The sequence below is a fragment of the Centroberyx affinis genome, unplaced genomic scaffold, assembly GCF_046629955.1.
Source record: "Centroberyx affinis isolate AG114_WGS23_722 - 3 ecotype Tasmania unplaced genomic scaffold, CSIRO-AGI_Caff_v1 ptg000483l_1, whole genome shotgun sequence".
Classification (NCBI taxonomy): domain Eukaryota; kingdom Metazoa; phylum Chordata; class Actinopteri; order Beryciformes; family Berycidae; genus Centroberyx; species Centroberyx affinis.
In genome coordinates, this window is record NW_027279140.1 from 258,332 (window position 1) to 394,896 (window position 136,565).

The 136,565-nt window shown below is 42.6% G+C and overlaps 6 protein-coding genes across 15 annotated transcripts; 3 read left to right on the top strand and 3 right to left on the bottom strand.

The window, feature by feature from the left end:
* The first annotated feature begins 2,114 nt into the window (after positions 1-2,114).
* Positions 2,115-42,321, top strand: lef1 (lymphoid enhancer-binding factor 1). Of its 6 annotated transcripts, none has more exons than XM_071517272.1 (11): positions 2,115-3,099; positions 5,219-5,285; positions 6,635-6,762; positions 24,361-24,496; positions 27,326-27,416; positions 28,620-28,739; positions 29,566-29,728; positions 30,555-30,662; positions 32,490-32,538; positions 33,227-33,268; positions 40,772-42,321. In XM_071517272.1, exons 1-10 carry the CDS (start codon positions 2,887-2,889, stop codon positions 33,259-33,261), a joined length of 1,110 nt encoding a protein of 369 aa, XP_071373373.1. In that variant the 5' UTR covers positions 2,115-2,886; the 3' UTR covers positions 33,262-33,268; positions 40,772-42,321. The 6 variants fall into 6 exon arrangements, with proteins under 6 accessions (XP_071373373.1, XP_071373368.1, XP_071373369.1 ...); XM_071517267.1 differs by having other exon boundaries at positions 24,361-24,493; positions 29,557-29,728; positions 40,772-42,320; XM_071517268.1 differs by having other exon boundaries at positions 24,361-24,493; positions 29,557-29,728; positions 32,496-32,538; positions 40,772-42,320.
* Positions 42,322-43,300: 979 nt separating this feature from the next.
* Positions 43,301-47,829, bottom strand: hadh (hydroxyacyl-CoA dehydrogenase). 2 transcript variants are annotated; one of them, XM_071517286.1, is made up of 8 exons: positions 47,662-47,829; positions 46,561-46,689; positions 46,288-46,445; positions 45,329-45,455; positions 44,782-44,871; positions 44,590-44,662; positions 43,913-44,116; positions 43,301-43,692 (listed from the first exon to the last, which is right to left on the bottom strand). In XM_071517286.1, exons 1-8 carry the CDS (start codon positions 47,776-47,778, stop codon positions 43,574-43,576), a joined length of 1,017 nt encoding a protein of 338 aa, XP_071373387.1. In that variant the 5' UTR covers positions 47,779-47,829; the 3' UTR covers positions 43,301-43,573. The 2 variants fall into 2 exon arrangements, with proteins under 2 accessions (XP_071373387.1, XP_071373388.1); XM_071517287.1 differs by having other exon boundaries at positions 43,913-44,029; positions 47,662-47,826.
* A 754-nt stretch (positions 47,830-48,583) lies between these two features.
* cyp2u1 (cytochrome P450, family 2, subfamily U, polypeptide 1) lies at positions 48,584-53,188 on the bottom strand. 2 transcript variants are annotated; one of them, XM_071517283.1, is made up of 6 exons: positions 52,636-52,755; positions 52,190-52,262; positions 50,729-51,379; positions 50,217-50,378; positions 49,258-49,425; positions 48,584-49,143 (listed from the first exon to the last, which is right to left on the bottom strand). In XM_071517283.1, the coding sequence occupies exons 2-6, from the start codon at positions 52,215-52,217 to the stop codon at positions 48,962-48,964; spliced, it is 1,191 nt and encodes a 396-aa protein (XP_071373384.1). In that variant the 5' UTR covers positions 52,218-52,262; positions 52,636-52,755; the 3' UTR covers positions 48,584-48,961. The 2 variants fall into 2 exon arrangements, with proteins under 2 accessions (XP_071373384.1, XP_071373382.1); XM_071517281.1 differs by lacking the exon at positions 52,190-52,262 and having other exon boundaries at positions 52,636-53,188.
* A 1,346-nt stretch (positions 53,189-54,534) lies between these two features.
* Positions 54,535-64,082, bottom strand: sgms2a (sphingomyelin synthase 2a). The gene is made up of 6 exons (XM_071517277.1): positions 64,000-64,082; positions 58,966-59,460; positions 58,083-58,200; positions 57,389-57,542; positions 56,601-56,767; positions 54,535-55,264 (listed from the first exon to the last, which is right to left on the bottom strand). Exons 2-6 carry the CDS (start codon positions 59,412-59,414, stop codon positions 55,079-55,081), a joined length of 1,074 nt encoding a protein of 357 aa, XP_071373378.1. The 5' UTR covers positions 59,415-59,460; positions 64,000-64,082; the 3' UTR covers positions 54,535-55,078.
* Positions 64,083-64,788: 706 nt separating this feature from the next.
* On the top strand, positions 64,789-81,529 carry papss1 (3'-phosphoadenosine 5'-phosphosulfate synthase 1). Of its 3 annotated transcripts, XM_071517275.1 has the most exons (13): positions 64,789-64,982; positions 65,480-65,594; positions 65,718-65,953; positions 66,691-66,829; positions 68,291-68,409; positions 68,762-68,875; positions 69,066-69,177; positions 69,800-69,814; positions 71,388-71,593; positions 74,271-74,406; positions 75,075-75,343; positions 76,818-77,047; positions 80,254-81,529. In XM_071517275.1, exons 1-13 carry the CDS (start codon positions 64,923-64,925, stop codon positions 80,390-80,392), a joined length of 1,890 nt encoding a protein of 629 aa, XP_071373376.1. In that variant the 5' UTR covers positions 64,789-64,922; the 3' UTR covers positions 80,393-81,529. The 3 variants fall into 3 exon arrangements, with proteins under 3 accessions (XP_071373376.1, XP_071373375.1, XP_071373377.1); XM_071517274.1 differs by lacking the exon at positions 69,800-69,814; XM_071517276.1 differs by lacking the exon at positions 69,800-69,814 and having other exon boundaries at positions 64,789-64,851.
* A 23,100-nt stretch (positions 81,530-104,629) lies between these two features.
* dkk2 (dickkopf WNT signaling pathway inhibitor 2) lies at positions 104,630-115,085 on the top strand. The gene is made up of 4 exons (XM_071517293.1): positions 104,630-104,827; positions 112,484-112,634; positions 113,322-113,453; positions 114,835-115,085. Exons 1-4 carry the CDS (start codon positions 104,630-104,632, stop codon positions 115,083-115,085), a joined length of 732 nt encoding a protein of 243 aa, XP_071373394.1.
* Positions 115,086-136,565: the final 21,480 nt, after the last annotated feature.

Below are 136,565 nucleotides of genomic sequence, written 5' to 3' on the forward strand. Positions count from 1 at the left end.
AAATGTTTAAGGATTTCTAATGAAAGGTTTGGTTGTTCAGGTCTGTCTGTGTGAAATCTTTCTAATTAACTCTCTCTCTGCTCTGCGCTCTGTGTGCTGTATGTACGTGTGTATGTGTATGTGCGCGTATGTTTGTGTGTATGGGCGCGTGTGCGTGCGCGCGCTTTCCGCTATACTCTGGAATGCAGCCAGTCTCGGCTCTTTTGAATCCACACTCGGCTTCCAAAACCCAAAAGCCTTTGATCTTTTTTTTTTGCGCTGTCTCCTTACCCGGAAGAGAACCCCTTGCCTTCTCTCTCTCTCTCTCTCTCTCTCTCTCTCTCTCTCTCTCTCTCTCTCTCTCTCTCTCTCTCTCTCTTCTCTCTCTCCCTCTCTCTCTCTCGCTTTCTCCCTCCCTCTTTCTCTCTCTCTCTCCCTCCCTCCCTCTCTCTCTCTCAGCTGGGATGAACGCACACGTGGAAATGTTGGCCCGGCTCCACACTCGGACCAAATTTAGTCATACAAAGGCGAAGGAGCGCGAGGGAGGAGGGGGGAGGGGGGTGCTGGGTGGGGGGAGCCGGGGATGAAAGAGCCAGCCGCCGCAAGATCAAAGGCAGCCGCGGCTCCGCCCCGCTAACCCCACCTCCGCGCTTTATAAAGATCTGCCTCCCCATCCAAAGTTTGATTCTCACGCAATCTCTCACTGCACAGCCAACCACAGAAACACGCCACTTCCATGTTTTTTTTTTTGTTTTGTTTTAATTTTAATTTTCTTTTCCTTTCTTTTCTTTTCTCATGAAACATTTGCGACTCTATGGAGCATTTCTTTTTTGTCAGTTTTCTTTATATTTGTATTTTCACACTCTCTATTAATTATTTTATATATATATATAGGCGATTATATTTTTAAAATCTTTTTCAATTGCAGCTGATAAAACAAATATAAAACGGGTTTCGGGTATCTTATATTCTCTCTCTCAGTCAGTGGTTCTCAAACTGGGTTTCGGGGACCCCCAGGGGTCCTTGCGTGTGTATGTGTGTGTGTGTGTTAGGGGGAGTAGTTTAGTGTTTTTTAGATTGATTGTTATTTCGTTCATTCAAAGTTAGCACTGGGAGAGGATGGAGGCCATAATAATGATTTCTCTGATAAGAGGTTTTACCCTCCACACCTATTGTACAGACAATAACAACAACAACAACAAAATCTTCAGTGAAGAAAAATACATCAGAGGGGGGTTTGTGGTTTACATGTATCTGAAGGTCCTTGACATGAAAAAGTTTGAGAACCCCTGACTGTATTATTTCGTTAGACCATAATATCACATTTCGTTATTATGTTGCCACTGTGGTATGAAAATTGACTGTATTATTTTAAGTCAGCATTGTTTTGTTGAATAATGAAAGCCATGACTGAGGCAAAATAATGACTTAAAATTCCAGTTTGGTAGCTCACATTGCCAGAAAACATAGAAAGCATTGGGGAAACCATAAGCTTTAGCCTACATACTAATGCAAAGTAATTAGAAGAATAGGAGACAACAATGACCCCCCCCCCCTCTCCAATTTCCCCAAATTAGCTGTTTTTTTGTTTGTTTGTTTTTTAATAATTAGGTACACCCCCATTTCCAGCCAAACCCAAGACTACAAATTGCCACAAAATATTTATAGCCTTTTTAATTTTTACCTGTGATCATAATAAGCTACTGCTCGTTGAAAATACATCGATATCCACTGCATTATGTTCTTTAAGGCTATAGCCAATTCATGCGTTTAGATTAAATTCCACTTTTTTGGGATCAGCCAAGCTTAAACCTCCCCTGTATTTTTTATTATTTTTTATCAATTTTTTTTTATTATTGTTTTAACACATGACAGTGAGCGTGTCAGCTTCATCACTTCTTTCTTCCCCTGTCTGCCCATTTGTTGTGAGCTGTGTATAAATCTCTCTCAGGAGGAGTGTCAATCGGTGTGGTGTCAATCAGAGCCTCGGCTTCCCTTTCATCTCTCCTTCCTCCCAGTGACTGAGAGAGAAGGAGAGAGGAGGAGGAGGAGGAGGAGGAGGAGGGGAAGAAGACAGGAGCAGAGCTACATTACCAAACACACACACACACTCGTTACATTATACTCTGGAAGCAGTGTGGGAGCAGTGGGAAGTCGGTCCACGGCGTTTTCCCTCTATCTTTTTTGATTGTTTTATGACTTTTCCATCCGACCATCTTTAAGTGTTGCGGCCTCAAGGATGTATTTTTAAGTAAGCTAGTGATTTCCTCAGTAGCCTGCTGTTTGTCCAAGTGTTAACTGTGTCCCTACTTCTGCCAATTACTACAGACTTGCACATCCATCACAGTTACCTTTTTACCCCCAGACACTGTTTTTGTTTTGTTACTTTTTTATTTTCTGACTTCACTTCACTTCCAAGGACACCCAACTCTTAAGAGGACCACTGGAAACGAGGAAATATTTTTTCTCCACTTTTATAAATGCACTTATTGCATTGTCTTATTTTTCACTGGACCATATCCGTCGTCGGCGTATGTTTGATTGAAAACTAGTGATGCTATTTTAACTCGTGCTTTGTGGTTTCTGCCGCTGCTGAAGCGTGCACCAGGCATCCATTCTGACCCATAACATCTCCAATTTTTCGGGTCTGAATTAGAGTGTGTAATAGCCTACTCGGGGAAACGACGCCGAAACGAGCCTCTTCTCCTGTTGCTTTAGTGAAAACACACCGGCAGTGTGTTTGCACGCCGCTTCCTCACTCCAAGTCAACCACTGCCGCCGCTTCTAAGGCGGACGTTTCCCCATTCGGTTTGGGGGATTTTGGGGGAGTTTTCTCGGTAGTTTCGGACAGTGCTGGTGTGTGTGTGTGTTTTATTTTTTGAGGGTGAGATAAACAGCAGATCCAAAATGCCACAGTTATCAGGCGGCGGTGGCGGCGGCGGTGGGGACCCGGAGCTTTGCGCTACAGACGAAATGATCCCGTTCAAAGACGAGGGAGACCCGCAGAAAGAGCAGATCTTCGCCGAACTCAGTCACTCGGAGGAAGAGGGAGACCTGGCGGACATCAAGTCCTCTCTGGTCAACGAGTCGGAGATCAGCCCCAACAGCAACAGCCACGATGTGAGTATGTTCACTGATGTAGAGGGGGAAAGGAGATGAAGGTGGGTATCAACTTGACCTCCATCACAGACAGACAGCCGCCAATATCAACAAAAAGTTACCCTTTTGTTCATTTAAAGACCCTGTTTTCAATTCACTTAAAACTGTTTCATAACAATAATGATTTGTGCTATGAATTTACCTCAACGATTTATGTCAGCCTGAAGAGGTGGGTCAGCTGCTCCATCAAAAGACAACCATCAATATAAACAATATAAATTCTCCTTAAAAGACCCTATCTTCATGTAACCCTTTCACTCAGTTTGATAATGTATATTATGAATTAATATCATAAGGTTTTATGTCAGGCTAAATGTGTGTAAGCTGAGTTCAGGTGTGTTTACCCTCCACAGCATCACTGAGCATATTTGGTTTATGATGAAAATAACCAGCAGCCCACAATAATGTCAGTGACACCACTGAAAGTTTGCAGACCCAGGTCTACCAAGTTCTGCACACCTCCAGATTTAAAGTGCTTCACTGGTTAAATGTATTCCAGGCAGCCAATAATCCCCCTGATAAGAGACACTTAATCTAGACTCACTGTCTCTGGCAGTTATTGGTAATGAAATTGTGAATGAAATTTGGATTAAGGCGGGCCCATGAGATATATGATGAGATGTAAGAATAAGGCCTTGTGACCAGCCTGTGATGAATGGGCTAATAGCCATGTTTACTTTGCTATAGCCCTAATCAGCTGTAAACACAGGCTCATGAATACTACACGTGGTTTAAAACCTATTAAAAAAACAAAATGATATAATTACTTGAAAGGCAAAAGCCCATAAAATTTAAGCTGAACACAGTGATGATATCAATTTATTTTGTTGCTAGGATGGTGGAGGTTTACCATTTTCATATTATTGTAATTATAATAATAATTAATATTATAGTAGTGCTCAATTAATGGTGTTAATAAATTATATTTACATGTTTTGGGACTGATATTTATATTCAACACATTTAAAAGAAAGTTTTTATTTTATTTTCCCTTCCTTCCCCGATGAAATGAGGGATATTAAGAGGCAGGATGAAGACGGAGGGAGGGGTCTATTGAGAGAAATTTTATAAATGCGTTGAATCAATTGTTTATGTTATCTGCATAAAAGAACCTTAATGGAAAAATTATTAATGATAAATTTTTAATGTTTTCTAAATTATTAAAGTGATTGACTCTCATGCTTACTGTTTAACATTCCATAATCACATACATAGATGACGTTTGATTAATAACACACACACACACACATTGCTATATGACTGGCAAAATTGGTATTTCATTTTCTCTGCCTCGATATCGTCCCTCTCCTCCTACGCTGATCTCAGGATGCAGGATCCAGCTCCCACATCCCAAAGTTAGTTGGCTGTTTTGTCATTAACCGCAGTGTTAATGGAATTTCGGTACCTCCTGACTGAGACTGTACACACTCGCTAACAAATGTCATACAGACTCATGAGACGGAGGCTGAATGTTAATTAGGAATCCAGTGAAGTTCCCAGACTCAGCTTGAAGCCATCCTGAGGGGTCTGAACTCCAAAAGGAGGTCTTCTTACCAATTCGGATTCCAAAAAGAGAAAGGAAATGGATGTGCGAGGTTTAGGGGACTTTTTTTTTGGGTGGGGGTGAAAAAACGGTCTGCACCATTTCCTCTTTCACAGGATGATTTTATTTCACTTTCCACAGAGCCTTTTAATTTATAGCGCAAATACTGTTGATTTGTTTGAATTTAGACGGGGGCTTAAACTGAGTGATGGAAATGAGAGTGGACCTATGGTATTGAAAACAAGTTAATTTGTAAGCTCCTTAAGGACATGAAGCTTAATTAAGTGGTTCTTTTGAAGCTTTGATGCAGGCTGCTCCATCACCCCTCTGTAGACAGTGTGTGTGTGTGTGTGTGTGTGTGCGCGCGCGGGCTTGTGCTGGTGCTGGTGCTTGCACTGCTTTGGTGACAAGCGAAGGGACGGCGCTGGTCCCAGCAGCGTTGCCGAGTGTCTGACCATATCAGAGTGACTGTGTGTATAACTGTGTTTGAAGGCCTTCATAATTGATTCACCATAATTTGTATGTTTTTTTTCACAGGCAGCTAGACAGTCCCAAATACCGCAAGATTCATATCACGAAAAACACAGAGACCATCCAGACGATGGTAAGTGACACAGCTGTGAGCAAAAGGCTTGTTCAGTCAGCATGCTTTATAGGACAACATACCAGTAAAAACCAACTACTGCAGATTTTAAGATGTATTCCTTATAGCTGGAGAACAGAGGTGAAGGGGACGGCGTGGGGGGAAAAAAAAGCACCACCCCCTTTTTTTTTTTTTTTTTTCTCCATACAGAAGTGATCAGTCACACTGTTGGTCCTATTCTTATCAGCCTCCCTGTTTCTGCTGCTCAGAGACAGATAATCTAGTCAGAACATGCCATACCCCCATGGACACAGCTACCTGTTACCTACCTGGTAGATGGTGGTGCCTGCAGACGAGGAAAACAAAACAAATACTCCAGAGAGAGTAGGGTAGAGGACGAATATGTGCTTTTCTAATTTTTAAATTTGGGAATGATTGTTGTGATAAATACGGCATGATTTAGAAAAGCATCTCTGCTATTGAAACATCTTCGAAACCAGAGAAAATAATTCAAAATTACATTTAGCATATGACTGATATTTGTCATTATGCAATAAGCCAAATAAACTATTTACCCCAGTACATCAGCTCTTTGGTTGCACTGTCATACGCAACATGTTGCTGCTGCTCGGGGCTCGCTGGTCTCTGGCTCTTGTATTGTGACCCCGCTGCTGCAGGTCGTGATCAGAGCCTTGAGGAGGAGCGTGTCTCCTCTTTGTTCCCCTTTCACTCCTGAATAGGATCCCCTCAAACCAAACACTGGCCTTCTCCACAACAAGATCCATGTTGCCATCAGGCTATATGACAAACCCAACCCCCCCCACCCTCCTGTCGAGTGGTGAGTGGCGTTGTATTGGGGCCTCTTGCATAAAGGCCCCCTCTTAGGTCAAAGGCATAGAGGAACAGTTGGGGCGTCTCCTGTTTTGACACAGTCTGTATGTTCTTCTAATTGGTGCTAATTGGCACAGAGGGGCTCCATTGTTCCTCCGTATAATACGACCCTCCTCTCCAAGACGGGAAGAAAGGGCACAAACAAAAGGCCGAGGCAAAATAGGGCACGGGTTAAAGCGATCGACAGCGATATCATTACCGCATCCAAAAAGGCAGGCGAACTTTGTGTTGTGGGATCTGCTTTGTTGTTGTAACTCGACGAATGCATCTAGGAAAACACATTCAGAATTTTTTATTTTTTTTATTGTGTTAGGGTTAGGGTTAAAGCCCCAATATAGAGATTTGAAGGGTTTTGATGTTGGTGAATTACAAATTGCTTAATCTATGCAGCTATTAATTTACTGAGTTTAGGACAGCTGTATGTATAGCTGAACCCCATGTAAACAGCACAGTGATGTGTCTTTTCCCACCTTTAACAGGAAAGCACCAAGACATGTACAGTAAAGGCCATCCGTACTCGGGCTACCCAGGCTACATCATGATGACCAACATGAACAACGACTCCTACATGAACAATGGTTCACTCTCGCCGCCCATGGCCAGAACGGTCAGTATCACCTATTTTTCTACAAATCGTTTCATTAGTTAATTTAACTCAAACAACATTATTTTTCCATAACAAACCTCAAGTGCATGAAATGCTGTTGATAAAATAAAACAAATCAATAAGCTTAAACTTGAGACTAAAGCACATAAAAATCCACCTCACACCAGGTAAACAAAACAAATATCAACAACATGTCAGTGTCTCAGTCAGTCAAGCTCTTCACAAGAGCCAAGTAGACAAGGGCTAGTGGCTCAAATAGTTTTCAGAGGCAAGGACATATAATTAATCAGTCAAATCAAATATTCACCCGCTGACAGAATCAGTGCTTCATCAAGGCCATTGTAGGAATGTATTTAAAGCCTTTTTTGAGAAATTGCAATGGGTTTATTGTAGTGACATCCCAGTAAGGATATAAACACCATGTTTAGATGTTATCAAAGCTCTTAATATTAGCATTCTACACAAATAAAGGCATTTTAATTTAAGTAATGAATGCCTTTGATTTCACTATCAAGCATCACATTTGGTTTGAAGTATCAAGGGTTTATTGAGGAAAAAAAATATGTATTAACAATTTATACCTGAATCCAAGAATTTGGCATCAAAACAGCTTAAAGACAAAATTTTAGCTGTCATTAAGCCCGCATTTCTTAATGTGGGGTTTACTGTAAAGAAATTGGGGTGAAAATTTATACTAATGTAATGCGTCAAATCACCGCAACCTCATGATATAATTCATATATATTCATGTTAAATAATCTTACCCATTTGTGTGTGTGTTGCTGTTGTGTTGCATCTCTGAGCAATAGCTAGCCGTATGTACCAGCACTGTTGTGACCCGTCCCCTTGACAACCATATGTGACTCCTGGAAACCAAATGCCTGCCATACTTTCCAGCAGATTAACATGAGATATACCGTATTCCTCATCTTGTTAAAATCTTAAGTGATGCATGTCTACATGGCCCAAGTAAGCCCTCTAATTAGCCTGGCATGACTGAGTAGGCCTAAAAGCAACATTGCATCTCTGAGGCTGCTCTGCAGAGGAGTTTACAGGACTGTCCAGGGGTGCCGCGTGTTGCTGCAAATATTGTCCCTGTAACGGTATTAATTTCAGGCCAGCTGCAGGTCCCTCACTGGCGGCTTCCTGTGTCTGTCCCGTTTGCAAATTTCCCCTAGCGAGACAGACACAAAACGCAGGGCACACTAGCAGCTGTCCACCCTAATCCTGTTTTGTGTATGAGCGTGTGTCTGTGTTGCACTTGGGAAGACACCAGCCTCAGTCTGACTATGGTTCGGTGCCTCCCAAAGCCTGTCCATACGCCCTGCTAGTCTGTAGAGAAACACTCGCACACAGTATTGAAGAACTAAAGACTCCGGCTTATTTATGCCTATGTGTCTGAGTCGTTTTCATCAGGGTAAACTTGTGAAATGTGAGTTCTGTGTAATTATTATGAGAATCAGCTTTCAGAAACAGATGTGATTGTTGGGGGCAGATGCCACATGCTGTGTGTAAAGGATCTTCATTCACACGCAACTCTATCACGGAATGATGTTAAAATTGCATTGCATCCCCTTTGCCAAAGTTGCAGAGAGTGAAAGTATGTGACATAGTGGAGAAAACTTGAGGCCGATTACCTTGTGATTTACCCTCTTAACTTTACAAATAGAAAGGTTTATGAAATGTATGCTGTTTTCCAAATAATTTTTTAGGGCTTATTTTCTTGTGAATTTCATCATATATTCCATTGTACGCAATGACAAACGTGTCGAGATCTGTATGGAGACCAGCTGACTGTACTGGAGGAAATTACCCCTCAATGCAGATGAATTAGGCCAGGCAGTTAGGCAGCTTACTCGCTGCCAAAACTTTTAAAGACTCGCTTTCATTTCATTTACCATGGCTGCTTTTCTTTCACCCAATTTTCTCCCTCACCCTGTCTTCAATAAAACGGTAGTCATTTTATATACGTTTCTCTCACTTATCCAATAAAAAGAGCCGGGGCTTGGTGGAGGGATCACGGAACATGAGTCCTCTAGCTTTCTCACTGGATGTCAGCTTGCTGCCTCTGCTGCTGGCCACCGCAGCCACAGTATCTGCAGGCCTGGGATCGGTTTTCACCGAGATCAAAGGCACATTCTCTCTTTCATTCTCTTCCATCCCCACCCCCACCACCCCCCCCAATCCCAGCAGTTTAGATTGATTTCCATTGACCATGACATTCCTGCACATGCCGCCCAGCCATGATGGAGCTGTTGGGAGTTGCTGATTGTCAGCAGATTTTAGGGGTTCTAGCTGACAAGAGCTGAGAGTTTGGTGTGAAGGAAGACCATTGTGTACAGTTGCACATAAGGTTAATGTCTATTTAACACAGGCGCTGCACACTGTGTTGGCCGCTATTAAGAGTGGTGTGACGTGACGATGTCAATACGCAGGTGCTTCCATAAAGTTCAAGCTGTTCTGAGATATAGAATCTGCAGGGTGTCATAAGGAAGTTGGCGCGTGGATACAAAAAGTTTCGTTAATCGTGAATTGTTGAGAACCAACATCATTCATCCTTGGCTGGTGTGGTTTCTTCTCTTAAAGGAACTGCATTAAAGGAATTCTGTTTACCTGACGCTTGGAACTGGCACCTAATTAGCCAAATGTAATTTGAAGTGATAGTCATAGTTGTTCAGTCTGGACTAACCTTATTCATCTTACTCATTCATCTTTTTATATCCGTCTCCCACAGTAGCGTATTGTGAGGATTTGCAGATGCCTATTGGATTATGTAAAGGGACTTGTCCATGTGTGATGGTCCATGTTTCCTGCTGTCATAGCCTTAGGGCCGGCGTGTACAAAACTCCTCAGGAGAGGGTTGTGTTCACCGTGGCCTCTGTGTCTTTGTGATTGTTTGGATTGTCTGAATCGTGCTTTTACGATTCTGGTCAGAATCATCAGAGTGCCTCCCATACCGTCAATGCATTTAGCACGTAGACACTCTTGGTTTGATGTGTGGAAGAAGAGAGGATCACTGCCTAAAGGGGGTTTGCCTTATCTTTGAATAAGTGGTCAATTAGGCTCCCAAATCAAGTCAGGATTTGCAAGCGGTAGCTGCTAAATAAAGGTCACTGTGCATGTGATAAGGCAGTACATACATGACCTGAAACTGAAATCCGTTCTTGGAGCATGTAATCGCTGTTGTCATGTAAAAAAAAACTCTTAACTCCAATTTTTTGTTTTAACTTCAGTTGAAGGATTGCATGGTCTTCTATAGGTTGAGAAGATTCTACGACCCCTAGGCTCATAAAACCCCTTTCAACCTCACTGGATAAACTTGAAAAATGCATGGTTGACAAGATAAAAACAAGGCTGTGGTCATTTTGACATTTTGGAGATACAAGGATTTCACCCCACAGCGAAGATGTGTTGGCGATCTCGAACTGCGTTAGAATAGTCTCATCGTCTTTGGGCAGCAGCTTGAACAGAAGGATGGATAGAATCATTGATTTCTTAAGCTGAGTTTTGCTGCTGTGGCAGGGGGAGTTTAGACAGCTCTCTCTCTCCTTTGCCATGCGCTCCTTTGAGAGAGAGAGAGAGAGAGAGGGAGAGAGAGAGAGAGAGAGAGAGACTGCGCTGCACTTTCCTTTGATGTAGTGGGAACGTGACGGATCTGCTAGCCAGCGTCTCGCAGCGTGGAATCACTAACCCAGGCTTACCTAACGGGATTTGCTAGGACCGCTCTCGTGTCCCCCAGTGCCATGTGTGTCCTGAGCCCGTGCCCCCAGCCCCACCGTGGAAGATCCTTGTTAAAGAGAACACTACATTTCCCAGCAGCCCTCCATGTCCACACACAATGTTCTAGATGGCAGCGTACGGCGCCTTGTGTAGTTCTTTTTTTATCTCTCACTACAGGGTGGACATGCTGTGTGAAGTGCAGAATTAAATGTAGCATTTTGCTTTGAAACAGCTGGACTCCATATGATCACTGTCATCCCACTGTCTGCTCATTTCACAAAGTAGGCTGTAGTAAGTATTGTCTAAATGTAGATTACGTTCTAAAAATTTTCTAGTAGCAGTATCTGCCAAGTGACAGCGAAATAATTGCCTTATTTTACTGCTGTATCAACCATTTTCTTCAGTTAAGTAACATACTTATCACAGAGTCACACTGGCATTGATGTCATCTGCTGTGCAGGAGTAACAAACAGTAAAACGTGTGTGTGTGTGATGCAGCACAAGGGACCTCACACAGAAGGAACACTTGCGCCCTAGCGCCGCTGGGTCTTGCTGCTTTATAAACAGTGCCGTTAACACCGAGGTTTCTTCTTGTCCTCTACTGTATGGTGATGCTGGCTGACACGTTTACTCCATATGCACAGTGCTAATGACGCCATGTGGCTGCAATCACCTTATCAATGTGTTTCATCTTGTTCAGTGGAGCTCAGCAGAATGATTCACTCAACTCAAAGGACTGGTGCTCTTGTGTAAAACGAATCGAGGGTGAAGTTTTTGGATGATGTGGTATAGATTTGTGTTTCTTGGTACTGTAAATGTGTGCTGATTGGCTTGAGTGGAGTGTGATAAGCTAGCTGTGTCTTGAGATGTTAGAAATTACATTAAAAGAGTTTCAGTTTTTTAATTATTAAAACTTTTTTTAGCTGTATCCTATGTCAGTGTCACTCACATTCCTTATTCAGTGATTACAATTGTTTGAGATATGTTTATATTATTATATATTATTCTACTGTATTCAAAACTGAGATTCCATTTTATTAAGGCAGTGCCATTACATCAAAATAATTGTTTGTTTTTTTAAACGAGCAGTTTAGGTGAAAGACAGGTATAGACAAAGTTGAAATGGTTAACAAGTGTTTTGAAACACCAAAACTGTGTTTCTGCGTGTGTGAGAAAAACAATAGAGCGTGTAGTGGGCATGACGACATTTATGCACTTATACCTGTTGATGTTTGTTTTTGGTTGTGCTCTTAATTGTTTGAAATGAAACCTTCATCGCTGACGACTTTCTTAGCTCTCCCTGACTTGGATGAAGCTTAACCAGGCAGGCTGTGCCGCCTGGAGCCAGCCGGGCTTTCATGGACAGACCGGCACTCAAGCCACAGCACCTGCTGAGAGGGCTTCACTCCTCACCACCAGCCTGCCGCTGATCTCCAGGGGTCAGCGGAGGGCTGTGCCAAGACTGTCCCTTATGCACACTTTTGTTTGAATGGTCTGGGTGTGGGCTTCCTGTAAGGCTGGGTTCGGAGTGGAGGCTAGAGGGCGGTGTGTGTGCGTATGTGGCTTGTTTTGTCTCTTCGTTGCGCAGTTGTCGTCACTCTGGCTTGTTGTTGTGACTATGTGTCCTTAGAAGGCACCGTGGGTGAAAGTCCCCGACTTTTCCTCAGCATGGCTCCTATTGAAGCCGCTCTGTTGGAGCTCGGAGAACCGCGGCCCAACTCTGCACCACGAAGAGCCGAGGACCGAGGTGCCAAGGACCGCACCGTGTTGTATGTTTTCACCCTTATAAGATTAATAGACTTTTAATCGGGCTTCAAAAGTAGTTTTCAAGCTTTAAACGGATACAATCATAGTTATCTGCAAATATGATCAATATGCTTCAGTTAGGCCTCTACAGCACCATAGAGAACAAGCTTTTCTTAATTGATCTGCTTAAGTCTTTAAGCCATGATTGAAGCTTGACCGTAGTCCCTGAAAGCTGATCACAGTACCTCACTGTTCCCTGATACAGTCATAAAATGAGTAAAAAAAATATGAATAGCTTTATTGACTTCATTCTTACAGCTTGTAGGTCTATATAGAGGCGAGCAGTGTTCCAGCTAGTAAACTGCAGTAAGGGGAACAATAGGACCACAGGGGTGAAACATGGGTGCAAATCCTGCCGGCTGTGTCCAGACTTCAGAGGGGCTAAAACAGCCCTCACTTTGTCCAGCGGAGGAACAGAGCTATGATCAATAGCCGCTCTGTTGTATGAAGTTGGTCAGTCTCTCTGTGTCTCTCGCGCTCTCCCTCCCTCCCTCTCTTTGCTTTTTCATATTTTTCAGAAGCTCATTATTTCTTTCTGCTGTGGGTGTGAGTGCTAAAGAGGCTCACATGCTATGTGTATCTGACAGCGCTGAAATATTAATGGTCCCCAGTGTAGGAGGTTGGTATAGGGCCTGCATAGTTACAGTACAAAGGGTGCCTTCTCGCCACCAGGCTTTATTAGCCAAGCTGTTAAATGAATAGATGGATATAGCTTGTACTCTTTCTCCATGCCTTCTTTTGTGTTTTCGCAGTGAACATCAAACCGCTTTCTTTTCTTCTAACCATTTCCAACACATACACTGAACTATTAGACACACTACGCAGACAGACACACACACACACGTGCACGCATGCAAAAGCACACTGCACTGCTAAGCTTTCTGTGGGAGGACAAGAAGGAGGGCTTTGCTAATCAGTTCATTTTGTGTGGTCTTGGCCGTAAAAAACACCCTGTTCTTTGACTGTGAAAAAAGCCTGTCTTTAATTTTTGGGAAACCCATAAAAGTTTGTCGCTCCTTTCATATCGGCCGCGGAATTGAAAACAAATGCTGCATTCTCCCCTCCTCTCCTTTGAACTGGCCAATTATGGAGTTGTGAAAATAAAAATCAGCCTGTAGATCTCTTTCCCCCTCTCCTTCTCTCCTTCCTTCTCTTTTCCCCCTTCTCTCTTTCCTTCTTCCTCCCTCACTTTCTTTTTTATTCTCCCCCCCTTGTTTTTTAAGAAACCGAGGGGGATCACTGATGTCAAAGTCAAAACCAAGAGCATTAAGAAAACTGGCGAAATGCAATACAGCTGCAATCCGACATGACGCTGGAAAATAGGGCTGAGGAGCAGAAAGCCTCTCTCCCGTATTCCCAGGGCGCGCAACTGCTCCCGGCCTTGGCTTTGATCTCTTCAAAGCCTCCTGCCTCCTACTAGATGGAGAGTCTTGGCTGCCGCTCGTGAGCGCTGGAGAGAGGCAGGGAGGGGAGGGGTGGGGGAGTCGTCGTCTTTTCCTTTCCAGGGCTGAAATCAATCACGGTGCCGAGGCAATTATGTGTAATTCAACCCCAGCCAGATTAGTGACTCTTGTTACCTGAGCGACCGGAGCTCTGTAATCTATGAGACACACCGGCCTCACCGGCGAAGGAGTAGCCAGGAACAGGAACAGGCGAAGGCACTGAAGGGAAGGGAGGGAATGAGAGGAGAGGGAGAGAGGTGCTGAAAAGCAGGCTGCCATGCTGCTGTCCAGCAGAGCAGAAAATCAGAGTACAATGGAGTGATTACACTTGCAGATGTAGCCATATTTATGACGAGGAGGATAGAGAGAACAGAAAGAGTGAAGAGTGCTGATTGCCATGGAGCTTGCTAGCTAGCGTGCTAACAAGCTAGGTCCCCTTTGTGTTAAAACATGTGCGTAATGTCACCTCCACTGTGCTCCCAGTCCTCCCCCACCACCCGCCACCCTGTCCCCCTCCAGTGCCATATCTCTATCCCTCACGCCCTCCACAGTCGGCTCCGAAATGCAAGCTTGGCCAAGGCTCCTGCCCCAGGCGCCCAATTTGCTATGGCTGGAGAAAAACTCAGTGGCCCCAAGTCACAGAGGAAAACAGCAGAGCTGAATGCCTCTCTTTCCCTGCTGTTGCAGCGGGTCTGATCTATGCAACTGTTTCAGTGTCTTAACATACCGCACTGTAACAATTAGCACCCTTCTGCTTTTGTCTGTGGTTTACTGAGGAGATTTATCCCAATTATGTTTGCTCTTTGTTGAGAGAAGTCTAGAAAGTGGTAAGAGTTTGATTCAACCAAGCATCTCGTAACTAATACCACAGCCAACATTATATCAGGTTTTTTTTTCCTTATTATTTTTTTTTTGTTATTTTAATCCTATGATGTTTTTGATAGGATTTAAGTAACGATTAATTTGGGGGGGGAGAGGGCAGAGGCAAAATTGCAGGATCTTATTATTGGAACAGATGACCGCATTTAATTGGAAAGATATGCTCGCTCTTGCTTTGATTCTTCCTCTGCGCTCTGTCTGTAGCGCTGATGTCACAGGGAAGAGAAACAGGGCTTTGTTTATCCTCAGCAGTCACTTGATGCAGGATGATGAAACCCATAAAGATATCTAGCAAGAATGTGTTTGTTCATCTGATGAGCTTGCCTTGCGCTCCTCGCTCCCTTTGATCATCGGGCTACTCCAATGGTGATGGAAGGCACTTATTTTCCTCAAGGGATGTACACACTAAGTAAATTAGATATATCGTTCTATTATAATACGTTGAAGTTGTTTATAACCTCCATGTTTGTGATAGTTTGAACAAGTCAGGCTGACATGAGGGAAATGGAGCTGACTCTAAAAATATAAAGGTCACGCTGAATGGATTATGTGGCATCAATGGAGCCACCGTCCAGCTCAGCAGGAGCCCTCAAATCCACCAGGGGCCATAACCCTCGGCTCGGGGGCCAGGTGAGGCTTTTCATGTCCTCCAATGTGAGACATCACAGAGGCATCCTCCGCTTTGAGCTGCCCGCCATCAAACAATGCATCAAAATATCAAATCAATCCACCCCCACTGTACACCTATCTTTTGAGATGAAAGGTACTGAAATGTGCCCACCCCGCTCCCGCACCTCAACTTCACAATCTCCATTCTCCCAGCACAAACACTGAGAGACGTGAAGAACAGTGGAGAGAGGGAGGAGGACCAAGTGAGAGCAGCCCGTTCACACTCTTATGTTAAACCCTTACTAGACAGGGTCTTCAGTCCTAAATGTGGATCTGAAAGGCTCAGGACTTCATTAAAAACAAAAAATCCTACATTCCACTATGTCTGCCTTTGGTTAATTGAGATTTTGAGAATGGGTGATGACATTGAAGATAATTAATTAATTTGTGGTTGTGATGCACTGCAGGGTGTATTTTTTTAAAGCAGATTACTGATGTGGATTTGGGGCCAAATGTTATTTTGACATCTTATAACATTTGCAGCTTTTGAGATGCTAAATTGACAATGAAAAAGACAAACTTTGTTTACATAATCTGCTAAAGATACAGGGCAGGTATTGATGAATGGGGAATAAGTCTATTTTCTCTCTATTCAAGGTGATACCTACTTCTTGCATAAAGAAGATTACATTAAAAGGTGTGGGCAGTCCATCACGAGGAAACCCAGCTAATGGAACTGAATCACTACCATGGTGTGTTCATTGTATGGGCTTTGTATCATTTGAAATTTGTCTTTCTCAAGTGTGGCATCAGGTGCATTAGTGCGCCCCATGATGCTGATGTAGCCATGTGCCCTGGGCCTGAGGAGTTCCTTTTGTGGTGCAGTGTTTTACTATTACCATTTCTTTAGAGGTATCAAGGGATAAGCAGACGAGGTTTGTTGCCATGTTTTACATGGTCATTGTTTTGTTTGTATTAAAGCTCACAAAACCTCAGCCACAAAACTAATTGACGGGGGCGGAGCTTTCTTGTGACCGTGCAGATCCTTGGAGAGGTGCTTGAAGTGTTCCCTACTTCTATGGGGGTGGAGAAAAGCCATTTGTTCACAGGGGATCAGATTTGAATAGCTTTGTGCTTTCATTCAGATCTTAGGGGGGGCGTGTGTGTGTGTGTGTGTGTGTGTGTGTGTGTGTTAGGCTGAAAAAAAAAAACTAAAATGTGTGGTTTGACTAATGACTAATTCCAGGCTGAAAGGCAGTTGTTGGGTGTCTTTACCAGTTAATCCCTTAAAACGTGGAATCACACCCAAACAGTGGGCTGCTGGTATTGTTGTATGGTCCGTAATGTGACTGAGCCGAAAGGTTTGTAATGAGATCCACAATCATGAATGCTTCTTAGCACCTTGCCGTGAACACACACACATAAACAACACAGAAGCAACACAGAAGGCCATATCATGCACTGCTATTATATTTGTTATTATAAAATAATGTTTAAAAAGTGCTTTGTCTGGGTCTGCTTGTCGAATTGTGTACCAAGGTCATTTGACTTGTGCAGTAATATGATATCACACGCTGACGGTAACGCACTAGGAGAGTGAGGAGGCAGAATGTGTGTTTTATCTTCAAAAGCAAAGGTGCACTGAGGTGAAAGGGGCATTGATCATGTGACTGCAGGGTCAGGAGTTCAGACCAAGGCCAGGACACAGGTGCCATGACACCTGGGGCAAAATGCCTCCTTTGTGACCTGCTGCTGTTAAAAACATGACATAACCTAGATACTGAGCCATTCACAAGAAATGCAGGTTGGTAATGAAACTCAGACATTTTCACTGCCATTGTCTGATTGCCACAGAATATATTAGTGGGCAATGAATTATCAATGTTACAGGCTCACCAAATTGCCAGAATTTCCGTCCTTTCTATGTATGTATGTATGTGGGTGGGTGTGCATGCGTCTCTGTGAAATACAGGAGGAAAACTAGGTCAATACTCTCTACAGCTCTGGCAGAGGCAGCTCTCATTCAAATCACCTCCCCATCCACATTTTTCCCAGTGCGTGCCATCGAAAACCTTCCCCCGTAAATACAGGAGTGTCTCTTCAGCTCGCTGCCGTCTGCCTTCGTCCAGCACTCACCACATTCAAACAGCCTCGCTGGCTAGCTTGCCGTGCTAATATTTACCCATTCCCTTCAGCAGACGCAGTGTGTAATGTTAGCATTGGAGCTAGCTGGGGCTTAGTGAGAAGAGCACTGTCTCTAGCTCTCATCTCCACAGGTAGGGAGACACAAAGACCCCCACCAGACTCTATTTTCCCCCTCAACGCTGAGCTCCCAAATCCAAACTGACAGCCATTCATGCCCAGAATACCTGGGCGAAAGCTGAGGGGGGGAAACACTATCTAGGTGTAGCAGGCAAATCCGCTCTTGTTCGACGGGTCTATGAAGCTTCTGCATAAGGCGACTCCTCAGCACTTTTCCCCCATTCTGCGCTGCGTTTTCTCTCCCTCTTTCTCTCCATTTCTGGTATTGTGCGAAGGCTAAGGTTTTAGCACACTAGCCACACAAAGTTAGCTTGTGCTGCGTTTTTATTTGTGTACATCTCTCAGGGCCTTCCAGTGTTGTTTTTGAATGTGGTTGCTGGCATGAATGTGGCGCCTGGCATGAATGTAGCTACTCAGCAGACCAAAGCTGGATTCTAATGATAAATCATGCAGTGTGTTAATGCAGCAGCGGGGTTGCTATAAATAGCACGGGAGAGGGATGCCGTTTGATTCAGAAAGAAAAATAAAGTGTGCTCCAAAATTTTCTGCTAGTGGTCAGCTTTAAAGCAGTTCAAACTTAGGGCCCCAAGACGAACATTTCTCCCCTACTTCTTGTTTGAAACTAGCATTTCACAGCTGATCCGGTAAATGAGCCAACAACAGGGCTAAATGCTGTATGGAGCAGTTGTTGATACATTTAAACACATTTACAGTGTCTAGATATTTCATAGCCATGTTGAAGGACTAGTTAAGTTAATGAAGGCTGGACCTGTGCTTCCTCTGTCCTATCGATGCCGATAGAGGACATAATTCGGCTGTCGTTGTCCAAGGCATTGCAGGGATTTTCCTTTGGCGTCTCAATAGAAACCAGGCAAGTGATAGTGCTACAGCGAGCAGCCATATTCTTTGTGGGGAGTGTGGATGCCTAGTGGGTGCTCAAGTGTGTGCGGTCTGCCTTTTGTGTACGTGTTTGTGTGTGCGCTCGCAGGCCTGCTGACAGTGGCACTTCAGCAGAATGTTTGCCCTTTCCTCAGTCCTTTGATGTGACCAGGTCCTGCTGTGATAATGAGCCCTGTGCCCCGCCGCAAGGTGAACATCCTGCAGTTTGCCCTGGGCTCTGCCAGAGCAACGGCCCAACCCCCCACACCTCCATCCAACAGTCACAAAGACCCAACCTCCACTCACGGTGGTGAACTACCGTGCAGCGCTTGGATCAGTTGGAACACAGGACAGCGTCTTACTCTGTCGGACAAACGTCTTTCACATGGCACAGAAACATTTCAAGTCCTGCGTCCACCCGAATATTCATATACCACATCCAAAGCAGCAGCACAATCAAGCAACCTTGACCCAGTCCCACAACAATACCTTTCAGATCATGCCTATCTAATTCATATTTAGCCCTGCATGACCTCTTGCAGTGCAAAAAACTCTCTTTTCACAGTCCCAACCCCACAAAGACTAGCAGTGTTGTCATACTCTTATACTCCCTCATCTTAACTCGCTCTGCCTTAACAGGGAAGAAAAATAGCTACTGCATCATTTGTATGTAATGTTCACTTGCTCTCTTCCCTCTCTTCCCTCTTTTTTTTTTTTTTTTTTTAATAGCTCCCCGACATATAGAAATTAAGAGTTGAACACTTTAAAAAGCGGATAAAGTCTTTTCATCTAGGCCAGGCATATTTCACACAAATTATCTCCTTTGCAAGTTCAAAATGCCGGTGCTGGAGCTAGCATGATTGGTTTGCTTGGAGCGCACAGTCTTCATGCCAACTGAAGGATGCTGGGTAATCCATCTCATTCTATTCAGCGCTGCTGCTGGTGGTGGGAAAGAAGACGCTCGGCTGTTATTAGCTCCTTTGTATTTATATGTAGCATGTATATGTTTTATGCGTTTGCTGGTGTGCGTGCATATTGCAGTCTCTACTATTTTACAGTATGTATGTCTGTGTGTGATTTAGTGAGAGTTAGTGTTTGTTGTGTGGATTGCATGTTGATACAGTGCCATGTGTGGGTCATGTGCTGTCTCTCTGCGCATTAATGCAAAGTGTTTGATGTATGTGTGCTGTATGTGTGTGTGGGGGCCGTATGGTGACAGTGTGACAGTTTCCTCACATGTCATATTTGTGCATTAACTTAGCTACTTCCACCATGACACTGAATATATGGCGCATGCCTATTTCTACTATGTAAATTTATAAAACAGTGTTTGGCTCCAAGTTAAGTATATCGTTTATCGCTTTCCTTTTTTCCCCATTTTTACTAAGTGGCCTCAGCCTTCAGTGTCATTGCTTTCCTTTAACTATTGGACTCTGACCAGCATGCAGGATTTATGATTGAAATGAAAGGAGGAGGGAGAAGGAGAGGGAGGGATTGGGGGGGCTTCATAGATGTAAATTTCTCTCCGGGGCAGGCTTTTCCTGTTATTCGTAGCCTCCTCCACTCCTGTCCCTGTGGTTGGCTTCGCTTGTTCGTCTCATTACCCCGGGCGCGTGGCGCTCCTTCGCTCGCTGGCGGCCTGGCTTTCTTCTCCATTAATTGGGTTTCGTTACATTAAGCCCCCTGGCCAAAGGGCCATCCTGCCAATAAAACATTCCATTTTTAGCACTCCTCTCAAAGCTGGTGGGGTTCAACCCACTCTGCGAATGGTAATTGGTTATTTATTTAAGCTTCCTCAGGTTGGTCTCCACTGGTTTTGGTGAAGAGGGAGGGAGGGAGCGAGGCAGAGCAGTCCCTTTCTTTTCTACGCTATAAAGACACTTTGGGGGAATGTTTGCTCACTTTTGTTGGGAAAAGGTCAGGCAACACACACACACACACATGCAGAGACACACAAACACACACCTGAGAATGAACACCTGGTCTGAGGGTGGCTCTATAGGATTTTAGCACAGGGCACACCCTTGCCTCTCTCTCTTTACAGTCTGAGTTTCAGCATTTACAGAGGCTTTCTATGTGTAATCTTGTCCTCTTTATGGGCATATTGTCACTGGAAACGGTAGCCAAGACTGTAACAATCATGGATGGGTGTATGCTCTCTGCCAGTGAGTCACAATTATTTCAAATGATTTTCTCAGGTGGGAATGATGTCATTTTATTAGACCTACGACAACAACAAACTTTTGATGGCACAGTTAGCGGCCATAGAACAATTTCTCGCCTCTCATCTTTTCTCTTTCCGCTTGTCGCATTTATTCCTATTCTCTGTGCATCTCTTTTCCCCCCAGAGGTTATGAATCCAGCAGTGAGCAGGTGAGCTTGGGTTTTGGAGGAGAAGTGGTGAGGAGGGCTTCTTAGTGAAAAGATTTAACAGCATGGGAATCCATAGCTGCCACTTGAGCTGCCATCTCCCCGACTGTTTGTGAAACACCTCACATGGTTTCTACACACTTGATTGTAGCTGCAGGCGCAAAGAGTCCTCATTGCATATAAATTACAGAAGTGGGAAGTGATTATTATAAAATTCCCGCTTTCCCTTTTTTCCACTCCACTCTGCAGAAGTGGGATAATTGAGTGGAGTACAAAAGCCATGCTGTGAGGGGAGAGAGGGAGAGATGCTAAAAAGGCAATATTGAGGGAGAGACATCCCATATGCCACACAGACACACACACACACACACACACACACACACACACACACACACACACACACACACACACACACAAACACATGCCAAGCAACCAGGGCACAATCTTGGTAAAATCTGAGAGAATACACACTCAGCGATACCCCCGTGCCGTCAAAAAATTTAGTCCCCCCCCCGTACAAAACGTCCTGTTTCACTTCCCCACCCCCAATTTCAGACAGCACGCCAAGTCATTGGCTTCCCGTACTGAAACGCACTGGAGTGTCTCCTCCATGGAGGGCTCCCTGCCAGCTCCAGTTCCGCACAATGAATTTCTCTTAAAACCACATCTGAGGGGTTCTTTAAAAGGGCCGGCCAAGCCAGTTTATGAAATTCCAAATGGAACGTTTTCTTTTCAATCCGCGCCGCCTCTCTTCTTTGCGCTCTCTCTGAAAAATATGAATAGAAAGATCCTAAGCCTATTATTTCTCCTCGACAATAAAAGGGACCTCCAATATGGCCGCCCTCCATCATGACACTGCTGCTGCCGAGGGCTTTTTGAATCAGGAAGGGGATGAGAGGGGATCAAATTGCTGCGACGTGGTCAGTTGAGGCTCTCCAACTACTTCCTCCGGGAGCTTGGTAAAAGTGTGTAGGGCTTTTTTTTGTGTGTAAACTTGGCAAGAGATGGGAAGTGAGAAGAAAGGCGCAGCAAGCCCACAAGACACCACCTGGAAGAATTAAAATGGCGGCTTCATGGCACCCGATCACACGTACTGACTGGAACTTTCAGAGGAGACAGTCAAAACATGTCATGTGTGGATTTTGCTTATCTAAAACAATTATCCTATAAGAATGAATGAGAAGAATGTAAGATTGGAGAATATAATAAAATTCAGTATGCTATGACCTCAGTTTTCTGCAGAAAGTAAACCGGTGGTGAAGGTAAGGTAGGGCATGCAGTTTCTTTAAATATGCGCCCAAATGTCCGTAAATGCTGTGTTGGTCACAGAGGCCTGCAAGTTTTCTCTGGTGGATTTAGCCACAATGGAGGCAGTTTATTAAGAAGTTGAGAAAAACAGGATTTGACAGCTGCAACTGGGAAAGCGCAAAAGAGAGCTTCTCAATATGGCAAATCAGGGTGTTTGAAAAACCCCTCGGTTTTCACAGGTGCCAAGGAGTCAATCACCTTGACCATTTTTTTTTATGGAATACCATATTTTGTGTGTGTGTGTGTGAAGCTTTTGTTTCCACCCCTTCTTCTTTCTGTCTGCTCTGCTACACATTAGAGAAGAAGACTTGAAACTAAAATGATAATCCTCCAGGTTCTTATCTCATTCCCACAGGGTAACAAATGGGAGTGGAGAGGCGTAAAGTAATAGGGGCGAGAATACTATCATTTAGCCTCTGGTGTAGGCATGTCCCGGCTGCACCAGTCCTGAGTCCTTCTTTTAGGGTTAGCAGCCCTACCATTAGTCCTCTCTTGGTGGGATAAGGCCAGCTACTCCCACACACAGATTATCCCATCACCTTTGACTCTGGCTGACCTGGGTCAAACAACCTGCCTCACCTGGGCTAGTCTTAAAAGCCTGCACTGCTTCATTAGCTTTCAGGCAGGATTTGTCTGGTTTTTGCTGAAAGAATCAGACTTTGACTCTCTGTAGTTTAGTTAGAATTTATGAAAGTTCAAAATAATCTCAAACAATACAAGGTGGAATAATGGTTGAAGAGAAGATTTGGGAGAGAAATTGGCTCTAATAGATGAGATTCTCCATCTGATCAGGAGTCTGATGGCGGATGGCGCTCCATTTGGCAGTGGACACTGAGATCCTTGGCCAGGGTACACACACACACACACACACACACACACACACACACACACACACACACATACATCAAACATACTGCCCTTCGTGCTCCCGGTTAGGACATTCCCAGAAGGCGGGGGGAGAGGGGGTCTTAAGTTGAGGGTGGTGCCAGTCTGTGAGAGGGTCGGGAACACAGACATTCCAGCCACCCTTGTGTCCGGGGTGTGTGTGTGTGTGTGTGTGTGTGTGTGTGGTGTGTGGCCCGGGGGGGGGGGGGGTCGTGTCTTTGGTCCGGCGGCCACCAACAACCAATTAGCACTGCAGGAATGTCACCTTGGCAAACACCTCACCAGGACTCCAAGAAGTGAGAGTGAATAAAGAACACTCGAGTCAAGATCACTTGACTAAGCTGTCACTTCATCATTTTATGTTCATACTAAAATGAGTTTAGTATCATCAAGCATAATATTGACTAGATGAAGGTTCCTGTCTGAGTATTTGATTGCAATTTCATGGAACTTTTGTCTTAGATTCACAGCTTGTGAGAATCCTGTTTTTAGACGTGGCTCAACCAACGGTAAATCGATGTCTCTCCGATTAGCCATATATCCTGTGGAGGTGATATTTTGACTCCAACTCAGTTCTGGGCTCAGATTGTGAATAGTAGATTTAGCATGGCTAAGCATTACCATGTGTTCAGTGCTGCTGAAGCGTGTAAGCGCTGGTGGCTGGGGGTTGGGGGTTGGGGCTGGGGTTCGAGCCTGGCTGGGTCTATTTTGGTTGTCAGGAGGCAGGTCTCTGAGTCAGCCCAGGAGTGGGGGGCCTGTGGCCAGGCCACTGTTGACGTGATTACCCCTGCATTAAGTGCCACTGCAGACATCTGTCTCGCTCGCTCGCTCGCTCTCTCTCCGTAACCACCCCCCTTCTCCTCCTCCTCCATCCCTCATCCCTCCTTCCCCCGGCTCTTGCTCTGTAATGAACTCCCCTTATTCACCAGCTAATGACTGCCTTTGATCTCCCGCCTAAGACCTCTGCTCTAACTCTACCCTGTGGGTCTCTCTTTCTCTCCCTCTCTCGCTCTATCTCTCTTGCTTGCTCTCATGCGCTGCTGCTCTGTTTGCATCTCTCTCCCGCTCTCTCTCTTATGCTGTCTCAAACATGTTCATGCACTTCTTTGACTTGTTTTCCCTGCTACCTTCAGGGAATGGGGTTCGATCTTGCTGACCTAGACTAAACAAAGTTTTTGAGGTGTTAGGCTAGGGCTGAGAGAGGACATTTATAAATGGTGGGAATGTATTTTTTTTTCTCTTGACCATACCATTAAGCTTCACCCACATCTGTAAGAAGGCTCTGTACCACACAATAGACCACCCGCACAGTAGGCCTGTGCGCCGTAAAGCTCAGCACACTGGCTACGCAGGGAACAAAGCGGTTGAAGCTCATGTGTTAAGTATCATTGTCACATATTGTTTTTTAAATCTCCTTCCTTTCTTTTTGTTTCCTCAGTCCAACAAGGTCCCGGTGGTGCAGCCGTCCCACGCGGTCCACCCGCTCACCCCGCTGATCACGTACAGTGATGAGCACTTCGCCCCCGGACCACACTCTGGACATCACCCCCAGGATGCCGGCAACAAACAAGGTAGTGACCAAGCACAGGGAGCAGGACATGTCACAACACCACAGCATGCAAAGTGTGGGGCAGCAGGGTGGCGTAGTGAGTAGGAGGGAATACTTTTCTTGTTACTCTTTTCAAATGCAATATTGTACTTTTATTACTCCCTCAGAGCATTAATTTGTTACACTACTTGCTATAGTACTAACTAACCACATAGTGTTGATGTTGAGCCTGGTTGTGCCGATGTGTACTTTACTGATTTCTTTTTTTTTTTTTTTGACTCTTCCAGCTTATTTGTGGATGAAATTGGTTTGAAATTTTAGTTGAACTGCATTAAAAGCATTAAAAAGGTGATAATTAATGACAGAAACCTGAAGTCACCCTGTTTATGGTTTGCACTTTTGCTTTTGTTTTTTGGGGATTTTTTCAGGCTGTATTGATTTACATTTTCCTCAAAATATCGTGATCAAACTAAACCGTCAGCTGAATGTATCATGACATCCCTACCACCCAACACTGTCATGGATCAATAGAGTATCCCAAAAGTGAACCAAAATGGGACACAGCAAAGTCTCCCTCTTATCTTCTCTTAAGGTGAACTCTGCTGCCCTCTCCTCTGCACACTTTGTCTCTCAGTAACAACATCAAGCTCGAAGTCTGACAGCTCCAGAGGAGCTCTTCAGCAGGTTGGACGGGCTTCTCGGCCCCACGCAGATGGAGTATCTGGCAGCTTCTCACGAATGTGAAACGACACGGGCCCTCCGTAGTGCTGTCCTGCACCTTGTCTCTTCTCCTGCCTTTCTTCTCCTCCAGCTGCCAGTCGAAAAAGAGGAGAGGGAGCAGACGGGATGTAGGCGATGATGTTGATGAGGCAGGGAGGTTCTGAGGGACAAGCTATAAATAACAATGTAGAACTGATCACAAGAGTACACAGCCGAACGAGATGAAGGGAATGAGACGTATAAAGAAACTGTGCTCCACATATGTCAGAAGAATCACGCAGCAGACACATTTTGTTGAATATTTTGTTAATAGAAGCAGGAAAGAGTGATGTTGACACGGAACTGAGTAATAAAAATGCTGTACACATGCATGCACTTATACGCACGCACATACACACACAAATGTGATTGGTAAGATTTCAGAAATTTGTTGTTATCTAGTACAATTTATGAGGCAGTGCTCTCCAGTTTAGTTTAGTGTTCATGTTGGTCTTGCCAGTCCTTGGGGGATCCAGCATGAGAGCTGGTGACAAATGCTGGAGAGCAGCGGGAGCCCCTGGAGGGAGTCTTTCACTCTATATTTGATCCCCACACTCACAGCCCATAGAACAGTAAATCCATGTCCAAGAGATCTGGTGAAGAATTAGCTGCAAATGAACTCCCTAGGCATATTCACGCCTATATACCAGTAAAGCTAAGCTGAAGATGCTTATGAAAACGAAATCTCTCTCTCTCCCTATCTCTTTCTCTCTTTCTCTCTCTCTCATATCAACCAATTGCTGCTCTGCCTTCCTTAGTGGGCTCAAGACTTTGATCTGCTCGTTAATTATGAAAAACAATCATGGATTTTCTCATTATGAGCTTTAATATGCGTAGGGCCGCAATGCGGGACCGAAGGTCGAGTGGGGCGGGGGGGGGGGGGGGCTAGGGGGAGTAGTAGAGGGGCTTTGAACATTTTACATTTCAACCTTGCGTTGTAATTTCTTACAAAAAAAATATAAGGGAGTCTAAAATGGAACAGTAATCTGAATGTAGATTATTTCAAGGTTTTACAATGAGAGTCACGTGGTTGGTGTTAACCTGTTTTCTGAGAGGAAATGCGAGGGTGAAACGGTGTTGGGTGTCGACGGGAACGTGTGAAAGGGGAGTGAGTAATTAGGCACCTTAGGGGTGTGAGTGACAAGGTTAACACGCCTGAGCCCCTCTCCATCTCCCTCCCTGCCTCGCTCCTTGCCTCCTTCCCTCCTGCCCTTAGGAGGGCCCTAAGGAGTGCGAGGTGGTGGATTAGTGGGCAGGGGGTAGTGCTATGCGCGCTATGAATCCAGCGTTGCAACATTGGCTTTGCAGATATAAGCCCCCCGCTCGCCCGGCCTCTCCGAGGAGGGAGGCCCCTTTAGACCACAGCCTGGAGAGAGAAAGAGGAAGAGAAAAGATAGAGGCAGGGAGAAGAGGAGAAAAGCCTGGCTCCAGCAGGGATTAGAAGATGGTGCTAATCTGGAGGCATTTGCCCTCTTTTCTTGTGTGTGTGTGTGTGTGTGTGTGTGTGTATGCACGCACATGTGTAGGCACATTCCATGTGCCTGTGTGTGCACAATATATTCTAATTCTCATTTCTGTAGACTCTCCAACATAACTTGTCATGCTTTAAAGGGACAAACAATTTTAAATTTTTCAACAAGACAGAAGTCATTATAGACTTTAGACAGTGTTCAGTTTTACTCATCCCACTGCCCCAATTCGAGATACGTCTCCTTACAAACTGGGGAGCCTTCGACCTTGAAGCCCAGTAGGAGCAGTCTAGATAGAGATGGAGGAGCTTAGTCCTGAAGATCCACTGACAGTCAGTCCCAGTCAATCCCATCTCTACAGGGAGTGCTGCAGCCTGTGCCACAAAGAGACAGCCTCAATTAACCAGCTTAAAGACACTGAAACACGCAGGAGAGGCAAAATATTATCCTTCTTCTAGTGGTTGATAATGTGTGGTCGAGACGCATGCCTTGTAGTTAGGCATGATGAGAAAAGTGTGAATCAGCACGGTGCTTTTGATAACAGGTTTAAAACACCACTGTTGTTCACCGTACAAGATCTCTGGATCTTGTGGATCTAACAGGAGTCTACCATTGTTTCTCTGCAGGTATGCCGAGGCATCACCCCGGGCCCGACATGCCCAACTTCTACTCCCTGTCTCCTGGAGGAGTGGGGCAGATCACGCCACCACTAGGATGGTGAGTCACTCGCAAACAAAGGCATAGCACGCACAGTTGATTCATGTAAACACAGAGCAATTACTACCCTGTCTCTTCCCATCAGACGCACACTCTCTCTTACTGACACTGTTCTAGCCTTGTGCACTGAATGGAGCGAGGCGGTCCTTCAGCACCGGCCTGCAGAGGGGGAGGTCTGCCTCTGGCTGTTCCTCCTCCTGCCGCCGCCGCTGCTGCGGCTTCAGCCACACTGCTCCTCTGTGTGCCCAGCACATGTCAAACACACATCACCACATACGTGCCCCCGCATAACCATATGGCTGCTTACCCCCTTCAAAGATTTCTGGAAGTACTTCTCTCGCAGCCTCACTACATGTTTGCAAAACACTCTTTTTTTAATTTAGTGTGTGTAGTTTTTTTTTATCCATCTTTTGCCCTCTTTCTTTCTGCCCTTTTCATGCTACTCTTGTCTCTTCCATTCCTTCCTTTTTTCCCTCTTCCCTAAGTGTGTCTCCCTCGCTCATACTGTCTCCCCCCCCCCCCCCGATCTCTCTCTCTGTCAGCGTGATGCTGGTATAGACAGCGCTTCAGGCACACTGTGAGTGAATCCATATGTGAGGTGCAGGATCAGGCGACGATTCAAGCCCAGATGCTCTCCTCCTGTGCTTCCTCCTCCCCCCCCCCCCCCAACACATACACACACACACACACAGAAAAAACCAAACACTCCCTTGAAACTGAGTAAATGCAATTCCACACATAACCGTACTTATCAGTCAACATTTGGAATTTCAGGGAGTTTTCAGGATGTTTGTGATGCTGTGCACATGGTCTTGTTTACTGTCTGCAGCATAATGTTGTGGGAAAGAGGTTAATTAGATCAGTGCTCCATTAGCTCGTCACCAGTCAGTGCTAATGGAGCTCCAAAGAGACGCATTCACCCCAAAGGCTCACACAAGGAACCACAGCCAGTGACGCCATCCCTCAGCATCATCTTTATCTTGTGTGTTGTGGCTGAAATGTCATTTCTAAACATCACTCAAGCGATTGTCTGTGCGCATGGATTTGTTGCCTTATGTGCGTGCGTGCTGTCAACAAGTGCGCAATCATTATTCTGTTGTGTTTCTCCTTACTTGACATATAACATGCATACATGAAAAGTGCTCTTGCTCTTCTTCCTCCTCTATTGTTCATCAAACTGCACACTGTGTGCTGTTATTGCAGGTTTTCACACCACATGGTGCCCGGCCCCCCAGGTCCCCATGCCACGGGGATCCCCCACCCGGCCATCGTCAACCCACAGGTCAAACACGAGCCCCAGCATGAAACAGACCTCATGCACATGTGAGTCTCTCAAACAAAACACCTTTTAATCAAACGCACTCACTCACGCTTTTTAACGATGAAGCCTGCACTCCTCCCGCACCCCGGCTATCGGCGGCATTCTGAGACCACATACTTCCAGGTATTTGTGCACTCAGCCACTACAGTGGGCCATTGCTGAACAAACCCCTCTGTCAGAGCCTTGTTCCCATTCCCTTGATGTGAGCAGATAAGCAGCAAGGGCCCGTGCTCTACTGATAACGGGCCCATGCTTCATTTGGCCTCAGGGATCACAACACACTTAGCTAGCAACAGATACAGGTCTGAGATTAGGGCTTGGATGAACCGAATTCACATCCCCCATTTAGTGGGAAGTGCCCTGAAGTGGTTATCACTGATATTTCCATTATTCATGGCCATCATCATACTAAGACTGTATTGGTATCAAAATGGTTATTAGAAAGTGAGTCGAGAGCGGGAGCAGAGTGTGTGCGAGTGTGTGAGCTTTAGCATTTGGTTCTAAGCGATTGCCAATGTGCTGTGGACAAGAAGGTTTGGTTGCCATTACTGGTGAAGTAATCTCTCCGCTTGAAAGGCTGCGACTGTACAACTGCACATGATTAAAGGCTGGGGCAGGGGCCCATGGCGTGGCAACCCCTCTCACGCAGTCTCACCATTGGCTGAGAGCAACCAGACCCTCGCTGCTTCTGTCGCCATCGCGCCACCACAATTTCCCTCCTCTGTTGCCCTGCTCTTTTTTGTTTTTTTCTCTCCCGTTTTATTGCCATTCTTTTCTTCCTCATCTTTACCTCCATCCCGGTTGTTTTTTGTACTATTGTTTTGACAGGAAACCCCAGCACGAACAGAGAAAGGAGCAGGAGCCCAAAAGACCGCACATCAAGAAGCCGCTAAACGCCTTCATGCTCTACATGAAAGAGATGCGTGCCAATGTGGTCGCCGAGTGCACGCTGAAGGAGAGTGCCGCCATCAATCAGATCCTGGGACGGAGGGTAGGTCGCACTGCTCCTCTATACCCAGAGCATACCCTTTATACCCTTTATACCCGGTCTCACTGGCACACTGTCGTATATCTCTGTTGGTTGAGCTAAATAGCCAAGAGGTCACATTCCCAACCTGCATGTCTGAAGAGGGTGCATGGACTGTCTATCCAGGCCCAATTAGTTTAAAAAGTACAAAAATCCTCCTTCTATTAACATAGAGGCTCTTTGAAGGACCGGTCGTGATCATTGTCGTAATGATTGCCCTAGCCTGTTATATCCCTCTCACCAGTACAGATACAGGCTGCCTATCTAACTGACATTTAATCAAATTGGCTTTAATAAAATATGCCTGGATAATGGCACGGTTGGAAATGACAAAATTTGTTCCTTTTGAGGATTGGGAAAAGAGTGGAACCACAGAGCCATGTTAAAAGCCTTAACGAATAGGCCTAGTGGTTGAGGCAGCCAGCCACAGCAAAGCCTAGTTTGTGGCCTGCATAGGGTAATTGCTCGCTGACATAGTTTGAATAAAAAGCGCTGCTAAATTGGAACCAGTGTTTTGATATGAAATCAAAGTTTTTTTTCTTCTCTTCTCCCTCTCGCTGACTCTTGTGCATATTAATCTCTTCATCATGTTTCCCCCTTACTCTGTGTCTCTCTCTTACCCCCTTTTTTCTACACCAAACGTTTGGAAGTTGAAAAGGAATTTTTCTTTTTTTTTTGAGCAAAACACTAGCACACTTCTCTTTGGAGGGAACATGCAAGTGCATGCCAGTAATTGACTGTGTGCTATTTTTTTTTCTTTTTTTCCCTAATCTCCTTTGTACTGAAACAGTGGCATGCTTTATCTCGGGAAGAGCAAGCTAAGTATTATGAGTTAGCCCGCAAGGAACGGCAGCTCCACATGCAGCTCTACCCAGGCTGGTCTGCCCGAGACAATTATGTAAGTATCAACAGAACAGATTGGCAGAGGTGTGTGTGCGTGTGTGTATGTTGATTTATCTCGTCTGTTTTTGTCAGCGTAGCATGCCTTGTTCTTAAAATGGCACACAATAACGACACACTAATTCACACTAGTCTGCTCCATGCTAATGGTGTCCATTTATAGACCCTTTGTTTCAGCCTAATGTGTAATTCATAGCACTCTGATTCACTGTTCACATTACCATCCGCACAAAAATGGATTGTAGTATCATGGACATTATTATTGCGACACTGACTGAAAAGTGCCTGGTAATGGTTATTCTGGTCTTTGATGTTCCATATCAGTGTGGAGCTTTGGATGTAAAAAGCAACTGTTAGATTGGGGTTGAGGTGGTTGGATTACACATATAACAACATACAACAACACCAACCTTTGCTCCTGTAGGTGCCCATTTTGTTTGTGAATTTGGAAGGCTTTTAGTGTACTTAAGATGTTTGTCTGCTTTCCATGTATATTACAGTGTGTATGCTTGGAAATAGCCGAATCTGTTTCGTGAGCATGCGGTGTGTATGCAATTGTGAGAGAGCGCCTGCCTTTATTAAAAGTGTGGCTCCAGCACTCACATTCACTCCACCACCAAAGTGCTTTGTGGTGTTTATCTGCCTCCCCTCGGACACCGACGGCATCCCTCTCCTTCTGCCTCCACCGCTCCGCTGCCAAGACGCCTCGCTGAGGGGGAGACAGCTCCACACCGCTGCTCCCACTGAAGCACAGCACAGTGAAAGACTACACAACATCAGCTAGTGACAGTTAGCCCAGTTCCAATTTAATTCCTAGCTTTGTTTACTACAACTCTATTTGACAGGTAGAAAAAAAAGGCTCAGTACAGGAAGGACTTTTTACTTGGCGTACTAAGAAAAAGGGAAACAATGTGTTTAAAGTGAAAGAGTTCCTACAAGTCAGTTCTGCATCCACTGGATAATGGAGTAAGCACTATTTTGTGTCCCCTCCCACAAACAAAATCTTTCGCTGAATACAGGCAATATGCTTGGAAACACTCAAAATAGGTACACACTGGCATAGAGAGCGTGCAGCATTCATAGTTTTGCTCTGTATCCCCCCTCATCGTTTCCCTCACCCACTCTCACTTGGTCTCCCTTCTCCCTCTTCTCCCTGTCTGCCGCAGCAGTAGAAGGCAGATTAGCTCATGAATAAGTGGATTAGCAGACTTTGCAGCAGGAAACCAAAGTGCTGCTCATATTTGACTAGAACGACTCTACGCTGCTATCTATACCTATAGTCTCCCCCCTGGGGATTTAGCATAAGCTATAAATCCTTACACACTCCCACCACCTCACTGGAAAAAGTGATGCTCTTCACAGTCATTGAGCTAGACTAGCCTAATTGCAGTGAGCATTTTTAATTGCACTCCATATTAATGTTTGTCATTAGAAGGACTTCAAAGCTCTGCATAACAGTGGTGGTAAGGAGTATTGATACAGAGTGGTCGCAGCAGCATTGGAGACCAAACAGTGAAGGTAACTTCATTTGAACTTCCTACAAGCTCCACCTCTATTCAGTTGGCACAGTCACAACTAGTCATTCCAACAATGATATAAGGTAATTATCCAAACCAAGTGAGGAAAAGGTAGAACAGCAACAGAGTAGAGTATTGGTCCACCCCCCTCAGCGTGGTGACTTGCAGTGGGCCGGAGTCCAGGAGATGCTGGTCGGATGCCCAGCAGGGGATGAGTGAACATGGCAATCAGCAGCAGGACATAAGAGTGGTCTAGTGAGAGTGAGTGCTGGAGCCACACTTTATGCGTTCACCTGGATATTTTATAGGGAAAGAAGAAGAAGCGGAAGAGGGAGAAGATCCAGGAACCGGCCGCAGGTAACCAACCGCTCCTTTCAGTGCCTTCTGTTACCTGTCTGTCGCATCTCGAGGCTGTGAGCAGCACCGTCTTCCCGTAGAATACATGTCTTCTTTCTTCTCTGTATGTTGCTGCATTTCTGCTATAACACACAGGCCACAAAGCTGTAAGAAAAATAAGTCTTCTCCCTCTAGACAGTCACAAACTCGAGAAGCAGGTGTGCCTTGTGCTTGTGATAAACACACACCAATGTGACCCACTATCCTCATTCTAGCCTTAGTAGACTGGGTTGCTTAGCTGGTTCTGTGCAGGCAGCATTGTCACTCAGTGAGTTTTCTTAGGGAGCCTTCTTTGTACACATCCCTCCATCCGTTTGTCCCCTTCCTCTCTCATCTCCGTCTTCACACATTACACCTACTTTGGGATTAGTCTGTCCATTCTACTTGACTCCTTGCCGGTTCTGGGCTTTGCACTATTTGTCTGCCTGCTGCACTACAGTATGTCTTTCTGCTGACCTTGTTTAGCTGTGCTTTTAGCCCCCTCTCTACACTGCAACTGTAATCCACTGAGAATTATATCTTAAGTAAAATGTCAGTATATTTTTTTTGGTCTATCTGTATAGGCCACACTGTATAGGCCATATAGGACGGTTGAGAGCTATGCCGTCCAGAAACCTCAAATTTTTAAAAAAGATGCCATTTTCTGCAGGTACAGGCCAGAGAATGAAAACGGCGTACATCTGAGAAAATGGTAAGACAACCCTCTATCCCCTCCCTGTCTGGTCCTGTTCAATATATGTCAAGTCTCTTTAAACTGCTAAACACTGACTTGAGAGTGTGTCCTCACAGACTAATCCTAAAAAGGTCCACCCTAACCTCACCATAGTCATTGTGTCAGTGGTGTTAAGGCCTGAAGAGGGATTGTGCTTTGTGTGTCTAGTTTGCTCAATGGGCTCAGCACAATGGGCATTGGATTTTCTGTGTGTGTGTGTGTGTGTGTGTGTGTGTGTGTGTGTGTAGATACGTGTGTGTATGTTGAACTGGTCAATCCAATGTTGGGTCTTTTGTGTGAGGAGTAGTGGATGAAAGGTCAAATGCTCTGTCAGCAGTGTATGGTTTGCTTTTGTTCCATGACGTGTTAGAAAACTGTCCAAACAAAAGAAAAATTACTTAACTTGTACAGCTCACTCACTGTGTGTTTTCTAAACATGGACTAAATAATACATTTGAAAACTGTTGTGCTTGCCCAGAACATTTCTTTTTTTTTTTTTTACTATTGGTGCAGGCTAAGATATCAGATCCTTCTCAGCCCAGCAGCCCCATATGGACTACATGTGTTGACTATGTGAAGGAGAGCAGAGTTCAGCAGCTCAGGAACTTAATGAGATGCCATAACTTAATAACATTTCATGGTATCTGAACCAGTGCACCTAAAATAGATAACAAAGGCACTTTGTAGTCTTTTTTTTTCTTACATTATGAAAGATATGTTGAAAGATATATTGTGACTGCTCACTGAATTGTCACCTATTCTCATCATGTGTCAAAAGGAAGAAAGATTAAGGACAACATCCCCCAGTGTGTCCTCTCTCTCTCTCTCTCTCTCTCTCTCTCTCTCTCTCTCTCTCTCTCTCTCTCTCTCTCTCTCTCTCTCTCTCTCTCTCTCTCTGTGTCTCCCTCCCTCCCTCCCTCTCTCTCTCCTCCCTCCCTGTGAGTCTGGTAGCATCCTGTTATTCCGCTCTCTTTCGGCAGCAGCAAAAAGCCGGCAGATGTGACAAATCTGGTCTTATGACGAAATCGCCGCAACCAGACAAAGGTTTTCCACTTGATCGATTCCTGACCCAGTGGCTCTCTCTGAACCCAAAATTGGGCCGCTTTTCTTTTTTCGCCACAGCCCCGTTTTCAAAGCGCAGAGAGTGAGCGCTAAAAAGCACTTTATCTCTGATCCAATAATTAGCAGGGCCTAGCCGCAGCGGGATGGACACCCTTGCTGATTCTCAGTGACAGCCTTAAACTAATATGCATAATACCGAGGATACTGCCACTACTCCCCAAGCCCTCAATTTATGCAGATCCCAAAGAGCTGGATTGAGGTTAGCTTGGTGTAGACGCCAAAAACATCTTTAAATGAACTTGTTTGTCTATTTCTTTTCATCTGCCCTAGTCTCTATCCCATCTATCTCCCCCCTGCATTAGAAAGCTGACAGGAAATTTGTTATATTATGTGTTAATTAGTTAATTCTGAATACACATTTTTAGATTTTTTTTTTACCAGGGTTACACTTTTTGTACAATGGTAACAGTTTGAGAATATTTGCTCAGTTAGATGCTTTTTTTTTGTTTTGGATGGTGCATGTACATTCGTAATGATCATTCAGCATAAGAAACTAAAACAGCAGTAAAGATTTCATGAAGGGATAATTGTAATAATACACTGACATAATACATATTTTACGGCTTGTGCTGAGTTTTTCTGCTTGTGAGGCAAACCAGGAGTCGTTGAGCAGTGTTTTATGGCTCAAAGTTGGTTCTCTTTGTTATCTTTAGCATGTCAAACATTGGGCCCGCCACACAGCTGGCTCCCACCACAGTCTCACAGCACTCCGAGAAGTCATTACTTTGACATTGTGAAATTAGGGTTTCCATCTCTTCCTCTCCTCCCCTCCGTTCCCCTCCCATTCCTCTTTTCTTACATCCACACTGCCTGTGTACGCGTTTCCCCGTTTCCATTCTCCCTCGCCTCGCTCTGTTTCTGAATCCTGCTCTTCTTTATTTTGTTTCTCTCTTTCTCCCTTCCTCCCTTGCTGTTAGCCTTTTGTCTGACTAAGCCCACTGATTCACAGCCTTTGAGATAGTTATCTGGCCGAGACACACACATGCCCTCTAGGCTTTCTCCTTTTTTCAGCCGCTGCACATTTCTCTCACAGGGGGGAGACACTCTAACAAAGGTGGCTTTTTAATCTGGCTGGCGAGGGCCACGGGAGTCGCAAACACTCGCAAACCATCATAAAATCTCGACGTGTGCGTGACTCATCAAGCTCCAGCTCTTATGAACGTGCCCTTTTGTTGGATAATGGATATCTCAACGAGGGTAATGTGAATTTCGCCATATTCTTGTGCAAGAGGTCCCATTTTTCAACCATATGTTTGGTTTTCTTTTTCAATGGTAAAATGTTATTTTACTGCTATTACAGTCCGGTCAGTGTGTTGAGGTGCAGCAGGGTCATTTCTAACCACATGTCCTGGTCCCACATCGTGAAAGAAAGCGCTGTTCGAGCGGGAGCTTTGGTGGTTACTCTCTCCATCCATCTCCGTCTCTCTCTCTCTCTCTCTCTCTCTCTCTGCCGTGCCCTGGCCCTGCTCCCTCTGATGTGTGCAGGCAGAAGTCCGCTGTCAAGACTTTGATGAGCGAGGAGGGGAGGAGGGGAGAAGAGAGGGGAGGGAAAGGGCCAAAAGAAAATCCCTCTTATTCTAGAGACTTCTGAGTTTACCCAATCTCACTCCACTGCCACTCATCCTTCACAGTCTCTGTCCCTCATTTCCCCCCCCCCCCCCCTCTCTCTCTATAGGCTTGCCTCTCATCTTCTCACTCTCTCTCTCAGACCCTCATCACTCTCTGTACCCCTCTCTCTCTCCCTCTCTCCCTCTCCCCCTCTCTCTCAAGCAGCCAGCCACACTCTCCAGCTGCAATTAGGCAAGGTTCTGTGTCTGCCTGTATTTCCCGAGCCGTTTCAATTTGGCGCCATGCCTCTAGGCCACAGCGGCACAGCCCAGTGCCTCCACACCCCGCCTTATTAGTGACCTGGGATAATTGGGGATGGGATCCGGATCGCGAGCCACTCTGGGTCTCGCTCTGAGCGGCTCACAGGAGATGAGAGGATGTTTTTAAAACTGTACTTCACCAAAAAAAATAGTTTGGGGGGGCAGGCGGTGGGGGGGCTTAAGCATAAATCAGAGCGACGCCCCGGCTAATGTTACCGTGGGTAGGAAATAGAAACGGAAATGTTCTCCCCCCATAGTCCTCTCACTCCCCTACTGCTCTCACCCCCACAAAGCCTGCTCTGTAAAGAAAAATAGCCCTCTCAGCAACTTAGTATATGGACTTCCAGAGGGTGGCAGGATGTCAAACACTGAAGTATGCAGGTGTGGTATGAGCTAAGAAGTAGCCATCTTTTTCAGTAAAAATTTTGTCTGATCCTGGACTTAAACTTTTGACTTGCTACCCCATTTGAAACTTTTGAAGAAATCCTGTAAAAGCGGGGAGGGGAGGACCTCTTACAGGCCCATGTTTACATGTGAGAAAATGCACCTATGGTGCTTCCATTGTTTAGACTGGGGCTGGAAATTTGTTTTGATTGAGTCACGGGCCTATTGTGTTGTGGTTTGGCCAGCTGCAGTAACAGTATGAGGGTCCAGTCTCTTGGCTTTTTGTGATGTCTTCTCCACTTCCTCTTTCTCTCTCTCTCTCCACCCCCCCCCCCCCCCCCCACTTCGCCCCTGTGGCACCTTGAGGCGCTGCAGCCTTTTGGAAGAGGCGGAGATATATGACCTTATAAAACGCCCCCATGGTGAGATGCTTATCTCTGAATGAAAGGCCCCCCAGGTAACACGTGGCACAGACAGGAAGAGGATAGAGAGGCCGAAGGAAGCAGTGTTTGTTTTTATCTTACTGTAAATCCTGCACTGTGATGTGCCCGAGTTTTTTTTTTTAAGCGAATCTGTCCGTTGTCAAAGAAGGCAAAACCTCAAAGCCTGCTCCATCTCTCTTTTTCTCCGTCCTCCTCCTCCTTCACTCTCTTCTGCTGCCTTGTTTTTCCCCTCCTTCCTTTCCTCTCGTTCTTGCTCCTCCCTGCTCCTCTCCTCCATCCTGATGGTGAATGTGAGTGGCGGTGGAGGCCTTTGAAGCGAGACCACAGCGGAGGGAGCAGTCATTGTGCAGGCTCTTTGAACGTGCCGCAACCCCCCACCCCCCACCCCCCACCCCCTCACCCCCCTGGCCTGCAGCAGCTCAGGCTGTGCTGTGCGGGGGCACACGGCACTTGGCCAGACTTCAGCTGCCCGGGCCCCCAGCGATGCCGCCTCAGATGTGGGCAACACCCCCCCCCCCCCCCACCATACCCCCCTTCCCACCAGCCCCACACTCTTCCCCCCTTGCTCCTAGACCCTCCTGTCCTCCCCCAGTCTCACCCACACATGCCTGAGGTTTGGGGTTTTGGTGGCTCCCCCTCCCCTTTCCCCTTTCGACCACAGCCAAGCCCCACCCTTCCCTGCTCTCCAATATTGTGCACAGACACCATCTTCCATTCTCCTCTTCTCTTTACCCTTTTGGTACTTTTTGAGTCCTGTGTGACTGAGTTGTCAGTTTTTGATAGCCCCTATAGAAAAGATACAAAATCCCTGAGCCTGCCTCTTGGTTGGAGGTTAACATTTTCAAAGCCTTTTCTATTTAGGGGGTGGAGGGGGTGCTTTTTATGTTCAATGTCTCTGAGCCGAAGAAAGTGCTGACAGAACAAAGCAGTTTGTTTAAAACACTGCTTTCTCTTCCAGGTGCTTTTTTTATTACCCCGTTCATACCCCGTTTTTTTTTTTTTTTTCCCTTGTGTCCTTCGGAGCAGCACTACCACAGTTTTATAGAGCGGAGACTGCTTTGGAAGGTGTCGCCAAAGCCAGCTGTACTATCCAGGCCAAGGTCACTTGCCAAGACAGGCCACTGCACCGGCCTCTAATCTAAATGTCCGCACTTTTCCTTGCTAGACCTTCCAGTTATTTTCGTCTGCGCCAGGCTGAAATGAACTCAGTGAATGATGCGAAAAAGGTTTGGCACCTAGTTTATTACTACATCTCAGATCGAAATAAAAGAAAGAAAGGCAACCATCTCAGCACCTAAAGCCAACTCGCATCCTTTCTTCTCTTGCACAACTATTGCTTTTTATTTCTCAACCCGTCTCCTCTCAGTCTTTCCCCTCTCCTTCTGTCTTCCAAATCTCCCCTCTCTCCTCTGCCATGGTAAAGTCTACACCTCAGCCTGTGCTGGAGACACCTCTCTCCACTTGGCTTATTTTTAGAGTAATTTGTCGGCGGTGTTTTCCTTTTTAATGGCACCAAAAGAAACCCCAGAGCTCTGTGTAGGGAGGGCGTTGAGGAGGTGGGGGGGTGGGGGGGTGGGGGGGGTGGCTGCGGGTGCTTTGATTTGGCCTGGGAGGTGAAAGCAGCGATTGAGACGCGAGGCCGTGCCAGTTATCTTAACCTCCCACACTTCAAAAGCTGGGCGAGAGCTTGTCGGACTCTCTTTCCCCCCTCCCTTCCTCCCTCCATCTCGTAGAGGCAAAGGAATTGGAGAGAGAGAGAGAGAGAGAGGGAAGAGTGGGGGGGGGAGTCAACCTTCTCTAGCCCTCTGAACAGAGGAGCGTTTCATTTCCTGCAAAAAGGTCCAGCCGGCATTCCTGAGCACTAATGTGGGGGGAGGAGGAGGAGATGGAGGGAGGTTAGGGAGAGGAGGGGTCAAGTTGCTCCTGAATCCCAGTGTTTGTGTGTCGGGCGGACCTTGTGAAGCGCTGGCCCGGTGCCCCCTACAACCAACCGCCACACAGCACACACCCCGGCCGTTACCACCAACTCTCTCTGAAACTTGCACGCACACACACACACACACACACACACTACTCACCCGCAGCCCCTCAGGCCTCTTCCCCAGGCAGGAAGGCCAGTGCTTTTCATGTCTGCGGCGGGGGAAGGAAAAATGCTCCCCAGGAAACGGGGTGCAGTGCCGGGCGTGCGGGCCCGCTTTGAGATCCTGGGATGAAAAGAGGGAGGGCGGCGGAGGTAAATAAAAGCGACAGGGGCTCCTTCTCTCTCTCTCTCTCTCTCTCTCTCCCTCTCTCTCTCCCTCTCTGTGTGTGCTGTGCTGCTCTCAGCTTCTCCTCTGTGCAGCTCAGGGTCAGCTCTCCTTGGGAAAGGTGGCCTCTATCCTGTTCCCTTTTATCCACATGTGGTAAAGCAGTCTGGAGGGTGGTGTATGTGTGTGTGTGTGTGTGTGTGTGTGTGTGTGTGTGTGTGTGTGTGTGTGTGTGTGTGTGTAAGACTTTTGAGCGTTGGGATGGAGTGTCTAGCAGGGCTCAGCTGACTTCTCTCCTACAAAAACACACTCTGGGCTTCACCACTAGGGAGTAGCCGACTAATACCCCCCCCCCCCCCCCCCTTCCCCTTTTTTTTCCTCTTCACAAAACATCCATCTTTTAGTCACAGGAGGCACCCATCCACCTCTGTCTCTGCCTCTCCACTTTGATCACAGATTCTATTTGATGCTCGGTCTAAAATAACTCTCTTTGGCTCGTCGATAACTGAAGCTAACTCTGTTATGTTAGCTCAGGACCAGATCACGCGGGGGGGGAGGGAGGGGAGGAACTTTTGTGGTTTGACAAACAATTTCCCTGTTTGTGAACGGGGCCAATTTCACGAGGGTCCTGTGAAGTGGATTGAGCAGTGGGATAACCTTTTCGCACCGCAGTTTCAGCCTGTAGAACTGTATTAGGTCAGGTAATGTGAACCGTGGTACTCTAGCCAACCAGGTCAACGCAGTGATCCTCCTATGTGAAAAAGGGACAGGAGATTATTTTCTGTTCTTAGTTTTCCCCCTCGCCCACCCGCAGCGGGAGCCTAAATGTCAACCAGAAGCTCGGCAATTGGGTGATTGCTTGCCTTGAGAGAGTGAGAGGAGGCATGAGTCAGACGAGGGCAGAGAGGAGCGTAGCGCTGCCAGCTGGGTCACGGCAACCCCCATGTTAAACTAGATCAAAGCCGGCCAGCCCACATCCTGCCACTGACCTATAACCTCCTGTACTTCACTGCTCCGTTCAGTTGGCCCGGTGCTGCTACCACGGCTCCACAGGCTGCCGTTCAATCAGCTGAAACACTCTGAAAACATTTATTGAATATATATAGATGATGATCACAGAAAATATGACCTCCCTATTGACTGGAAAGCCAGGCTTGCACTGTGAGCTACTTCCGAGTCACACTGAGTCATGTAGGATATGTCTGTCTGTCTGGTTTTGGTTCGTGTGACCAGTGTTTTGGCGTGGGTTTGTTGCTGTGTGTGTGTGTGTGTGTCTAATTTGACCTCTTTTTTTTCCCCAGTGATGAGGGACTGTCAACAGAGCAGCCTTTTCTCCGTGCAGATGCACTCGTTTCATTCTAGTTGTGCTTTAGATTCAACTGTCTTTGTTTTTCTTTCTCTCTGGCTTTGTTCTTGCAGGAGGAAAACGGACTAATTTCTCCACATGCAAAGCGAAGGCAGCAGCTACCGGCCCTCTGCTAGAGATGGAGGCCTGTTAGATTCCATGAAGACCCTTAAATCTCCAAACCTAAGCCTCCAGTTCTCAGAGGATCCCCCCCCCCCACCCCCACCCCCCCTTCGATACACATTCACAGCACCACCACCACCAAAAACACCTCACTGTGTTTGACTCTACTCCCTTCCTCCCTTGAAGGCACCTGCTGTAGAGACACTGAACTGAACTGAACAGACAATCATTATTAGAAAGAGCACCCTCACGCAGCCAACGTTTCTCACAACCCCCCACCCCCCCACCCCCAACAGAAAACATGAATTTGACGTCTGTGTTTTGTCAGTTTTCCTTACAATCAGCTTTATTGCAATCCAAGGCACTGCACTGAAAAACAGCAGCAATTTTGACAAGCGCACAAGTAAAACCTCTACCCTGTACCACCCAAACACTCGAAAACACCCGTTCCTAAGTTATTCTAAGTTATTTGTCACCTCAGTTCCTTTGTATAGTTTACTAGGCCTAGGTTCACCCCCCTCAACACCTCCCCCCTTCTCTCTCTCACTGGATTTGAGACCGTTTGGGGTTTCACCCGACCAAACACCTCTTTTAGACTGCACTAAAGGAAGATGGAGGGATCTCATCTTGTCTAAGAAACGTCCTCAAGACGCCATTTAGTTCTTTGATGACCAGTTGGTGCAAAAAAGGATCAACATTTTGATTTGCTTTTCATTTTAGACTGAATTTAATTTTGAATGCTTTTTTGTATCTTGAACTCTTGTTTCAATTTCTCTGTGTATATTTTAGTGATTGTTTTTTTGTTTTTTTTTATATATTTTTTTTTTTATATAGTGGTATATATGAAAATAAGCTTTGGACACAGGAAAGCCATTTTTCTTGTTGAAGCGTCTTGCAGAAAATTGAAAATTAAGGCTTCTTTTGATAACTATTTGTAACAAATAGTGACCTCGAGTCTTGCTCAGATGTAAAATAATGCTCAGTATGTGTACTTTTTAAAACTGTCAGGATATGTCAATTTTCTTGGTATTTTTGCAGGCAACATTAGGACAAAGGCGAGAGTGATAGCTCAGAGGCCTATATTTTATTGTTCTAAAACATGACAAATGAAGCAGATATATATATTTACCCCAGCACTTGGCAGTCTTTCTTTTATTGCAATGGACCTTCGTCTTTTCTCTCTGGTAGCTAATAGTGTGGTCTTTAGCCATGTTGTTTATTCCATGCAAGCATCTCTGTAACATTTTATTGATTTTAATGCTCTATTTTAGTATTACTTGATGAATTCCTTTTTTTATTCTTTATTATATTTTGGGTCACTGTCATCTTGGTATAGCACTTTGCTTCCCAAGTGGTCATATTTGAACTGTTTCAACATGTTTTTTGTTTTTTAAAGAAAAATAAAAAGGCATCATTGGCTCATTTGATAACTTGTTGTGTGGTGGACAGATGAGAAATATCAGTGCCAGATAGAACGATTTGTGTGTCATCCTTGAGGTATCGTAGTAGGTCTCCATAGGCAGCTCTAGGTAGCATTACCATTTATTGGTAGTCTAAGGAACTACTAATCAAGTAACATACATTGAAAGTAACATGTTTTAATCTTTAGGGAAACTTCAAAAAGCTTAAAAAAAATGGACCAGCAATTAAAACTCAAAAAGCATGCAATGCCTGGGGCTACATTCATACAGCATCATTGCAATGATAATGAAAAGGGAAACCTAAATCATCTTTCAGTATATAAACCCTTCAAATGGGAAATGATTTCATTTCGAGGGAAGATGCATCTCTTCCCCCAAGTCCCTCCAAAATAAAGATTATTTGTCAGGTAACTAGAAACTTTAAATTCTACAACTACTTAGTACTCTCAAGGTTAAAATTACATTTTCGAAGTAAACATAACATTCCTAATGAAAGGGCCAACATCAAAGGGAAATTCTATTAATAGCCGGCTCTGAACTGCCTCTCATAGCTCCCATTTCAAGGAAAACAGCACCACCTTGTGTTCCTGCGTGAAGCATGCAGGAACTGGGTTAACAGGAAGGTTGGCAGTGCTAATTGGGAAGGGTGAAAATCCAGTGTGTGTTGCTTTATAAAAGCAAATGGTAAATGGCTCATAACTATTAACATTACAATCTGCACTACTGACTAGTGTGGCACAATTATTGAAAACTGAGGGAAATGCTTCAGGCTTTTTTCATGAAAAGGCTCCTATGTAACTTCTCTCTTCCATCTAAACATTGAGTTTTTTTTTATTTGCATGACATCACAAAAAACAGTTTATATCTCATATGTTCATTTCTTTTTAAGTTGTCTCCAAATTTGAAAAGTGGATTGATGCTAATAGATATGTTAATTGAAAGACATTTTTTTAAGTACAAGTACAAATTTCATAAACAAGACCCCGGTCTTTACTTGTGTATCCACAGCTGCATTCGACACCATTCACATGAAACACTGCCATGAGAACAGACACGAAGCATTTTGAAAAATCAATTTAATCAATCTCTTGGTACATGTAAAGATGACATTCAGACAGAGCGCAAGTCCAGAATAAAATGCTCAGACAGACAGAGATCAACCTTTTTTCTAAAGGCACACAGGTTAACTACTGGCATTGTTGGACATTAGTGTTGTCATAGTAATCTAGCACTTTTCCATGATCATTTTCTTATCAGTCCTTGGTTGGTTTGTTTTCCTGAGTTTCCATCGGTTTCTCAGTGACTCTTCACCTGTATTTGAGCTGTGATCATTTACTTGTACTTGTAGAATCCTTCTCCTGTTTTCTTACCATATTTACCCTCTGCAACCAACTTGTTTAGCATTTCACTCTGGCCAAAGAGTGGGTTGCCAGGATCCATTGCACTCCAGCCTGAAGACATGCAATGACAGAAAGGAATTAATAACTCAAAATGGGGATTCATTTTTTTTTTTTTTTAAATATGTCAAGTCATTCAAATGAGATTTGTTTTAGGTTGTTTTTTTTTTCTCTCCTCTTTGCTACTATGTCTAAACTTAATCAGAGGCTGTCTCCCTTTTACCAGAGAAAGGTAAAATCTAGAGCTACATTTTTTCCACTAAGTCCTACTCACCATCCATAATGAACTTCGCTGTGTCCAGTCCTACATAGTCCAGGAGCTCGAAGGGTCCCATGGGATACCCAGCACCCAGTTTCATGGCAATATCAATGTCCTCTTTGGATCCATGGCCTGAGGGAGACAAACACAACCATGGATTGCTACAGAAATCAATAAATCTGAAAATGTTGGTAATGGATGTTGGACAGCGGCTCAAATCTCTGACATTGTGCATTTGAATATGAAAGTATGCTCTACTACTGTCAAATAAAGGTTGAGATTCATTAGAGAGATTTTAATCGACTCAAAACCCCCAAATCAATTGGTTCTGGCCTGGGCAATTTTTTATGATCCGTAATGCCAACACACAAAATACAGTAATTTGACCATTACCATTAAAGGTCCCACATTCTGCACTTTCCAGTGTTTTATTTTATGTCTTGAGGTCCATTAAAAGCTGTTTGTGTGGTGTCATGTACCAAAAACACTCTCAATCCATTTTTACTCGTTCAATTTCCAGCATCTCTCACAACTATGGATTGTGTGGATTTAGTTGGCGACCGTGTGTTTTGATACTGTCACAGTGTTTAGATAGCACATTCAACTCCTTTATAATCAAAGAGGCAAAGGAAATCCCGTTTTCCACAATACGGGACCATTAACATTAATGGTGGTCACATAAGTATGCATACCTCTCTCGTGCAACCGGATGGCCTCCATCATGTAAGGAACAAGCAGGCGATTTACGATGAACCCAGGAGTATCCTGAATAAAGGAGTGTGACATGCTGCTGAGTGTACTGTTAATGAACAACTAACAGACACAACTGAATGTGAACTACTAAAAATAACAAAAAAACACTAATATCAGAGAGCAAATCTTACTTTGCAGGACACAGGTGTTTTCCCCAGCGCTTTGCTGAAGTTCAGAAGGGAATCAAAAGTCTCTTGGCTTGTTGTTGAAGTTCCAATTACCTGTGGAAGACGCAGACTTCAGTATCTCTGAAACTGATTGTTACTGGCATCACTTTTTCACTACTGTAGGCACTGATAACCCTAACTTTGCACATGGAGGTTGGATTCCTATTTAGTTTGGTGCTTCATCCTTGGTGGCACCTTGTTAGATGGAAAGAGGTTGACTTGTACTGTGCTTGCTAACCCAGTGCCCCTGTAAGGGAACACCTCACATCTGTGCTCTCCCACAACCGGCTTTAAATTTTACTCCCCATTTTCTGATTTGTTTATTCCCCATTTGTCCCTTTGGAAAGAACAACCGGTAGGTGTATCTTATAAATCTCTTATAAATCCCTTCTTTTGGAACTTGTTTTTAGTGAATACAGTAATAGTATCTGGGGTGGCCTTGTAACGCAGCCTTAATGCATAGATAATGACAGTGAAAGCCAGCTGTCTAAAGTTTTAGGAGCGGCCCTACCTCTACGAGCTTCATCATGGGGACTGGGTTAAAGAAGTGAAGGCCGCCAAATCTGTCCAGTCTGTTGGTGGAGCTGGCTATGTCAGTGATGGGCAGGGAGGATGTGTTGCTGGCAAAGATGGTGTGTCTAAAACAGGAGAAACACCAAAACAGACAGTAAGCAACACACACAATGGACAGTCGGACACCAGCTAATAACATCAATAGGCAGGTGCCTCTTAATGCTTTTTTCAGTGTTCTTTGAAGGTCACCAAGTAACACCATATGTGCTGTCTTCAAGCACAGATCAGAATTTACATGAGAACGCTTAAAAAAAGATAAAGGATTTTGAGAAGAGAAGATAGAAACATGCTTTAGATGACCACACACAACAGAAACCCCAGTAAAAATAAGGGGGGAGGTGTCTTCCATTGCCTGAAGCTGCAGGATTACAAAGGAGTACAAGCAACTTCGCCCCATAGTGATGCCTCTCATCACAAATATTGTATAGTACAGGGTCATAAACAGCTGACAAAGTAATTTTGTGAAATATGTAAAAGAAACACATAGCAATTATATGAAATGAGGATTTCAAGTGAATTTTTTAAGGATTATTGACCACATTTACATGCAGGTTGCAACTGTAAATCTACCCAACCAAAAAATGCCGATTTATACAAACAATAAAATCACTAAAACTGATTAGAGACAGTTAAGCTACTGTAGTCCTAGGACAGGGAGGGGCAACCATGTGCCATCAAGGGCCGACAGTATGCAGGGTTTCATTTCAACCAAACACTAGACCAGATGTTAAATTAGTAAATAAAAAATTAGCCAGATTAGCAGATATGACCCAAAGTATAGTATAGCCCTGAACCTGTTAGCTGCACATTTATTTTCCTATACTGTCGTTGCATTAGGTGCTAATCTAACGCATGCAGCCAGAAAAGTACAGGTAAGAGAAACAGGACAGTGCTTACGCTGGTGCCACTTTGTCAAGACCACCAAAGAGATCCTGTTTGATTTTGAGATTTTCCACAATGGCCTCCAGCACAAGATCTGTGCTCTGCACTGCAGATGTTGCATCTGTTGAGGTTGACACATTCTGCAAGACTTTCTGGATGAACTCTACACCTGCCTGAAACAAACCGTGCAACATTAATGACACACATTTCACTCTCATACACATGGTTATCTGTTATTTCCTCTTGTATACATGGTGATCTACTGTGTTATGATGCAGCATGTCTAACCTCTGGCTTATCAGCAAACTTCTTCTTCACCACTCTTTTCAAGCTCCCTTCGATTCCCTTGACAGCTTTGTTCAGGATGTCCTCAGATGTGTCCACCAGCGTCACCGAGTGGCCAGTTGATGCAGCAACCTTGCAAAAACAAATTGGTCCAAGATAAGTATGAATACAGCAGTAAATGGTAGTGGTGCTGAGCTGGGTCAGACTAGGCAACAGCGATTGATCTTTGCTTGTATTTGGTTAGCCACAATTCTAGCTGAAGCTTTACTTTTCTTTAGATCTTTACATGTGATTGGTGCTCATATGGGGTTTATACAGCAGATGACGATGGCTGCCTTCACTGTCCCAAATGGCTAAAGAACATCCATGCACAATATAAGGACCTAAAACGTTAGATGTCATCGTTAGACCAAATGCTCCATAACAGTGTATGGGAGACCAAACACGCAGAATGAGTCTCAGCAGACTGAGAGTGAAGGCGTTATATGGGCACAGTTTCTGGTACATATCAGAAATGTAATAAAATAACATTTTATTTTGATATAAAGGCACAAATAAACAAAGATTTATGTGAGTCCACAAAGCCACAGCGTCTAACTTATTATCAACGGGGCAGTTCCAGGGAAGTGTCATTTGATATACGGTAACCTTGTTTCACCGGTTCCTAACTTCAGGAAACAGTTGTTCCAAGCGCTCAAATAACTTTTTTAACTATCGCGACTTCATAATATACAAAATGTTGTTTTTTATTAAACTGTATTTTCACGTGAAGCACTCTTAATTATCTGTCAAAGACTGTACGGACACATTCACTTGCTGAAGTGCACATCTACAGCAGGGTCAGTGTGTCGAGTGTGTATTTACAAGTGTAGCGCCGGCTAAGTTAACGTTAGCTAACCACATTTCCAAAGCAAACATATGTAAAGTTGTGAACATATTTAACACAAGCTAGTTTTTCGTTTTTCCAAATTCAAGTGTATAAAGGTCAACAAACGCGTCGTTGGCCAGTGTCACTGTATTTCAAGCACTGTGCCTGATTTGGGCATGTTGTTAGCTAACGTTAGCTAATGTTGAAGTAGCTACTTAGCGTACAGAGGAAATTACCTGTGCAATACCTGCACCCATCTGTCCGCCTCCGATGATCGTTACATGCTTTATAACTGCATTTCTGACTGCTGAAGACGAGAGACCTCGGGAGATATGGTGGGTGAAGAAAGCCATGGTTAACCTGCTGCTACCACTGCTGCAAGAGAGAGAGGGGCACGGCGGAAGAAGCAGAAGGTCGGCGGTCACATGGTACCGCAGACGATTCCGCGACCTTTCACACAGTTTTACAGGACAATATTACACGTTGAAAGAATACTTAAATGATTGACTCATATAGAAGCACTGTTGCTTGAATTAATTTTTACTCAAGTCAAAGGAAGTTGACTTGTCTGGTGGATTGTTCATGTAAGAATACCTCACTGAAAAGACTCAAGTGCTTTGTTACTTTCTATTGAAAATGCTACAAAAATGCTACAGAATTCTATTAGTTACAATGGAGATGTATGTATCTTAAACACAATGTGATGTTTCAATATAATATAATATTAAATCATTCAGAATATATTTCAGTAAATAAGCACCTGAGCTTGAACAACCCAATCGTTCACTTTGGGTGCAGTAATCTCTCCCATTAATTGTCATTGGGCCGGTCCAGAAAGTCCCAAATTGCAGTCAGCTCCTGTTCTAGCTTTGATGTGACTGTGATTCACAGACTGGGTCCCTGTTCACAAATCTAGCCTGAACTGTCCAAGATCATAGGAACAACACTGACCTATTTAAATTAGGTTTATATCGGATTTTTAGCTTTCATTATCTCTTGCTGATATACCAATTAGTTTTTTTAAATAATAAGTATAAATTCTCCATTCCATTTAACACACTTACTGCAGCCTGTGTGTAACTTTACACTGCATGCTATGTACACACTCTAAATATAATAAATTCAGATGATTAATATCATTAAGATAATCTGTTTTATTGACAGGTTGCCTGGCAGTAAATACATTTCAAGATTATTAAATATATCAACAATCAAATGGGCCTAGGAGGGCTGAGACTAAATCTCTAAATCATTGTTGCCCTAATGCCCCAATTAAGGAAATTATATGGACAACATTGTAATAAAACAGTGAAATGCATTATAAAACAATATACAATGCCCGATAAAATTATTCAACAATTTTCATTCAAAATGCTAGACATGTGCAAAAGAGCCACACTCAGTCAAAAATATAATTCATACATTTCCACACATCACAAACTCCCACCAGACTCCCTTTTTAGCACTCTGTGAGCTCCACACAGGGCAACAAAGCACCTTGTTAATTGGAAATCTCTCTGTTATAACCAGGTAGCTTCATGTTCGAGGGCTCACACACACAGTGTATGGGCAGGGTGCCAGTGTCAAGCCAAAGCGTCCGTGCATGGGGGGAGGAGGCACTCCGTCTGGTAGCCTGAACTTGAAGGCCTGCATTAAGCTAGTAAACATGAGGAACAGCTCCATCTTAGCCAGCTGTTCACCCATGCAAACCCTGCGACCTACGGGATATACAGATGAAATCATTAGAAACTGATGGACTAAATTGTAAAAAGCATTCATAGATCAATGTTTTAGTTGAATGGCTCTTTGATAATGGGTTAAGTATGACATACCGATCCCAAATGGAATGAAGCACTCTTTCCTCAACAGCTTTCCCTCATCATCCAAGAAGCGTGCTGGGTTGAATTTGTCTGGGTTGTCCCACACAGTGGGATCTCTATGGACAGACCACAGGTTGGGGATAATGACTGTTCCCTTTGGAATAGTATAGCCTCTGAACTCTGCCAGAAGAAAAAAAAACAACATGAAAAAATGACAACAGCATCACTTCAATGAATCAGACACAGAAATCAGACTCAGAAAACAGCTTGCCTGATATCAGACAGAATTGTCAACTAGTTACACTCCATTTCCATCTTCAGTCTGACGCTGCCACTCTAACTGATTTCCGTGGGGGAGGGGGATTCGATTTTCCCTAACCAATCACTAGAGACCAACGTATCCGCCTGAATCTAACGTCATTTTAAGTCGACACTGATGCGTAGCCATGACAACACCAGATACGGTTCAGAAAGTATAGAGCATCTTTGACAACACGGAGCGAAGTAAAAACAAAGTACGATGTTAAGCGATATTGAGAAGACATGCCGTCTATGTAAACAGCCTCGATAGCAACGTCTATAGCAGTCGCCATTGTTGTTATTACTCCTCCTTGGTTCCGGCGCACAGCTTGACAATGCTTGACAATGGCATTAGTCCAGCCTGTGGCGCTGATTGGTTAATCGTTAGTCCCCCCCGGCGCTCATTGGACCGATCATTTTTCAACCGAGAAACCGCTGTTTCATGTCACGATGCCAGACCAGAATCAGTCAACTCGGTGGAGTGGGCAGATTCAAAGGTCTGGACCCAGGCAAGAAAACAGCCGTAAGGAGGGTTGTTGTTACAAAGTTCAGCTCTGCAGATCTTTATTGCCCTTGAGGTCCAATCACTGTCTGAGGCTCAGGAGTGTGACAGGTTGTGCAGTAACAGAGGATTGTGAGAAATGAGGGATCATAGGTGTGGTTAAGTTCACCTGTCGTCTCTGAGGCCATGTGAGGAATAGCCAAAGGAACCACTACAGTCATTCTCTGCACCTCCATGACGGTGGCCTCTGTGAAGGGCAACCTGCCCTTATCAGTCAGAGACGGGACCCGATCTCTGCCCACCACCTCATCAATCTCAGCCTGGACCTTCTCTGGGAACAGAACAGTAGAAGCAAAGGCAACCTTAAACATGTCACAGTCCCCATCTTGGCCAATCTGTAACAAATATGTCAGCTTGTTTTGACCTGTAATTGCAGCACATCTCTTCAGACAATAAGTTTAACTTTGAAAATCCTGGAATGCATAATTTCACCAAGGTTCATTAAAATCAGGTCAGTCAACACAGTTGTTAGATGTAATTCTCCGAAGTTTCATCAAAATCTGATGGGAGATGTCTGAGATATTGTGGGTGATGTACGGATGGATGGAGACCAATCCATAGCCCTCCCCACTATCATCATTAGCAGTTAGGATGGATTGAATGGACTCACACTACTATTACCTTGGACATCTGGGTATATGACCATGTAGAGCAGAATCCACAGTACTGAATTAGTGGTGGTGTCAGTGCCAGCAATGAAGAGATCCCCTATAACATAAAAGAGATAATCCTCTGAGAAGCTGCTGTCCTTCTCTCCAGCAGCTTGCTGGGCCAACATCTCCACCAGGTACATGTCTATCAGATCCCTCGGGTTATCAGGGTCCAATGTTGACCTGTGACTCGCTATAATTCTCTTCAGAAACACCGTGATGTCCCCTTCCACCTGCCGTAACTCCCTGAAGACCCCACACGGCAGGTAGTACAGCGGTGGAAAGATGTTGATGAGGACCGCGGGACTGTTGACACTGATCTCCAGCCCCCGTGCCATCAGGTCCAGCAAGGTGCCGAACTCGCGGTCCTGGTGATGGAAGCGCTGACCCAGGCTCAGCGAGCAGATGACGTTGGACACTGCGTTACTGATCAGAGGGGCCAGGTCCACACCGGAGCCACCAGACTCCTCGCTGAGCCGCAGCAGCTCTGTCTTGACTACAGCCAGGCCTTCCAGGATGCAAGGCTCCAAACTCAGCTTCCCCAGGCCGAAGGTTCGGAGAGTGGTGTGGCAGAACTTGCGCTGCTTTCTCCACACTGGGCCATAAGGTGCGAAGACTATTCCTAAGGTTCAATCGAAGCAGAAGAGTGATTTAAATATAGTTAATGTAGGCTAGACCTAAGCATTATGCTTTACAACTGGTGTTTAACCAAACCTTATGTAGATCTAAAAACCTACGGAAGGCCAATGAAGACATTGTTTTCATACATTTTATTTAAAATGTTAGTTTTCCTGTGGCAACCAACAAGTTAATTTTCATTGTTTTCTCAAGATATCAAGGTATTTATGTCATTATCTCAAAATAACAAATTTTGTTTTCCCGAGATAATGAGAAAATGTTCTGCTTGTTGTTTCTGCGTGTTGGGTCAGACCCAAATGTTGAAGTAGGCCTACCTATTAGTGTTCAGGGCATCTTCAGTCAGTCGGTTTGTCATCATGTCAAGTGTGATGCACCGGAGTTGGAAATCTCGAGGCACAATAAATTAATTCAGTATCTCAAGATAAGATAATTACTTTATCTCAAGATAATGAGACTATAATGTTGTTATCTCGGGAAAACAAAAAGTGTTACCTAGAGATAATGCCATAAATAGCTCAATATCTCGAGAAAAAATAGACAACTAGATGGCACTCAGTAAAGTGCATACATCCACCAACACTATGCAGTTGACAAGATATGCCAGTTCCACATACTTCACCAAAAGTTAATAATTTCTTCCATGCCGCATTACCCACTTGTTTCACATCAGGAGATTAGATGGTTATTGCAACACCACCTGGCCAATCAGCTCTATATTTGTTCAGTGGCCATTAGGGCTGCCCTTCAACCACTGGACCATATTTTGGAAAAAATTAGGTTGGTTATGCCTAACCTGGAAATGAGGTCTCCAGTGCCCCCATCTTGTTTGATAGGGCCAATAACGGAGGGTTTGCCTCTTCTTATGTCTGCTGACAGGCACACAAAGTTTGATGGTGTTATGTGAATCCGTTGGTATGCCTATTTGTGAGAAACCACGCACACCACCACGCCCCTTTGCCCAACTGGCATGACAAGTTTCAGTTCTTCCTTACCCCGTGACCAATCTTTCCACAATAATTTAACAATAACAATTTGTGCAAATCCATTGATAATGTTTTGACATATCCTGGCGTAAATAAAAAGTATGAATATACAGTATGCCCTCCTTTTACCTTCCGTAAAAACAAGTCAGCCAGGCTACAAATTAAATCACGCTCAGACATCTGTCACTGTCAATAGGCAGGGAAGGGAAAACAGCTGAGCTGCAGTTAACGCAAGGAAGACATTACAGTTGCTTACCTTTGCGTTTAGTCATGATAGTGATAGCGGGAATATCTGGTCTGTCGGAAAACACCTCAGCGCGGTTGGAGAGAGCATCCCTGACCACTTCATAGCCATTGAGCACAACGACCAACTGACTCCCTACAAAAATGCTGTACAAGTTACCATAAAGTTTGGCTTGTTCCATCAAACTAACTTGAGGAGATACTGCAGTTGATTTGTCGGGGACGTTTGATTCCTGTCTGCTTCCAAACATCTTCCAGACAAAAGAAGGGATGAGAAATCCGCCGAAGTTTCCGACTATTGGCCATGGTTTGGGGCCGGGGGGAATATTTGCGAGATCCCATCGTTTCTTATAGATGTATTGAATTGAATAACAGACCGTCAGGAATATCGCCAAAGCTAAAATGCTTACGGGCGACAGTACAGAAGTGCGCAGATGCTCGTGCCATGATACCAAATCCATGCTGTCGTTTGGCAAAATATACGGAGTTCAGAGCGTTATTGATATAATCCCATATTCACGATTTAATAGACTACAAAAGGCCCCACAAAGCCAACCAATTTCTACATTTTTTCGTGCTGTTCCTGTATTGTTGTGAAACCAACCACTAACGTGGTACTGTTACTTGCTTCCTATTGGCTGGTAGAACTGTGGCTTGTTTGATTGGTGCGTTTTACCAGCTGACGGAGGCTCGGAGGGTCTTTCAGGGCCTTCGGCCCTCAACAGACAGACAGACGATGGATGGCACCATGGGTATCTTGCTGACTCCTCCCCCGAAACACGGAAAGATGAGCGTGCTGTAACTCCTCCCTGACAGATATAAAGGCAGTACGGTTTTTTACTTTTTTATTGCACACAATGCAGGGGCTTAAAAGGTTGATCAATACCAATGACTCAATGATTTCTTAAAAAAAGAAAAATAAAAGTCATATTGGAAGTTCCTTGAATGCAAATATTTTTTGCTTTTTCTTTGGGCTACCATGGAAGACCTTTCTCCACTGTTTTTTATGTATCAATGATTACTTCACAAGGTGCTGAGATTTATGCGAGCGACCACCATCGGAAGACAGTTTGTTCTCAAGCCCAAAACTCAAATGATAAAGCAATATTATTTTTATGGTATTTTGCCTGTATTATGTCTTAAGTAGACAGTTTTGTTGGATGTCTGCTCTGATTAGCTTACTTGTCCCAATTGTTTTAGTAGGCTAGGGCTTAAGGCAAGACAATTTACCCATGTCACTGTGTAACCTAAATTTGGAAACAAATCCAGCTTATCAGACTATTCACTTTTACTTAACATTAGCGCAACCATCTTTTACAGATTCCTTTCTTTTCTTAGCCTGGTTGTTATACACTTAGCCATTATTTGTGCACAGACAATTATCCAGTGGACCTCCAGTCCTGGTTGCTGGGACATGTGACACAACTGCAAATAAGATTAAAACTTGAACATAATACTGTATATTACATACTACATTAAGATAATAATAATAAGACAAGAATAATAAACGTATGTGAAAAATACAAAACAGGTGAATAAAAACACAATATAATCTAACACAATCTAACAGTTTTTAATCAAATATATTTTTTCAGCAAATATAATATTTTGATTTTTTGTTTAAATTTTAAATTAGTAGTCTGCACAATTTATAATAGGAGTTTAGTCCATGCACACATAGCCCTGTGTTTATTGCAGTTGTTAATCTGGGTAATGGCACTTAAACACATTTGATGTCATATGAGAAATATAGAATTCTGCACATCTGAAGGTATTCACCAAAATATCATAATATCATCATGTTGGTGAATGCATGATGCAATTATAGCATAATGGTCTACTTAGACTGATGATGTAACCTTAACCCTAACCTTTGGATCCAAGCAAAACAGACACACCGATCGATGTGGTTAAATTTTAATATAACCGTACAATGTTGAAACTACAGCTACACGCACACTCAAGGCTATTAAAATTAATACAAAATTGAAAAAAACTTATAGAAAAAAAACAATTACATCAAGACTTAATATGGCAGTTTTGTTACACCTACGGACATTTAACACACTATTTCTAAGGCACCTTGTGACTTGAGTACACTGACATCATATTGAGGTAAACCCCCTCAGCCTATACAGAGAGGGTTAACAGAACTAAAATCAAGTCTTGCAAATACTGTAGCAAACCTGCAAATCATTTATAGAAGTTTGACCTCATAAATAAATTATAGTGGTGAAGTACGCACAGAGACAATATGGATGATCCCGTCTTGATTACTCTCAAAGAATAAACACAATAAATGTGAAAGATTGTTTATGTCAATATCATTGACACGGCCCACTCATTTGGCTCCATATGTTCTTGTCCAGTAGACCATTAATACTGCATGGATACCAATCCTTTGGATGGACGAGCAACACTGGTGGTGGTGGGGGGGTGCGGAGCAGCGGGTGCTGTCACTCCTCTCGTGTGCTCTGCACCATGGAGTACTTCTTACAGGGGTTCTTCAGGCAGGCGGGGGGCCAAGTGATGGGCCAGCTGTACGAGCATGGCACCGATGTCTGCACATTCCTCTCGAAGAAGTTGAACACGGGGTTCCACCAGGTGTTGGTGAGGTAGTTGTTGGGCGAGCATTTCAGAGTCTGTCAAGATAAGACACAGTTTTAGCCTCAGGATGAACAGACCAGATGCCATATTATTGTACAAGTTCAATCTAGGGTTTAATTATGTAATTTGATATTTGCTTTTGCAAATATGCATTTCATATTGCATTTCAGGTTGAGGATTTTAATTTGAGGCGTGCAGGTTCATTGATGAGGTCTTTGCTTGATGGACTAACATTCATTTGCTCTGTGGCCCTAAGCAACACGATTTTGGCCTTTCAATTAAACCATATGGTGCCTTTACTTAATTAATCTGCCAGACAGTGGTGAGACCAGTAAACACTGTGAATTTCAGAGTTGCCAAACCCAGCTTTGATAATTTTGGCATCTGGCCAGGGAAAACTGCCTCAAGATTGATTGATATTGTCCATTATTATTAAGACTGACGCCTTTCGGGGCCATCCTGAGTGTTGGTGTAGGAGTGCAGCTGGATGGGTTAGAAAAGAACATCTAATCAGCTTCCTGAATCAAGAAATTCCCCAGAGAAACAGAGAGTGTGATTTATAAACAGTTAAATCAATGCAAATAGACTGCCTTTTTGAAAATTAGGCGGGGCTCTATTTGGTGCTAGGGACAGTATATAAAGCCTGAAGAGTGTATAGCCATTCTGATATTTAACTAGCATAATATGGCACAATCTGATGTCCCAAACCTTGAATTTTTTCCACAACATACAGCACTACCTTTGTACAACACTGGGCACCTTTATTGTGAAATTGTGAGGAATATGCCAAACATATTCATCACATGACTAATGATCACAGATCCAATATAATTTAAATGATAATTCCAGCCCCAGACTCAACTGCTCCTAGTCAGGTGTCTTTCAACAATTTGGCCAATAGAGGGGGTGGATAACCATTCTGGATAACTCTCATGCTGACTGTTCCTGGGAATAACAAGGACTTTGACACACAGTCTAAATATATATGCACTTACTGTAAAAGTATACAGAAAAACCATTTACTTTAAACATAAAATGCAATGAATTCTTGTGTTGACATGTAACTCTTTTAGCTGTACTTGAGGCAAATCCCCTGAGCACAAGACAGCCATCATGTGTCACTAGGCAGACAGTAAAGAATGGGAGATCCCTAACTATACTATGACTCATGTAAACACTGTGTTACATGAGTGTACACTGTGTTCGGAGAGTGGAGCCTTCAGCTTTGTTTGCAACACAATTATGACTGCTCTCATTTTCTCTCTTTCACCCTCACACACAGCCCCCCACCCACCTACACACATACACACACACACACACACACACAGAAGCACACAAAGAGAAGTGAAGAGTTCAGCTGTGTGTTCAGACCTGTAAGTTTGCCATGGTGTGGTACCACCAGAAGAGGCGGGAGGTGATGAAATAGGCCACAACCACATCCACACTGTAGTGCTCATGAGCCACCAAGATGCAGACCACGCCCACGGCACTCAGCAGCCAGCACATCAGGTGGTACCACCAGAACGACCGCGGCGAGTCTTGGGAGAAGGAAGGAAAGGAAGACAGCAGTGATTATTCATGACAATATGCGTATACGGTTTGTTCTTGTCCATATCCCCACTGTCAGCAAAATGGCACTGAGGCAAGCACAGGAGGATTCCCTGATACACACAGATATGGCGAAAAAAACACTACTTGACACAATCCAACCTCTGCTTGTAAAATCTCATCCAAATTTACGTATTGTTAAAATTTCAGAGAACAAAAACTTCTTAAAATCTGTTTTGTATTTTTTTTAGCCAGCCATGATCTTGTTTCTGTCATCATGTTAAAATGTTTGGTAATCTCTGCTGTCACCATGACATTACTAGCATGCTAAAAGACAAAAAAGTGAGAATGATGGGAATGCTTGCCAGTTGTATCCTGCAAGTATCTGGATGGACACAGGAGGGGGTGAGCCAGAGGGTCACGCTAACAATTTAAAATGTCAATGCATCACTTTATCTCCTCAATCTAATCCAAAAATAGATCAGCTGGGTTTAGTTTCATTATCTAGATTCTACATCAAAATATTACAATTTAATATAATTCATACATAATTCATGGAAATGTCAAATCAATTAACATCAAGTAATACAAACATTGATTTTACTACTCACACTCCTTGATGAATAGGTAGGTGAGGGTGAGCATGACAGTGTGTCCACTGTAGAGGAAGTCTCCACACATGAGATGGGAGCCTGTTATGGACAGACCTCCACCTGAGATCAGCGTCAGAACACGCTGTATTTTTGCCTGTGAGTCTCCATGCAGCTGAAACCGAAGTGGTATTGGAAGGAAAAAGGGAAAAATGGTTACAGATTGGATCAGTGGTAACACAATGTGAAATGGCGAGAGATAGGGACAGGAATCAGGCAAATATGCGGTTGAACAGAGAGAAGAGTGACGTGAGGAAGTAAAACAAACAGCTTAACAGGGATCATCAACTAGACATGACCAAATCTTGGTGCTTAAATTACTGAAGATAACTTATTCTTTCCAGGTAGATAAAGAGTTTCATACACTGTCTGAGGCGTTTTAGACTCTTGGGAACAAAAGCAACTATTAAAATGTCCAGCATCTGATCTTTCTGCACTGCACAACCCAGAAAACAACTGCCAGGAGCACATATTTTTGATCAAACTCCTGATGCACCTCAATATTGTTGGTGTCCTGAGGCAGTAAAAGTCAAAATGGCTTTTTTATAGCTGCCTCTCTTGCATGGCTGTGCAAAATGAGTCCCAGAGGCTGCACAAGAGCACATGGTTGAGCAACCACAGCTGATGCCCACTCTGATGTTAGCATGCTACTCACCTTAGGTGCACAAGTCATATGCATGCCAGGTACAGGCAGGGTGGTGATGTACATAGTGACACAGCGGTACAAGTACAGGGTGCCAATCAGGAAGAAGAACCGCCTGCTTGCTATTGACCTGCAAATGGACAATGTGAGAAGCCCAGTGGAGTAAGTGCATGAACATTGTGGCCTCCTGCTTATACAGAACTTCTTATGGAGTGGCCAACATCTACTCAAATATTAGACAGCTCCAAAATACTGGATATGCAGTGCACTGTGGGATGGATCACAGTGCTGTCAAACCTGGGGGCCATTGGTCCATTGGAGTTTTGTTACAGAATAGCATCTGCTGTGCAGATTACATAAAGCTGCATTTTAAAGGAAAAATCCACCCTAAAACACTGTACTGTTAAAAAACAGCTATTGGCGGTGTGCCTTGCATTTCTGGACCCAGTTTGTTTGGTGATATATTTTTCTTATTCCGTCAGATAACTTGCCAAATCTAGATGACTTGACACTCACACTTTGAGATATTTCCAGTGCAGCTACAATGGACTTTGAAAGTAGAAACATTTTCAGCTATCTAGAACATCAACGGTAAACATCAGATTTTGGTGTCAGCTCTGGGAAACTGAAGCAGAAGTAGATGAAAGTGGATACACCAAAAAAGTAAATTACAACACTACATCACAAAATAACTCCTGGAATGTGATGTGCATTTTCAGTTTAGGAAATATTGTACATAATTATTTGTCTGATTGGAATAAAATTTTCTTCTTTCAATTTTCAGATGTTTTTTTTGAAGAGAGTCTTATGGAAATACACTGAAAATGTTACTTTGACATCACATTAAGCTAAAATAAAAGTACTTGCACTACAGGTATCACCAAAAGATTCTTACTTGTATCTGAAGAAGAACAACTGGATGATCCAGATGGCCACCAGGACCATGCCATTGATCTCTGTCACTGTAAATGCCCACTTGACCCTGTCAATATAGTCAAAAAACTTGTCAGGAAGAGGCGGGCTGTTTTCTTTGGGCGGGACCCTCTCATGGACCACCGTGATGACAACCGTCGTCAGGACCAAGTTGAAGGCGGCGTAAAAGAATGCGATGGCCGTCTTCCACCACTCCATGGGCAGACGACTACCCTTGGACTCAGGCACGGAGATCTTGACGTAATCATTGTGCCTCCCTATGCCTTTCCGGAAGCCCCGCTTGGTGTCCTCTGTGCCAGGGGTGTGGACGGGACAGCTTTTACCGCTGCTGGGCAGAGCGCCACCCTCCATTCCAGGGTTCAGATTATCAGCGGCAGAGTCTCTCCCATCCACAAGCTCCGGTGATGCCATGGGTGCCTGCTCTGTCCACCCAGAAGTCTGCTCCTCTGGGTCTAGACTGCCACAAGAGGAAACAACAGGTTGAAGTAAGGGAAGTTAAGGAATTCTCCATCAGTCCCTAGATGACATCAACAGATATTGCTGTTGTCACTTGCAAAAGTAAAAAGAAAAGTAGATAAGAAAACAGCTTGATGGTTGCATTCAGGACGTCAAATCACAATGATGAGAAACAGGCAGGAGACGAACTTGTCATGTTTACATTTTTTTCCACTCCACCTCATCCACCGGATTAGCAAAGCAAGAGATGGAGCTTTTATAGATTTTCTATTGGCTGAAACATCTATTTTGAATTGCTCTGTTTGAGTTTATAGCAGCAAGCTATTCTAGATGTGGTTGTATGAGTTGAAGCTTTGTGTGTTTACATTTTCCTTTCTCTGGACATTTACCAGAATCACTGGGACAGTTTTCCTGTTTGAAAGTTGAACCAGACTCTTATTTTGGGCCTTGAAAAGTCTTTCTCTTGGTTTTCTGATTCTGTCCTCAACAGTTGTGGTCTTTTCCAGACCTCTGCATGTTCTTCATGCCTGTTTCTGTTTCAGGTTGTTGAAGTGAAAAAGCTGCTCTTTGTGGACAAACAACGTGTTCTGTGGGTTTGGTACATTGCTGCTTAATGACACTGCAATAATACTAGCCACTTGGCCAGCACGCGCACACACACACACACACACACACACACACACACACACACACACACACACACAAACTAGATAGTACAATAGATGATTGATAACGTAGGCAATGATACATATTGCCTTTGATTCATTACTAAAATGTATGTTTTGAAAGATATCTTTTATTTCCTTCACTATACTACATTTCAAATTTCAAAAACAGTTTGTAATTAACAGCCTCATAACCATGTCCCTGTTCCTTCCACCTCAGTCCTGATGTGTTCATATGTAATGTCATCAGCAGGCTAAACAAAACAAAACAAAACAAAACAAAACTAAACTAAACTAAACTAAACTAAACTAAACTAAACTAAACTAAACTAAACTAAACTAAACTAAACTAAACTAAACTAAACTAAATATTGTTGGAAGCCAGAGGTAATGATTTGTAATTAACTGATACCAAGAATATGAGCAAAGTTGACAATGGGCAATTATAATGTAGTTTGAACACACAATTTTTGTTTTTGAGCCCCTCTCAGTTAATGACATGAGAGAGCTCTGCAGCAATGACCATTTCAATTCTTTCATGTCTGAAAGGCTTCTAGCCCCTATAACAGGTCCATTAATGGATTTGAGGGTATCCCATCAGCCCCGCAATGCATCACAATAAATGTCATCTGGGATACATACAGAATGGTATGTTTACTTAGAGACAAACTCGGCACTAGAGAAAAGCATGGGATAGAAATAGAGAGTGTCTGTATACAAGAGAGCCGCTGAAAGTATCAATTTCCTCAGAATCAATTTTTGAGGAAAACATTATTGCATTGGATACAGGCTCATGGTAGAATGCCCTCTGACTAACTCATAGCAGATTCACATTCTGTTATGTAACTGATGGATGGCTACAGACCACAACGTCTGACAGACTTTAGGCAGGTCAAAGCTCTATTAGGTATATTAATACTAACCAAGATGGCAAATAAGATCTGAGAGAGCAGACAAATGGTATTAGTCTATTGCAATATTATGTCTCTTATGTTGTTAGGGAGATTATGTTCCTTCTCCCTCTCCAACTGTGTGGTCAGTCATACCCCATGTTGTGATTCTACCCATTTCACTGACATCTAAGGGCAAGTCACTCTATTGCTGGAATAGGATGGAAATTGCATCAGTGCTGTGAGAGATTGTGAACATGTCATTCTATCAATAGAATCTTACTTTTGGGGGTTTGGAATCCTGTAGTTACATTTAATTATGAGAGAATTCCTTATTTTCTATTGTCCATATTTTCAAGGTTCTCTTGATTATATTCGTCCATACTATGATAAATCAGTGTGGCAGTAATCTACAGTACACAGGAGATGGAAGCTGTGTTTCTTTTCCAGTGTTCACCGTGAGACTGCGCTAAGTGTATACTGTACATGGGAGGTCAACAGAGTGTCTCCATTAGGCTAGTTTTCCACTGGTCTCCTCCTCTCTAGTGTACAGTACACTCTATTTTCCCACCAGCCAGTGCAACCAGTGCTCTACAGGGATGGGTGGTGATGGAAAACTGGCAGAAAAACCTATTCCACATGGTCACAGACAGTAATGGATGGCTTGGCCGTCTTTGCTCGCCCAAAGCTATTTCCAGAGAAGCCACCCAGTTGCCATGAAGGCTGTATTTTACTCTAGGGGAACGAGGACACTGACGCCATTTTGGGACCTTGATAATAACATGGTTCCTTTGCTGTCCACTCATTTTCTTTTTTGCACAGAGTGGATCGCCGTCATCAAAGGGAGGGTTAAAAATAAGTCACACCAGAAGTGGCCCAGCCCTGTAGGAACTGGGGCCATCACAGAGAGGGGCTGACACATGCTATGCTGTGAAACAAGCCTTCAAACAGCATGTACTGTCATCTGTCACTGAATGGGAGTGATAAAATTCAAGTCATGCTGATGAAAAGGTCGATGAATAAAACATTGAAAACCCTAATCCGTTTTGTTTACATTTATATTGGATCAAAATAGATCTGCACATGTAGAAACTTGTGAAAAAACATATCATTTGGTTCAGTACGCATTGTGGATGTGCTCAATATAAAAAGTCCTGGATTGGGACCAAGGTTATTATAGTTTTTAATTCAGTTTCTATTTCTAATTTAGTTTCAGTTCCACTTTCTAATTCAATTTTGGTTGAATTACTTTTCAGAGTGTGTTTGTTAGCTTTAGTTTAGTTTTTAGTTTTCTAGTTAAAAGTTCAAGTTCATTTATTTGTATAGCCCTTCATCTCAAGCATATCTAAAGAGCCTACCTAGACCTAGTCCTTTAATTTAGAGCCAATTAAGGGAAAAATGGCACTTGGAGTGGAATGTTTACTTCATGTTTAGGAAAGTAAATGATTAATTTACATTTCTACAGGTTACAGATGCTCAAAATATAAACTGCATGGTCAAATAGTGTTACTAAGGAAGATTTGATTGAAATGTTTAACACAAGTTTGTATAGCACTTTTGCACTATGCACTTTTTGTGCATCTGCAAAGGACTCTTTCCTAAAGTTTTGAAAGATCTATGATGAGGATGGATATATTATTATTACCATTATTATTATTATGATTAGTAGTAGTTGTTGTAGCAGCAGCAGCATTAGTATATTAGTCATCATCATTATCCTCAAGTATTCCCTGACCCCCTATATCATCTCATGTCAAATAGTGTCAGCAAAGAAGAGCACATTTCCATCAGATGTCTGTGCCTTCCTATGTAGGATCTTGTGTCTCTGTAGAAGTCAGAATGATGTTCACTTCCTGTATTGGATTCCAACTGACTGGACACTACTGGCTCACTGTCCAAATCTGCTCATCAGAATAAACAAAGACCATCTTTACTGACTTAAACATCAAATGTTGTTGCATTCCTGAAAAGACACACATTACATTGCATTACACAGTCTGTACAGTCTGTAGTCTAGTAGGCCCAGATGGTCAGATTGTGCATGGAGCCGCCCCGCTACACTCTTGTGGGTGCCATAACCACATGGGGTGGATACTGGCAATAATGTCAGGTTCAGGACTGGGAGACTCCCAAGCCTCCAATATTACAGGGCGGCAGCCCCGCCACATATGATGTGTGCGGTGTGGCTGGCTTCCAAGTTTACATTTGGGGAGCAGCATGGCCCCACACAGTGCTAAACACCATGTTCCATAAGTGGCTACTGGGTGGGGCAACAGGTTAATGGGAGTCCTCTAATTAAACCCCTCTCCACATGCAGTCAAAGCTATTACAATTAGAAACTGACAGCTGGATTACTATAATGGAATTACAGCAAGGACCATCAGCATCACTAGCATGTGCAGTCTGTATACTATAGTCCATACATAATTTAGAAATAATCTGCACTTTGCATTAGAAGTTTTTAGATCTTACATGCAGTAGTAGGCTACATGCACCAGCTGTGCTGTGTTGAGATGCCTTTTCATCTCTCTGTCACGTTTATGATGCTGATGATATAGAACCAGTTTTATTGAAAATGCTGCCTTGAAATGAGATCATCATACCATAAACACATTAGTGCCCCATACTAATTATTTCCTTCCGGCCTGTCTGAAATGAGACATACAAAACTTTCTGTAGCCTCTGAATATTGAGGAAAACATATCCTATAACAGAAAACAGCATTGCCTGTGGAAAGACTGATGCATGTTATCTAGAATCCAGATACACAGAGTATTTCACTCCCTGTAGGCAACAGACTGATCAGAAAACTTAAATGTGATCAAGAGTATAAAATCGAAGGGCTACAGGCCTATTACAGTTCACATAATGATCCCACCTCTATTCCATTTAGCACATACTGTATAACACATATCAGTGTGAGGATGCTCTCTGTCTCTCTCTCTGTCTCTTGATCCATATGTTGCACAGTTTACAGCATCCTACCTGCCTTCCTCGGGCCTCCTGGTATCTCTTCCTGTAGTTGCAGTTCCTTGAATCCCTGCTGTTGCTTCTTGTTTGATCCGTGTTCAGGCTGTACTGCTACATTACGCGACTGTAGCGCTCGTCTATGAGGGAGCGCTCCTCCCAGCAGCCCAGATGCTCATATCCATCCAGCCTCTATATCCAGCCTTCCTGACATCCAAACAGCCCCCCTGTCATTCCAATATAACTATCCTGTAATAAACACAAGCATCGCCCTGTAACTATAACCTGCTCTTTTTAAGTAGGTGATCCTCTGCAGTCTTCAACCCGCATCTTTGCTGTAATTAAAGCCTAATACTTGGATGCAATAACACGATAATTTATTATTCCGCTCTAGCTTCGCTGATGAGCTTCATTTTGGACACATATATATGGCAAAAAAAACTATAACTACTATTAAAGATAACCATAAATACTGGCAGTAGTATCCTATCACTATTTTCGCCATGTGTCATCCATAGGCTATTAATTTATTTCATATATAAGTAGTTATAATACATTTCTGATTATCAAAACTTAAACATTCTAAATAATTAAAACTCATTAAATCTTAATGAGAATTGGATGCTGCAACTAAAAATATGCCCCGGTGCTTCACATGAGCAGGTTGCAGATCGGCTGAGTCCTTCAGCCCGTCGCAGTGGTTATATAGACAGTAATGAAACACACTGATTTCAGATCAGTGTTTTTCAACCAACACAGAGGAAATGCGTCACTTCCGTGCCCTGATGACGTAGACCGCAAAAGCTCTTCCCGGTTCTTGTGCCAGACTCCATTCACCGGAGATACCTGTCCAAGAAAATAAACAAGCAGGCAAGTTTTTATTTTTCTATTTTTAAATAAACAGCCAGCTGGTTAGATAAGCTGTCACGCCGCTCCCAGCCATGGAGACTTCTGGCAACTCGCACAAGAAACAGAAGCTGAGCAACGCGCCTGAAAACTGGGTGAGTTTCTGATGGCAAGTTGCGTTCAGCACAACGCCACGTCCCCCTCCGCTACCAGCTGCTAATGAGCTAGCAGGCTAACTAGCCCAAGAGCTAACTTAGCTTTACTGCTGTAGTAAAGGTGGCTTCTAGTTAAAGCCTTGGCGGCTCTTGGCTTAGCTCTCCTTACAAGCTGCCGCCAGCGTTTGGCAGCTGCTGCATCATTAACTAACGTTTCTGCCTCTGAGAAATGGTGCATTACGCTAATGCCTTTGCAGCTATGATAACATTGCACTTGCCGGCTCCATCATCAGTGTCAGCGAAATATGTATCATCTTTTTTTATCAGTTTGTCAGCCTTCTGAACAAACAACTTGGTAAATTGATAATGCTTGATGTTTGGGTGTGAACCCCCTGTCCATTAATTTAGATTCCTCTTACTGTACGACAACTAAATGTTATGTAACATTATATAACTTGCATATGGGGTGAGATGACAGAAAGTATGTCTCATTTCAGGGGATGCAGCGAGCAACTAATGTTACCTACCAAGCCCACCATGTCAGCCGAAACAAGCGTGGCCAGGTTGTGGGGACGAGAGGAGGCTTCAGAGGATGCACCGTCTGGCTCAGTGGTATGTTGGTGCACCATGTCAGTTTCGATTAAAAGAAACACATTTCAACGTGTCCTTATCACAGTTTGTGTGATTTCATTTCGTCATTTCATGGTCTTGTTATTTTCCCCCTCTGGTGCCAAGGCTTGTCGGGGGCAGGGAAGACCACGGTGAGCATGGCTCTGGAGGAGTACCTGGTGTGTCACGGGATCCCCTGCTACACCCTGGACGGGGACAACATCCGCCAGGGGCTGAACAAGAACCTCGGCTTCAGCCCGGAGGACCGTGAAGAAAACATTAGACGCATTGCTGAGGTGGCCCGGCTGTTTGCTGATGCTGGGCTTGTCTGCCTTGCCAGCTTCATCTCTCCCTACAGCAGGGTGAGTGACTCTGGGAAGGAGAGACAGAGATGAATCTGAACAGGCCGACATGGTTCTGCCACTACTGCATCAGGAATAGAGATTGAGATTTATTTTAGCATTGCTTTGCAGCACAATTTGGCTTCTGTAATGCCATCTTCATTTTATCACATTCAAATCAATTCTGGCTCTTTGAGGACAGTTTTGTTCTAGGCTGGAAATAAATTACAAGCCACAAGCTTGTGTTTAGCAGGCTGTAAGATTGACATCCCTTTTTGAAATCCTTTCAATTTTGAAGTGAGGCTAATGATGACGTTAACAATCATGACAATATCCATCATCATCATCCTGCTGAAAATTATGATGCCAATGATTTACTTTAATTGTCCCCTTAGGGAAATTTCTCTTGGACTCCATGCTGTAGTTCCATAGTACGAATGCAAAATAGCAACACTTACATCATCAACATACCGACAGCACCAAATTGCATACCTCATATTGCACATCCCCATATTACACAACCCCTATGGCCAACAACCTGTCCTACCTGTTGGTATTGAAAGACCTTATAGGCAGAAGTGGTGATGTAAGAACAGACTAACTTGTAAAGGCCCGAGGCTCAGCCTGCTGAGACCTTTGTCTCAAGGCAGCCTTTTGGGAGAAGGTTTTGTGTTCTTGCAATATACCACAATTTGGCACCTCCTTTGAGGCTAAAATCATGTGTGTACCTCACTGTATATTTGATTATTGTCTCTCAGGATCGCCTCAATGCCAGGAAGATCCATGAGGCTGCAGGTCTGCCTTTCTTCGAGGTGTTTGTGGACGCACCACTGGATGTGTGTGAGCAGAGGGACGTAAAGGGACTGTACAAGAGAGCCAGAGCAGGGGAGATACGAGGTGGAGTATGGTTTAATATTGTTTATGTGCAGTGCACCACTAGATCTATATTCTTCTTGTGTTAAGTGTATCTGCCATGTGATCAAAACATTCAGGGTTGATACTTGGGCTGAGGTATATTGATGTCTGTTGTGCAGTACTGAGTGCCTTAGAGTTTGGCACTGAAGAGATGGGGTCAAAATATACATCCATGTGAAATGTTGTCGTATTAAACATGCAGCAGGAGAAAAGATTACAGTGAGGACAGTAAGTATGATTTCTTCATGTTCAAAACTATTGTTGTGGGGTAGGGATGCACATTTTCAAAAGCTGTAAAACGGGTATGCAGAGGTACCGCTGCGTTAGTGCTGTCAGCCTCGGGAATCCTACTTGGTTGGTTTTCCACCAGTCCAGTGAATTCCTATCAAGTGGTGGAGGCATTTCTTGCAAGTAGCCCTCCACTTCAGTTTCATGGTCAGTTGTGTGGTTGGACCGGCTGCGATGACGCAGTTCAAAAAGTGGTTAACTGTTAAGGTTAATTGACATGATAAATAACAAACAATAAATCGATCATCCCTATTGTGGACTACTCTGGTTCAGCAGACAAAGATACGTAAACCATGCATTTACAATTTAATGAGTCTGACTTCTACTTGTGACCTACAGTATGTGACACGTCAAAAACGTAATTCTCCCCAACTTTGCTTGTCCAATGAAGCAAAAATGACAGTGAGAAGAAAACTGATGCATCATTGTTTCTGCTGAAGGAAGTGTTTCTTATCTCTTTTATCACACTGTAGTGTAACGGTTTATTTTGTGCCAGAGTGAGATCTGGTCTCATCTCGTCTCATTTCTGTAGAGCAGGTCAGTCTTAAAGCTTCCCTCCTGTCTGAGGAGGCGAAGACATCATCTGTTAGGGACCATATGTCAGATAGTCTTTTTTAAATGAGATGGACTTTAGCCTGTCGTCTCAGCACACCCTTAATCTCCTTAAAACCCTTGTCTTTAAGGCATGCACTAAGCATTTTGAATTGTCTTAACTTTAATCACTCAGTTCTCTAATTAATGGCTATTCCCCGTGGCACTGCTGAACCCACTAATGTATTGATTCATTTATGGATAAAGCAGTTATTGGTGATAGCTCTGTCCATTTAGTAATTAAAGGTGAACTTAAGGAAGGAAAAACAAAGCTGATTTATTCTGAACATAACTGCCTACATATCCCAAAACAATATTGCACTAATTTATTTGGTTTAAAAGTATGAGCTTGAATTTGTCATCTGAGCGTTGTGATCAGACACTTATTCCATATAGTGTTCAATTCAGATCAGTGAAATGATAAAAATGGGGGAAAAAATGGTTGGCCAAAGCCTCATGAAAAAATACTTTTGGTTAGTTGTTGTTAGTTTGCTTAGTTGCATAGAGAATAAGGCTCAACCTTGCACTCATTTCTTTCTTTCTTTGTTTCTTTTTTAAAATCAGGTTTCACTGGGATTGACTCTGAGTATGAGAAGCCTGAGGCTCCAGAGCTGGTGCTGAAGACTGACTCCTGCAGCGTAAATGAGTGCATACAGCAGCTCATTGACCTGCTTCAGGAGAGGGTGAGGGGAAACATGTCCTGTTGATTTAAGGATCATTATAACATGTTTAGGATTAGCTACTGATTGGTGGCTTTGTCCACTTCAAAGAGAGTTTGTGATAAGATTAGAGAGTTGTCAGTTCAGAGCTGATGCATAAAACTGTGTTGTCATTCTTCTTTTTACCACTAGAGGGAAGTGGCCCCTCATATTTGTATGGGAATTCATGTCACTGTTTCCACACTGTCCCATGTGAATGCATGAATTAATATTTCTTTAGTGACTAGTATAAACAGTTACCAGAAGTAACGATTACGTAGGATATTTTCCAGCGATGGGAAATTCATGTTCATTTGATATTCTGTTATTTCTGCAGGATATAGTTCCTGTTGATGCTTCTTATGAAGTGAAAGAGCTGTATGTTCAGGAGAACAAGCTGGACCTGGCTAAGGCTGATGCAGAGACTCTACCTGCTGTACAGATTGGGAAGGTACTTCTGATTATTTGATTCTGATCAAGACATTAAATTTGACTATAGACCCATTGATGTATATGTAAAGCAATCATGATTCTTTCCCCTGTCCACTGACATCTTTCCCGTGTCATTTTTAATTTGATGTAAATATATGACGGGTGGTTTACTAATATGTAACTCATGTGACTGTGTGTGTTATCCCCAGGTGGACATGCAGTGGGTGCAGGTGCTGGCCGAGGGCTGGGCCACTCCTCTGAATGGCTTCATGAGAGAGAGGGAGTACCTGCAATGTCTTCATTTTGACTGTCTACTGGATGGTAAGATCCCATTAAAACTCAGTGTGTTTAAGGAAATAGAAAAATGACTGGAAAAAAAAATGTATCCTAAAATTCAGTGTTGCTGTACTTGACAAAAGACACTTGATGGAGATGAGTGCTCACAGAATGGATCACACAAATATAGCTGACAGCTTTCTGCTTGAACGCCTACTTTTTTCTCACATCAGTCCCTTGATGCAAATGTCAGGTATGTTCATCACTTCATGGCACTGTGATCAATGTTCTCCAAATAAACTGGAAATAGAGAGTGTTGTCCAATTCTTATTTAAACATTATGAGCACTCTGGCCAAGGTGTAGCGGTGAGATCAGATGTTTACAGTGGTTTCCAGCTAACCATGCTGGCAAGTTATATGGCACTCTGTACACTCTGCCCACAAGTCACCATGGTTTTTTTTTAATTCACATACTGGCCAAAGGGTTCATTCATGTAAACTGTCTATAATTTGACACCTTCTCATCTCACTTTCTCTTCAATCTGTTGTTTCCGCCAGCTGAACCCCTTTGTAATTCCCTCTAATATTCTTCACTTTATCCCAATGAAATTTGAGTTCTCTCTTTAAATGGAGCATCAGATTAGATTCACAAATGTGTTCCTCCAAGTATTAAAGCTGCCTGGTATTTGCTGCACTGCAGGATGGGCTGGGAGGAATGAGTGATGTTTTCCAGAGGGCTGACATGCTTTATGAAGTGGTATTTAATAGGAGTAACACAGCCTACATCATACTCGAGGTGGCAGAATTACATGGATATAATCAGAAGAGAAGTTGATTCTAATAGAGATTCTCAAGAATAATCTTGCCGTGCATTGTTAGTGAAGTAATGAGACCATTTTCACCCACGGCTCAGGAATGCTTACTTTTTTTTTGGCATTTGTGAAACAAATGAAATGGTATTGGGTGTAGAGTGCCTTTGTGTAATTACAGCAATTTCCCATGTATTGTTTGAAATTCCAAGAAAGAGTCAATTTACTTTTATTGCCCATATGACCACTGACCTCTCAGCTGTATGTTGTGGTGCCAAACATTTTGACACATACACACACTCACACACACGCACGCACACACAGTAAGGCAGAAGGCATAAAATCATTTGACATGTAACTATAGTCTGTATTTCATTAACAGAATTTGACAAGTATAAATTACAACAACTCTTCTCACTGAAGGGTAAAACTATCAAATTCTTAAAACTTAGAGCAAAATCTGGGTTGATTTAGTCTTGAGCCAGTCTCCTGTGCCCAGAAGGGTAGCTAGCTAGAGAATGTCATCTGGGCTGGACAGAGGCAGAAATATGTTGATGTCAAAACTCCTTACTCCAGTTTCCTCTGTTTGTCCTGGGGGAAGGGACACAAAGGAAGCTTCCATATTGATTGACACCACAAACCATCATTTGTCCGTTCTCGCTTCCTTCTAGGAATTTCACAATGAAAATATGATATCACAATGAAAAGACTGATCACCCACATTCAAACTGTGGTCGGGAAGTAGAAAAATTTGCATGTTTCACTAATCAAATAGGCTACAAAAATAAACAGATTCAAATGCAAGCTTGTGTCTCCCTAGCTCTGTGGACATTAGGCAATATTTGTGTGTGTGTGTTTTATTAGAAGCAGCTGTAAGTGCTGCTCTGTGACAGAGGGGACCAGAGGGGCTGGGGGTCGGGAGCGGTGGGGGTGGGGGGTTGTGGGCAGCCAGCATCCCGTCCTACCTCGCCGGCATTTGATCTGATGTGATGTGAAAAGCGTGCCGGTCACAATGTTTTCATCAAAGGGATGGCAAAATGAATCTGCCAACAGAAGGCAAACGCTACACAGCTCGAGCCATAAAACGAGACTGTCTCAGAGTTTCAGGATCCAGCTGAGCTTGCGAGGTGATTTTTCTCCTTGTATATCTTAAGTTGCAGCCTCCAAGACTCACAGTATCCTGTGGTGTAGCTATACATTCCACATTTAGGCGAAAAGGGTATGGAATGGCAAGGTTGCCAGATTGGGTGAGCTGTCAAATCAGGGGCCAATCAGGACAAGGTTACCTTACTGGGTGAAGTTGAGATGGCCGGTTGAAATGAGTATGACGCAAATCCTTGTATTCTTTATACATGTAACATTTTCCCCCATCTGAAAAATGTTGTTGATTGCTACCAGACTTGGTCACCGGTATCTGACCTCTCTGCCACCCCCTTGTTGTCCTAGGTGGCGTTATCAACCTGTCAGTGCCTGTGGTGCTGCCTGTGTCCAGTGCAGATAAAGAGCGTTTGGATGGCATGACGGCCGTGGCCCTGGTCTTTGAGGGCAGACGAGTGGCCATCCTCCGCAACCCCGAGTTCTACGAACACCGCAAAGAGGAGCGCTGCGCTCGCCAGTGGGGCACGACCTGCAAGGACCACCCCTACATCAAGGTCAGTTACTGAGATGCCACAGACACATCCAGGGCCGTTAAGGTGGTGGGCAAGCTTGCCGTTCTCTGAAAACTGAATTTACAACATGGGCTAATATTCTGGAAATGTTACCAAGCACTCACATCTGAAAAAATTATGCTGATGTGTGTTTTGAAACTCAACCCAGGTGCAAATATTAAACAGCATTTACAGAGCTCTGGAAGGTCTGTCCCAATGTGCTGTTTGATAAACACTCTGCATGTCAAAGCAAACTGCCTCTCTGGATTTTGCACTGATGCAAGACAGATCCTAGGTGGCTTTTTCACAGTGCTCACGGAAAGGCTGAATAGGTGGAGGAGTGGAGCTTTTCCGTCTGTCAGGATGCCCAGTGTAATCACTTGATCTGTTTTGGTCCACCCTCATTTTGCAGGTGTTATATTTGGATGCCGAGTCTCTCGCTCGGCCTCCACCAAATGCATTTGAGATTGTACTGGGGCTGCACTGCAGAACTCAACGGGCTGTGGAATTCTTGCCAGTTTCCACCTTTCCCTCCACCCAACCCCTCTCCAAATATACCCAGGAATTGTTTCCATCTGCCTCATATCGACTGCTTTGGGGCTCAGGTAGACTCGATGGCGAGATAACGTCCTGAAATGATCCTGCCCACCCTTCTGAAAGGGCGCCAGCAGTGGCACGGGCTCGTACGTGGAAAAGCAGCATCTCTCCCTTTACACCCCGACGGAACTGTCTGGCGACACAAACCCAAGCAGGACAGTTGTCAGATTGCCTTTTGAAACCCCATCTGCATGGACTTGACAGTGTTGGGTTACTTTTTAAAAGTTGCCTGTCTGGCTAATTTTAAATCCCATTGTTTTTCAGGATTAGTGCAGTTGGCTGCCTGCTCATATACTGGCGGAGTTGCAAGACAAAAGTGATAGTAACCTTCATGGTATCTAGTGATTTAACACCCTGGGCTCAGACTTGGCTCATTTTAAAGCCCTTTGCTGCTAAAAATGCGCTGGCTGGGTGAGAGATGAATTTGAACACTAGATATGTGCCAGCTGTCTGAATATTTCACTGCAATTGGCACTCATCTATAATTTTACTAGAGATCTGCTGTGTCTCACCTCCTTTGTGATCAAATCTGGGCTGGCATCAAGTTTTAGATGCTGTCAGTTTCATATATTAGTACCAAGACTGAGCTGTGTCCACAACTGATGCTTCAGTGCTGGCTGTAAATGCATGCTGAGTAGTCTGTATTTCCAGAACTGTCACTCTTACTTTATCCTCTCTAACATGTCACCGCCGAGCATGTGTGTGCAGCTTGTTGTGATTAAGGTGTCACTCATTAAAGAGTGTGTATGTATATGTTAGTGTGTGTTTAACTCCCCACGCTGGAGCCAGTCTGTCAACACACCCCTGCGCTGCTCGCTACAGCTTTTTATCCTCCATTTCTCCAACCAGAAATGACCTGCTCCATATTACATGCAGTTAATCCACTTTTTCCTGTTTACCTGTCGGACAGGAGCCCCCGTTCATCGGAAACTATGGTGTAGTGGCTGTTTATTTAGCCAGGACCTTCTCATATATAAAGTCATAGGGCACATGTAATGGTTAAATGCAGCACATGTGTATGTGTAGGCCTGCTCTTTTTTGGTTCATCCATGCACATGCTATATTTTCCATTCACTTCTGTCAGGAAAATAAATTCCCATTTGTCTGTGCTGTTGATCTCTCCAAAGAATAGGACTCTTGAGCATCTTTCATGACTGATCTCAGGCCAGCAGTAGACAAGTTGGATTAATTGCAGCGTGGAAAATGTTTCACACCATGATACTGAAACCTTTAACTATCTACAGCAGCCAAGAGGCTTTTGGTCACATCGAGTAGACAGAAACTTCACGTCTATCACTGACAAAATTCTGATTACTAAGGATAGTTAGCCAGATGAAACTCAAATCTGTCTGTTCTTAATGTATAGACATCCTAGGAGTTTGATTATATTAGCTATCCAAGACAATTTACACAATAAATTACCAATGAAATGAGAGCACAGGCAGATATTTCTCTTTCCTCAGATTCTAAATCAGCTTTTTATACACTTCAGGTTTCATCTGTGGTCTTTTTTTGGGTTCTCTCCATCTCAATACTGGTGCTGTGCTTCATTTATTGCCTACCCTGTAGAGAATTGTCATTCTGTATCACATTAACATTGTACAGGCCAGTGTTTCAGTAACTCTAGCTAAGGTCTCATAAATGCCACAAGAGGCAGGCAAAAGTTATAGCCTGAAACAATAGCAGCCTTTGCCTGGATCCTGAGCACTTTGGGGACATTAGAATAATCTTGTAAGGGAAAATTTCTCTCCAATGTGGTCATGAGCTCATCACTGGGTTTTATTGTGGAATACAATCATATTTTGTTTCTGCTCTGTTGTTGAAAGAAAGGAAGTAGATGTGGTCAAATGCAAAAAAGGGATTCTCACTGGATTCCAATTAGTAGGCGTGTCAGCATTTTGTTGACTGTTTAAAGACATTGAGTGACTTTGATTTTTGCTGGTTCATCCCTGTTGCAACTGTCAATAACGTTACTGAGTTTCAGTACGACATTCAGAGTGAACATAACGTTTTATGGACTGCAAAATGTCTTAAGTATGTATTGTGTTTGCTGATTGTCAGATCATTGTGACTCTTATTTCAGATGGTGATGGAGAGCGGAGACTGGCTGGTTGGTGGAGACCTGCAGGTTCTGGACAAGATCTGCTGGAACGATGGACTTGACCAGTACCGACTAACCCCCACCGAGCTCAAACAGAAGTTCAAAGAAATGAATGCAGGTATGGGACCAATACCAAGTCTTCATTTATCTTGATGTTTTTCTTTTCCATCAGAAGAAACCTAAAGCAATTATTAGATCTTGAACTACGGAATGAAATTACTGCCTTTTTTCTTTTTTCCTTTTAAAAGGAGAGTGGGCACTGGGCATTCCACTCACCTTCAGTATTTTTAGACTTTGGGAAAGAATCTAGTGAGACAGATAGGGATGGGACAATATGCTTATCTCATGATACAATTTAAGACGTGGGGTTTATGATTCACTACAACCACGATGCAATGTAATAAAAGTTCAATGACAGCTAAGTGTGACTGTATGAAATTATGTTCATTTATGGCATTGGCTTGCTAGAATGTAAACAACAATTTAAAAATGTCATTACAAAGTCTAAATCATATAACTTAGATTGAGAGCTTGTGAAATTGTGATGGACAAGCCATCTCATTTGTGATTATTACAGCAGAATATAATGTAGCTAAGGGTGCGATTAATTTTTCTGCCCCACGATATGTATTGTCACAGTTTTGTATTGCGATATATATTGTATTTCGATATATCGTCAAGACAGAATAGACACCGCATTTGTCTTGTACAAGATTTGATCAAGAAGTCTCGCTAACCATATTTTTCCTCAGTTTAACAGATTCCCCCTCCTCTCTCTCTGTTCAGATGCTGTATTTGCCTTCCAGCTACGTAACCCAGTCCACAACGGCCATGCGCTCCTGATGCAGGACACCCACAAGCGTCTTATCGAGCGAGGCTACCGCCGGCCTGTGCTGCTGCTCCACCCGCTGGGAGGCTGGACCAAGGATGATGACGTGCCTCTGACCTGGCGAATGAGGCAGCACGCCGCCGTGCTGGAGGAGGGTGTCCTCAATCCAGAGTCTACCATCGTAGCCATCTTTCCCTCACCCATGATGTACGCCGGACCAACGGAGGTAATGGAGAATGTTGCACATGCAATTATATGCTTGATGTTGCTTTTTTTTTTAAAAGCTAAAACAAACATATTTCCCTCAAAACTGACAGCAAACTGACGTCCTTGACGTCTCATATACATTTCCACTGTAAGAATTTGAAGGTGATATGGCAAAATATACTTAAAGTGAAAAGATGGCATATCACTGGAAAGGATTTGGTCATGTGATGGGGAACTCTGCTTAGTGTTTCACGATACGCCAGCCTCTCCCTCTGATTGAGCGTAGCTGGGAATACTCTGTCTTTTAATCATTCTCTCATGATTATGGGAAGGTTACGGTGAGAATTATTGAGAGCAGATTGAACGCTGGTGGATGTTACGCAGGGAACTCCTATCAGTCTGTTTCGACAGCTTGACTTATCCCCAGCCTTAACTTCATTCTCCACCCTCCTGGCGCTAAAATAACTGTTCCACTCGGGGCAGCCAGTGTCCATCCTTGTTGAAGTGTCCTTGAGCAAGACACTGAATACCTACCAGCTTGTGCACGGACGACCCTGTGCTGTAACCCCTAAACATCCTACAGCTAATGCATACACACTACACTGATCTAATAGCAATAGTATTAGTGATTTTCAAGAAAGTATTGTGGAGTTTTAGCAATTATTGATAATGAGAAACAGAAAAAGAGCCTGTATGTTCGTGGTGAAGGCAGATTCCCGAGGGCAGCAGCTGTTGGAGATTGGCTCTTCATGAACTCATATGGAAATAGCCCAGGCGTGCTGAAGAGTGAATATGTTAAAGTTGCTTTAAGGGCTTTTTGGACTGGCTTTTACAGTTAAAGACTTCAGCCTAATATTTTTTACACTCAAAAGAACTGGATCTAGTTTCAAGTTAAAGTGGGACATGAAAGTTGCAAAGACATTCATCTCATCAGTAAGAACTACTCTTCAAGAACATTGTGTAAATATACTAAAAATAAAAATAAGTGTTAAACACAAAAAAGCTGGATTCCCCACACCAGAGAAAGTATTGGGATTAATGTGATGAGGTGATCAAATTAAGTTTTGTCTGTTTTATTCATTTGAATGATCCTTTCAGAGCATGGTTTATTATAATTTTTTGAATATTTGTGGTAAAATGTCACTTCACCACTGCACTTCCCTTGTAGCAACTGACTGTTTATTGGCAAGGAAAGTACTTTGTAACATAGTTTCAGGAATTCAGTATCAGCCAACAGCCAATTGAGCCTCTCACACTATTGTTTAAGCACATTTTGTTTGCACATGATTGCAAATCAGTTAAGATAATTAATTGTTTGTTTTCCCCTTTTTTGACTGCAGTATGACTCATGCCAAAGCCCTTTTTCTCTAGCCTACACATAGAAGCTGCCCAAACACAAAACCCGCATCCCTCTTTCTTTTTCCTAATCCTTTTTTATTCCATTTTTGTTCATTTTGAATGACTAGAGGACTGTTTTCCTTCATTGTCCACAGGTGCAGTGGCATTGCAGAGCTCGAATGGTGGCCGGTGCCAACTTCTACATTGTGGGCCGAGACCCTGCGGGCATGCCCCACCCCGACACGGGAAAGGACCTGTACGAACCCACCCATGGAGCCAAAGTTCTCACCATGGCACCCGGCCTCATCACCCTGGAGATCGTGCCCTTCAAGGTTGCTGCCTACAACAAGGTCAAAAGGGCAATGGACTTCTATGACCCCAAGAAGTAAGTGCTTGATAATATTATTTCATTTTTATTGTTTCTTTATCTCTGGTCCCGCTGTCTCTGATTGGCCGGGGTTTCTTAAAGTTGAGGAATCCTATGCTCCATGACCCCTCCTTTGTTTCCCATAGTGTTGTAATTTGTCAAGGTAATGTTATGCAGGGTTTAGTCTGCAGTAATGCCTCACATTCAGGTCAGTTAGAGTCAGCAGCCTTAACAGAATTTATATACTGGAAATTAATTATTCATGAAGCTTCCCTTGTTTAAAAAAAAAACAAAGCACTTTCATAATTTTTTCTTGTTATATTCTTATCTGCAGTAAAATGCCAAGCCAAGAATAACAGGAACAGTTTTGTTTTCTTATACCGTTAAAAAGTTCCGTGGCTTTCTGTGAGCTTTGAAGTTGTTCAAACATTACAGAGAACTGCCATTAATTAAAGTCTGTATACGGACGCTGCACAAAAATCATGCGATCTCACTGCCTCTCCAGATTTGATGCTGCTTCCACCATCAGGTTATGTGACTGTAGCTGTGTTCTAGGAATGCTTTGACTAAATATGGCCAGACTAATCAAAAGATTTGTTTTGTTTTCCATGATGCACATTTTTGATATTGAGTCAAATGCAATTTGTTGATCAGGACCTTCCAGTGTTTCTGTGAAGAGGGAACACTACTGCTAAAGGCAGGATGTGCTAAAATATTACCCGCACATAGTTGAGCTTCACCTGGCCATGGAATTATTAAATGAGGCAAAACGCTATTTCCTCCCTTGTGTTTGAAACCCAGGAATCACTCAGTGAGAGAAACTCCCCGTTTGCACACTGTTTATATATCACCTTTGTCCATGGTTGGGATAAATACCAGAGGGATTTATCATGTGTTTCAAAGGAGGAGGGCTGATCAAGAATTGGTTTAGAATCGTTACAGAACTGTATCAATAACTGTCAATCTAATCATAACCACATTATATACACTAACATGTTCTCCCACAAAGGAATTGTCCATTTTTGGAGAGTAATGGCATGATGACATGTAACATCACATTACAGTCCCTTAAGTAAAAATTGCACTCTATTTTTTATATGAAATGTGACTCTGTGACTTCTTCAACAAGTGAAGCCGTGGCTAATGCTGGTGAGAGAAAGCAGAGGGTTAAAGCACAACTGGATTGTCAGAGGCTCCGGTTGGCACTTTGTGAGATTTATGGCATTCCATGTCTCTGGCCACTCCTGGGGTGCACACTGACAGGGCCTTGCCAAATTTCAAGAGGAATATGGATGCTCGGCATAATCACCGGCGATACCCCTCGGAGTCTCTTTCTGAAGTGCAATGGCTCCAGTCACAGCAAGCTGTTTCTAATTTGACATTGTATAAAAATGTTCTGTGTAGAATTTGCCTTGTGCTCCTTTACCTCTTGCGCAGTTGGATCAACTGCTGCATCTTCTTCACCCAAGTTTCCTAAGGTTTGAGAACCACAAAAAGATGTGCTCTACATCTTTTGACAGCGATTCAAAAATTTCCCCCATGATCAGCATGACTCTGACACACCCGAAGTGTAAGCTCACTGGAGAATGGGCTTAACGTGTAAATCTCTGCAAATAAGATGTCTAAAACTATCTGATTATCCAAAAACCCTGACAGTAATTTATGGAGGGTGCTGGTGAAGATGTTATGAACTGGTGCCAATATTCTGTTCAGCAGTGGTCAGAGATGGAGACGATCCCATTCCCTCACGCAGAGTGGGCAGACGACTTGCTTTGGGGAGGCGTGAGACAGGAGCCGACTGGCTGACACCCTAGGGTGTAGATCTGGTCTGAACTGCGGGTCCTCTCAGTTCATCCAACCAGCAGTTGCACTAGGTTTTTTTTCCTTCTATGTATGTATGTATGTATGTATTTATTTGTTTCTGTTTGGTTAGTGATATACTATAATCAGATGTTGGTGGCATTTGGTAGCAATGGGTTAGTATAGTGCAAGTCAATGGGGCTGAAAAAACATTCTTGAAAAAATCATTTAATTGCAGTGTGCTGCTTTTCTTGTTTTGTTATTCCATCGCCTAGACAAATGGTTGTTAGCCCCATTGCAATCCACTAGCATTACTAACATATTCTGGCTTAAATATCTCAAAAACCAAAACACTCAAGCAAGGTTTTTTTGAAAGAGCGTCTTTTTTGTGTCTTTTTTTGTATTCTAGTATTAATGTAGTCATTTGAATCGGGTTTGATGCCTTCTGTGTCTAAGGACCCAATGATAAGCTTTAAATTGGGCCGTACAAATCTGCTTCAACCACTCCACTTGTACTGATCACCCACATCATGGCAAACCACAGAAAAATAAAACCACACTTGACAAATGTTTGTTAGGATGTTTTATTGTAATGGTGGTGACACATTTTCTTTTTGCCTTGTTGCCTCAAAGTTGCATTTCTAACAAACATTTCTTTTACTCCTTACCTACATATTGCTGCGGAGGAACCAAGGGAAATTATATTATTTAGACAGTCTTTACCAGAAGTTTTGCTTTTTTGGACCCTTTGTTTAAACTGGTGACAAAGAGTTTGAATTTGATGCCACTCTCCATTTATTATTTGCTTCATCATGTGTAAGCACTTCAGTGTAAACATCCTCAGAGGAACTTGCGTGCTGTGAAATTCATGTACATTTGAACTATACATTTAGCAGAGCTCAATTTAAAGAAGTTGAGATTCCTAACTGTTGAAAGTCAACTATACTGGCCTCACACTCGAGTCATCAGTTCGAGGGTGTGCCGGTGCTTAGTGGTTTTTCACAGCAACTCTCCAGTCCTGGAGGGATTTATGCTGGACTTTCTCACTGCTGTAAACTGCTAGTTTTGTAAAGCCAAATGGTGCTTTGGGAGCGACAGGTATTCACGATGACCTTCACTTTACTGGCTCAGCAATGCAACTACTAATAAAGCAACTGCCAGAAACGGTCAACACATGAAATTTAGTGTTTGCTATGATAAATATTCCCACACTGTTATTAGAGCTTTGCTTTGTTTGTAGACTGCGCAGCCTGCATGTGGAAATGCCAACTGGTCTGTTCATACTCCTTGATGCAACAGGCTCTAAAGCAGCAGCTGTCAATTTTTAAGGCTTGGCACACATCGGCCGTGCTGTCAATAAGCGGATTTTGATTGATTTAAAAAAAATGCCTGTCATTCAAAACTTGTTTTCTTTTATCTTTTAGCCATCAAGACTATGATTTCATCTCAGGCACACGTATGCGCAAGATGGCTCGTGAGGGAGAGAACCCCCCGGAGGGCTTCATGGCGCCCAAGGCCTGGACTGTGCTTAAGGAGTACTATAAGTCAATAGAGAAGGCCTAGTTTGAGGCTTGGATGAAAAACATGGGAACACAGTGGTTCCTTCAAACGGTTAAAATGATGAATGTGGGGACCACTTAACCGCTATCTAAAACCATGCTCTGGCTTGTCTCCGTATGTCACTTTTAAATGTACACTCACAATGCTACTGTCAGTTGTTTTTTAGTCTTATTACACTCACTGCTGTCTTTTAACTGTATGTACTTTATTTAACAAATTTTATTTAGGCTGTGAAATTTGAACACGGTCGGAGAGGCCGGTATACCAATGAGGTGTTGGTCCTTTAACAGAACAAACAAATTACTTCTAAGTAGATCTTTGTGTTTCAACTAAAACAGACTGCATAACTTATATTTGGATGAGTGGTTACAATGGTGGTGTGTAAGAATTCAAATAGCGAAATCCTCAATTAGCTGCTGGCAAACTCAAAGTACTGTTGAGCGGTACTCGGGAGGGAACGAATGTTTGTATTCCCCTTGTCCCTGTTGAAAAGGCAGTGCACCTATTAGAGATCACTGAACCCCAAACAAACAATCGCTGTGTGTATTTGCCAGTGGCAGCGGTCGTTGCCCAAAATTTGGTTTACGCCAGTAGTTGATGTAAAAGTTGAGTGCCTTGGTCTTTCTCAAGTTACTGTCTTCAGAAAGTGAATTCACGTGCCCTCTTGTTTGAATTAGAACGCACACCTGCTTCTTGTCCCACTTGTCTCTTTGTTACATTGAAACGGTCCAGTAGTTAAAGAAGTGATCTGCAAAACAGATCAGCATTGAAAAAGAGCTGGAGAGATGTTTTCATTGGGATATGCAACCCTAACCTTCCTAAACCTTTAGGAAAACTTAACATGAGCTTTCTTTTCTCAGATGATCTATTTATTCTGTCCTAATGTGGCAATGTTTTCTCTTTTAACTGTATCTCGCATGTAGTTTGACCCTTTTATGCCTGTTTCTCTCTCAATTCTTGTTAATTGGTTTTTTTTTTGTCTGTTTATTCTTCCTGAATTTTTTCTTTTTTGTAATGGGTTGCTGATATTTTCCACTTGGTTATTCCTTTTTGTCAGGATTTGGTCTGTATAAACAGTTTGGTGGTTACCAGCAAAGGAACTGATTTGTAATCTTCCTTGTCCAATAAACCATTTTTAGCAAAAGGAACAATTTGTTTACTTTTTGTTTCTCTAATCTTTGGGTTTGTTACTTGCAGTGCATGTTTTTTTTCTTTTGCAACACACCAAAGAGTTCTAAATTCATAACACATTTTCAAAGAATGTAACTTAATTTAAAATGACATAACACTTAATTTCATGTATTTCACAAACTAAATTTACATTGATGAGCTTTCATCAACTTTTAGCTGCCTGTGATCTCACAGTAATGTAATTTATATTCTGACATCCCCCAATAGCTCTGAATTTCCTGGTCTCTTTGTGACAAACCTGTTTCAGGCACATTTTGTCATCTGCCTGCACATCACGTTCTGTCCAAAATGTCATTTCTCAGATTTCTTCGGTCCTGCCTATTGGAGCATTTGTGACCTCCCACCGTACAGGTCAGTTGGTCAATCAGTTGTATATTGAATGAGACAGACCCTCTACTGACCCCAATCAGATAGACAGACAGACAGACAGACAGACACACACACACACTGTATACATACAGCTGCAGCTGGCTCCCAGATGCAGTGGCGCAGTCAAAGTGGAACATAGAGGGTTAATCCCAGACCTGAAAGAGTGGCTCTGTCTGAAATACCCTGAATACTTCATCTAATCCAAGTCCAAGATGTAATGAAGAGACCTGCCAGCAGCAATTTTTCTACCTTTCGCCAGATCTTGTTCAATCTCAAATGGTAATCAAGCTTGGACCTCACTACGACTTCAAAAGAAGAACTGTTTTTGCACAGAAAATGATGGAATGATTTTGGAGTGGTTGCATAATAACTTTTGTTGTATTCTGAGGGTAATTCAGGTGTCTCGAGCTACGCTTATTGCTAACCTCTTGATGTTATCATAGTTGTATCACGCATGTTGTATTTTAGTTTGGGGTCCATTTTCAGATAGCTCGCCCCATAATCAGATCTTGCTTTGAATTTTTCGTCTCTCTCTGAGGGTTTTGTTACAGCGTGGCACACTGCCAGAGGAAAGGCTTGAGGGTGCCAGAAGAATTGTAATACTGTGACTACTGTTTACATGACTTGTGCCTACTCCACTCACCTGTTCCACCTCATTTAATTAGCTCAAATTATTGTTGCACACAATTTGGTCATTAAATACATTGGTCACAGCCATTTCAATTGAGGGCCATTTTTAGTGCCCTGCAAAGGCAGTTGCTAGAGGCCAAACCTAATTGGTATCCAGAGTGGCCAGCTGTGTTCACATTGCAAGTAGAACCTCAGAGGAGTTGAATGTTATTAACTATGTGGACATTCTAAAGTAGAGATAAATGTCATACATAATTTGTAAATGAACTGAAAGCCAATGTCATGTCCCTGCACTATAAGAGAAGCCACTTTGAGACAGACATAAAAGGTTATGTCCCTGCATTTCAAGAGGTGCCACTTTAAGACTGACATAAATGCAAATACCACCGCCATAGGCATTCTCCTTCATGCAGATGCACTGTGACCCACGCATGGCACACACGACATGCAATGATGACATCATCCCCCTCTCATCCCATACCACCAAAAGGTTCTGCTCTTACAAGGACTCCAGCTGCATTTATCTCCAATTTCCCTCCATCTGGTTTGAGTTCCATTCAAAGCCAGTCATGATAAAAACAGGCTTTTCTTTGCAAAATGCAATCCGATGATACAGGCACGGTCAAATTAAAGGAAAACACGGTGTTAAAACCTTCCTCAGCGGCGGCTCGGAGGTGTCTGTAATGGGGCAGAGTGCTTTCTCTTCACCCATCTCCTACTGGGCAAAGTCAAAGCTAATCATTGGTAACAGTGATTTTAGTGATCATCTGGGCCTTCCATCTTCATTATGGCAGTGGAAAAAGCTGTCTCAGATACTGTTTCATAAGCTCCAGTAAAAGCTCACTTGGGGTTTGATTATTGAGAAGGTTTTGACATATGGCTAACATCACTGTTACGCTCTTCATTGGGTTACCATTTGCACTTAGTCAACAGGGGCACTTTGATCCTGGAATGCATTGTTCCCATAAAACAGTGCATCATGGGATAAACTCAGAGTCATTATCTGAGTATGTTAGCAGTGATTAGAATTTGTCAAATTTGCTTAGTCCAATTATGGAAAATTGGAATCAACCTGATTTTCTAAGGCTAAGCAAACCCATCCAGGAAATTCATCCTACTCCAGCACAGAACCAGCAGAACATTTCACTTTGCAAGGGCTTGATGTTGGTGTTTCCTTTATGTTGTCCATACTGTATATCATCAGGATATATGGACAGCAGAATCAAAGAGAAGCCAATGCTGGACCATAAAATAACAGTAATTGTCATCCTCACTTTCTGTTCCTAATTCAAGTCCATACTGTCTTTGCTCTCTGGAAACATCAAATCCAGTTATTGAGTACAGTTAATAGTACAGAATTACAGTACATTAATTTCTTCCTATCCTAGCATAAACATGTGCAAAAGTAATGGTTTGCTAATAACTCTCTATCATACAGTGCCATTTTAATGAGCTGATAATATAATTGGCTTCTGATGATGTCATGAACAACCAGCCTGGAGTGCAGAGACATACTACAGACAAATTAATATATTGTATACATTTAATGGGCCCCATGATGTATAGGTGCAGTACATGATGGTGGCCAAAGAATTGCCACAAATCATTAGCCATACATGGTGTACCGGTTCTTCCTCACGCATGCTATTGATATAGGATACAGAAGACACTCATTACTACAAGATTACTATACCCTGATAAATCCTTCTGCTTTATGAGTCCCTTGTCAACGCACCATATCAGAATGAGGCTAGACAGCCTGGGGAATATTACCTCAGGAGCCAGAGGCTCAATATAGAGATCATACAGAGGGAAGGAGATCATACATCAAATAATGATCCCTGAGCACATCAAAGGAAAGCATCTGTTTCACGACAGTGGAGGACCCAGGCAAGGAGAAATTCCAGGCTCCTATACCACACATAAACTGTCAGGCACAAAAGGTGGGCTGGGAGCCCATCGCTTCCACAGCTTGGCCCTCCTCACTGAGGGTCCCCCCTGCAGGATGGAGCAGTGTCTGTCTGCCTGTCACCTACCTGGAGGAAAGACAGATATTTACAATGTCAAGATTCACTATTTTTTCAAAAACTATAAATAAACAAAACGCCAAAAGTCCTGACAGGCCCTAAGCATAGACCATATCTGGTGGCTGACCTGAGTTGTTGGGGTGTGTAATGGGGTGGAAGGACTGCGGTTCATTATATCCAGATTCTAAATCCATTATGGAGAATTGTTACAATATGGTTGTATATCATTGGAAAGATGCCCGCTACTCAATTCTTTTGGCTGTTCTTGTCAACTATCACCTCATCTGCTTTCTCGGCTTTTGTGACATGTATAATAATAATTCGCTTCATTTGTATAACACTGTTTAAAATAGTGTTTATAAAGTGCTTTAACAATCAAATCAAAGCAGACTATCACAAAATTAATTAAAACAAGTAGAAACAAGAAGGCATCACAAAAATGATATGAGTATAAGATATGAGTAAAAATAATATGAACAGACATCATATAAAATCAAACCTATAAAAATAAGTTTTAAAAAGTGGCTTATAAGTGGCTTTAAAAATTGCTTATAAGGGGATTAAAAGGTCTACAATATATCTTGGGGCCAGACTTAACGTTAGGTAAGCAGTGAAGAGAAGTCAGAACTGGAGTGATGTGATTTTGTCCTTTTGTACCAGTTAAAATTATGGCTGCTGCACTTTGAACAAGCTGGAGACATGAAGAGACTCCTGGTTGGTTAGTTTTAATGATTTGCTTTCATTTATTTGGAGAAAATGTTGTGTCATCCATTACTTAATATCACTGAGGCCCTCCTTGAGTGTGGCTAGGCTGTTTGCTTCACTGGGTTCCAGAGGTAGATATATCTGTGTATCATCGGCATAGAAATGGAAATAAATATTGTAACTGTGGATTATGTGGCAAAGTGGGAGCATGTGAATGAAAAACAGGATGGGGTCAGAAATTGAACCTTGAGAAACTCCACAAGTAAGGCATGTTGAGGAAGAAAAGAAGTTTCCTATGGTGATGGAGAATGTCCTATAAAGGTATGAGATGAACCAATGAAGTACTGTGTCCTTGATGCTGACAGAGAATTTTAGGTGGCCAATTCAAATTGTATGTTCTACAGTGTCAAAGGCTGTGCTATGATCTAAAATGATTAAAATTGAATGCTCACCCGAATCTGTCAGATAACAAGCGTGAATTCGCAATAGCTGTGACCACGTATGCGCATGCATACACGCGTAGGGAAATTTTTGTGCACCAACCAACCAACCGACCGACTGACCGACAGAGCGAGCTATAGAGCTGCTGGTCGCAGCTAAAAATGGAAGCTTGGAGATAGGCCTGTAGATGCTGGGATTTATGCCCTGTTTTTGTAATGAAGGGGTTGAATTACTTCTTGTTTGAAAATAGAGGGCAAAGTGCCATTTGCCAGAGAGCTATTGAATATCAATAACAAACCAAGTCCAACTGTGTCAAAGACTTCTTTCAGGAATTTTGTCAGAAAAATTGTGAGGTGACTAGCAGATGCTACGGCATCAGCTGGGACATAAGAGATATAGAAAATGTAGACATTCCAGATCCAGTCAAACTTGGCCCTGGGTATGTGCAGATCTATCTCTTCAAAAAAAATAAATTTGTATCCACAAAAAGGATCATCACTGTCAACTTTTACAGTGGTCAGCTAGAGAAAATTACAGACAACTAAATTAATAAACATTATTCTGACAAATATGTTTTACTACAATGTTCAGATCTGTCCATTGTATTTGACCAGGCTGCCAGTTACACTGAGGGGTTGCAGATGCCTGTTGGACCTCTCTCTGCTGTGCTTTATGGCCAACGAAGACTAAGTTCACTCTGAGGACTTTGTGATAATACAGGAATCAATAGTTTGTCTCAGGGTGATTCTACATGGATATGGACACATTTTCCATATCCAAAAATCCACAGTGTGTCTCAAATGTCAGTGGAGCAGTTCCAGATTTTAGTTTAGTCTGGTTTCTATCTTTGGGACAGAGTTGTCAATAGTCACAAATATTGGATTAGAATTAGAATTTGGATACTGGAATAACATTTGTGAATGCTGTATTAGCTTGAGTTTTCACTTTGGTCACTATACTTCTGTAGGCCCCGCCCTTTAAAAATTGTCCTTTTCATTTGATAATTCATGCTGATTTTGAAGTGGAATTCAATAGTTAAACATGGACAGTTTATATCAATCAGCATGTCTCTGCTATATGCCAGAATTAGCCAATGCAGTTATTTTTCATCTGTTGTCTGTTTGTATAAAGAATGTCTGTGTGTCCACAGGTGCAACTCAATGGAAGAATGACAGCACTGCTGGCTTGATGCGGCCCGCTCAGCAGATCAGATCCTGGAGTCCAGGATCATTTTCCCAAGGATCTAAGCAGCAGAGCATCTCTCAGTTTGAGACTGCAAAGTCCTCACATCTTGCCAGATAAAGTAACCCTGATCACTGCCAGTGGTTTAAGATAACAGAGCCAAGCCAGAGGTTTAACAGATATCATGCCTTTCCAAAGCCAACTCAGGGAGAGAGGAGACGTTCCTGTGGGATATGAGAGAAGCAGCGAGTCTGTAAAGTCTCAAACTGAAAGAAGATTGGGAAAGACACAGTGCAAATGGGTCATATTCAAAATGAAAAGAAGCGCTGCCACATTAATAATATATAGTAACCCTCACAGCATTATTACAATATTAATTCAAATATTTATAGCGTGATGAACCCATTAAACATGCCTCATTAGTGTTTATGTAGAACAGATTCAACACACAGTGAGATATCAAAAGCACTATGATGTTTCAAGTTATGTTAACAAATATGATCCACTAAACTTTGAGTAAAATAAATTGATTATATGACCTACAAGTTACTATAGCACATATCACATTAAAATAAAAAAAAATGTTTTAACTCTAAAGATTTGACTTCACATAATACTTGTTTTGTTTTCCATTTGTTTAACAAAGGCCTCACTGGCCTAAGTCTATCCGAGTCCCCTACCAGCTATATAACAGCACACCACATGTATATTTGTGAGATTTTTGTGGAGGCTTATGAAGTTAGTATGAAAGAAACAGTTTATTTCCTAGATTATGGTTTAGAGCAAGAGGGATTTTCATTCCCGAAGAGAAAAATTCTGTAGATGTTAGTCAGTTGCGGCTTATTTCCCTTAGTGTGGTGGTGAAGAGGCTGTCAAGTTAGGCCAGGGATTATCAAGCAAATTTACACCAGATTTGTCCGTCCCGACAAACGGGGGAAAATCCCGATAGGAAGCTTGGTGAGAGGGGAAATTTGATGATCAATTTATGCCAAAAAAGCTGGGATGGAACTGTGGCAGCTAACCCGCTGTGTGTTTGGTGGTTGTGCAAAGATGAGCGAGAGGAGCGTGGAGCAAAGGAGAGGGGGAGGAGTGACTGGTCAGGGCGTATTTTCAAGATATTCAAATGTGATTCACAATAGCAGAGTTTAATCAAGCATGGCAGCATCTGGAGATAGGCATCATGGCAGGGTGCCCAATATTCCGTCCAGCTTTCACTATGGCAATAGAAGTAATCATTAGGACATCAGGCTGGGTGGTGTGGAAAGCTCTGCAGGAGCTGCTGCACCTCCCTCACAAAAGGACACATATGGACGATGTGACTACTATGATAACTCCAGCACCTTGGACAAAAGGTTTGCTGAACAAATTGAATGCTTGGGAATGGGAAACTGGCAAACAAATGGTTCTGCATAGATGAAGAAGCAATTCCAACAGTTTTAGAGAAACTGCCAAAAGCTAAAGAAGGTGTATGAAGTGACAAGGGTATGAAGTGACTCTAAATGACAAGGAGGCAGGAAGGCAAGGAAACACCCCGGATAGGTCGCCAATCCATCACAGTAGCCAACACAGACAGACAATTAGTCACTCTCATTCATACCTATGAGCAATTGAGAGACTCAAGTCTATCTGACTTGCATGTGTTTGAACTAAGGGGGGAAACCAGAGCACTTGGAGGAAACCCATGCAAACACAGGGAGAACATGTCGCCTCTACCACCGCTAGCCTTCCTGGGGTCCACACTCAGTGACTTCCAATGACTTCAAATGGCTGCCTATGGCTTCCAATGGCTTTCAATGCCAACATCTCTGGAAATAGTTTAGGTTTGTTAGGTAGTTAAAACTGATAGCCCAAGCTTTGGTGCTGGCCCCATCAAATCAGAAAATATACATTTACTGGGGATAAAACCCTATAGATTTTGGCCTTGGTCAGCCTATACACAATACACAAAAGCTTTTACATTTACTGTTTTAAAAATGCGGTGTCAGGTAACTTTTCCTGGCAAAAATCCTCTGGCACACAGGAAGTGATGAGTTTTATGTTTCTGGCAGCAGCAACAGCGGTTTGTTTGGAATAAATAATAGAAGAAGAACTGGGTAGTTAGCATGAGCAGTGATAGCCGCCACGGCTGAACAGACAAAGAAAAGACCCGTACCTACAGAAACTCAAACTGCATCAGCAGAAAATCCAAGGAAAAAGACATCACAGTACTGGCCACACTGTTTGACTGCCAAGTGATCTCTGGGAAGTGCAGTGCAGAAACACCACAGCAATGACTCATGAATAGCATCACTTTAACCATTAACTATATAGTAACTGTGAACTATAAAAAAAAATGAGTGATGAAAAAGTGTTTTGCAGTGAAGAGGAGAGATTTTTGAAAAGGTGAAGATGAAGTAGATTGACCCTAGGCAACTCTATACATCTTAACACTTAAGAATTAAATCAGTACCATATTTGCTACTCATATTTGGTGCAAAACACTCACTGCAATATAGCAGCTGGTTTGTGCCAGACAGCATATGTTGTTGACCCCTATCATATTGTGTGAATCATAGATCCTGTAGCATAGTTCACCCTGAGTTCATGAGGTAGACTCATAGAAGAAGACATAATGAGCACCTGTGATTGACTTCCAGTCGCTTGTTGCTCGCAAAAAAGTGTAGTGATGCGGTTTCAGCCTCTCCTTGGCAGAGCGCACTCAGGCAATCTCAAGTTCCCTCATATCATCAGATGTGCTGCTATCCGATGCCACGATTGTATTTTTCTTGGACATTGTTCTAGCTTTGATCATAAATTGTAGTAATTACTCTGGGCCTTATCCTTTCGCTCTGGAAACAATGCATGGAACAGGAGAAGCCAGAGCGTACACAGGCACCAACACAGAGGGCAATGTGGGTGCACCGGTGAGAGGATAAATAGCCCAATTAAATGCAGCCTTTATGTGTTTTCATCTACAATGCACTTTGCAGCTCGGCTAGCGGTGTGCAGCGTCTTAGCGGCGTATCGGTTGAGTCCGGATGTGTTAACGAAACAGGGTGTTCTGTAATTGAACCAGATCTTTTTCTACCTCCTCCTCCTCCGCCTTCCCTTTCCTTTTATCCTAATGTCTCTAAGCACAAATAAATAAATGAGCAGAACCTGAGACGTGACTACAGGGAATTGTTCATTATGGATTCTGGAAAACAGCAGCAATCAGGCCTAACAACAGGCTGTGTGACTCATTTGGTTCCTGAATATTATGCACAGTTAACCCCCCGGTTGCCACAGGCCTCCATCCACTTCATACAGAAAATGATGTCTTTTTCATAGTCTGAGCCTCAGCAGAGAACAAACATGTTTGAATTCCAAGTGCTGAGTGATACCATGATAAAATGCGGTAATTAGAATTCCTGTCAAACTAGACAGCAGCTTCCTGGCATGTTACGAACCTCTTTTTCTGGCAATCAAGCATCAAGCCTCAATGTGGTTATCCAAAAATATGGTGACAGAAATTCCAGCAATTCTCTATTTTTAACCATAAACATTTTATTGCTGTGAGATGTCACCCGGCCAATGGTGTTGAGACACGTTGTAAGTCAAGGAGCTCATGCGAGATAGAGATTGTGAGAAACTGGTTTCCTGATCATCCTCAGCCCACTCAGACCATACAACTCAGAGGAGATATACAATATGGCTCTGCTTTGACTTTCAATAGGGCACGTACATTTTTGTTCCTAATGTCCAGAAACGTCCTCAACCACACATCAGTCACTGCGCTCTGAGGCTCTGGAGCCAGCAGTCGGTGAGCTGACATTTTGAAACCCACCTCCATTGCCCTTTGTGAATGTAAGCCAATTTTGGAGCTTAAGTGTAAAGCAAATTCAATTCCTGTCTGCATGTTTTAACAGGCGATGACTATCTGTTTAAAAGGGAGACGTGCCTGACCCAGAACATGACAGTCGCTCTGCTCCATACACACAACTCCAAATGATTTCCCACATTTTTCTCATTCATTTAAAGCCTCCCACCACAAAGCCACAAGATGAGACATACCCTGATCTGATGTCAAAAATGTGACTGCGATTTGACCAATATTGTAATTATACTAAGTGCTACCGGAATTTTAACACACAATTGAAACTGGACATCTATTTGATACACATTATTTCACATAAAACATCCATCCCTTTCTATCCAAGGCAGATTTTGAATGGCTCTCTCTGCATCGTAAGGCCTCTGGAGCGTGTATTCAAGATTATGGTAACTCCAAAGTATGACCAGAGGCAGTGCTTGAGAATAAAATGACTGTTGACAGAGAAAATCTTTGAACGCAGCTTCTAAAAGAGCTCATCTTAATTAAAAACAAGACTCAGTGTGATTTCAAAATCAAGCCCAGCTCCCAGTGAATTGTGCAACAGTTGGGTTATGTTGATTACCACGACATTTCTCATTGGAAAACATCCTCGGTACACACTGATGGAAATATGCACCCGCCAACAGTATCAAATGTGTATCCCCAGGGTGGTCATTACTTTATGATGTGGTATGTTCGGATGCCAACGTATAATGATTCACCTCAGGATGGTTTATTCTCGTCTTTTGCAAGTGAACCCATTGCTGTTCAAAATAAATATTCTTGACATTTGCAGGGCCAGGATTCCCAATTGTTCACACAGATCAATTCGGCCCTTAATACCAAATTACTTTTAAAGAGGAAAATTGTGGCTCATTTCACTCATAAGCTTAGAGGAGGGTCATTTGGAACATTGAATTTTGTTGTCAAGAAAAGCAGAGCAACTAAATCGGCAGCAGGTGTTTGCAGAGGGATTCAAGGTAAACATGAGGTAAAATGATATTTGTGCTGAATCACAAAATGTTCTGTAATAACCCATTCCATCTCTCTGAAACACCGAGCGAACTGTTGAATTGGAATCTTGTTTCCATATTAGCATTTGGGAAATTTGGACACTAATATCAGAAAACTAAAATGGTGTTTGTTTAAATCTCTCTTTTTGTGTAATCTGTTGCTCTTGTGTTATCCGAAATCCAAACCAAGACCTTCAAATTAATTGTGCTGTATATCTAATGAGGTGCAGTTAATCCTCCCTCCGTTTCTGTTTTCTCCCATGAAGAAATGTAATTTTGTTGGCTAATCCCCATAAAGTCAAGAATTTAGCAAGCTCAGTGGCCTTGTGGTTAGAGTATTTTACCTGAGGCTCACAGTTGGCTCGTTCAATCCCCACGTGTGTCGCAGCCTGGCACTCAACATTATCATATGAAGGACCTCCCTGTCTGGGGGTGGAAATATATTATAACTAACATCATACAGTGTGTAAATGCATAAAAAACTCTTTTTTTTTTTACCATGGTTCTGAATCTGTGATAAGTTTCTTTGTCTAATGGAACAACATATTTAAAAACTTTTTTTTAGTTGCTCATAGCTACACAATGAACCTACAATGAAGTCGTGCAACACATGCGAGTATTTAGTGTTTTGAATATCTTAAGTAGACAAACATGATATAGATAGATGTACAGAACAATATCCACAGTTCCAGTGTAGCAACAAGCTTGGATGTGTGAGTCTGTTTATCCCAGCTCTGACAGATTGCAGTGTTGAGAGCGCTACAGTGAGAAATCCAAGTGCAAACAGCTTTTCCTCTCATTGCTGAAACACAGTGGGCTGCCAAGATGCTGGGCATAATTCAGTGTTTGGCTCCCTGCGCTATGAAGCTGTCAAATATCCACTGTCAAAGTCCACTTTAATACAACTACTATTGCAAAGTAAGATTTTGAAGCAACCCATAAAAAAGTACATGTCCACTCTTATTTTGGAATTATAGTTTCATTGTTATTTCAGTATACCAAAAAAACACGCTTCCAGTAATTGGTTGAATCAAGTTTGCCAAAACTTACCAACTATTGTGATACAAAACACAGTGGTTGATACTGCAACATTATGTGATAAATTTCATATTCTTAAAAGTTTGTGATAAATTAGGATGGACCGATGGTAATTTATGGCCAATATGGATGGAACCACATGGAATTGATGAAATGGCAATGATCAAAATATGAAATATGGGCATATTCCCATACATTATTGAAGATTAGGACTCAATGGAAAATAATCTCTTTGCAACTTTCAGATTGTTTCATAACTAAAATTGCAGATTCATTTTACTTCATTGTTTACAGTTAACTGAAACAAACCATTTATAGCTTCAAAAATAATTTCAAATGAATTATTAAGTCTGTGAATCTGAGAGTGAAAAAAAAAACTTCTATCCAATTGATTAAATAAACAAAGCCAGTTGTGTCATATGAATACCTAGGTGGTATGACTACCATTTAAATTGTTTATCTAGTTCTTCGCTTGTTTTTCATAGATATTGGACCTGGGTCTCTCTCAGCTTAGCTGTTTATTTGCTTGTTTGATGGTCTGGCTTCCTTCTGTTTTCTCAGCTGAAAATTAAAGCCAAGCAGATTGACTGGCAGCCTGAGCCTCCTCTGGTTTACGCAAATGAAACCTTTTCTGGGAGGAGACACTGAAAAGAGTTTCTGTACAATCAGTCTTTACAAGGAACAAGCCCTCTGCAATGAATCACACTGGACTGCTGTCACCAGCTGTAAAATTGACCTCCCTGTAACATCCTCAGCACGACACTGACACAGTATTATCTCCCGTCTTATGCTCATAATTACTGTGTTGGCACCATAAAAGGATGTTCATTATATCAGGCCTATAATCTGCTCCCACTGGCAAGCTTTGGTAAGCTCAGGTAACATGAGGTCTGCTTTAGCATAAGACCACACTAGATAACACTGAAACAGGCTGGTTATGCTACAGATCGGTTTTGCATGCTATCTATGGGAAATAATGAGGTAGTTTGAATTTGGTATCATGAGATTTGTCATCACTGTAAATTTATTTTTAAAACTAATTTCTCATTTCTAAACCATATGCTCAGAAAGTCGATTTTTGCTTGAAGGATTTAATGTCATAGGTGTAGGGATTCAATTTCACATGGCCTGAAGCCATTATGTTATAAAGAAAAAAAATTCTGGGAAATGTTTTGAGCATCATTTACATGCAAGGAAGGGGACATTTTGTTCCTCGCTGTCGCCTGAGGAATGGGTCCTCTCTTTGTGCCGCGGTTTTCCCCACTGACCACAGACACTTTGTTCACTTTCTCAAGGCAGAATTCCAGCCAACGTCCTAAAGGCCTAAGCACGGTGACTGAGGAACAAAGCATGCCCAATATGCAGCACATCTGCCCCCAACAGCACCCTGGGGAAACGATGGGTCAAGATGACTCTCAGAAATTCCCAAGTCCCCTTTTACCGTTCGAGTGTTGCCAAAACCACCATGACAAATGTGGTTCTGTACCACAATTAGGCCCAACTGAAATTTCACCAAATATTGCAGAAGACTAAAGTGCAAACATGGCATGCTCTTGAATGAGAATTTAAGTTTACTTTTTCTGACTGTGCTGCGTTTCTGTGCGGCCATTGCTATTTTCTTTGGGTTAGCCCACTGCTTTTTAAAGCCTTCTTATATATGTTTTTAGAGTAGTCAGGGCAAATTAATGGTCTTCTTCGAGCAACAGACCTCCGTGAAGTCTAACATCTGCTATGTAAATTCGCTCGCCCCACACAGTTTCACTTCGTCGCTCATCATCTTGCAGTGCCATCTCATGCAGTCGCAGAAGCTGTCTTGTAAAATCTTGGCCGGCGTCGCATCACCACAGCATCACCTGTCCTCCAGCGTTATCCTCTCATTTGTCGAGGTAGACAAATATCAGGTCTTTTACACTTCATCAGTCTTCCGTGTAAGAGTGTGCTGCCCACCTGGCATCCATTACAGCACATACTTTTTTCACACAGACACACACACACACACGCACACACAGATAAACACATACACACACACTCTGAATCTGAGAGACGACAGTTTGCAACTCTGTCATAGCTGCAGCGGGTTCCCTGCTTGCACGTGGATCTTATTTGTAAAGCCGGAGTCAACAGCGCTTTTCATCTTTAATCTTGGGTTTTAATTTTTTCAATTAGGTCTTTTTGTCGGTGACACATTGTTTGAAACCAGTGGCATTGCTGGAAGCGCTAAATTCTTTGCCTGTGTCTTTCGCAAGTGAAAACAGAAAACCTCATTGCCTACACATGCAGTTTGTAATGAACAAAAGATAGAGAATAGGTGCCACTTGAACGTTTTGGAGAAAGGCAGTGCTTGTTGAGCCTGTAAATCACGCTTTCCCCTCTGGAGACAAGACAAAACCAAATGAAGTGAGAAGAGTTTAAACCCACAACAACACAAAAAATAAGATGTCAGACTCGAATAAATGCCGCCTCCATCTGTCATGAAAGCCTATAATTTGCAGCTGAACACATTCAAACTTAATTGATACTCTATTAATGACGGCTGATCTGACACTCGTGGGTTGATGCCGTACAGACACAAAACATGTTCATGAGCCGCTCACAATGAAGATAGCTCCTGCTGCGATGCTGCGGTCGTTCTGTATATAATAGCTGAGTGGATGTTTGGATGGAGGACAAGTGAAGCAGAGGAAAAGGATGCAACGTGTTTAACATCTACTGTAAACAGCAGCACTGGTCACTCCAGCACAAAGGGGCCAGTGATTATATATGGTAAGTGGAGAGGGTGTACCTCACCACATGGTCATAAAGCTTCAGATTTCTGGGTGATGAGATCATGCGCCACCAAGATAAGCCCTCAGCTAATTGAATGGATGGCTTAGAAATAAAAGACTGCTGTCCTGTCCCTTATTTTCTTGTTGTCCCGGAAATGTCTCTGAGTGCTTAGCATACAGTAATTGGCCAAGGACACATGAAAGGAAGTTTTCCTTGAGAGATGGTCTTTAAAAAGTTACCAGGTTTTACTTATCACCGTTAGCATATACAAATTGCCTTGGTTTTTTAACTTTGCCGTAGAGAAATTGGAAACATACCGCAGGAATGTGCTTCATCTCTGCTGTGCCTTCCTCTTTTTAGGAGAGCTTTTGTGGGACAAAGACAAAACAAGCTTTCCAGGTCAAAGTTAACACCTAAAGACATCTGGATCCATCACATCAAACCAATAAAAACACCAAGGCCCAGGACGGATAACAGTAATAAAAAACATCCCAACACTTTTGCCCAGTATTCCTGTGATGCATGGGTATTTGATACACAGCTGTAGTTTAGAGGGTGTCCAGAGATTGTGGAGCAGTTAAGCCCCCTGCCTCTGGAGCCACATGTGTGCCCTCGCTGGCCTGCGACTGAATCCCACAGATCAGAGATTTCACTCCTGTGGCAGGCACCCTTTCTGTTTTCCCACATCTAAATGAGGCTGAGTGGACTTTCCTTTTTAGAACAAAAAGACACATTTAGAGGAGAACAACAAGATATTTCCAACTCACCACATTTCATTTTTCTGCCATTTGCAATCTTGGCAAGTTTTGGTCACAAGTGTCTCAAATGTCTAACTGTTCCATTTGTCATCTGTCTGTCCCGCGTTACAGTAAGGATGACACTTTTCCCAGATGTTGTGACCTCAGTGGTCGCTGCTGGCCCTGCTGCACCTACGACATGCAATGTGTGCGTGTCAGAGGGGAAGCAGGATCCTGTGGCCAGAGACTTGTGTGAAACTGTTTCCTCTGTGGCTAAGAGGTCGCTGGTGTTGACTGAGCGCTGGCTCACAGCTTGTCCCATCTCTGACCAACAAGCCCGTTTGTCCAGGGATGAGTGATCTCTTTACGATGGGAAGGTCTGAGACTTTGGGCTCTGACTTAACAATATCCTTACACTTGTCCAAACCAGAACTATTCGAGCACCGACCGACATATCTCCCTGACCTATGACTGAACCGGATTGGAATACATTTGAAATTAAAAAGGGTATTCACAGATATTTGTGGTAATGCGGTGAATAGTGGGATCGGGAATATTGATTTGAAATGTGTCTACAGTTTTTCTCCTGACACCCTGAGGCTCCTCTGGAATGAATTTGTGCCTTTTACATTGTCAACACTCAACACAGGCCTAGCAACAGTTCTCTGTTAACATCCCACGCCTCCAACATGTAAAAATGGTTACAGCCTCAAACAGTGAGTGAAGGCAGAGTTAGATCAGGCTTGGGAACTTGATATTGTACTGGCATTTCAAAGCTACTAAATAATAACTTGTATCGTTGTATTTAAAGGTCACCCTCATAAGAATGTTATGCATTAGCTGAACCCTTTAGTTCACTTTTTAAAAAACACACGCAAAAAACCCCCCAAAAAAAACAGACAGAGTGTGCCCTGGATTTCATAGGCATACAGTGCTAGAGAGACTGAGCGGTCGCAAATGTGCAGGGATGAAAAGATCTGAGAGGGAATTACACTGATAGGAGCCGACGTTTGAAATCTGTAAAGGGGTCCAGCTCTATGACTTTCCTGTCTGCCGACATCACAGGTTTGGGGACAATGGTGCATTGTATGGCAGTCATTCAATCCTGCACTGCGCCGTAACATTGATAGCGAGTGATCACAGAAAAATGATGTCACCACAGCTGCTTGCAGCAACAACAAAGAACTACCTTAGGATGGGCAGATCTGAAGTCAGATTGAAGCCAGTGGTAACTAGGAATTTGAAGAGCACCAAATAACATACATGGACTGTGGATACATTGATTACATGGCATTGTGAAGGGAATTTCTCAGAGGACATGAACTGTGAGATACATTTTTATCTGGTTTTTGTTTATATGTAACATCAAATCACTCATCATCTAAGCAATTGTGAGAATCAGTGTTATTGCTTGTGATGCATGATGATGAATTCTATTTAGTATTTGAGTATACATTTTATCTATCTATCTATCTATCTATCTATCTATCTATCTATCTATCTATCTATCTATCTATCTATCTATCTATCTGTCTATCTATCTATCTGTCTATCTAAGTACAAAGCATACTTCACTTTTATGAAGTCATCATATTTTTCACAAATCGTCACAGTTTTTTTTTTCTTATTTATTACTTTTTTGATAAAAGTAATAAATAACTGCAGTTTTACATACATATTGCTGAGTAAAAAGTAGGATATTGGCTTTAAAACGTAGTGACAGAGTGACAGAAGCAAGTTTTGTAAAATCGACATACGTACCTTAAAAATTGTCCCAAAGTATCTGAGTGAAAGTACTCAGTTGCTTTTCAACCCTGGGTATGTCTTAGTTTCATAGCATCTGTACAACATACTGTTTTCCTCTTTTCTGTGGAATATATTAAGTGACTGGCTGCTGAAACAGCTATTGGCCACAGTACCTACAAACCTTTAAAACACTGTTTCTGGACAGAGACTGAAACCTCTATGCTTTTATACATTAAAGAAATGTATGCTGTCGTAATCGTTGCAGACATTTTAAAGCAGCACTTTACAATAAACTGCTGAGTGCTTGCGTCAGCCAGACATAGCATGTATACCACGAGTCACATATGCATGTGGCAGGGGCTGGCTTCAATTAAAACACTATTACTGTCAAACCTAATCAACACTCCTCTTAGGAACCTCCGCAACAATAATTAAGCTTACATTTATCTGTGCTGCCCGTGTGCTGCGGAGCCCTAAGTATGCTATTAAAAATCCCGCAGATGGTATTATCTAATTTTCTGGTTTACCATATTGATTCAATGGAATATTTGGAAAATCACAGTTTATCATGAGAACATGGTATTTATAGCCTATATTGGTCAGGCACATCATAAATCTCATTTGGAGAGTTGGCCGCAAGCTGCCAGACTCCGGCCTCAGTGCATACTGCTCTGCTGGAATACGTACCTGGTGCCTGTTATTCATGGTTCATGCTAGGCAGAACCACAGGCAGAAATTTTTTTCTTTTTCAAATATGTCAACCTCAGCATAGACAACTATATTTAATGCCCCCCCCCCTTCCCCCTTCTATGCAATATTGCATTGGCTGTGGCCGCTGAAGAATGAACAAAAGCCTAGTATCTCCACCAGTAGAAAAGTATGCATGCTATTGTTCTGTGTGATACCTGTGTCTTTAGGTGTACGTCTTTGTAAGGCTTTGCATTTGCCCATGAGACATAATCGTGGAATGCGCTGCTACCAAAGCTGCCTTTCCTCTCGTATCAGTTGTCTATAGTGAAACTTCAGGAGGACAGGCAGCCACGTCTTTAAAGAAGACTTCAAATAGCACAGGCACCAGTGACAGTGTGGCTCTGTGTGTCGTGTCCCCACTTCCCACAGCCCAAGGCGCAGAGGGCATCGTTTGATTTAGAGGCAGGGATGGCCTTCTGGGCCCTTGATTACCAGAACCCTGCGTGCTTTCATGTGGTCAGCATTCTGCCAAAGAAGGGTCACTGTTATCGATTAAATAATCTGAGTCAGTTAAAGGCAGTAACAGGGTGCATTCATGTTCCCAACTGAAGGCCTGACTCTTCGGAAATGGCCTAATCCATCTTCCCGGGAAATGAGGGGATAGGAACAATTATCTGGCGAGCAACATCTCCTCTTTAAACAGAGCCGTCCCCACCGCTCCAGCCTCCAGTTCATCTTCCTGGAATGTGCAGTTCAAAGAAGCTGGGAGTTGTGAAAGTAGCAGTACACTTTTGATTAAAGTGGTGTTGCTAACGATCTGGATCAGAGCGGCAGGACATGCATGTAGACTTGGTATGGACATGCAGAGCTAGAACAATGAATCATTTGATTCCTGAGAAAGTTATTCAATGGCTGTTGCTCCACTGGGGCAAGGCTACTATAAACATCCACAGGAGTGAATAGAGCCATCCCAGTCTACTGTATGTTAGGTAAAGGCATTTGACATTCATTCATTGACTGATGAACATACACATATGGCAAGGGAATTACTTAATGAGAATTCATAATGAAGTGATGACAAAATAAGTACATGTGTTGGAGTGCTGTTGCTGTTCTTAAGCATTTTCAGCAGTTTTTGTCTCTTACTATATGAAAATTTACTATATTTGTATGAATTATAATTTAGGATTACAGTATTTAGTTTCATTGAAGCTCACTACTAGTGAGCTGGGGATATATGAATCAATTTCAGTCTGTGCAGTGCCAAGCATTTGAGAATGGGTACAGATGTAATGGGAAGTGTTCAGAGTGTGTTCTCTGTCCAAAACGCAACCAATACCACTGTGTGTCTTAGTCAAGTTTGGAAAAATGCTTTTGATCCAAAATGTCTTAATTAGTGGCTACTCCTTGTCTTTGCAAAAAAGCCCTTTTATTATGTACTTCTGTATAGGATATGTAGTGTCCCAGTATACGTTGTGGCTTGTTGTTTTGCATTTGGAAAGAGTTGAAATCTCTACAAATTATAGATCATATCTAGGATCTTACAGAAACAAAAGACTAAATGAACCAATCTAATGAGCAAACCAAAAGCCTGTTTTCAACAACTCTTAACGAGAACACGTTTCCAGGAAATTCTGAGAACTTCCAGTCATAGAAATAAAAACAGTGTTAGCATCTTCAATTAAGTTCAAAACAACTCTCCAGAATGTGTTTTTGTGGGGACATCCAAACGCTTCATTTGCTGGAATCGGACCTGTTTCCTCTTGGCCCGTTGCACTAATGGTTAGCCACCTGTTGTATGACCCACGCCATCAGACCGCCAGCTCACATCTGCCGGCCACAGAGGTAGTGATCTACCAAAAGAAGGGAGAGACGCAGCCTCTTGGATCATTTGTTTATCGTCTAGTGTGGGTGTAGCTCCATATGCATGTTCTGTATGACTCACATCAAAGTCTGCAAGACAGCGTTTCACTGAGCTCCACCGCACTAACGGCACATGATTTACAGACGTCTTGCCGGGTCTCAACTGCGGGGAACCCCATATTCTACACAGAACATAAACACGGCCGCTTGTGAACGAGCCCGAATCAAAGGCAGAGTCAGGGTGGGCCGACTGATGTGTTGTATTGATGCGTGGCTGCGGGTGGTCAACCAGGAGGGCGAAACCAGTCCTGGACTGTGTGATCCATTAATAAGAACCAGTTTCAACGCACCACGGTATGAAGGTTTACACTATCATGGGTTACATCAAAGGATCAAACCGCAATGGCTTAACCCCTATTGCCAGAATCTTAATCTGACGTTGAGCCTTAGACTTCATGACAGCATGAAAGACGCTCTGTCACTCATTCCCTCCTCCCTCCGTTCATGTAGGCCGTTCAGAACCGCAGCCTGCCTCTCTCCTCAATGTCGCATGAATGCTGAATGTCACATTATGTGGCTTATATACATTGTTTTGACCTGTGTTATAGGCGCTTCACATGTGCTTTATTGTATATCACAGTATGTGAACTCAGCAGACAGACATCAGATGAAAGCAAACCATGGAATATCATATTGAAAGAAGCTGTGTTTGTCAGTTAGCAGTACAGTGAGGCTTTGGCACCCGGCAGATGACCACCTGGGTCACATGATTGGCTCTGTCAGCGTTTACCTTGCTATAATTCCACTGGGGTGGACCTCTTCCAGTTATGAGTCACCTCCGACTGATGCCAGAGTTATCCAGTCTGGTGTCAGGGGAGTCTACCTGCTATGATACGACTTTAATCTTCCCTCAAAAACAGATTTCAAATCAACAATGCTTGCTTTCTCTGTTGTCAGGTGAATTGATATTGATACTTTCTCAGATATTATTTTACAGATGGTTTGAATTTTTAAACATCTGAGACTCGGCACCATTTATGTTGTGAGTGACTAAACATGGCAAGATAGCGGTCAAAATGTGATTACTGTATGGAGGCTGGGGTGATGATAGCATATCAGAGTGCAAGATAATGCCAAGGTAAACTCTTTCCAAGCGAGTGAGCCAAGAAAACAATCATGCCACAGATCTTGGCCCAGGTGCCTGTCAATGTGTTCCTGTCAAGTCACGCTGTGAGGGGCACCCAAACCTGTTTCCTCCCATGTTTTTTTAATAAGATCACATTTTTTTTGGACACTACCTTGTGACATCCTCAAGGCCCCGGGTTATTCCGTGGTGTCGGAAAAAAAAAGTGCCAAAGCACCAGATAGGCGTAGTCACACAGTCATCTTTAAAACAAACTAGATAGATGTACAACCTTATCTGAGGCACCAGGAGCGTTGCTGTCCAAAACATTCACATCACCTTCACTTCATCAGGATACTTCATCATGTGTTTCTCGGACCTGTCACATCTCATCTGCTGTGGTTCCTCCGGACGTCTCCACAGCTATCAGCACCACAGCAACACCATGCTGCTTTTTGTCCTCCAAAGATTCAACAGTAAGTGTCATTTTAAGCGTCTCTTCTTTTCCCCTGGCATAACAATATGTATCATAGTGATGAATGTGTTTGAAATACAAACACCCCAACCCAGCCAGCCAGCCAGCCTTGATCTGGTCTTCTGGTTACCCCGGGCCACTTTCTCCCTCTCCTTGGGGGCTTTTTAAAACTGTTTAATACAGCAACATTAGTGACTTTAACTAAAAGCAGATAAAACTGACAAAATCCAGCTGGGCATCGCCCGGCTTTTATGGAATAAATCATAGCTCTGTTGCACAGTTTATGCTGTAAACCATTGCTTGTTTTTCTTTCAGTTGGTTATTTGAACATGATCTTTCGTTCAGTCAACAAAACATATTAATAACATATTCACAAGGCAAGGGATACTTCTGTAAAAGTTATGTTTTTCTTCTATCTCATTTTTGTCTGAAAGGGACTGAAACTTTATATCCAACAGCTCACCTTTTTTATGACAATGGAAGATTTTTGTTTTATTTCTTTAAAAGACAATAAAATGTGACTGGACTGACAGTGTTTGAGGGTAAATCACTGTGCACTCAGGTGACAAAGGTGGCTAAAATAGTATCACCTCTAAGCATCTACAGTTACATCAAACAAGTCCAATACTTCCTCCCACTCCCCAGTTCAGTTGGTTGTCCATTGTCTCTAACAAAAGAACTTGACACTTTGAATTGGAGCCTGTGATGGATAGCTTTTGAGGTCAGAAGCCTTTACCGGTATATTGGTTTCATCCTAGCCCAGCCAAGCTTCGAGCCCTGAATAGATGCTTCCAACTTGTGTGAAGACGAAAGCATTATTTGCAGGAGAGTCATAGAGACATTGTGGGAAAGCTGGTTTTGGTGACTGGCTGCTTATTTTTACATTGATAAGGAAGCTTTTGTGCTTGATTTACATGCACCGTGGTTTCTCAGTGCATCATATTTTCCATGTTACGAGAAGATAAGAGACAGTCAACCAAGAAACTTGGTGTCTGGTTAATGCACAAAGAAGAAGATCATGATGGATGTTTGCATTCAGCACAGATATGCAGCTTTACCACCTAATCATTTACATACATGTCAGTGAATGGCATGCATGGCAGACACACAACATTGTATTTTGCCAGTGGTACATCAGATGCATCACCAGAATAAATGATTTCCAGACAGTGTTTAGGTATGTTACACTTCAATAATAATATACCTGTATATACCTGGCACTGAAAGAGGTCATTGTACTCCTAGATGTATTATCTAACCAACGTGAATATAACTTATCCTGATGTAAGGGACTCTATGTATCAAACAAAGGAGCCTCTATATTACTTATATCACTAACTTTATCACTATGGGCATTCCTTGTATCATGAGGGATGCCATTCCCACAGAGGAAAACAATGGTTATCAGATTGTTGTTTTTTTATTCACGTTATTCTGGAATCCTGCTTAAATGGAGTCCAAACCGCCTCCTGCTTGTTTACACACCACCTTCATAATAAAGACGGTAAAGAACATCATTTGAATGACACATATCATCCGAAACACAAGTTTTAATTTAAATATTGTCATGATTTATCTTGTCAGAGGGGTTTAATTTGATTTGGAATATTTTAGAATTTGTAGGCTATTTTTACGCATCCGCTGGGTAACAATTTCCTCAAATAACTCAAATTAAAAAAAGGTTAATTTACGCGTGATTGTGTAAAATGTTCCACGTTACTGACAAACCCTCTTCCTCTTTAGTGTAGCCCAGTCCCCTGATTTCTTTCATTTCCTACGCGCCCAACCGCCTCGCAGTAAAAAGGGTCAAGCGCTCAGTTAAAATACACAGTGTATAATTTTATAGGTTTTTCCCAACGGGGCTCCTGGTGCCGGTGTCGAGACGACAATGCGCGAGCAGCAGTGCCGCACACAGATCAGTTTCATTCTTTGTCAGTTCTGAATGGGGGCGGAGGAAGCAAACCCATTAGAATCCTATAAAAAGAAAGTATCCGAGATCATAAAATACCAGGCTGCAGGACTAAGCACTCACTCACAGCCAGAGACAGAGTGGAAATATCTTGTCAAGTTTCGCTCTGACCTTGAGAGCATCAGCATTTTAAGAAATTCTGCTCATCATTTTTTTTTCTCCCTAGACTGAGCTATCGGTGTTTTCAGATAGGTGACATTGTGTGTCGATGGCAGTCATTCGTCTGAGTATCTAATTTACAGGGGAAAAAAAGTTGGGCCCAACACTACTTTTTGCACTGCAGACGGGCCAGTTTAGCGCATGGACAGTGCAAGAGCGCACACAATTTAGTGAGAAACTTCATTTTTGCGGCGCGTAAAAGGTTCGCGCAAAGTTCAGGTTGTTCACTTATATTGAAGTTGCCTTTTTTCCTTCGGCATTTCAATATTTTTTTTTTCGAAAGGATGCTCGTCCTTACTTGGAATAGATGGTGTGTTCTGGTGTTTCTAGTCGCTACGTTGAGGATGGGGACATCCCAGGTATCAGAAGCGCGGTCAAAGGCGAACTCCATCAAGCCGGCTCTGTTGGAAGAGACACCCACGCCTGCTACAAACCGCTCCGCCACCCTCCACAGCGGGATCACTAAGAAATATAACATCCAGGTAACTTCAATTATTCAAATTTCTCAGGAATTGCAAATTGATATTCCAATGCCGACTCCAATGCCCAATTACGCACAGCCTCAGTACATTTGTCCTCGCCTTTTCCTTTGGGTAGGGGGATTAAGATGAATTGAATAATTTATAGTTAGTAGTAATACTTACTAATAATTTACCAATTCCAATAATAGTGGTAAATTATTATGATAGGCAGGACAAGGAATTGGAGCTGTTTTACGGGTGTGTCATGGATACAAATAAGCGTGCGTATTTGTGTAGTAGCGTCTCCAAATAATGCGCCTATTTGGAGTATCTTGAGGTGAACGAGTGAAGTAGCCCTATGCCATAAAAAAAAGCTTTCTCACGTGTGAATCGTTATTGGAAATTGCAGGGATTGGACCCCTCATAAACCCTAATTGCCTTTCAGACCTGACGCCACAGTTGGGTGCAGCGCACTTCCACAGTAAATCATTAATGCCAGCAGAAATGTGAGAAAAAGTTAACACTTGGGGTAATTTTCTGTCTGGTTCTTAGTGTCATTAAAGTGGTCCAGACGCTTGCTGGGATTATGAGAGTCTTACTGTGGGGCCGCTGAGGGATACTCTTACCGACCACTTAATACCCACTCAAAGAGTTATCAATTCCTGCTGTTTCAACAAAGTGTGGTATTACTTTGGCAGCAAAAGATGGGATCAAAAATGTTAAAGAAAGAATTGGCAGTTTTGATTTTGCCAAAAAGTTGTGAACATTGTGATTGTGATTGTACATGATGAGGAATCAGACCTGTTGTATATTTATTGTTGGCTATGCAAAGTTCTTCACACACCAAATAATTTCTCAGAAGTGGATGTTTTATTGTATTAATTTAGTTTATCCTTTGGCTGTTGTGGATAGGTATTGGAAAGCATAATATCAATTTGGGAAAGATGAGAGAGAGGGAGGACATTAAATGTTACATATCAGTCAAACAAGTAAACAAATATAAATTAACTAGACTGGACAGGCCTACATCCACCTGTGTTGTTGATATAAAATAAGTTTTAATTACATAATTATGAGCCGGTATGTTTAGCTCTTAGTTGTTATTGGTGGGTCATGCTTTTGAGCAGCAGATGGCACTGCCACATCTCCATCACATGTTGCCCCACAGCATGCACAGTCTGTACCTCTGGTCACAGAAACAGCTGATTCCTCTTGTGTTTTTCTTTTTTTGTTTTTTTGTTTGTTTGTTTGTTTATTTTATTAATCAAAGTGAGTTATATCAAATGCCTGATGGCCTCGCTGTGTAGCTTTAACTTTTGTCTGCATTTGGCCTGTGCAACCGTCTCCGCACTGTCACTTGTTGGATGTCTCTGCAGTGTGTAGTGCTGAGAGCAACACTCTGACATCCTGCTCAGACAGAGGAGATTATGGAAAAGCCACTTTTTTCTCCTCTGCGGAGTATGGAGATCCAACCCCAAAGCACCGCTGCCAGACCTCAGTTTAAACGCCTGCTTACATCCTTGCCATTGCAATAATCTTGAGTGGTTTGGAAGAGTGGACTGAGGGGATACAGTATGTGTGTGCAGAGACCACCATACTGTTATATAAGTGCCATGGTATATTTAGCTGCGTGTCCAAATGAAGATGGCTAATAGCTTCTATGGCAGGAGGGTATGCATGTGTCTGTGTTCTGACTGCCAGAGGGTTTTCCAGAGTTGTGAAGTAACAGCCACAACTCAACCTTGGCCAGATATGTGGTTGGAGCCTGGCAAGCAAACTCCATTGACCTTCTGCATCCCATCATGCAGTGGTCATTTATGAGCAGAATAAATCAAAGATAACAACACTGGCCTCTTCACGAGGCTTTAATGGGCGAAGCGTGGCAAAGATTTGTAACAGTTTAGGAGCTATCACAAGGATACTGAGTTACAATCAGCATGTGGCTGTGATTATCTTACAATGCATAAAATAGTGGTTTGATTATAAAGGTTGAGTTAAGACAATGGGATACTGTATTGTGTAAACACAGAGAAAAATAGCCTGAAACATCACTTAGGTCTTTTCTTTCTGTACTAGTTCACATTAGGCCTGTATTTTCGCTGTTATCCGCCTGCATGGAGGGGATTAATGCTGATTAATGCTTGGGTGTAAGGTTGGAAAATGGGCATGCACAACCTCAAATATCTCCTCTGGCTTGTGTGCCAGTAAGTAGATTTATGGTCAATATGTCACGATGTTGAGTTTATTGCAATTTGTGAGGAATAGTTGGCAGATTATCACACCTCTTCGGTGTACTCAGTGGGACGTGAGCGATTGCATGCATACCCTTTTACCAGTTTGAGTATGAATGAGCATCTCCATAATTCATCACAATACACATTTTGTTACTTTTCCTACATTTTTCACATTATAACCCCTCTCCATTTTCCCCAGCCAAACACAAGAAGGGGGTAAATTTTTATATGGCATTGGGCAGCTGTTTGTGGGCCTGAAAATCTCCCAACATTAAAGAATATGTGGATGATTACAAAACAAGCTCCCAATAAATTGCCCCGGCTGGATTGCTTTCAAAAGTAGCAAATTATCGAGGCAGAGAGTCCAGCCACCCAGTGGAGACGAGCCATAGCAGCAGGAAACAAGGGTGTAATTTGGTGTTTCATCTGTCAGATTATAAATGTGGGTCAAAGCCATTGGTATAGGAAGCATGTGACAGCCTAATGTGCTTTTATTTCCTGGAGCTGTTGACAAAAGCTTTGCACTCATGTTGTTCTCGTTGGCGATAAGAGTTACATTCATCACACACAAACCAGGGTCAGGTTTTGGCTATGCCTTGTGATTCAGTCACTTCAATTAAGGCAAGCTGCTGAGTGTTTTCCCAATCGCCTCACCCTTTCACATCACACTGACTAGGGTAAAACCGACAAAACCAGAAAAGGGGGCCCCTAAGACCTTGACAGCCAGCGCTCGTGGGTGGGCACTGGTTCCTTGGAAGGAGACCAACAGAAATGGATAGTATGGGCAGGCGGCGCTCACCACTGTAACCTCTGAACCCACAGGGGAAGCGGCAGCATGGCGGCATTCATGCAGTACGTGTCTGTTAAACATCAGCAGCTGGTCAGCCAGCCTTAACTAGTTGCTTTATATAATTCGACACAGAGATTACTTTAACAAGCAAATCTCCGAAGGCTCTGCCTGTAAAAGTAGAGCCACGTCTCTTTCTGTCTCAGCGCTGCCTGCCTCTTCCTACCCCCTCCTGCCTTCACTGACTGTTCAGTGATCCTAATGAGCTGAGAGGGAGAGAGGAGGCAGGCAGAGGTGTGGCCGCTTGTTAGCGCTGCGCTTCGGTCTTCAGCCAGGGGTCTCCTGTCCGGTGGCCCGTCCAGTCAGTGGGTCCCTTGGGTGCTGTGAGGGCCCCCATGTTGGAGCCATTAGGGATCCCAGCTCACCTCCTTTTATTGTAATTGGACTTGTTAATGAGAGAGGAGACCCAGGCAGCTCTTATTCCACAGGGTTACACCTCCTAGATCACTGGTGTATAGCAAGAGCTTTTCCTCTTTCCTTTCTTCTAACAGAGGAGTCATGTATGGTGACTCTGTCCCAAGCAGGGCAGAAGGCAAGCCCTCTTTGTGGCCGATAAATAAGAGCAGCTTAGTATGTATACTTAACTTAAGAGAAGTCTAGATTTGGGAGACTTTGGAGTCTAGTCCCTCAAAGAGACATACGCATAAACACATGTGTTTTGAGTGATGAAAGAAGCCAAGTCGTGTTTGCAGAAATGTTTTGTACGTATGTCTTGTGCGCTGCCATCCTATGTTATCTGATACCGGCTGTCTGTGCTTTCAGGGCATATGAGGTTTGTTTGTTCAGTGACATAGTTTATTTGACTCTGTAAGGCCCCTGCCACTCATTAACACCATTCACAGTTTCAGGTTACTGGCTTCATCTCCGAAGGTCAACTGCAATCACAACATAAGCTCAAAAAACTGTGTACGTGTTATGTGTGTGCATGTGTTTTGGGTGTTATGTGTGTGTGTGTCTGCATGTGTGTTGTTAGTGTGTATGTGCATGACTGCATCTGTGTGCACATGTGTTTTTGTCAAACCGTTTGTTAATAGAAACTATAGGAAATATTTTTTATACCTAAGTTTAGCTGTATGTTGGTAGCTCAAAAAGCAGACTTAATCAATTTTATTACATTTTATTATGTGTCAAATGTATCAAAGTCTCCTTTCTTGCACAAACTATAGACTTTAAAACATTCTGTTCACATAAACTAAGCACAACCTACACACCTTGTGTCACAGTGCAGTCCCATCATATTATATCAGTGCTTTGGCATGACTCTAAAAATGTAAATAAGGGAAGTCAAGACTAAGGGGAAGGTTCAAAGCCCTGTATATCCTGCAGTAAAGCCCTTGTAGATTGTCGCTCCCGCACAGTTGAGGTCCGTCTTCAAAGCCACAGAGCTTTACCAGCACGAGAGCAGCACGAGACAGGGCCGGGGCTTCCCTCATGCCTCCACGTCTGTCTCTGCCTTTATCGTCTCACCAGCATACCGAGAGAGGCTGCAGAGTACACAGTTCTCAGCCCACTTCCTCCGCAGGATACAAGGCCACGCTTTTATGTGAGAAGACTGTCTGGGGAAAAATAAGGGAGCAACAGAAAAAAGTGGCCACTAAAGTGGGCCAAAGACTGGAGATGAATGAGACGCATCCAAACGAAACCCCATCCCTCAGAAGTTGTGAATGAGGCGTTTTAAAACACGACGAGATAAGGCGAGATTATCGGCCGTGATTTGGGGTCGGCCTTGTATCATTGGGTTTCAAAGGGCTGTCTTGTGGTTTGAGCTGTGATGGAAGAGGTGAGCCCCCTTCCTCTTCCAAACCCCCCCCCCCGGCCGCCTCTCCCCCATATGTACCATACACTGTAATCAATCCAAGACTGCTGGCCAGACACTCAGATAGGAATCAGAGCAGGTAGTATGAAGTACTACTGCACACGGCCACGGCCATTTGTCTTCATATTTAGATAGCTGCCCATTTTTCACGTCAGGGAAAAAAACTCCCACTGCACTTTCTTGAACTTCTCTTCAGATAATGGTGAGCTTAGTCCAGCATATTTTCTTTCCTTGGCGGTGCTTAATTGAAAATGGCAATGTACAAATTATTGTAAACGGGTAATCGACACAGAAACAGAAATGCACAGCTTTGAAATAGGCCTAGAGATTGGGGAATCCTTTTGACCATTCAGAGAACATTTCTCAATATAATAGTAATTAAGACATTTTTAGAATCCGTCAACACTTGATTACTTTCATCCGTAGATTTAGCATCTGCATCATGGGGATCTGTCATAATGATGGATGAGTATCCATTTAATATTTTTCCTTGTTTGTCTGTGGCTGTATCATTGGCTCCATGTGTTTTCAATGTGACAAGGTCAATACGGCTTACACTCCATCCAATGCGTCTAATCTTGTTCACTTTAAAAACACAAGCATATTGAATAACAACTTTTAATGTCCTCAGATACTGATATTTTTGAAGGTTGATTTAAACATGTGGTGTACATTCAATTTTGGAATGATGCCTGTTTTTGGTATTGCAGCCCTTCCCAGTTGACCTTATAGCCCCGAATGGAGTTCGCCGTTTATTGTGGCTGTAACGATTTTACTCTGATTTGAACTTCTTTCATATTCATTCACATGTTTATTGTTCCGTGTTTGTCAGTGGTAAGCCACACTAAATCAGATCTGTCAGTACAGTACCGGCTAAATGTGGTTGCGGTGGTGGTGGTGTGCCAGCCAAACATGTTGTTCTAATGTCAAGCTACACTGGACAACTTACACAGTCAGATTCCTCAGTTGCCCTGTCATTTCACTGATTTGCATATTTTGTGTAGGTGTTGTGTTGTAGCAGCCGTCTGACAGCTGAGTCTATCCCACGCAGGATCAACATCCTAAAGTTAAACTGAATGCATTAACATCTGCGGTATTAAGACTTCCGTGGCCTAAGCATTATCGTGTCTCGCCCAATGGAGCCTATCCAAAATATTGATGCTTCCTTGCATCTGTTCAAAATGTCCCTTTCCCTTGAAGAGTTCAGTACAAATTCGTGACATTATTTCATTTGTCTGAGGAGCTCATTTGATTTGTGATACAACGTCTTTCAAACTCCTTTGCTCGCACTCCAAGTCTAACGGCGACAAGACTTCCATGTGTAAGGAATTACATTATGACAGCGGTTCCAGTAATATTTCCCATTGTTGTACGCACTTGTTATGGAAAAAGTGAGCTTGGCTTTGATTGTACTCTTAGCTGCTGTGGACAGTGGATGCTGTGTTTATAGAAAAAGGGGTGGTCTCTCTACCCCGGTCATCTCAGTCCACTTACTTTATGCATTCAACAGACTTGAATGATTCTAGTTACATTGTTATCATGCTGCCCTTGTTTTGCTGGACAATAAAAACGTGTCCAAACCCTTCAGTCTGAGAATAAGACGTAATAAGGCAAACAAGAACCCAAATGCCAAATTGCTAGGTTGAATTTGCTTGAATCTCCTTATACTCAAGGAACAGTGAGACACAACACTAGCCGACTCTAGAGGAGTATGATTAACTAATTGCTAATTTTTGTGGACTAATTAGGCCTCTGAACGCTTTCTCAATTGAGAGAACCTGACTGTTGTTTTGTTTGTTGGGGAAATGCCAATGGCTCCATTGTTTAGGACCTGAAAATGTTTCCCATTCCAGTGAGAGTCATGTTTGTCCCTCTGCGACATGTTTTCCACTGCTGGAAACACTAATTCTGCTTCAGAGGGAACACAGCCGAAATTGTTAATTGAGTTACTGTATGCGATTTCAATATTATTGTCATCAGATAAAAATACTAGAGAAAGAAGGAGACAGAGAAATAAGCAATGGTTTGAAGAGAGTCGAAAAATTAGATTTACTTGACTAAGTGGAACAGAAATGCTTTCCGTAATGTCTGGTAACCATTACACTCGAATTTTATAACAGAATTATGAAACTGATAGTTTTGGGTAATGGGGTTGCTAACTTGCTTAGTTAACCTGGAATGAACCACAGCGTCACATTCACTAGTCAAATACCAAAAGCAAAGATAAAACAACACCTGAACATAACTTATCATAATCTTTCACATCAATTTAAAGAAAAATCTTTAAAAAAGATTTTATATGATACAGTTTGGTCTACATTTGTGAATGCAGGAGGAAAAACTCAGTCCCAGTCATACAAGAGAGCCAGTAAACTCTTGATAATTATGCCAATAATTCTGGAAGTACTTGAGAGAGAAGATTTTGTGGACACTTGATTTTACAGGGATATGAAGATTTTTTTTTTGCTTGTTTATAACTGTTAGTTCTGCAATGAAATGAAGCTCATTTTGATGTAAAATATCAAAGAAACAACAAGGCTGGTCATTATCAGTGGAGCAGCTCCCGGTTTTGTCTCTTGATGATATCACACATAAGGTCTCAGGTTTATAGACTGGGGAAGAGCTGTTAGTGCTGTTGATACTCATCATTATAATTATGCAATTTCAGTTTTAGGGTAGGTTTTTCACTTTTACTGCACCTCTTAAAATCTATGTGTGCATGTGCAGTGATTTTTCGTAGCATGCAAAATTGAGTAAACGGCTGTTTCTTTCCTCCACAGGTGTATCCATGTAGCAATGACAAGGAGTGCAGCGTGGGCAGCTACTGCCACAGCCCACAACAGTCGGCGTCTCGCTGCCTGACTTGCCGCAGGAGGAAGAAGCGCTGCCATAGAGATGCCATGTGCTGTCCTGGGAACCGCTGCAGTAACTGTACGTACACAGTTGTAATGCACGCCAATTACAGCCCATTGTGACTGCAGGGTTCGATTCAGCAGTTTAATTTCCTGTCATATGGAGACATGCTGGAAATAGTAAAATGGTTCAGGTCCACTGAACACATAGTACTACAGTATCTAACCCAGAGATCTGGGCCATTACATTTAAATAATGTTGAACACATGCTTTGAGACAGAGCTTATAATCCTGAGCTATAGTTGGACTGTATTAAGTTGACGCCCAGAGGTCGGGACTCAGTGGTCCCGTTTTGGCTTGTTGTTTGAGCAATGAACTGTGTGAATGGACGTGTTCGTGTGTGGAGTCTAAGCTGTGCAGAAATCAAACAGAAGTCTTTCTAAACAGTTGTATTGCTTAATGGTCTTTTTTTTATCCATTTATCAAACTGAATGTAATGGCTTGTGTGTGAATTGCAGGAAAAAATTACGTCTTCTCTATTGACCTAGCTGACAAATGCTAACAGGCTGCGGCCACAGTCTTGAACACTAGAACATTCACAGTTAGCGATCACTAAGACAGGCTACTTACAACATCGAGCCTGTCCTTTAACTGGCAGGCTGGCCATTAGGTTGAATGGGGTGTTCTGGGGTTGTGTGAGAAGCTAGACTGTCTTTACTGTAATGTGTGATCTTTAATACATTTCTCTCTTTCATCCATCTCCAGATATTTGTGTCCCCATCTCTGAGAGTGTGCTGTCACCTCACATCTCAGCTTTAGATGAACACAACAAACTCTCCACCAAGGAGCACAGCTGGAGGAAGAGTGGAAAAACACATGCTAAGCATTCTCTCAAAGGTAAGATTTGACTGCAGATCTGTACCTGTCTGTTTACTGGAGAGCCAGCCATCTCCTTTGGACCCATAAACACCATCTCTGTCGTCTTTTCTCAGTTCCTCACTGAACCTGGTCTGGAGGGCTGAATCCCTGCATTCTGTTATTCTCTGTCTGCATGTCCTACAGAGTTAATGGGCGACGCCAGTCCACAAACTATGTCGATAATTACCCCTCTGCTCATATATCAGTGTCTCTGAGCCCAAGGCACTGCATGGGGACTCTAGAAGAAACCACAATGCCCCTGCTGTTTCTGCACCTACATAAAACAGCCGCACAAACACTTTCATTGACAGCACACGTTGTGTGATACACAAGTGAAAACCACAGAATGTAGGTTTGGCGTGATACATGCTAATAACTCACCAAGCCCCCTGCTTGGCACTCGTTTCACCTGATTCAAGTGAATGTAAAGGCCTATCCATAAAGCAAATACGTTTAATGAGACACTTAAATGGCTGAACTATGAATGCACTCTCAAGACAACATAGGCTGCAACACTGAAATCAGTATGAAAATGGCAGCGTTACCATAAAATTGCTATAAATAGTCATTTTAAGTAAAGACCATTTACTTTTATTTGTGCTTGACTCACTCCCTCTCCTCAAACTGTTATTACATTATAATGGCTGGAGGAAAATCCATCTAGAGAATCGGTGGTGTTAAGGCACCGAAAATGCAGCGAGGCTTAGTAGCCCATAACGCCGATGGCTGGAATTTCATACTGAAGTGGCTAATCAAGAAAGTGTGGCTTTGTCAGGGATAGAGGATGCATGGTTTGCGTGATGAAGCAGCCTCTGGCAAGAGGCAACGCACATTCAAAAGTGTTTCACGGAAAACTTGCATGACTAAATAACAGTGCTAATAAATATTTGTTGTACTAATTACACATTTGAAAGAGCAGTCCAACCCTCCTGCCAAGAATATCAGGTTCCGACCAAATGGGATAATTTGGTTAATAAATCAGGAAATTGTTTGCTTGAATTTTACAGAGGGCTTAATACATTTCTAGGTCACTAACATGGCCACATAATGCAATTTGAGTTGAAACAAGAAGAAAGGCTTGGATGAACTTATTCATATGGAAGACATAACAGCATAATGAACAATGATTGTACATTTCCTTTGCTTTAGTTCACTAAAGCAGTCTACACTCAGCTGCAAGACGCTGGATGATTTATAGTTTCATGCAGGCCTTTTAACTTTCTCTGATGAGACATTTGGTCTTGTGTAGAGTTGCAGCCTACAGACTTGATCTACCATATGGAGAGCTATACCATTGTTTACTGCATTTTGTGAACTAGTTAACCTCTGATCACCGCTGTTCCTCCTCTTCCCCCGGCAGGCCATGAGGGCGACCCCTGCCTGCGCTCATCGGACTGCTCTGAGGGCTACTGCTGCGCCCGCCACTTTTGGACCAAGATCTGCAAGCCGGTACTGAGGCAGGGAGAGGTGTGCACCAAGCAGAGGAAGAAGGGCGCTCACGGCCTGGAGATCTTCCAGCGCTGTGACTGCGCCAAGGGCCTCTCCTGCAAGGTGTGGAAAGACGCCACCTCCTCCTCCAAGTCCAGGCTGCACATGTGCCAGAAGATCTGAAGGCGAGGCAGCTGCTGTCGGCACAGAGGCCTCCGTCTCCGTCTGCCAGGGAAAGCTTTTTAAAGGATGGGTTGTGGCTGTATTGAAAAGGAGTAAAAGACAGAGACTAACAAGAGACAGAATGGACTATGCTGGTTCAAGCTCGCTATTCAACAAGCGAGGGAAGAGGGAATGGGAATGCTTTAATGTGTTTGCTGTGAGCGGTCCACCCCCACACCCACCTACGCACACACACACACACACACACACACACACACACACACACACACACATACACACACACACACACACACACATACACACATACACACCTCACGGCTGTCTGAGATCATTGCTCACAGATATCACTCTCCCAACTTCTTACTTATTCTCAGAACATTCGGGGAGACACAAAGTTAGTTAGCAGACTGTGTGGATCTTTTCCACATCAAGGAAATAGACAGAGCAAACTCATCAAGCTTCATCTTATGAGCATGTTCAATAAGACAGATATACCTATATAAAGAGAAGCCATACTATTACTATACATTATTCACCAAACAGCCAACAAAAACATCAATTGTTCAGGAAGATGACAATATCACAGTCAAAGTACAGATGTGTCATCGTCTTCATTTCATAGCTGGGTCAGAATGTTTGCCTATGTTGTCTGTTTTGTCATATTTCAGTTTCTCACAGTTCTTGAATTTCTGACAAGCACACATCATGTTCTCAATATTTTCTTGGCGTTTGCTGTGTAATCTCTTGAAGAATTCAAAATAAACTATTGCTGCACATAACATAACAAGTAACAATGCCACAAAACTGCTTTATACTGGCCATATCATACTAGAAACTAATTGCATTGTTTGTACATAGCTGTACACACTACTGTCTTATGCATTAGCATCCTGGGGCTTTAATGCAACACATAACGCTTTTGTACCAAAGAATGAATGAACAATTACAATAGAATGATGTGTTTCATCTAGGACATTAGCTCCTCACCCAGTCTTTAGCCACAGGAAGAGAGATGAAGTATTGTGTCCGTTGTGGAAATCTCTTTTGATGTTTCAGATACAGCTGTGATCTATTGGGATGCAGTTGTGTGGATGAAACTGTTCACACTGAGGTAGAGTTAGAGTCAGCGCTCCACTGCAGAGTGAGTGGTTCTGATACCAGACTGAGAATGGTTCTGCTTTTTTTCAAATCACGTCCACGTATACTGCAGTGGGAGCATATGAACAGGATTCAAGGATACAATGGAGGTGCAATTCTTTCCATTTATACAGCCGGTACAAATGGAGACTTGAGAATATTGATTAGAATTGCAAAAAGCTCTATACCCATTGTTGTCAGTTACCACCGCAATTTAAATCTGAATTTTGTTGATGGTACAGAGTCCTGTTTTTTTTTTTTTTTTCAAATATGACTGCATACTTTCCTCTCATGAAATAATGTGCAGTCTTGTGTTGTACTGGATGTGAAGCAATGCCTGCTCATTTTCTCAATATCACTTTTATCAGTTGTTCACCACATAGTCAAGACAATATTACATTTGCCTCCTTTTGCTTTAATTTGTTTTTAGAGCACCAAGTACACCTGTTTTGTAATCATTTAAAAAATATCAATAAGCTCTTATATTGTAAATAGATTGGAAACAGTTAAAATGTATTTAAGAATCAATGTATATCATGTACATATAATAAAAATATGAATCCTTTAAATGTTACAGCGAAATGATCTAGGTGAGATGAGTAAAAGGATGAGATAGGATGAGCACAGTGGGATCGATTCAAAATAATGTAGTTCAAATGGTTAATGCATTGTGTATAGGCAAGGGGCATGGCATAGATAGCTTTGACTGAAATTACAAACTTGATGCATTTGAGGATATTTCATATAAGAAAGGCAAGCACATTAATTTCCAAAATAGTTTGTGTAAATGGTGTGTAAATGGTGTCAAGAATTATATCCCTCTAAATATTGTTTGTGTGAATACTTTTCACTGATTTTTTTTGTGTATTTACAATGATGAATGAATAAAAGAATGTATTTTGTATCATTGGTTACATAGGACTTATTATTGCTTGCGTTGCTTAGAGTATAACTTCGGATGGCCATTGCAAGAATAGTCTGCAATTTTTTTAATACAAAAAAAAGAAGGAAAGCCAAGCTAGGATTTTTAATGAATGTTAATATTATGCTGTAGGTGAAAATATCATATAGTTGCACTGATGATGAAAACAGTTCAGTGTGTATTAGGCATATACATACATATCATTTAGCCAGCCACATGTTTAAGAAGCATCAGTTGCTACTCCTGCTTCTTTGCATAACAATGAATGATTGGACACATTATGCAGCCTAACTGTATTGTGGGTGACTATGAATCATCATCAGCATAGTGATAATGAATTCTATAGACTAATACTTTTTTTTTTTTTTTTTTTAATTAAAACCATATACATAATCCATTATAAGGAAAGTGGATTGCATTGTTCATTGTGAACCTTGCCACAAAATATTAATATTACTTTCACAGTGAAGATAATGTACTACATACATACATACATACACACATACATACACAGATACATACATACATACATACATACATATACACATACATACATACACACATACATAGATACATACATACATACATACATACATACAAATCATGAAATAGTTTATGCATCCCTAAAACCATTATGACTGCATATGACGTTTTTTTTTATGCCCAAATTCATTATAAGTCATTATAAACAGCATTATAATGCATTGCGAATGTGTTCTATAGAAAGTGTTACAGCAAAATGCCTTTATATACTCTATTACATATTACTATTATATACTATATTACAGTAAACATGTCCAGGATACTTTTGCATGTAGAGACCAATTTGATTGTTAGTACAACTTTTGAGCAAAATATGATTAATTAGAAATTTGAGATTTCCTATTGAAAACCTTCAATAGGATCATTGTTCTCACCACTTCAGAGAATGTGGCAACAACAAACATATCTCTTTTTGCCTTTGAAAGCGCTTTAAATGACCACTTTGTAAACAAAACCCTCAATTTTTAGAGCAATATTCTGTAACGTTACTGAGTCCTGTTTTGACAGTTGCCAAGAAAGTGACATATTTTTTCCATCAACTCTAACAGGAGACATGCAATTTTCAAGAACATCAAATGCAGTGTCATTGTGGGACTGCTATTGTTCTATTCAATAGGCTTCATTATGTTCCAAATAAATTGTATTTATTGGTCAGGGCAACTAGTATTGTGACATTCTCAACCAAGTCTTTCATACACAGATCTGCCACTAATAACATAGATGTTACATGAATTCAAAAGCTGATGAAAATGTTTTATGAACCCAAAGTATTATTGTAGGCCTAAAAATTGCTATAGTACTCCAAACACTATAGTATAATATAATATATGAAATGTATAATATTACATTTATTTTCACATTTTTCCCAATTTGATGTTTCATTTACAAGCATTGCACAGTAAATCTCCCAGAATGTCAGCATGCATTTGTGTTATGTATGTTGTGTTGTGTGCAATGTGTGAGTGTGCCAAGATAAGCTCAGCTCATTACAAATTCTTTAACATCTGGTACTGCTGTGGACTGACCATCACACACTGGTACACCTCCCTTTCTACCTTTCTGATACACTTTTAGAATCAATTTAACATGTTGTGCAAGAGTTGTGTAGGGAAATAGCTGCTGGATCTGAAAATAAAGATAAAGGAAAATATTAAACAATATATTCGGTTTTTCCTTCAGTCATTAACCTATTTTACAGACTATATGGAAATTTCTGAGCGACCTTTTATGTGAATGTGTTTACCAGATGTTTGATATTTCTCTTTCAGAAATGTGTGAAAAGTTTATGTCGCTGAATGCACATCCGTAAACGAATAACTTCTTCTCTTCTTCTTCATCTTCTTCTTCAATAGTAATAATAATAACTTAGGTGAACAGAAATTGTTACAGTGATCAAAGTATTAGAAAAGCATTAAGCACTATTTTCAAATATTTGCATGCAGTTTTAGTGGATGTTTTATGACCTCTTCAATTTAAGGTGCTGAGAGACACAATAAATCATTTTCTCACATTCCTTGACAGTAAAACGCAAAACCCTGCTATAATTATTCAGCACCAAACTCTTACTCAACAGTTTACAAGGTTGTGTTTTCTATCCAACAAGTGTCCAGGCACTTTTTACACATGTGCTTTTGATTGAAAATAATGACTCTACCCTACCTATGTTTGGATAAGGTTTCTGTTCAGTGAAATATTGGCTGCGTTTGAGTGGTTATCTCCACAGACACTGGAAAGGCTACAGCGATGGTGACTGGAGACTTCAGGTCTCCATGGAAAGAACCGTTAGATACCGAAAAGCACTTTCCTTGAGCTGCAGGCCACCCACAGTTTCACTGCCGTCTCCACCAAAAACCTGCTAATGAGAGAGTGACTGTCACTGGCTCCACACTTTCCAAAACGTGTCAGGAGAAAAGACAAATGAAGCGGTTCACACAGACAGGTTGACTGCTCACTAAGATGCCAGCTAAACAAATATCCTTAATGATTCAATGGAAGGCTTTAATTTTGCGCCCATGTTGGCACCATGTTGACGGTAAATGTGACTGGGGTTGTTAAAGGCTCAGTATCACTTACTTTTACATTTACCATAGCAGAAAAGGAAAGTCTTCTCAAGCAAGTTCATGCTTCATCATGCGGTCTTCTATATCTGCGTGGTCATCATTATCATCACATTATGATGATGCTTATGTTAATGATGATAATTATGATGATGATGATGATGGTGATGATGTACCACAGCAAAAAGATGGTTTGTGTTTGTCTCATGCTTGTCGTTGCTGTTGGGTGAAAGGCCCGTATCTCAAAAATGTCAACTTTTCAGGAATTAAGAAAAACAGCCTTGTTTTTAGCCCAACCACCATGCATTTCAAAGTTTCTACAGTGGGTTTCGCAAAGGTTTCATTAGCACCAAGGGTCATAACATTTCCTCAACGAGTCTTCCTTCAATGGAAGTTACACCATGATAAAAATTTGTGTTATGAGGTTTTCACATGACAGCTGCGTTATATGTACTGATTTAGAGAGAAAGAAAATTCTAATCTCGAGCAAAGCTGGAAGAATAGAAAGTCCTGAGGAAAAAATTCTTACATGAATAAAGTTTGACATAAATTGTTAATTAGGCTGTCTCCACCACAGAGGATTACCGCTAAAATCACCTTTGAAGAAATTCACATTGTCTTACCTCAGACAAAGAGAGCGACTGTCTCTTGCAGATTTGCAGAAACCGCAGGGAATATGCGGTGGGATACTTGCACACACCTCAACCTCCTCGCACAGCGTCTGTCAAGTCGGTCATTCCCAAACGCTTTCAGCTTGGGACCCAAATTTGAGGAATTTAGTTTCACCCTGGGATCCATTATAAGGAAATCACAGCAGTTCTCTTGTTCTGTAGGCAGTGGTGGAAGACATATGCAAATCCATTATTTAATTAAAAACAGCCTGGACTAACAATCTCCAGAAATACTGTAAGATTTATCTGGTAAAAGTGAAAGCTCCTCATTGAACATTCTTCATAAGTTTAAGTATTACTTTTGATTAAAATGAAATGCAGTTGAGAATCACAAGTGAAAGAGTATGTGCAATATAATCCACACATGGTGGGAAGTCTTCCATATTTGGCGTATGTCAAAGAGGTCACTGGTCCACTTATGCATGGTTTAATTTTTTCTCTTTTTGTTTGCTAACTCAAAGTCAAAACTTGCATTATTTTTAATGGACCATATCTTTTGTATTAAGTCATTAGTAAGAGCAGGTGTTCGATAAATGCAGTAGAGAGGGAAGGAAGAGATTTGTTCTGAAATGCAGAGTAGAGTAAAGTTTCCTAACTTTAAAATATTTTCCTATTTAGCTTTAAACATTAAATAACTTCAAAAATGCACAGAACGTGTACAACGAACGAGTACAGAACATCAGCGAAAATACCTACTTGCTTTCCTTTATTTCCTACCCAGGTTGGGAAACAACAGAAAGAAGCCCTCAATACATTTTGGGTCCTGATCCGTAGTTTAATAAATACAAAGGCACCCACACAGACACACATTTATATTGGTTAATGGCATAAACACATAGATTCAGCCAAAACTTAACCGGAGATGACTGTTCAGTTTGGATGCTTCCTGTTGTTTGCTTATCTTGCCTCACTACGAGTTGAGCTGAAGTCTGTTCTTTGATTATAGTTATCATTACAATTGGCAAAGTTTTAGTTTTATCATTGTGGCTAGGTTCATGGTTAATATGTTCCATTACCTCCCTCGCTGCGGCATACTCAGGCATACGGTCCAAGAAAAGAAGCCTTTTTACATCAGAGGTTATCCAAATAGATTAGGCCTCTCTGCCAACTTCCAGTCCCTGGACCCCCGCCTGCTGAACCACTGCTTTTTGTCAATGCTCAGTATCTCTGCTGTGCTGTTATTAAACAGTTGCATTAGTCCTTAATGGAAATACCAAAATGTGTGTAATAACTGCACAATAACTCACAGAGACACCATGCATAATGTCATATAGGGACATTTTGACATATCATGATAGATTAAGTATGATCGATTATCAAAGCGTGCACCACTCATAAAGTATATTTTTCAATTCAAACTCTCCTCAATATTCCCATTGTGAGCTTCATTACTGACTATGATCACCAGTATTTTCTGTCTGTCTACTCACACCATCATTCAAGGTGAACTATAGCCAATGGACAATGTACATGAAGGTTGTAGCTTCCTGGATCAATGTCATTCGATCCCCCTCGCCCATCTCACAGTTCAATGTACACCAGCGTTTCCTCTGTCTATTTGAAAGTGGATGTTGGTGTTTGGATGCTTTGCACTGTGGGATGGGTTAAAAAAAAATCATATCAAACCTCAATTTTGCCCTTGTTTTTGCACTCGGTCTGTGGAATCACTACTTGACCAGATAATATATAACCGGCTTCATATCATAAGACATTGTAAAAGACAAGCACTAAAGCTGAGACTTAAGCTTCTAGAGGAGCTGCACACACACTGTTCAGGCAGGGTCGAGCCCTCTCTGATGGATGAGCAGAAAACCTCAGCGAGACATGACGAGCATCAAAGTGGCCATTTGATTTACTAAGCCAACTGTTCAATTCATCCAAAGAATCAAACCTATCTCAGTCGATTCAGTTTGATGCGAGATGTTATTTATCATGCGGAGGCGGCTCCAGAAGTCTGCAATCACATCCTCATTGTATTTCACTGCATCTCTCTGGAAGCATGAGGCATGGCATGCACTGGCGCTTGATTACAGAGGATGACAGCAACTGTGTAACGTTCTCTCTTGAGCACAATGGGCCGTTCCCAGTTTGTTAAATGGGCCCCCACTTTCATCTCAGAACCTTTTTTTGTCTTTAGAACAATTGTATATCATTTGATGTATGTGATGGGCCGGGCATGTTGAGTACTAGTAAACTGTATGGCAGAGCAGAAGAAAGATTTTCCATCATCGGCTGGTTGAGATGGAGTGAAAAGGAAAGCTTGTTGATGTGCCAAAACCCGAGCATTTTCTTTCTGTCCATCTTGCATTTTCTTTCTGTCCATATTTATTCATTTTTCTGTTTTTCTTACTCGTGAAGTTTAGACCTTGTAAACTCCCTCTTTAAGATGACAGGGCAGGGAAGCTGAGGACACGCTGAGATGAATGCAAAACAAGCAAACAAAAACACATGGCTAACTGCCAAAGGGTTTTGCCTGTATACCTCTCTTGAAATGTTTCAGATGGAGGCTTTATCTGGACATTGAGAACTCCATCCATAACGCATGCTCAAACTACTTTATATACAGTATATTTAATGAAAATGAAAGCTTCATAATCTGCATGGTATATATGTATCATGCAGCTAGAACCGGTTAATTTTGTCTATTCATTTAGTGTCTAAAATACCTCTTTCAGTAATATTGATTGACTCTGTTATCATATTACTGTGCACTTAAGACCAGAAAAGATAGATATCCAACAGCACCCGCTTAAGTACAGTCTGTTTCTGTGTTCATATTGTGTCTCTCACGACAGCATTTTCATCATTATAGTAATCCCATTTACACCTGTTGAAGCTGATCTCCTACACACTCCGGTGATCATGACTCTCACTCCTCACTTTTTCAAATTTGGACCATGTGTTTTGGCTGGATCGAGCTTCCCCTGTGCAAGACTGCAGAGTGTTAAAATTTATGAGAACCCCAGAGGGGACTAGTTGTTTGTTCCTATACACATTGATTTGCTTTTCAGGAAAGAGCATGGGAAGTACAGCCAAATGACAGAGTGGGTAATTATGAAACAAAGGCCACCCTGCGAACTGGATTAGATCTGGACACAGCTATAAATTAGACAACAGAGAAACAGTTTGGTTTGGTTTAGTTACAGCAAAGTTAAAATGAGAACTAAAGCCTTTCTCAATGAGCGTGAAAGCATGATAGCTGTTAGTTAGTAATCATGGTTAATTTACATGCCAAACGTGTTTATGCGTGACCAATAGGGATTCTGTTTCATTGTGCAACACAAAGCATAATACAGATTAGATCAAGTCTTCTATGAGCTAGCAGCCATAGGCCTAAAATCATTCCTCGTAACACTGTAGCCAGCTTCACCATAATTTGAGCATAAAACAATTTGAAAACCTATGAAACACGCTTGATTATGCCTATAACAACAACATCTGAAGAGAAGGAAAACTAGACTACTAGAGAATTAAGCTATGGCAGTGATACATCAGTGAAAAGCAATGGCTACAAAATATCTCAACAATGTCAAACAATGGTCCAATTTATTTGCTTTTATCAAGGAGATAATGACATTGGACCCAAATGTCAAAAACGCTAGTATTCAACTAAGAAATGCTACTGCATTCTGCTTCTATTATACACTCTCTTTGGCTGACTACTTTGTTTGTTCTGTTCTGCTGAAAATTGTTATGTTGATAAGTGATCATTAAAAACAAAATCTGTTAAAAATACACAGCGTTCCAAACTCTGCCGGGCTGTGACCGATGAGCGCTGCTGTGCCGAGAATGAGCTTCATGGTGGTTGGAGATCAATACTCGTAAGAATGGTCAAATGAATTCAGCTTCAAATAAAATGAAACGTTCAGTGCCTGAAGTGGATAAGGGGTCAACAAACAAGTGCTATGCTTCTGAGTATAGCATGTGAATGCGTTTAGCGAGGAATGCAGGATATGCCATGTAAGATTCACAGCCCCTCTTTGATCAGTGTTCACCCTGATTTACAGGGCCTGGATCGAAGATTTGTGTGTGGTTTTATTGGTGAGAGTAAATCGAGGACAGCGGCCTCTCAGTTCAAAAGTTCTTTTTATGCATAGGTGAGTGCTACAGTGCTATATACCTCCTTCATGGCCAGATATGTCAAAACAGGTCAGGTATTTGCTAAGAAGGTGTATGCGTGTATGTGTGTGTGTGTGTGTGTGTGTGTGTGCAAGAGGCTGTCTTGTATTCATGCACAGACCTCCTTAAAATACTGCTTGGTAAGTTTTCTTTCACTCCACCAAACTGCAGCAAACATTTCTGAGGCCCTATGTGTGAGAGTCTATATTCCCTCCTACCACTGCAAGTGTGGCGTAAGAGACATGAAATGCAAATTGATGACTTTCAGACATTGGTGTGGCAATTTTATATTAGTCCCGTATTTGCAAGGGGCGATGACAGCCTGTGCTTGACGTCGACAGTGTTTGGAACACTGAGCATGGCTGACTGCAAACAAACGCAGCCTGTGTTTATTTTGTCATGGCCTCTCGGAAATTGAGAGTAATGACAATTTATTAAGTTTCTGGGTGAGTTGCGGCCGCCATTGTTTTGCTGCTCAATCAACACCACCACAGAGGAGTGGTTGGCTTATTGAACTCTTCAGCTCAGTCCCTCATTACAATTTACAGGGTGTCTTTCAAAACCTCTTTGAAAATAGTTAAAAATTTGCTTTCAACTGAGGAGTATTTCAATGACCCTGTTGGTGCCAATATTATTCAAATGCCGTTGCATGAAGGTTCTTTGTATCCCCTATAATTTCATATACTGTAAGAATACTTGTCTGTACACTCGCTTGTGAACATTTAATAGACGTTAGTGCCTTATTTATCGACATCCTCTGTTGTTGTTAACAGATAAGGGCTCTTGCACTCGCCACGATCACAGCAGGAGATCCATTTGTCAAACAGGCAAACCTGAAACCGGGCGTCATTGTGCTCCTTTCAACAGCTCCAAACGGTGACACTGCCCCTCCTACTCCCAGGGGGCGAGCTTTAACCCCCACCCCGTCCCCATCTCACTGTCATCCTTCATCTCTAAAAGGAGGCTTTGTCGCAATGTCTCACTTTGGCAGTTTAACTTGATAGTTACCATTGAGTGCTTGTGGGTGGCAAAGGGTACAATTTCCTTTGGCTAGATAATAAACTCCAACAATTACTGGAGCCTTCCCATGGTGGATCCATAGATCCTTTCTCTGTTCCCCTGTCTTTCTATCCTTGCTCTCTCAGCTCCTGTCCATCTATCTTCCTATTATTCAATACCTATAGCAATCCCTCTTGCTCTCCCTCCCACTGCTCAGTGCTGCAGATAGTGGAATATTCCAGGCAGCACCACCAGCTATATGATTTTGCTCTAAGGCTCAGCAGCAAGCAGGAGCCAACTGTCTCTGTAAGCAATCAAGACAATGAAAGAAACACATGCAGAGCCCCAGTGAAAAGTCATGCAAGCTCATTCTTGCTATTTATTTACACCGTGAGATGACCTGGCCTTTGCTAAATGCCTACTTCACACCGTGTAGACCTAATTGAGCTGACTGTGGACATTACCATTTGTTCCCTGCCATACAGCAGTAATGGAAGCTTCCCTGAGGCCATTTCTGTTGCACAAATTGGACAGGGCAGACCAGAATGTTGCTGAATGTTACTGAAATTGTTTCGGAGTCGGTTCCTCCCGGAGAGTTTGTCCACAGCGGCCAAGGCAGCATTGCATTCATTAAAGGTTGCTTGATGGGTGGTTTGGATCCTTACAGGTTCCTTTCCCCTCTTCCTGGCCGGACCTGGTTCATTAGAAAAGCACGACTTTGTGTACCGTGGAGATTCAAATCCACATTCCCCGCTTGTGCCTGATCATGTATTACAGATAAATGAGTGTATTTATAGAACTGATGCCTTGCCAACAAGCTCTTTTCTCCTTTACTTGAATGGCCACCCAGGTGTGCTCTGAATGTGAATGTGTGTGTATTCAGTTTGTAATTATGTTAACAATGCGTGCAGCATCACAAATTAAGCTAAGAAGTTCCTTACGTAATATCAGCAAGCTGTTGGTGTTTGTAAGAGAAGGAACGGCAGGGCATTCTGTGTATGGATCAAATCTGCTGGAATAAATTTGACTCATCATTCATTCATCAAAGTAGTCAAATGTAAAGTAGTCAATTAAACCACTGTTAGATGCATTTTAGCAGTGTATCTTAAGTGTTATCTCGGAATAAACAAACTTTTAAGATTTGTTCATCTGTTTTTGCATAATTGGCAAAGTTTAATAACACACTCACACTAAGCAAGATAACTGAATGTAAGCTAGTGCTTTGTAAACAGCCTCAGTTTTCTTGGAGCTGCGCCCACAGCGGTGTCAGAGAGCGCAGCAGCAGGCCATATGTGTGATCCTCCTCAGTCAAGCTGTGTGTTCATGGGAAAAACAGACCATGGACCTGCCACACGTTAAATGAACGTGATGCACACTGGGGCCATTTATATCGTGGTGTTCTTTCACAAACCATATGTCTCCTCTCCTTTTCCCTCCAGCAGTGTGTACGGAAATCTCCCTGCACCACCTCCCCCCACCCCCTCCAACACACACACACACACACACACACACACACACACTTACCCCCCTCTCTGCCCTGAGGGCGATCCTTTACCAGGCTTCCCTCACTCTCTCTGAGCGGCGTGCTCAGCAGGGACCGGGGCATGAATGAACGACCTGGAAATCTCACTGTTTCAAATGACGGGCGTGCGGAAGTGGAGCTGTGAGCCGGGCCCATTATGCTTCCCACCGTTCATTCACAAAAAAAAAAAAAAAGAAGTCATAGAGACACACAGAGGGAGAGGGAGGACAGAGGTATGGCCCCACCCAGCCACCTCTTCCTCCCACCCCCCACACCAGGGACTCCGCTCCGTGACATCATGTCTCTGTCACAGAGCAGACTGCATTGTTGTCAGTGACTGGCTCAAACTTTTTGCTTTCCCTCTCCCTCTCTCCCTCCCTCCCTCCCTGCTCTTCCTCTCCCCTCTCCCCTCTCCCCCATGCTTTTCTTTTTTTTTTTTTCTTCCTCTCTCCCCCTGTCCTCCACTCTTTTTGTTTTGTTTTCACGAACAACAAAGGGACGCCAGAGTCAAGGCTGGAGACATCCTTCCTCTCTCTGGCCATTTAAAAAGGCAGCTGCCGCCTCCCACCCCCACCCTCCACTTGAATAGACAGTGCACACACACACACACACACACACACACACACACACGTGCGCACACACACTCAAACATGCACGCACACGCACGTGGGACCTTTAGCTGCTCCCACAGCTTTACATTGGCCTCTAATTTCCTTTTACAGCGATGTCCATGTGCACACCGTGAAGCACCACCACCATGCCCCCCCCCCCCCCCCCCCGTCTTACTCTCTCTCTCTCTCTCTCTCTCTCTCTCTCTCACACACACACACACACACACACACACACACACACACACACACACACACACACACACACACAGCCACAGAACTCTCTGCCAACCCGTCATTTCTCAGTGGCTTGCTGGGAGGTTTTCTCACAGACACTAGAGGTGACGTCCCACTCACTTCTTGATTAACTGCTACCACCCAGATTCACTTTACTACAGCTGATAGGGAGTGAGGTGCTGTGTGGGAGAGTTCACTTGTGGAAAACTTTACTTAAATGTTCAGATTACCACTTTCATGTGTTCATCTATCATTTGGTTTTTATTTATCATTTCCACAATGGTTTCAATCACCAACATCTTCCAAAAAAGAACAAAAAAATCAACCATCAAAGGTAACATGGACATCAGATTAATGATAGGATATGTACATAGAAATATACGCCAGCCAACATAGTGTATGTATGACTTGGCCCATATATTTCATTAGTCTCCGAGATGTATTTTATGTATGTTTCTTCCCTTGTTCTCTGTTCTCCTGGAGCCACAACAAATGTCTGCATGGATCATCAGAGGTCAGGACGTGTCTTAGGGAATGATTTATTTTTATATGAAAAGCCTCTCTCTTTAGCGGTCTGGCTGTGTTTGAACTCAGCACAATAAGCAGTTATATGTCTGAGTGGTTTCAAAAAGGGAAGCTGTCTGAGGTATTCAGGCTTAATTAACAGTAGGGTCATTTTCATATATATATATATATATATATATATATCGCTTCTATCAGCTGCAGTGTATGATCATATCACTAGTGTCCCATTAATCAAGGCTAGTTAAAGTTGCTCCTCTGCTAGCTGTGTTTTTTTCTTACTCCAGAATCCACTTACCTCTTGCCTGCCTCCGTTTTCATTTTTGGAAGTCTGGGGAGAGGTAAAGTGAGCTGATTATGTGACTCTTCAGTTCAGGTGGGTCACGGACTCTGGCGCCTGTCTCTTTTTTTGGAAGTCACCCTTCATTTTGAGTTTCACGGTAAATAAAAGCCATTTAGATGTATTATTGTCACCCAGTGGTGCAGCCCCAGAAATAACATAATCTGTTTATCCAGATCAGCCAAGCAAGAGGCCTGTGTCCTGTTGCAGCAATGATGTAGTCCTTGGCAGGTAAGATGATACTCTATCAAAAACGCTATTCTGCACTGCCATGCGAAATTAACAACTTTGTTTCCCCCAAGACTTTATAAAGAATATGGCAAAAGACTTGTTACCCTATAAATGATGATAGTGCACCACGTCTCCAAGGTAATTGGAGGGAGAATTTGTACAACAAATGGGTGAGTGGAGACCGTGGAACAAAAGTAGAGCTAGCTTGGTGGGTTACTGGGACAACTCCTCATTTGTGACATTAAAGAGATTCATAGGCTTAACACTTTGTCGCCCATTGGAATTAATGAGTAACGAGACGTAAACCATTCCTATGATGGAGTTACTATGGGTTTTGTTTGAAAAAAAAAAATGAAGTGTGTTTTCCACATTTTTCATATTATATGCACAGATCTCTGTATATAATTAATGAGCTTTGGTGTTTTCCTCTAGTAACTCTACCCATGCAGAACCATGCATAATGATTGCCATCCTTTCCTTTGGCACAGCGCACCTGACAGACTTGATTACTCTTGAGTCAGAAGATGCAAGATTATACATATGTGTGGATATCTGTTTCACAGTGTCCTGATAAAAGGCCCAGTGGGGATGAAAAGCCATCTTTCATGTAAAATAAATTCGCTTTTAGTACAGTAGAAGTACACCAGTGTGGAAATACCTTGGCTTTTGTTACAGCTTTTTTTATCCAGCACCAAAGAATTGCTGTCTTTTTTTTTTAAGATGCACCCGTACATTAAAGAGAAAACCCACCCTAACACAAACCATAACAAACTGTCACAGTGTTCACAAATTGTGGTTCTATTCATTGTCATCATCAACGTCATCAATATTTGCAGCTCCAGTGTGAACAGACCAATGTGACTTGATGAGGACTTTACTAAAGGCTTGATCATGCAAAGCAAACCTTGACTAAACTGTTAATATCTCTGAACTCCAACAATATCTACCAACTGATAAATTATTACCAATAATACACAGTTGAGTGCCACATATACTGTATCATTGCTATAATGGATAATAGATTTCAGGAATCAAACTTCATCAACGTTTTTGGAGGATGTGCTATTGTGGCAAACATGTCAGAAACAATGTCATTCCATACAATGCTTAATTCTTTTTGCATGGAGCTCATCTTGGTGTCCAAAGAAGAATGAATGTCAATAGGGTATTGTCTATCAAAGTGTTGGCCTTCAGCACATTCATTGCTTCATTTGTTTTATTTCATTTGAGTGGGAAGCAAAACATCTGTGAGAAAAACCCTCCAATCACACCCTTGTATTACTTCATTGAGAATTAGCTCTATGATTACACTTGAGCCCTCTATTTTGTGCCTCCCAAAATATATCACACACATCCCAAAAGTCTCTGGTAAAGGGTACAAATGAAATAAATGTTTAATGATAGTCTGAAGAGTTTTGAGGTTTAAAAGGCTCAAATGTACATTTCTGCCCCACCAAAATCATTTGACCACAGTGAATGGCAGTTTGACTCTGGTTTCCAAATCGCAGTGGGTGGCTCACAGCCGGATTCAGAGGGGGAATTTCACTCAGGGTCGTGGTGCTTTTAAAGGGCCTATTACATTAATCTATAAGGTGGAGCCCAATAAAAAACATTTTGCTTTTTGCTTCCCACTTTTGTCTTGCTTAACAGCGCAGGAACACAATAGATTGCGGAGTTACTCAAAGGCTGCATGGCAGTTCCTTGGCACTCGGCTGAAATACACAGTCCAGATGTAAAATGCGTGTTGCAATCCAGCGCTGTTAGTGATTCAAACAGTGATTCAAGCATCAGTCAGTGGCGGTCTCACCATGGAGGGAGACCTCAGGTGAAATGGGCAGGGGAGGCTAAGTGATGACAATCGCTGTAACTGACCCCTCACTTTTCAGAGTTTCTTTTTCATGTCACGACCCCGTTGACCATCCACTGACACGATTGGCCATAGGCTGCTTCCAGAGCTTCCTCGGTCCAGCTGTCTCCTCGGGCCATCGCTGACTCCTGAGACAAACCCACTACTCACCCAGCCCCAATTATTATATCAGGTCTCCAGGCCTTTGTTTTGGGGCTTTGAAGGATGTTGTTTCGTGTTTGTTTGAGAAATTATGGGTGTCCGGTCTGCAAAGGGGGAAAAAAAAAATTACCTGGGATAGAAAATAGAGCGACCACAATGCTTTCACAATGCTTTTTGCTCTCCTTTCTTTTACCAATACCTCTCGGTGCAACCTGACACCCCCTCTATTTTAGCTGTGTGTTTATCTAAGCGTCTCCATGGGACAGCCTGATGTGATTCTTTAGTGGACATCCTTTCAGTGCTGCACTATGAGAAAAAGAGCAGGATTCCCATGCAATCTATTCTTCTTACACAACCAGCAACTAGCCTATACACGGCAAATGTATACATATCATGAGCTTTGAGTATTTCCCACCATGCACTTTCTTTAAGGAGTGGAAAAAGCAACAAGTCAACAAACAAATAAACATTCAAACAAACAAATAAAAGAGATGAACACTCTGGCGGTAGTGTGGTTACTTGTTTGGGAGAATTGCACAACAACATTAATCAATGATATATTTTTTATCAGGATTTAAGGGGTGTGATGGCATATTGTAAATTTTGCCTCCGTTGAACACTGGGTATTATCTTTCTCTCGGGATTCAGCACATTGGACAGCTCAGTTTATAAGTGCCTGGCTTTCCTCATTGACATAATCCTAAACATTTGTTCACACATGTGGAGGCTTTGGATCATATGCAAATCATTTTCCTCAAAGTGGTGTTAAGAATGGTTTTAGACATGGTGTGGAGAAAAAACAAATCCCGAAGCTTAACACCGATGAAAAATATTCCCCTTCTCCTGTCTCCAGCTAAAAGAGGCGTAACTTATCTGGTTTGATTGGTTTAGAATTGGTTTGATCAGCCTAGATCATAAGCTGCATCTGACGGGAGGGAGATGATAATAGTGTATTTAGTGGGGGAAATGATTTGCATGTCATTGTCCTTGTGTGGAGGAATGAGCCTGTATGGAGCTCCATTTATCTCTGGCTGTGACTTCTTTTTTGTTTACTGCTGTAACCCAATCTGAGGCCTCCTGCGAGATAAGATCGGCTTTATACTGCTACGTGACATTGAGTGTATCTCTTGATCAACCGCTTGATGATAACAGGGCAGGCTGACTGACAGGGTTTAAACTGAGGGTCACTAGATGGGACTCTGGGCCTGCGAGCTACAGATTTATGATGGTAAACCCTAAATTACATGCTTGCACTTTGGGCTGTGAGGTTAATTGAGGCATACTGGTAGTTTAGCATACCACTTCTGGGCTTCACTGAGTGCAAAAACTGGCTCCAGCCACCCGATACCCTGAACACAGAGTATAAAACAGATGTAATAGCAAAGCCCCATGGTACATTAAAGTCTATATAAGTGATTAAAGGAGCGTAATGCAGGCTTGTGATGTGAGTATTCCTCATGGCAGAAGTGAGTGCAGCTTTCACCATCGAGCGGACATCAAATCAAGCGCTTCACTCATGGGAGCGTAGTTTTCCTGGATGGATCAGCCTCGCACAGTCATAGCCAGCGTGTTTTTCCACAGAGGGGTGTCATCAGAGCCCACCGTGCCCCTCTTGACTGCCGAGCGGCGTTTGTAACCCGGGACACACACATAGACGGGGTGAGTCAGGTGTGTTGTTGGGGGTCTGGAGTTCAGCCCTTTGGTCTCACTGTTGGAGACACTGAGGTCATTACACTCAGTATTTCCATTGTCTGATGTTATGCTGCTAGAGTGCTGCAGAGCTTGTGTGAACGGTTTCTCACTCGCTTTGGCGGAGCTTATTGGCATTAGTCACAGCCGCTAACTGTATCAGCTGCATACAGTCAGAAAGCACCAGTCTTTAAAATGGAAGCACCTGCTCAACGTCTGAATAAATTAATGGTATAACGAAACACCATGAGGACTAGTCAATATGTAATTTTCATACCGACAGTATGGACCCCTTGTGCTCCTCTCAGTGTCAAAGATATCCAGCTGAACTATTTTGGTGATGGATCAGTTTGTATAATATGCCAGCATATTTCTGGGATGTGAAAGGTTAGCCTGATCTCACTCTAGTTCATAGTTTGATTGTGTGCACATGTGGTTCTTTAGTGATTCAGCACCAGGATGTTAAAACCCTGCATCAGCACTTCCCCTCCTGTCCATGAATGGGGTTTTCCCCAAAATGCTATGGGCAAATAAACCAAATCAACAAGCATTAAAACAGGAACATTATATCCAATCTGGCAACTAAGGACTGTGGGCACCAATAATGCCTGTCTTCGTTGTTTATACCTAAAACAGCTGCTCCATTGAGTGCACCGCATGTTATTCAAGACAAAGCTGGATTACATGGTGCCTTTCACTAATATCACAATATCACTTGCCCGCATTATGGTAATTGACTGCATGTACAGTACATCTGCTTTCATGTGAGTTGGACTTTGTCCTCGAAAAAAGAAATCCCTGACAGAACTTAGGAAGGTAAACTGATCTCATTCTCAGAATAATAATACATTATAAGAAAACAACCACAGCGAAACAAGAGCTCCTTGTCCAGCTCTCGCGCTGTAAATCAAATAATTGTGTTCACCGATTCACTAGGTATAAAATTACCCTTACCCTACACTTCTGCCTGTCGTCCACCACCTTACCCAAGAATCCATCACCCTAACCAGTGGCGTACAAATAGGCAGCGTCAGTATTAATGTTGTGAGTAGGCTCTTTAACAGGCAAGGAGCTGGAAACCAAAAGAGGTAAAGGGCCTCAGCTTCAAGCTTTAATTTGTCCAAAAGCTCCCATTCACATCTCCCTCCCCTGTTATCTTGGGTTTCACCTGTGGATGCTGGGGACAGTGCTGTCCTTGTTTGGCTCTAATTATGGTCCTCACCTCAAAAGTTTCCCCCTGGGAACTTCCCTCCTCCCCCTCCAAGGGGCCTAAAGCCACACTCAGACTGACTCATTAAGTGTCAAGGAAAATTAAGACAAACCAGCGCTGTCTGAGAAGGTGACGCTGCTCCGGAGTCTCAGCGGAGACTCTCTTAACGATTGTCTTATCTGCTCTGGCCGGTGGAAGTGTCTCCACAGGCCCGCTGACTGCTGAAAGATGAATGAGCTCATCAAGAAACTAGACTCTGAGCAGGACTAGGGTGCTGCTGCCCCAGACACTGGTCCAGGGTCAATTTGGTGTGAGGTGTTATAATTCCAGCCTAATAAGAGGACAGATGATATGAAATCACCGAGCTGATCCATGATCTGTACAGACAAAAATAGCCCTTACAAAGTGCTTTGACTCACTCTTGCTCTCAGCCGTCTCCTGAGACGAATGAGGTTATATGAGTGAAGGGTGCAACTCAAAACACATGTCTAAGCAGCCTTTTTCTTTTTCATTCCTTCTTTGGCAACAAGTCCAGTAATTAGGGAGGCTAACCACATCCTTATTTACTCTGCTGTGATAGATTTTTTAAAACTCAATTTTCTGTTTCCAATACAGCCTTTCATCACTTAGTGCATTGATAAGAAATGGATGAATAGATGTGCCAGCCCAGTACGGATCAGTATCACAAATGGATCAGATAAGCACAAACAAAGCAGTTTTCTCTGATGGATAATTTATACGTCTTAAAAATATAGTCATATTATACTTCCTCTTCCTCTGCAGCCGCCTCCGTATTGCTGCAATCAATGAATGATTCCGGATGAGCGGGACTTTCCTCCTGTCACTTTGTCGAGAAGTGAGCTGTTTGGCGTAAATGTCAGCATAGAAAAAAAAAAGCTATTTGCCATAGCAAAGGTCAGCTCAATCATGCATGTTTAACTCCTTAGTGAAATGCATCAGGCGTGTCATCTGTGCAGTGGGGATGGTAATTTAGTGGTGGGGCTCTGCCCTCCTGTGGTCAGCATGGCAACTCTCAAGGTGTCTCAGAGGTACGAGGAATATTCCTGCCAGTACTTTATGAATTGAACTTGGTTGTAAACATCACACCAAGTTCACTGGTCTCTTAGAGTTCCCTTACATTTTACTTTGATCTCTGAACCAAATGGAGACAATAACCCATTAGCTGCATTTGATTTAAGCATTTTCCTTGTTTTGTGAGTTATTCGATCTGTCAATATAAATGTTACAGGGGAATGAACTTGCTACTTGGTTGCACTGTAGCCAGTGTGGTGGCTGGTCTTCCAAGGACCCATGTATGTGGACTGTAACGAATCCACATGGACATTCAGAAACAAGATGACCCAGGGAATTCAACAAAACCTTCACCCAAAAGATGCATGAGTAAATAAACTACTTTTATGACCTGTGAAAATAGATACACTGCCAAATAATAAATAAAACAATGTAAACATCAAGAAAATACAAGCCACAATTAAAAATAAGAAACCACTGGCTAGCAAAGGACATAAAACAAGATAAATGTTGCCTGTAATTCCAAATGCTACTAACTGAAATGGTCTTGCCTCTTTTAATTTCCATCAAAATACTCTGTCCGCTAAGACGAGATACAGAAATGTCGGCAGTATGTAACCAGTGCTTTTAAAATGTCCAGCAGGGCCATAATATGGGTAATAGATTTCCTCCAGTCGAGAGAGAGAAGCTCGGATAATTTTGCTCATTGTGAAGACTGGCGAAGCATGAAACCACACACAGAGGAGCATGCAAGAGCTGCTCTTTCAACTGCAGCCAAAATATGTCCATGGAGGTTTGTCTTTCACTCAGTGCTCTCTGCGGTATTTTCCACCCAAAATAAGTTTCTGCCCATCTACTGCCAATATTGATAGAGACGAAGCTGTTGATTATTTTTATTTGATAGTTTTTTTTTTTCCTTTTTTGTTGATTGTTAATTTGATCCAAATTATGATCGTTCACATTTGAGACATTTTCCATTGTGTAATGACCACACTGGTGATGGATTCTGGAAAATCTTTGAGGATATCATTACATCACACTATCACTCCATCACACTTGGTGATATCATGAAATTCATATGCCAATAGTTTTGTTTATACATGGAATCTCATTGAATCAACTATCAAGACTTGTTAATAAATTGGTGTGGTGCCACATTCCACAAAATTAATGAAACTCTTCAAACAAATTATTACATGGTTGAGGTTCTTTAGTTAGTTAAACACCAACTTCTGCTTTCTTGTTTTCTGGGATTTCATGCAAATAACTAAAAGTTATGAAGTTGACAAATATGTGGTATTCAAAGCTTTTTTTTTTTTAAACTAACTTTCAATAAAGTGAGTTATTGAAGTCAGTTAAAATGATGATCAGATGCAAGGCATTAAAAAGATGATAATAAAGAAAAAATAAAGAATAAGAAAGAGATAACATAAAAACATAGTAAAACATTCAATATATAGCAGCAGTCAGGAGCAAAAAGATTCAGGAGGCATGAGAGCTGAGATTAATGTCTGCAGATAAAAAGCTGTCAGTTTTCAGTAAGTTGTAGAGAGTGTGCCAGAGACACAAAAGGTATTTTCTCTAACTTTCTCTTAACGCTCCTTGAGAACGGTGGTGTTCCTCTAAGTGCTGG

What these genes read in the sequence shown, in the direction of transcription:
- lef1 (XM_071517266.1), top strand. Translation starts at nt 2,887, where the DNA reads ATGCCACAGTTATCAGGCGGCGGTGGCGGCGGCGGTGGGGACCCGGAG. An exon ending in GGATGCCGGCAACAAACAAG is followed by an intron (nt 24,494 to 27,325) that starts GTAGTGACCAAG and finishes GTTTCTCTGCAG; the next exon opens with GTATGCCGAGGCATCACCCC. An exon ending in ATCACGCCACCACTAGGATG is followed by an intron (nt 27,417 to 28,619) that starts GTGAGTCACTCG and finishes CTGTTATTGCAG; the next exon opens with GTTTTCACACCACATGGTGC.
- hadh (XM_071517286.1), bottom strand. Translation starts at nt 47,778, where the DNA reads ATGGCTTTCTTCACCCACCATATCTCCCGAGGTCTCTCGTCTTCAGCA. An exon ending in CCATGATGAAGCTCGTAGAG is followed by an intron (nt 44,872 to 45,328) that starts GTAGGGCCGCTC and finishes CGTCTTCCACAG; the next exon opens with GTAATTGGAACTTCAACAAC. An exon ending in AAACACCTGTGTCCTGCAAA is followed by an intron (nt 44,663 to 44,781) that starts GTAAGATTTGCT and finishes TCCTTTATTCAG; the next exon opens with GATACTCCTGGGTTCATCGT.
- cyp2u1 (XM_071517281.1), bottom strand. Translation starts at nt 53,083, where the DNA reads ATGGATTTGGTATCATGGCACGAGCATCTGCGCACTTCTGTACTGTCG. An exon ending in TATCATGACTAAACGCAAAG is followed by an intron (nt 51,380 to 52,635) that starts GTAAGCAACTGT and finishes ATTGAACCTTAG; the next exon opens with GAATAGTCTTCGCACCTTAT. An exon ending in CATATACCCAGATGTCCAAG is followed by an intron (nt 50,379 to 50,728) that starts GTAATAGTAGTG and finishes TTCTGTTCCCAG; the next exon opens with AGAAGGTCCAGGCTGAGATT.
- sgms2a (XM_071517277.1), bottom strand. Translation starts at nt 59,414, where the DNA reads ATGGCATCACCGGAGCTTGTGGATGGGAGAGACTCTGCCGCTGATAAT. An exon ending in CTACCTATTCATCAAGGAGT is followed by an intron (nt 56,768 to 57,388) that starts GTGAGTAGTAAA and finishes CCTTCTCCCAAG; the next exon opens with ACTCGCCGCGGTCGTTCTGG. An exon ending in ACACCATGGCAAACTTACAG is followed by an intron (nt 55,265 to 56,600) that starts GTCTGAACACAC and finishes TTATCTTGACAG; the next exon opens with ACTCTGAAATGCTCGCCCAA.
- papss1 (XM_071517275.1), top strand. Translation starts at nt 64,923, where the DNA reads ATGGAGACTTCTGGCAACTCGCACAAGAAACAGAAGCTGAGCAACGCG. An exon ending in GCAACGCGCCTGAAAACTGG is followed by an intron (nt 64,983 to 65,479) that starts GTGAGTTTCTGA and finishes GTCTCATTTCAG; the next exon opens with GGGATGCAGCGAGCAACTAA. An exon ending in TGTACGCCGGACCAACGGAG is followed by an intron (nt 75,344 to 76,817) that starts GTAATGGAGAAT and finishes CATTGTCCACAG; the next exon opens with GTGCAGTGGCATTGCAGAGC.
- dkk2 (XM_071517293.1), top strand. Translation starts at nt 104,630, where the DNA reads ATGCTCGTCCTTACTTGGAATAGATGGTGTGTTCTGGTGTTTCTAGTC. An exon ending in TGGGAACCGCTGCAGTAACT is followed by an intron (nt 112,635 to 113,321) that starts GTACGTACACAG and finishes ATCCATCTCCAG; the next exon opens with ATATTTGTGTCCCCATCTCT. An exon ending in TGCTAAGCATTCTCTCAAAG is followed by an intron (nt 113,454 to 114,834) that starts GTAAGATTTGAC and finishes TTCCCCCGGCAG; the next exon opens with GCCATGAGGGCGACCCCTGC.